The sequence below is a fragment of the Oryctolagus cuniculus genome, chromosome 18 (assembly GCF_051225735.1).
Source record: "Oryctolagus cuniculus isolate XC-2025 breed Fujian yellow rabbit chromosome 18, ASM5122573v1, whole genome shotgun sequence".
In the NCBI taxonomy this organism is placed as follows: Eukaryota; Metazoa; Chordata; class Mammalia; order Lagomorpha; family Leporidae; genus Oryctolagus; species Oryctolagus cuniculus.
This window is the reverse complement of record NC_142884.1, coordinates 54,477,781-54,621,959: the sequence shown is the minus strand read 5'-3', so window position 1 is coordinate 54,621,959 and position 144,179 is coordinate 54,477,781.

Sequence of the window (144,179 nt, the reverse complement as noted above, 5' to 3'; positions counted from 1 at the left end):
GTCTTGAAGGTAGGTCAGGTTTCAACATTTAGAGAAGTAGAAGAGAAATATTTTCTGTTTCCAATGTTCAAATTAAAATAAACTTTCTTCTAGCATTCTGTAAAAAAAGATGACAGTTTTGTTCTAGTATTTCATTAACTTATTCAACATTTATTGAATGCCTACTATATACTGGGTTAATATGTTATTAAGCCTACAGTACCAATAAAAAAAACTATTTTACCCACAGGAGCTTATAAACTTCTTAAGGTCATGGAGCACATCTTACTCATTGTTTTTTTTTTTATTGCCCACAGCTTCTAGTGCCATTCCATAAGCATATTGTGAGCTCAATGTTTATTGAATAAACAACAGCATGATCCATCAGCTTCAAAGGGATTCTTGAGCCTGAAGGAACTGAAAGTCACCTCTTGAAAAACAAACTGAGCTGTTCAAATTCACTGCAAACTAAGGACAAAACACAAGCCTCATTTTCAGAAATATTGAATCTGTGTCACACATTTGGAAAAGTCTCAGACATCAGGAGAATGAAACACTGTATGACATTTCCCCTGGAGGTTTAAGCAAAGACAAATGATTTGAGTACCTGGCCAAGTGTGGGCATTCCCACAGTGTAGGTACAGCTGAGGTCTTTGAGAAGACCTTAATTAACATGGGTGTCTCCCCAGGAAGGAAAACAGGGAGGAGATAGTATGCATTAGGCAGTTCATGGGTTGATGGGCTGCCAAATGGCTTGATGGAATAAAAAGGAGAGGTTCTAAGATCACCTTCATCACAAAATAAATTGCCCATCCCTATGATAGGACTGGGCTATTTTCCATGAGACAAGGACTGGGCTATTTTCACTAGACAGTATGTCTCCTAATTTCTGAGTGGAAACAATACAAGAGCAAATATTGAATTATATGTAAGTATATATTTATAAACATACATGTAGATTTCTAGAACATATCCATAGATGTAGGTATTGATAATATTGGTATTGATCTATCCTCTGTATATAAGTCATTAACAAACACTGAAGTGCATCACAATCATTTGTGCAGTTTTTCAATTCGGAAATCATACGAGTAACTTATCTTAAAGTCCTGAAAATAAGAATTCTAAGGAAGTATGTCATATAATTACCATGATGTCCTTGGAAACCATTGCAGTGGGTATCCATTGGGGTAACTTTGGTTTTCTTCTTCCTTTTCTCTATTGGAATGATGTTTTCAACCAAGTCAACATCTAAAAAGAAATAATCTCGTTACCATTAAGTGTTTCAAACTTAAAAATTATGCTTCCTCTCAATAATTAGTGTTTGTTATAAAATTGTAGCTTATCTTCTTAATGTGACTTATATATAGTTACCCAATTTCTTGTGGGCCAAAAAGTCACACAAAAACTCACACACTCATACACAGACACAAATCTGTATATACATACATGTCATATCTTTGGGTAGTCCATTAATTTTCTTTGAGATCTGTAATATAAAATTAAAACTGTTATTTATAAATATTTCTTTATCATATTAATCTTACTAAAATACACTTAGACATAATCTTTGCCTATCAATCTTAGTAAATTTCTTTTTAATTTTATTTAAAATTGGTCATTTTTTCTTCCAGTGGATGATACATGAGATTTCACAGATACCTTCCAGCTCTTTCTCAAAGGATGCTCCTCTCTCCTCCCATATTAAACATCTCCAGTGTACTATGAAAGGGTGAAGGATGACTTATCAACTACTATGTTGATCCATATGTAATTACAAGTATTTAGCTAATTCTTCTTTCAGAGGCAATACTTTTCCTGTAGTTCAACCTGACACACATAATTAGTGCATGAGTCTACTAAATGCAAATCTTTAAGTCATGTTAAGTACGTTATTGATCTAAAATGATCATTTTTTGGTATGAGAGATTGTCACTACATGGCAACTTGCTGTTAAGTAAGATTAGAACAGTAATATAATGATCACAATGTATGGAGTTAGCAATGAAGGAGTTTACTCTCTCAGGTTGGAGATGCAGTCCTAGTCTTTGTAAGAAAGACTAGAAGTTTACTAGGGACAAAAAGAAGATTTAACACTCTAGCAAAAGTAATGTACATGTGCAAAAAAATTATGTTGTGAGATAGGGAGGTGAATTTAGGAAATTTGACTAAAAATAAGAAATAAATGACTAAAGGATTATTATTTGAATATTCGTCATTCTTTATAAACTTCAACTTGTAAATTATGATAACCTTGATGTCTCTTTTTAAATAATTTAAGATAAAATATTTATTTCTTGGGGCCCGTGCTGTGGCATAGCAAGTAAAGGCGCTTCCTGTAGTGCTGGCATCCCATATGGGCTCTGGTTCGAGTCCTGGCTGCTTCACTTCCCATCCAGCTCTCTGCTATGGCCTGAGAAAGCAGTAGACGATGGCCCAAGTCCTTGGGCCTCTGCACCTACATGGGAGAACTGGAAGAAACTCCTGGCTCTTGGCTTTGGCTTGGCTCAGCTCTGGTCATTGTGGCCATTTGTGGAGTGAACCAGTGGATGGAAGACCTCTCTCTCTCTCTCTTTCTGCCTCTGCCTCTCTGTAGCTCTGCCTTTCAAATAAATAAATCTTTTAAAAAGTATTTATTTCTTCATTGGTTCTTTGAGAATAGGTGGGCTCATTTATGCAATAGGATGAATCACTGCAAATTCAAAAGCCTGCATCAGAATATTTCAGAATCAAGAAACATTAAGATTTAAGGAACAGAACTATTATTAATGTGTCATCCACATTAATCTTAAACATTAATCTTAAACTTCACATGAAAATACTCTAAACCCAACAATTCTTTAAAAGGTATCATTTTATATTTTAAAACAAAGTGTAGAAAACTCTTTAAAAGTTGTCTTAGGTTGAAACTAACATTTATTTAGAATATCTCACATAGTAGCTGCAATGTACCATGGCAAGCAGCCTCTAAAACGGACCAATAATTTCCCTCCACAGGCTATCCACACTCTTATATAGCTCCTCCCCTTAAATGGGGACTGGGTTTAGTGACATCTCTAAGGATTAGTATATGATAATCGTGGTAAGATGTCATTTTTGAGATTGGGTCATATGAAGACCATTGTTTCTGTCAAGGGCATTCTATACAAGCCCTCACTCTCACTGTGTTTTTTGTTCTCTCTCTGAGAGAATACAGTTGCTCTGCTGGGAATATCTCAGTGGAGACATCCACATGATGAGGAAATGGGATCTCCTTGCAACAGTTATCAAAGAAAAGGTCTCTTGATGACAGTCATGTGATAGAGTTTAGAAGCAGAAACATTCGCCTGATCAAGTCTTCAGATGACTTCATCTCTCATCAATGGCTTAATTTGAATCTCCTGAAAGATCCTAAACCAGTACACAGCTAAGCCACTGCTGGAGGTGTGACCCTCAAAAGCTATGTGAAATCATAACTATTTATAGTACTAAGCTGCTAATGTTGGTATAATTGTTATGTAGCAATAGATCGCTAAGATACATGTATCTTTATTTTATCCATATAAATCTTTATTATAGTTGCCAAGATTCTCATTTTGTAGGGGAGTCTGAGTCTCACAAATGCACAATTATTATTGAGATATGAATTCTGAGTGGCCTGGCCCCTTCATCACTCATTCTATTATAGTTGAATGCCTTCTGGGAATTTAGGGCGCTCTAGAGCTAATTGATGTAATTCCTATGTTTATGCAACATTTACTTCCTTAGTTTTATTTCCGACCACTTTCTGATCATGCTGGTACAGACAATCAAGTTAAGAGTAGGTGCTAATATACGGTACAGCTGTTTCAAGCAACCTGCTGCTTAGGCTGCAGCTGGGAACAACTAACTTTCCCAGCAAGCTCTGATTAGCATTTTGATCTTGACAAGCACTTTCCTCTCTGAAAGCCACTGCAGGAGTGATTGTTGTCACCGCCACACCTTAGGATTCTGCTGTACACATATTCTGTAGTTTTCCTCCACTTTCTGAACACACAATCTGCTGCTGGCATGCTCCAAATGTGAACCATTTCCCCCAATTTTTAGACACGTGTACCACTGGAAGAGGAAGTCATATCTTGCAGACTGTGCTCAATATAGATTAGAAAGTATCAGGTTGCAACGAAGGTATGGTGGTAGAACTGGCATTTGTGAGCTCCTTTTATATGTTTGGAACTTGGCATATATTTATTTACTTAATACGTACCTGACAAAGATTATGAATGGGTTACTACTATTGCTAGAAGGAATTAAGAAAAACTAGAAGAGCTGTGTTCTCAAGCATGCTTCTTAAAGCAGACCTCTTTTCTCTTTATAGTCACTATTTACTAAACACTGATCATATCCAGGGTGCTTTATTTTCATTCCTAACATTAGCTCTTCAAGATAACTCATTTAGTTTCCTAGTCTGCAAAATGGGAATGAAGACTTAGATAAATGTCTCAGGGCCAGAGATAATCAGTAGCAGACTTAGACCATAACATTATTGTTCATTTGTTTTCTTGATACTAAATGCAAAATGCCATTCAGTATATTCATCTGGCTTTATCAATGGCAACAAGGATAATATTCAGAGAGATTGAAGCCTGAAAGGGGAAAGTAATCAAGGAAGGAATGAAAACAGGAGGAAAATATTCCAATAAAGGAAAAACATAAATAGATAAATAATGTCTTCATGAAGTAATTTAAAAGAAGAGTTCCAGAAAAAGAATCAATTTTCTCAAGGCATAAGCAGTAGTAATCATAATCATGGTGCTCACTGTATACCAGGAACATTGCCTTTAGGGTTATTGCAAGAATTGTAAGATATAAAGAGTACTAAGTATTGTCTTTATGTCTTTTTTATATATGGAACATCTAAGGCTCAGAGAATCTAAACTTGCCAAAGGCACACAATAAGAATTCAAAGGGATATAGACTTGGTAAGTAATCTGAGTCCTGGTCCATAACCTCAATCACTCAGTCACTGGTTTCCAATGCTAATGCTTCTCATCAATTTAAGGATTAAGGATTCAATGGTTTACATTTTTTTAAATGATTTATTTATTTATCAGAGAAAGAGAGAAAGATAGAGAGAGAGAGAGCTGTCTTGTATCTGCTGGTTCACTCCCCAAATGGCCACAACAGCTGGGGCTGGGCCAGGATAACCCAGGAGCCAGGAACTCCATGTTAGTTTCCCTCATGTGGGTGGCAGGAACTTAAATAATTGAACCATCATCTGCTGCTCCCCAGGTGCATTAGTAAGGAGTTGGGCTGGAAACTGAGTGGCCAGGAATTGAATAGACATTCCAATGTAGGATGCAGGTGTCCAATATGTGATGGGTGTGTCCAAAATGGTGCCTTAACCCATAGTACATGCCCCCTTGCATCTTGATTTTAAAGTAAGTGACAATCGTAAATAGCGGAAACTTTTGTTGATGGTTAAGAGGGTCTAGCATTGTGGTGCAGCTGGTTAAGCCTCCACATGTGATGCTGGCATTCCATATGAGTGTCAATTCAAGTCTTGGTTGTTCTACTTCAGATACAGCTCCTTACTAATGCACCAGGGAAGGTAGCTAAAGAAGGTTCAAGTACTTGGGACCCTGCCTTCCATGTGGGAGTCTCAGATGGCATTCCAGCCTCCTGATTTTGGCCTGGCCCACACCTGGCTGCTGTGGCCGTTTGGGAAGTGAACCAGTAGATGGAAGCTCGTTCTCTCTCTCTCTCTCTCTTTCTGTCTTTCCCTCTCTCTCTATAACTCTACCTTTCAAATAAATTAATCATTAAAATGAAAGGAAGACTTTACTACATAATCAAAATAATGCATGCTTCGAGCAAACTTTTGTTTCATTTTGTTTTTTAAAAATATATCTATTTATTTGAAAGAGCTACAGAGAGAGGAGAGGCAGAGAGAAAGAGAGAGAGAGAGGTCTTCCATTTGATGGTTCACTCCCCAATTGGCCGCAACAGCTGGAGCTGTGCTGATCCGAAGCTAGGAGACAGGAGCTTCTTCCGGGTCTTCCACGCGGGTGCAAGGGTCCAAGGATTTGGGCCATCTTGCACTGCTTTCTCAGGCCATAGCAGGGAGCTAGATTGGAAGTGGAGCAGCTAGGACTCGAACAGGCGCCCATATGGGAGGTTGGTGCTTCAGGCCAGGGCATTAACCTGCTGTGCCATATTGCCAGCCCCTCGAGCAAACTTTTGAATATTTTAATGAAAATCAACTCTTTTTTTTCATAAATGAAACATGGTGGCAAAATTTGATTAATATAACATGCCAAAATAAGAGAAGTCTTTTGTCATATAATTTAGGTTGTAAAATTTTATTCCATGTGAAAACATTGTACCCTAAAATACCAAACAAGTGATATGTTTTAATAAATAATAATAATAAATGCATCAGTACAAGAAATTATGTTGGGTTCTAGGCAGCTATGTTTTCTTCCATAGATTTCAATATTTTAAAGATGTTATTTTTATTTATTGAAAGGCAGAATGATAGAGAGAGACACCGAGAGACAGAAAGAAATATCTTCCACCAACTGGTTCACTCCCCAAATGACTGCACCAACCAGAGCTGTACCAGGCCAAATTCAGGAGCCTGAAACCCCATCTTGATCTCCCACATGGGTGACAGCTATGCTCCTCTGCTTTCCCAGGTGCATTAGCAGGATCTGCATTGAAAGTGGAGCAGCTGTGACTCTACCTGGCACTCCTGTGCCACAATGCCGATCCCAGATATAAATATTTTTTAACCAAACTCCATAATAATTCAATCAGTTGTACTTGTTGATGACCATCAGTTGTAGAGAGCATCTACATGCTAGATTCCTATAGATGAACAAGTGAAACCTGATCCTAAATTGGAGATACTGCATTGCAAGACAGTCTGAACTTAGTTATAAATTCTGCATTGGCAAAGATAGTATTGCTTAGATAACTCTACCAATGATTTCTGCTTTGCTAATATATAAATTATAGATATTGATTTGTTGTACCTTGTGCCTTGGAGTTGCCATGGCTAAAGGTCACCATTTTAACCCAGTGTAAGGCATGGAATAAAGCAGGGATGGGGAACCTTTTTCCTGCCAAGGGCCATTTGTATAATTGTAACATCATTGATGTGCCATAGAAAGCTATCAACTTAAAAATTAGCCTGCTATTGATTTACTGAATTTTGAATCCCATCTGTGGTTGCCTTGGCAGGGCCAGATCGAATGATTCTGCAGGCCTCATACAACTTGGGGTATGGATGCCCTCTACTCTTGCTGGGCTTCAAATAAAAAGTGTAATGCTTTTGAGTCTTGAAACTCCAATATGAATAGACATGCCAGATAAAACACAGGCTTCCAGATAAATTTCAATTTTAGATAAATATTGGATATTTTTGCTTGTTTGTTTTAGTATAACAAGGTTCCAAATATTGCATGGAACATTCTCACACTAAATAATTATTCATTGTTTATCTGAAATTCAAAATTAAATGGATATCCTCTGTTTGTATTTGTTAAATATGAGTTTGAGAAGATTCCTGGACCCAAAAGTTGTTGATTAAGAAATGTAGATAAATATTAATTTCTTACCCAACTTACAGATTGTTGAGAGGCTTAAGCAAGAAAATAGATTTAAAAGCCCTACCCACTTCTGTCATGTCTGTCAGGGGCTGGGCCAAATTTGAACTTATTTAAATAGTATAATATTGCATAACACTAAAAAGTACTTTAAATAATCCTTACCCTTGACTGTGATATTCTTTTTCCTATTGAATCAGCCTTCACTTAATTTAGATTAATGTTTGACATTGCTTAGTTACATATCATGATTAGATGCATTAAAATGGATAGAAATTGTATTATAAAGATATTCACCCTATATGGTTCTCAAAGTAATTACCTTTTAATAAATTTCCTTTCACAAAGCCGGTACTTTGCAGGGATGTATTTTGAGATGTGTAGTTATGTCAGTGAAAAAAATGAATGTCTCAAATAAGAGATACAATAGAAGATTATTTGTCCAATGATGTGAACATTAGCAGTGATCTAGTCAATTCAAGCCTATAAACAAGTGAAAAACTGCATCTTCACAATCCTGATATACTGAATAGCTCATTGTATCAAAACCTGGGCAAAATAATAAATTGAGAGAAAATAAAGTTAATATGAGATTTTGAGTCATCTATGCTTAAAAGTGATAGCAAAACTCAGCAAATTGCTTACACATCTTGATGGAGAGAGATGGATTCAACGCAATTTTGTATGATAATTCAATTAGTCCATATTTACATAAATAAAATCAATCAGTGATGCAGATGTCAGCAAAATATTAAAAAAGCCTTTGAAATGCAGTTCTGCATCACTTCTCGTTGGAATCCTGGGTCTTGTTCCAATTCTAGGTTCTAATAGTCACAATGAAATCCTTTAAAATTCTATCAATCTGAACTGTTTTGCATAAAATTTAGATTTAATTTTAAAGATTTCTCATATAAAAATGTTGGGCAATAGACATTTTCAATATTGAAATGCAGTAAGAGCCAATTGGCAATAAGACTTTAAGTTAGCTTTCAAAAAGATCTTGCAAAAAATTTAAATAATTGAATTTTATTCTTCTTTGATGAGTGGCTGTGTATCTCAAACTTGCTTGTCAGCTAAAATTTATTTTCCAAAAGGACAAAAGACAAAAAAAAAAAAAAACACCATGTTCTTCATTGCTGTAACCATTTGAGCATTTTTAAAGCATATTTGTAAAATTACAGTGCTAATTCAATAATTTATTGAAATTATCATGAAAGTTCAGCAAATCATGCACTGCGTTCAGATCCTGATATATGCTAGATTTCCTGTTTTTTACGAGTCAGCAGCTTTGTAACTATAACCATTTGAATTTCAAATGATAAGTTTATATCTAGTATAGCCCTAGAATGCATAAAAAATGATAAGAGGGTGCCCTTTAGAGAAATTTAAAAGGAACTGTGCATTTCATAATTTGATATATGTAAGATAATCCATTATACACCAGGGCTTATATTGTGCCAGCAAATGTAAAAGAGAATGCAGACTCTTGTCTGTGCCCAGCACAAGGCAATACAACAGAGATATGTTTCCGTGAGTTATGAACTGCTGGCTTCCTGGTATCCAACATTCTCTATCCTCTATTGGAAGGGGTGCATATGTAACACACTGAAGGGCTCTGTGGGCTTAATTACTATCTTAGCATTTGGCAGAATGAGAAAGAAGAGATGCCAAGCAAACTGAGAAAAAGAACTCTGTAGCCATCTCCACCGGGCTAGAAAATTCATAGAAGTATTTATTCTACAGGCAAGATGGAAGGATATGTTTTCTATTCTTTGAAATGCCTTCTTTCCATGTTTTATCTTCTCAAAGTCATTACCAATTCATATATATTTTTCCTGAAAGTAATTACTATCTTATCTGATTTATCAATGAATTTTCTCTATAGAAGCCCAATAATAGAGCCATGTAACATAAGTTTTCAACTCAGCTAAATATTAAAATTCTTGAGAGTATGGCTAAATCTCATTCCCCCTACTATCAAACATACTTTTCCAATGACTAGAAACATGGTGGGGTTCAGTAATCAAAAGATGTTTGTGGGACCAAAATGTGTGGATGCTAATGCCAGTTACCTACAAAGACTGTGTGGTCATTAAGTCAAATGCCCTTAGTTTCCATTAGTTGCAGTTTCCTTATATATAAGAAATATATTAAAAGGGTAACACTGTAAGGATTGTTAAATGTACTATGATGACTGTACACGGTACATTAGTGAAGTGTAAGTGTTCATACAGGTTAGTTAAAGCCCTTTGTTCCCATCTCTCTTCTCATATTCACCAATTATACTGTTTTCATCACTTTTTTTCTTTATATTTTTTCTGCATTTCAAAAAGAAGCCAAACATTCATGCATTCAAAGCTTGGGATTTTTAATTTTAGATCATTAGTTCATAAAGTCATCTTGGGCTTAGTTGTATGATTCCCACTTACTCTATATGAGAGCACTTTGAAAAGATCATGGAAATGAAGTTAAAAGAAGTTACTTTAGTGCAAAAGGTTTAAAATCAGTGCATAATTTTCTCATGATATGCATTTCATATATTTCTATTAATCCATTCTCTTTTTTTTCTGACAGGCAGAGTTAGACAATGAGAGAAAGAGACAAAGAGAAAGGTCTTCTTTCCGTTGGTTCACCCCCCAAATGGCTGCTATGGCCACTAGCGCACTGCGCGGATCCAAAGCCAGGAGCCAGGTGCTTCTTCCTGGTCTCCCATGCGGGTGCAGGGTCCAAGCACTTGGGCCATCCTCCACTGCCTTCCCGGGCCATCACAGAGAGCTGGACTGGAAGAGGAGCGACCGGGACAGAATCCGGCACCCCAACCGGGACTAGAACCTGGGGTACCGGTGCCACAGGTGGAGGATTAGCCTAGTGAGCTGTGGCACCGGCCTCTATTAATCCATTCTAACCCTTAAATCAGATGATCATTAAGTCCAATTCCTTGCATCAAGGGTTGAAGCATTCATTTTTTAAAGATTTACTTAGTTATTTTAAAGGCAGAGTTACTGAGACAGTACAAGACAGAGAAAGAGATCTTCCATCTGCTGGCTCACTCTTAATGTGGCCATGACAGCCAGGACTGGGCCAGGCTGAAGAAGCCTGGAGCCAGGAGCTTCATCCAGGTCTTGCACATGGATGGCAGAGAGCCAACTAACTGGGCCATCCTTCACTGCTTTTCCCAGGCCATTAGCAGGGAACTGGATTGAAAGTGGAGCAGCCAGGACAGGAATCATACCCATATGCAATGCTGGCATCACTGGCAGCAGCTCTACATGCTACACCACACAGCAAAGGTGGAAAAAACTACTCTATAAAACTTTGTAAATTTATAAATATGCAGGTAATTAAATACATACATATTTATTCATGACCTTTGCAAAATTGTTCTGTTCTATTTGTAAATTAATTTTATTACATGAATCTTGTTATATAACCCATCTGTGTTAGAGTAACAGAAACTGAAGTCAAGCAAATTAGATAACACAAGATGCTTAGCAATTAATAGGCATTCAATAGTTAATTGCCAGACTGAACCATTCCTTTTGCCTCTTCCTTTTTAGAAAAAGAGCAAGACAGGCCAGCGCCACGGCTCACTGGGATAATCCTCCGCCTTGCGGCGCCGGCACACCGGGTTCTAGTCCCAGTCGGGGCTCCGGATTCTGTCCCGGTTGCCCCTCTTCCAGGCCAGCTCTCTGCTGTGGCCCGGGAGTGCAGTGGAGGATGGCCCAGGTCCTTGAGCCCTGCACCCCATGGGAGACCAGGAGAAGCACCTGGCTCCTGGCTCGGATCAGCGCGGTGCACCAGCTGCAGCGCACCGGCTATGGCGGCCATTGGAGGGTGAACCAACGGCAAAGGAAGACCTTTCTCTCTGTCTGTCTCTCTCACTGTCCACTCTGCCTGTCCAAAAAAAAAAAAAAAAAAAAAAAAAGGGCAAGACAAATATATCTATATATATATATGCACACATATTTATTTATATACATTCAAAGAAAATACATACCCTAAACATGAAAATCTTCCAAAAGCGCTGCGACTATACACTGTCAAACAAAGGAAGACCTTGACATTTTGTGTGTGCGCTGGTAGTTTGGAATCGGTGTGAGGTTAAAGCACCACAGTGTCAGCTTTTGTGTTACAGCATCCAGTGTGAAGAGCATACTCCTCTGTAACCCTGGTTTTTGGCAGTGATTTGCTTTTGCTCTATGTTTTTTTACACTTTGGAAACCACCCTTGTCCTTCCCTATAAAGGAAGTCACTAAATATTAATACGGAAGGAATATTTTCCTAAGATCTGGAGTACTTCAGTGAGGTGGAAGAAATCGCAGGGCTTGCGGGTGCTGGAGAGCAGGAAGGAAGCGTTTCCACTTCAGTGCAGGCCCGAAGCTGATGAAGTGAACTCCTTGTCGAGCAGTCAAATGCAAATATTGGCAGTGATAGCGTCTACATCTATGGACTCATCATTTGCGGCTTCCAGAATTTGCCACAAGTCCTGTCTCTTCCACCAACATTGCTTCTTTGTTTTTGTTTTGTTTGGTTTTTCTGTTTTGCTTTGTTTTGTTTTGTTTGTTTTTTTTCCCCCTATAAGCAGCTTGGGCTGCGGAAGGTGAGATTAATAGTGTTTGAAACTACAAATGACCATTAAATACGGAACTGAAAGAAATGCTTTTTTTCTTGTGGGGGAGCTGACGTCACAAGTTGAAAGTATAAACAGGTCTAACTGATGTAGAGGACCTGATAGCTCCCTTCTTTCAGGAGAGAAAGAAAACCCGTGATAGGCATGTGCTTATGCCCTCCAGCAAACTCACTCAGCATATTTGGACCTGGCTGCCAGGGCCTCCCCATCTGCTGCAGCAGTCACAGGCCAGCCTGTGGAGCCCATTGCCTTTCATGCATCTCAGGGGGCTGTGTGCTAGAGACCTTCTCTCTGGAACTGTCAGCTGGTGAGGCACTCTGTGGACACCTTTGACCTCTGTCCCTAATCCACTCTGGCACATTCCAGGCTGTCGCACCGGATCATCCTCTCTGGTTCATTGCACACCATTCGAGCCAACAGTCCACATGTCCTTTCTCCCAACTGCGTGTTCTTATTTAGGCTGGGTCAGGAGAGATGTCACTGTTTATCTACCACACTCCTGACAGCTCTCTGATTTCCTGCATTTAACTTTATAAACACTAACTTGCAAAGACCTGAAGTCAAGTGACAAATATATTGGTAAACTCAGTATTGTGAGATTTTTTTTTTTTTTATTTGCTCGAGAAGGGCGCTGGAACGCCCTTTTAAACAGACTACCTCAATTTAATCTATCCACCTTTTCCACCTTCCTGAGTATCACAAATTGTTATTATCATTATTCATTTATCAAGGCTCATTTCTACTGCCACCTGCTCTGAAAAGCTTTCCCCACTTGCCCCACAGCAAATGAGAATCAATCATTTTTATGACATCGTTAAACATTTTAGCTCTATATATCTTTTTTATGTAATTCATCCAAATAAATACAAGGATTTACAATACACCGCATTCTCTGTTTCAGACATCTCATTAGATCCTGGTTATGTATGGTGGTAAACAAGGAGTCTGATAGAATTCTCAGTTCAGGAGGGGACACCCGTGATAATTCATAATTGAGAGAGATGAGTGCAAAGAAAACAAAGGAGCTGTAAGGAAAGAAGTGTTAATTGTCTCTCGGGACCATGAAAATGTTCATGAAAGGATAACAGAAAGATGGGAGTTTGGCAGGACAGATGCCCACCTCCCGTACTGGAGTATCTGCGTGGACGTCCCAGCTCCGCTCCCAACTCCAGTTTCCTGTAATGTGCACGTGAGGGACGGGAGGTGATGACTGAAGCAGCTGAATCCCAGTCACCTACATGGTAAACTCAGATTGAGTTTGGGGCTTCTGATTCTGGCCTACTCCACCTCAACTGTTGTGGGCATTTAGGAAAGGAAGCAGAGGATGGGAAATCTCTGCCTGTCTTTCCATTTGTCTGTGTGTATGTGTGTGTTTTCAAATAAAAACAATAAGTAAATAAAGAAATAAGTAAATAAATCCTATTGTGAACACAGATCAGTTCAAGCTCCTTTTACCATAGTTAGTAGATAGTCTGGAGCAAAGCATTCTACATGTTTGGCCCTAACGACATCCATCATTAAGACTGTGATAATGGGCCGGCGCCGCGGCTCAATAGGCTAATCCTCCGCCTAGCGGCGCCGGCACACCGGGTTCTAGTCCCGGTCGGGGCGCCGGATTCTGTCCCGGTTGCCCCTCTTCCAGGCCAGCCCTCTGCTGTGGCCAGGGAGTGCAGTGGAGGATGGCCCAGGTGCTTGGGCCCTGCACCCCATGGGAGACCAGGAGAAGCACCTGGCTCCTGGCTCCTGCCATCGGATCAGCGCGGTGCGCCGGCTGCAGCGTGCTGGCCGCGGCGGCCATTGGAGGGTGAACCAACGGCAAAGGAAGACCTTTCTCTCTGTCTCTCTCTCTCACTGTCCACTCTGCCTGTCAAAAAATAAAAAAAAAAAAAAAAAAAAAAAAAAAAAAAAAAAAAGACTGTGATAATGGTAACCTATATGCATATTCTGGAGATTAAATGCCATAATTAGGCAAGTTCCTGAATGTCAATTGTTTAGCATGTGTATAGAACATTTACATAGAACATGATTCATCCTCACTGGGGGAAGGGAGCTGTACTAAAACATGTCAAAATGAGTACAATCCCTGGAGTTGTGGTACAGAATGTACTAAGTCAATGGCTGTGACATCAATAGATTCACAATGCATGACTTCAAGTGGCCGCATCAGTTAATAGTGATGGAAGAAATGGAAGAACCTTGTCTCTGATTTCAGTAACTCTAAACCTTGTATTAAAGACCTCATTTTCACAGCGCAAGAAACCAGTATGTGTGGTAGGGGGAGGAGCTGCCTTTGCACAGACTGTGATTAAGTTCAGAGATCTATCCCTGGGGGATACATGTATGTGGCAGTGGGCAGGGAGGGGGTCACCATGGCAGGAGGTGGTTGGATGTGCTCTAGATTAGTCTCCATGTACATAGCATGATATTTTCTCCTATTTCATTGATGTTTTATATATCTTAGTATATATTTTAGAATCATATATCTAATAAACATCTATGCTATTTTTCAGTCTTACCTGCATTAGTAAAGGAGCTAGTGACATTATCTTGCCGGTAGAAAAGAAGCAATCCTGAAGGCCATGCAGTTTGGCATGGCGAACAGAAATCACACTGATGGTATTACAAGGAGTCAAAACAATCCTGACTTCACTGGGATCTAGGTTTTGGTCAGACTGTGGTGACCAAGGAAACACAGATTAAATATTTGCTCTGCATTTTCTACTAATCTAACATGCAAATCTATTAGTTTTTCCAACGTGATGGTGTGGGCAGTGAGAAAAAAAGTGCAATTATATTGTTTCTTAGTTTTTTTAAAATTTTTATTTTATTTGATGTGGTTTAAAACAGGAATATAATCCTACCCATATGCAACCTAAATAGCATGCATACTCAAACATAATAGCACAAGGGGAAAAAAGTGTTTGTAACCAGCATTCTATGAGTTCAAAGGCTGAATAACTCACAGATTTAGGAGGAAGAGAGGTTTAGGAGCAAAAGTCTGTCATTAGACTAATCTGCATCTGTTGGATTTAGCTGTCATCCTGGCCATGGTATTTAATCCCTCGGCATTAAGTATCTTTGCTGTAAAAAGGAACTAGTAATACTTACCTCATAGGGTTGGTCTGAGGTTACTGAAGAAATATAACATGATGGCTGAGTATGAGACAGGATTCTATCTATTTATATATTTTGACTCTTCCCTATTCTTGCTTCTTCCCATTTAAATCGGTGACAAACATGTGTTCTATAGGTAAACTCAGAATGGAAATACGGTAGAGGGTAGAGTGAGAAAGAGAGTGGATTAATGAGACAAAAAATAGGCTGGTATCATATTGGGGAATACAAAGAGGTCTGACTGAAAGTATTTTTTTTTTTTAGCAAAAAACTACATAACATCTGGAGGAACATCTGGAAGCTTAGCATTGTAGGAATGGTAAACAGTTGTTATTTTGTGACATTTAGTGTCCAAGATTTGAGTGACAGTGTAGAGTAATATCAGAAATCCCCCCTTTCTCAGGGCATACTTACTTTTAGAATTGGCCCCAGGACTTGTTGTTAAAGCTTGCAGAAATGTTTGCTGTATGGATTCTTGGTAATAAAATGGCGCAGCACTCCTTTCCTTCATTCAAGGAGCACTGGGGCTGCAAAGTAGACAATGCTTTGGAGTTAATTAACAAGTTATAATTGTTTATTGCAATAATGAAATTCACACTACTGTTCACCAGTCTTAGAGCTTTTCTGCTATGTATCATGGGAATCATATCTACCTCACTGTTGAAAGGTAGGGTTCATCACTGGTCCCTTGACATTCTGGGACCTTGTCAGCTTTACTGGATTCAGAGAGCCAGGTCAGTTTTATCATCCTCATTGTTGTTCTGGGCCCACTAGGAAGAGCTCTCACTGGGTTTCTGAAGAATGTTGTTGTTTCTTTCACCAATGTAGTTCTCAAAGTTTTGGTGCAGGGAGTGTCCCCTGGAAGTTCTCATGGTACATAGTTGAGAGTTGCATATAGAAATCTTATTTAACAAATAATTTTCTAGACTTCTAAACTCCCTAGGTCTTGGAATAATTTTCTGGAGTTTCAAGAAATTCCAAGAATTTCAGTTGAACTACATATAGGCCATCCTCAGGGTCATGTATCAATCATCAGCCAATTAAACTATTTGACAGTTTGTTGGACAACTCCCAGTCACTCCAACTAAATAATTATCTACAAGTGGGCTTAGAGTGCCTGTATCTATGAAATCAAGTGCATTCTCCATTTTGTTTTTTCCACCCTGATAAAATACACTTATAATTGGCCAGCACCGTGGCTCACTAGGCTAATCCTCCACCTGCGGCTCTGATACCAGTTCTAGTTCTGGTTGGGGAGCCGGTTCTACCCCTGTTGCTCCTCTTCCAGTCCAGCTTTCTTCTGTGGCCCAGGAAGGCAGTAGAGGATGGCCCAAGAGCTTGGGCCCTGCACCTGCATGGGAGACAAGGAGGAAGCACCTGGCTCTTGGCTTTGGATCCGTGCAGTGCGCCGGCAGCCATTTAGGGGGTGAACCAACAGAAGGAAGATCTTTCTCTTTGTCTCTCTCTCACTGTCTAACTCTGCCTGTCAAATAAAAAATACACTTATAATTAATGTCCATTCATTCCTAGTCTCTCGATATATGAATATGTAAAATTATGCAATTCTTTTGACAGGTATGCGATCTCCCACAAGTCACACTTTGTGCATGGCTCCTTGGGGCCTGTTGGAAATTGAGCCCATTTATATGTTTTGAAGCAAGGAGAGGTGATGAGCGTCACTTTGAGGAGAATCAGAAAACTCCTGCAAGGTAACAACCTCATTTCTCCAGGAAAAGGTGGATGCAGTGACTTAGGAAGGGGTGTACTACGCAAAACTTGAGGTATCTTTGACATTTCACATTATTCCCATCTCAATGTTCAGGCTATTAATCTTTGATAATCAATGTCATAAATTTAGCATGAGACCCTGTAATGTCGTAATTTCAATGTATATTGTAAATCACTTCCTCAAAGCACGATAATTTGGGTTTAATTTCCTGAAATTGTCAACCATTTGGTATAGAAGATAGAGTTTCACTTAGGGCAGACACAGAAGTTTCTTATTATACCTTGGTAGATATTGATCTAACAATTTAATGCCCTAAGCTATGTTTTCTTGCAAATTTTCCAACACATTTAGAAGCTTTAGCCAGTGCCAGTGCTGTGGCCTAGTGGGTAAAGCCGCTGCCTGCAGTGCCGGCAACCCATATGGGTGCTAGTTAGAGTTCTGGCTGCTCCACTTCTGATCCAGCTCTCTGGTATGGCCTTGGAAAGAAATAGAAAATGGTCCAAGTTCTTGGGCCCCTGCACCCTTGTGGGAGACCCAGAGGAAGCTCCTGGCTCCTGGCTTCAGTTCTGCACAGCTCCAGCCGTTGCAGTCCTCTGGGGAGTGAAACAGGGGATGGAAGACCTCTCTCTCTCTGCCTCTGCCTCTTGGTAACTCTGCCTTTCAAATAAATAAATAAACCTTTTTATTAAAAGAAGAAATTAGCCCTATTTTATGTACTATTTACTTCCGCTAAAATATTCTGTAGGCATTCAAAAGCATGTGAAAATAGATGAACATATTATTATTATTATTATTATTGACAGGCAGAGTGGACAGTGAGAGAGAGAGACAGAGAGAAAGGTCTTCCTTTGGCGCTGGTTCACCCTCCAATGGCCGCCGTGGCCAGCGCGCTGCGGCCGGTGCACCATGCTGATCCGAAGGCAGGAGCCAGGTGCTTCTCCTGGTCTCCCATGGGGTGCAGGGCCCAAGCACCTGGGCCATCCTCCACTGCACTCCCTGGCCACAGCAGAGAGCTGGCCTGGAAGAGAGGCAACCGGGACAGAATCCGGTGCCCTGACCGGGACTAGAACCCGGTGTGCTGGCGCCTTAAGGCGGAGGATTAGCCTAGTGAGCCGCGGCGCCGGCCAATAGATGAACATTTAAGTAACTTTTTCTACCACATGTTATGTACTACTAGTATCCAATATTCAACATCTTTATATCTACTCAGAAAAGAAATCTGGGTACTTACAACTCTGTTGGAAGTTCAACTTTTCCATCCTGAATCATTTCTGGTAGGAAAAAAAAAAAAAAAACCAAAACAAACAAACAAGCAAACAAAAAAAAAACTGTGCCAACATCAAGGTGACTAGGAGTATTATCCTATACAATAAGATCATTATAGAAAAAAAGGAATTATACAATAGGGGAAGGAACAGAACAAGTCAGAGCCTAGAAGGGGATCTAGAGATAATCATTAGCTCATTCCAGCTTCTGAGGTTGGGAAGCATTTGGACGTCTATGAGATCTTGCTTGTTCTGTGTAGCTGTCATGTTTGTTGATCCACAGACACATGTATGATGATTGGCTTGCCACTGCTTTTGCTTAGCAAGATAACCAATGAGAAAGAAAAACAGAACAGAGTAAAGACACATCAGTACCCTCTGGGTAACCCTACATATGTCTGTTCCTGAATCTGACATCAGTGAATTTCAGAGAATAATGGCTACAGCTCATTTTAGCCTTCAACAATAAAAGGAAACAGAGATCCTTTGAAAAATGACAAATTCTAAAGTGGGGACAAGAACATTGTTAAGACAAACCTTGAGGGGCCCGGCACCACCGCCTGCAGTACCAGCATCCCATGTGTGTGCTGATTCATGCCCCAGTGCTCCACATCCAATCCAGCTCTCTGCTGATGTGCATGGGAAGGCAGCAGAGGATTGCCCCAGGTGCTTGGGCCCCTGCACCCACGTGGGAGACCCGGAAGAAGCTCCTGGCTCCTGGCTTTGGATCGGCCCAACTATGGCCATTGCGGCCATTTGGGGAGTGAACCAGAGGTTGGAAAATTCTTTCTCTCTGCCTCCATCTCTCTTGCTTTGCTCTCAAATAAATCTTCAGGAAAAAAATATACATTCCTGTTTTTAAAAAAAAGACAAACCTTGAACATATTGTACTACTAGAAAACAAGGCAGTACCAAAACAACAGGAACTGCTGGAAAAAATGGAGACTCGTCAGAAGGACAGAGATGAAACTGAAAACATCACCAATGCTGCATTCTGGGACATTCAAGAAATAAAATAAGTCACCAGAGTATTAAACTGTAACCCAAGGGATAGAATAAATACTCATGAGCTCATACTGACACAGATTAATGGATAAATACACAAATAAATCAGGAAGAAAGGAAAATTCTCCTTTACAGAGGAATTCCAAATAATACAGGTAGCTATTTTCCCTTTCATTAAGTGGAGTTTATTTTTAAATTATTATTTATTGTTACAGTCACTTGAGAGAAAAGAGAGTCAGAGGCAGATGGAGAGCCGCCATCCATTATTCAGGCCCTAAATCTCTGTAGTACCTGGGGTTGAGAAGGCTGAAACCAGAATTTCAATGCAGGTCTCCCACACTGGTGGCAGCCAATCATCCACTTGAGTCATCACCTGCTGCTTCCCAGAGTGTGCATTTGCAGGAAGCCAGAGCCAGGACTCAAACCCAGTACTCTGATATAGGACAAGGGTGTCTGAAGCAGCATCTTAACCATTAAGCCAGACTGCTGCCTCCAATAGAGTGTGATTCATTCCCCCTTCAGTGTAGGTTGGCATCAGTGACTCACTTGCAAAGAAAGGAGTGTAGAAAGGAAAGGAAAAATAATTTGCAGTGTAGAAGATGTGAAATATCACATTAGTCAAGCAACAGAGATTAAAAATATCATTGATAAGTCATATGGATAGCATATACACCATGCTATAATAAGGTATTTTATCAATGTGATTCTTAATCCAGAAAAGCATAGCTCTAGTCAAATAATGAGAAAATATCAACAGCTCAATCTGAGGAGCTTTCTAAAAACACCTGACTACATTTTAAAAAACTAAGTTCAGGGGCCGGCGCTGTGGCATAGCAGGTAAAGCTGTCGCCTGCAGTGCGGGCATCTCATATGGACACTGGTTCAAGTCCTGGCTGCTCCTCTTCTGACCTGGAAGAAGCTCCTGGCTCCTGGCTTCCGATAGGCCCAGCTTCAGCCATTGTGACTGTTTGGGGAGTGAACCAGCGGATGGAAGACCTCTCTCTCTCTCTATCTCTGCCTCTGACTCTCTGTAAATCCACCTTTCAAATAAAATAAACAAACCTTAAAAAAAAGTAAGTTCATGAAAAGCAGAAGAAATGATAAACTGTTATAGATCAGAGGAGGTTAAGGAGACATGGGAATTAAATGTGAGGCCAATGTTGTGGCCTATTTGAGTCCTGCCTGCTCTGCTTCCAATTCAGCTTTCTACTAATATGCTTGGGGAAGCTGCAAAAAGATGGCCCAAGTTCTTGGGCTCCCACATCCATGTCAGAGTCATGGAAGAAACTCCTGTCTGGCCCAACCCTGGCTATTTGTGGCCATCTGGAGAGTGAACCAGTGGTTAGAAGATCTCTCTCTTTCTTTGCTTCTCCCTCTCTCTCTGTAACTCTGCCTTTCAAACAAATAAATTAAAAAAAAAAAAAAACTAAATGTAATGTTATGTGTTTGATGAGCAACTGGAATAGAAAAAACAAACAAAAAAGATAGCGGAAGAAAAAATAATTTGCAAGTAGTTAATAATGTGCTAAGTATCCATTCATAGTTTTTACTATGTGCATATTTTATATAAGATTATAATTTCAGGGAAACCCAGATCAGAAGTGCATGAGAACCCTAGGTAGTATCTTTGTGACTTTTCTGTGAATCTGAACTTATTTTAAAACAAAAATAATAAAATGAGGAAAATACTATTAAGTTCCTCTTTTGTCCAATATTAACTGAAAACTACACATGGAATATGATCTTGAAATGACAGTTGTGGTTAATGTAAATTAAAGACTACAGGGCCAGTCCTGTGGTACAGTAGATTAAGCATTAGACTGCTATGCTGGCACCCAATATGGGTGCCAGTTCAAGTCTCAGCTGCTCCACCTCCAATCCAACTCCCTACTAATGCATCCAGGAAAGCAAAGGAAGACGACCCACGTGCTTGGACCCCTGCCACCCATATGGGAGACTCAGAAGTTTCAGACGCAAAGCTCTTGGTTGGTGGCTTGGCCTGGCCCAGCCCTGGTCATTGCAACCACTTGTGGAGTGAACCAGAGGATGGAAGATCTCTCTTTCTGCCTTCACCTTCTCTGTAACTCTACCTTTCAAATAAATAAATAGAATAAAGACCAAAATCATACAATTAAAGAAGAGGGATATTAATTCAATTCTCCTTTGTGATCTGAAAAATTCAGCTGCTGAAAAGCTCACTGTGTCGCACTAGAAGGGCACCAAGTTCCAGCCAGCTCTGCATTCGATGTGCGTTGAACATAGAATTCAGGGTATCATTTCTTTGCCATAGTTTTATTTTCAATGGTGAATTCTGATATCAAATTTTTAAGTGTTTTCAATTAATATTAATATTATTTAAATATGAACTAAAATGAGACATGGTTATCATTAGGATTCCTAATTACAGATACTGAAAGAGCTTGGAAAATATGTATATGATGCTACTGCAGAGTCCTGCTTATTAACAAAACAAAACAAAAAAGCAAGAAATCTCTCTGATGACCCTTGAGAGAAAGAAAAAATAATTCTCAACCTAAGATTCATTTTTACCTTAATAAAAATAAACTTGAGAATTAACAAACTCCTCCTTTATTTCCCATAACTATTTAGGAAAAATGTCCCTACACACAGGCATTTATTGCATTATTTTGAGACAGTAATAAAGTAACTTTTGCAAAAGAAATGGGGAAAGAACAGTTTCATGAATATACATGTATCCTTCACCTAGATATGCCAATTGAAATGTTGCCATATTATTTTATTCAACACTCCTCTCTCTATATGAGTGTTGTATCATATTTATATTAATATTCATGTTTATCTGACAAACATGTGAGAGAAAATTTTAGGAATTCATCATTTTGCCAAGTAAAATAAATTACAATTGTAATATCACTGAATACCAGGGCAGGGTAGGCCTTTTCATGGGCTGGATCTCATTCTGGGTTCAAATAATCTTCACAGCATCACAAAGACTCATTATTCAACTTTCACTTACTTGAAAACCTTCCAGGTATGTGAAGCTCTCCGAATCTTGATTCATCTCCCATTTCATCTACCTGGATTTCTACAAGCCACCATTATAAAGCATTTCATACTTATATTCTACTTTGTTTTACTCCTGGCTCATTCTGTAATTTGGTTATGAATTTGTATTATATTTCCATACATGAAATCCATGCATTTTTATAATATATATTTTCCAAGAAGTCTTTCTTTCCAAGAAGTCTGAGGAACCTTCAGACACATGGATTTCAAAATTGTTTTACCAGAATCAAATTTTCTTTTAATTCCATTTCCATGACTTGTCTGAAGAACACTCTTACAGACATAGTCTTATTGTAGTTGTGTGAAGCTAGATTCTCTATTTACTATGTTTTTGTTTGTATTTGTTCTAACTTCTTGTAATAAAGAAAAAAACCAGAAACAAACAGATAAGAACAATTTCTTAACCAAGGTAGTCTTTCTTATGTTTGGGAGCATCTGTGAGTCCCACTTGTGTCTTTTCATGTGGTTACTACAGAAATTTCATTTGTAACATTGATTTTATTTCCTTCACATTTGGGATATTCTTTTAGGCCCTATAGACTATCCTGTTGCTGCCTACCATTAACATCCAAAGAAGCTTATCAAAGCAATGAGATACAAAAAACAAAACAAAACAAAAACTTATTATATTTTATAGGTCTATATCCCAAAGAACTAATCACCTACGTTTTATGGAAGAAAACAAGTAATAAGAAGATAATTGAAAGAACAGATATATTAGACAATACTTCAGAAACATACAGAAGGCAAAATGATGGTTCATATGATGTCAATCCATCTCTGGAAGCAAGCTTAGTGAATAAACATTCCAATTTCCCATTTGAGCTACAGAGTTCTGAGGTTTAACTTAAAAGGATCATATGAATTTTTGAGGTAGAAAACAGTGGCATAAAGAGAAAAGATTTCAGACACAGAATTATTTTTGAAGTGATCTCATAGACTATTTGAAGCAATTGCCTAAACTTGAAACTTTCTGGAGAAAATTTAAGATGAAAATTTATAACAGTTAGGGGTGGGCATTTGGTGCCTTGGCTAAGTCACCAGTTGGGATGCCTGTGGCTGAGTCTGAGCCCCCACTGTTCCCCTTCTGATCAACTTCCTGCTGATATGCATTGTAGGATATAGGTGATAATGGTTCAAGTGCTTGGGTCCGTGAGACCCATATTGGAATCCATGACTGAGTTCCTGATTTCTGTCTTCAACCTGGTCTAAATCAGCTCTGGGTATTGTGGGTGTCTGGGGGTATGAACCAGCAAATGGAGTCTCTCTCTTTTATAGAAAATGAAAATTATAAAAAAATTGAAATAAATACATGATGCAACTAATAATATTTGGGGAGAATGCACAGTAAACTTGAGTCAAAGGTGAGGCATTGCATCATAAATATGCACAAGGGACTATGTTAATATCCAAGAAAAGGGGTTAGAGAAGAGCAGGATCCATTTCTGAGCAAGTATTATGCTATCCTAATGAATATAAGTTCTGAGAAATGTAGAAACCTAGATATATGTGGCCGATTAGAATCTTCCAGTATGGCATAGATGTTATTGTTGATGGAACATTCGTTGTTTCATTCGTTGAATACTTCCCAAGTGCCTGCCATAGGTCAAGCACTGCGAATTTGTATGCTAGGGGTATGATAATGAACAATGAGAATCTCTGCTCCTGTGGACTTTAAGTTTGAGTAAGTTGTGGGAGACAAGTAACAAGTAAGTCCATATTTGTCAAATGTCTCATGATATTAGAAAAAGTAAGCAAGTTATGAGGATAAGGGTGGTGAGAGTGAGATGCTTCTTTTCAGAATGGTTAAGGAAGTCCCCACTGATGAGATGATGTTCCTGCAGAGATAGGAAGTCACTGACCGAAGAGATAAACCAGCACACACAAAACCCCTGAAGTTGAAGATGGCCTAGAATGTTCCAGGAACAAAGCACCAGCTCCAGGAGTAGATTAAGTAACAGGGAAAGTGACAGGAGATTAGGGAAGATGCATGATGGCTTTGAGGTTGCAAGCACATTTAGCTGGGTGCACATCACATAAAGCTTTTAAACTAAAACACTTCCCCTTCCTGGTAAGAGGAGTTACAGTGGGAGAGTGAGAGGGTTTGAATAGGGAGTGACATTTGATTCACATCAGGATCATTATGGCTGCTTTGTTAGGGACACTGACTATTTAACAATAATAGGATGAGAAAGGATGTGACATTTGCATGCTGTATTACAATGGGCAAATTAACATGGCCGCATTTCAGCAACCACATGTGTAAAACTGAGACATTGATCTCTCAGTTAACTGACCAAAGTGTTATGACAATATGTTTAGGCAATACTTGCTATCTCATAGTTAAAATTCTAGCTTAAGTTTGGAGGCAGAGGACGTTGCTGTGGCTCACTTGGCTAATCCTCTGCTTGCGGCGCCGGCACCCTGGGTTCTAGTCCCAGCTGGGGCACCGGGTACTAGTCGCGGTTGCTCCTCTTCCAGTCCAGCTCTCTGTTGTGGCCCAGGAAGGCAGTGGAGGATGGCCCAAGTGCTTGGGACCCTGCCCCCGCATGGGAGACCGGGAGGAAGTACCTTGCTCCTGCCTTCGGATCGGCGCAGCGCTGGCCATAGCGGCCATTAGAGGAGTGAACAAACGGAAGGAAGACCTTTCTCTCTGTCTCTCTCTCACTGTCTATAACTCTCTGTGTGTCTCTCTCCCTCTCACTAACTCAGCCTGGCAAAATAACTAACTAACTAACTAACTAACTAACTAAATAAATAAATAAATAAAAAAGTTTGGAGGCAGAGGTGAAGGCAATTGTCTAACTGAGCTAAAAAAAGAAAACAATCACATGGACAAAGCGTGTATACTCCACTAGAAGCCTCTAGGTATTTCTACTGCTTAAAATTAACTACTATTTTATAAAAGTACTTGTAAGTAAATGGATATCTGGTTAGGGCCACATTTTCAGCCTGGTCTCAAGTGTTTATACATTTAATATTTATTTTACAAGAAATCTATAGCTAGTTAATTAGATAGCATGCTTAATATCTCATTTTCTTTAGTTGTATGAGTAAATGCTAATTAAATTCCTGAGCATTCCTCACCAGTGTAATGTAATAATAGGAACATCGTCACACACTTATTGGTTCTGCAGATTTGAATTAATTACATTGCAAGAAGATTTATCTTTCATATATTTATACCTCAATAGGTGCTCTTCCCTTGCAATCATAGGGGATTTAATTTCCATACCACCACCTTATTAATTCCAAATTAAATATGTTTAGTAGGGGTTTAATACTCGCTGAAACTCTAGTTAGTGATACTTCTTTCTCACATCTGTATTCTGAATATTAGGGCCTGCAATTCATGTTGCCTTCTGATGCTGAGAAAGGAATAGGGACGATTAGTCAGACAGTAAGAAAGACTACACAAATTTAACTTGGAGAGCAGCCAAGCAGTCTGTTACTAACAAGGCTTCGTGTCCATCTTAGGGGACCTAATTTGATGTTGAATCTGCCATTTTCCTCTCTACCTTTGGGCAGATGAGCCTTTTAGAAAAAATAAAATATATATTAATTTCTATCCCTTTCACTCCTTCTCTGCGTCCCTACTGATGCTACTACCTACATTATGAACCCCATCATCTCTCACCTGAATCATTTCAATAGATTTCTTCTTGTTCTGCACATATCAAGTCTAGCCTTCATCTATCCACTCTCTACACAGCTACCAGAGTGATCTTTCTCATATCTAAATTATGAGTTTGTCACCCCTCTCCTGATATTTTTATCTCCAGAATGTCTTCCAAATTCTTTGCCAATGACATGTAACTTTTTCTTGTTATACTTTTGATCTCATGTTTTGCATTTTCTCCCATCATTTCCAAAGTTAGCTTGGTATATGCAACTCCCAGTACACCAATGCTTTTGTCTGTCTTTTTAGACCTTACCTCCCCCGGCCTGGTTACTCAGACCTAACTCTTAGAGCTCAAGTGCACTCATATACTGATTCAATCAAGGAGCAGGTATTTGTGTTGATTTTGAAGAGTGCAAATCCATTTTATTATTCTGGATAATAATCAAGATGCACACTGTGGGGTTGGGCATTGTTCACAGGGAATTAAGCTGATGTTTGGGAAGCCTGCATCTCATGTAAGAGTGGTGGTTTGAGTCCAGGCTCCTCCACTTCTAATCCAGTTTCCAGCTTATGCACCTAGGAAAGAGGCAGTGATGGCCCAAGTGCTCGGATTTTGGTCATTCAGGTGGGAAACACAGTTGGAGTTCCTGCGTCCAGGCTATTGCAAACATTTGGGGCATGAACATTTGGGGTAATCTTAAAAAAATGTATATTGTGAAAAGAACTGTTAACATTTACTGTATCTCCTATCAGTTTGCTTTTTAAAAAGATTTATTTATTTATTTATTTATTTATTTGAAAATCAGAGTTACAGAAAGAGAGGGAGAGACAGAGAGAAAGAGATCTTCCATCCACTGGTCCACTCCCCAAGTGGCCGAAATGGCCAATACAGAGGCAGGCTTTTTTTTTTTTTCTTTTGAGAGGCAGAGTGGACAGTGAGAGAGAGACATAGAGAAAGGTCTTCCTTTTCCGTTGGTTCACCCCCAAATGGCCGCTGCTGCCAGCGCACAGCACTGATCCGAAGCCAGGTGTCAGGTGCTTCTTCTGGTGTCCCATGTGGGTGAAGGGCCCAAGCACTTGGGCCATCCTCCACTGCACTCCCTGGCCACAGCAGAGAGCTGGCCTGGAAGAGGGGCAACCAGGACAGAATCCGGCACCCCGACTGGGACTAGAACCAGGTGTGCCGGCTTAAGCCAAGTACCAGGAGTTTCTTCCAGGGCTCCCACGTGGGTGGCAAGGGCCCAAACACTTGAGATAACTTCTGCTGCTTTTCAGGGCACATTATCAAGGAGCTATATTGGACATGGAGCAACCACAGGGGATGCCAGCATTAATAGGTGGCAGCTTTATCCACTATACCATGACACTGACCCCCCCCCCCCCAGTTCTTTCTAATGTGCTCCCAGACCACTCCCCTTTATCATAAGAATGATCACACATTTTCTGTTTCCTATTTTGGTCATCTCCTTGAATCTAAAACTGACTTGTGCCAAATCGGCTTATTCAATAATCATTTACTGAGTGTACTGAATACTAGGAATTCTACATGCTAAACTCTGGAGAAAATATATCATGTTACAGAAAGGAAGTGAAGGACACATGGACAACCAAAAGCTAAAGTGAGATTAATTCCATAAAGATCATGGGATGAAAATCCTGGAGATATATTGCTCAGTCATTTATTTAATAACAGTAAGCAGGCAGGGGCCGCAGCTTACTAGGCTAATCCTCCGCCTACGGTGCCAGCACACCAGGTTCTAGTCCCAGTCGGGGCACCGGATTCTGTCCTGGTTGCCCCTCTTCCAGGCCAGCTCTCTGCTGTGGCCACGGAGTGCAGTGGAGGATGGCCCAAGTGCTTGGGCCCTGCACCCCATGGGAGACCAGGAGAAGCACCTGGCTCCTGGCTTCAGATCAGCATGGTGCGCCGGGCACAGCAGCCATTGAAGGGTGTGAACCAATGGAAAAGGAAGACCTTTCTCTCTCTCTCACTGTCCACTCTGCCTGTCAAAACAACAACAACAACAACACCAATAACAGTAAGCAAATCTCAAGCAAAATCAAGAGCAAAGGGATATTTTAGGAGTGCTATGAGGAACAGATAAAATAACCTAGGTAAGCATCTGAATGATCTGCTCACAAAAGTTATTTGGAAAGAGCCTATCTCAAACATCTGATGAGAACTGAAAATATTCTATTTTGGTAAATCTAAATGTGCACACCATAAGTAATCATACATATTACCTTTTATTATAATAAATGATTTGTTTATATCATAGATGAAGAAACAAGGACTTAGTGGCTTCTTCCAAGACAAGTAATGTATACCAACTCTAACAGTGCCTGTCCTTTTATTTACATATCAATGAATAATAGATACAGAGGACATGTAAATAAACAAGCAAGAAAATAAATAATTAAAAGTCTGCAATTCCATCAATAAGTCATACATTTCATGCAGGTTGACAGAGGATTTATTTATTTTTTGATGGTGTTGATGATCTTGATAGCCTGAAAATTTTGAAAAAATTTAAGTTGGATATTTCACAAGAGTTAGCTGCAAAAAGATATAATCATCGGTGAATGTGTATACTTATGTAGCTAAATCACCAGTGTTTGCACACATTCAGAAGACTGAAGAGCTAGGAGGAAGGAAAAGGGCAAGATTCATTTCACAGGAGTTTTCTCAGTAATACTGTACCCACCACACTTATGACAGTAAAATAACTTTCTCATGGATTATCTTATTTAACACAGAGGCTTGTAGAGACGCTAGGGGCCCGTATTATAATGAATAAGGAAACAGAAGCTTAGACGGGGGAAAACAACTCCCCCACAGTCACAGACACGGTGTCAGAACTGAGGCCACAGCTCTGTTCCTCCGACTTGATACCAGGCTATTCCTCTTCAGCACGCTGCAGTAACTCTCCTTCTTCCCTCACAGTCTCTGGAAAGGGTACATTTCACCCATCCTCTGAGTTTGGGAAGCATCTTGTTTTCATTAATTTATGTACAATTGCAGTGCTTGTGGAAGTATTTAAAGATTTTAAAACATTATTTTAAAAACTGAAAAATAAAAGAAAGTAAATGTTTTAAAAAAATAAATTTATGCCGGCGCCATGGCTCACTAGGCTAATCCTCCTTGCGGCGTCAGCACCCCAGGTTCTAGTCCCGGTCAGGGTGCCGGATTCTGTCCCTGTTGCTCCTCTTCCTGTCCAGCTCCTTGCTATGGCCCGGGAGTGCAGTGGAGGATGGCCCAAGTGCTTGGGCCCTGCACCCCATGGGACACCAGGAGAAGCACCTGGCTCCTGGCTTCTGAATGGCACAGCGTGCCAGCAGCAACGCACCAGCCGTAGCGGCCATTTGGGGAGTGAACCAATGGAAAAGGAAGATCTTTCTCTCTGTCTCTCTCTCTCACTATCTAACTCTGCCTGTCAAAAAATTTTTTTTAAATAATTTACTTATTAGGACTCTTTTTTACCTTTGGTTAAGGAAATTATTCAGAAGGTCTGGCCTTGCAATGCAGTGCATTAAGCTGCCACTTGTGATGTTGGCATCCTCTATCAGAGATTCAAGGCCTGGCTGCTCCACTTCCAATCCAGCTCCCTGCTAATGCTCCTGGGAAAGCAGTGGATGATGGCCCAAAGTACTTGGTCCCCTGTCACTCACATGGGAGACCCAGATGGAGTTCCTAGATCCTGACTTTAGCCTGAAGCAGTTTTTGCTGTTGCTGTTGTGGCCATTTGGGGAGTTAAGCGATAAATGGAAGGTTTCTCTCTCTCTCTCTCTCTCTCTCTCTCTCTCTCTCTCCCCCCTCTCTTTCATTATGCCTTTCAAGTAAAATAAAATAAGTAAATCTTTAAAACATAAATTATTCTGAATTCAATAGAACCAACGAAACTCTTTTTGGTATATTATAGGAAGATAATTGGTGCATGATGATGCCCATTCCTAAAGAATTCTTTGTGGTTTTCCTGACACATTGTCACCAAGAGGAAGTTTTGGCTTCTGAATGTACATAGTGCTCACACTGCTCCTCGCTGACTTAAGGTCTCTTTAAGCACACAGAGAATCCTCTTCTCCTATCTCTATCAATTATATTAAAATCCTAATCTTTTTTCAACTCTATAATTTCTCTTCCAGCTTCCAAGATTTGTGCTAATATTAGTATTCTATCTCTACCAGACCCACTTGCTGATTCGTCCATCATTATCCACCTCTACATCATGTCTGAATCACAATCTTTCCCCTGAGTCTAGCCTTGCTTCCATTCTGCTTTCACTTCTGCTCTCCATTCTGTAAATTCACTCATCCTATATCCCCCATTAGGCACCTTTATCTCTGTACATCTGTGATGATGCAGGAGCTTATCTATGTGGGACATACTAATTGCTTTGAGTAATGAGAATGGTGGGGTGGAATAAACTCTTATTCTGTCAGGTCTGTGATGGGAATCAATGGAATGCTTGACTTATCAATCACATCCTTGATCTTATAATCCATTTAGACTTTTTATTCTTCATGTACCCTGCGATCAAGATATTTTTAACTAGTATCTTTTTAGCCAGTTGTTCTCAAACATTAATGTGCATCATAATCAACTGGAGGCCTTGTGAAAACACAGATGATTGAGCCCTACCCCTTGGAAGTTCGCATTCTGTATGTTTGGGTGAAAACTGGGAGACCAGGAAAAGCACCTGGCTCCTGGCTCCTGCCATCGGATCAGCGCGGTGCGCCGGCCACAGCGCGCCGACCGCGGCGGCCATTGGAGGGTGAACCAACGGCAAAGGAAGACCTTTCTCTCTGTCTCTCTCTCTCACTGTCCACTCTGCCTGTCAAAAAATAAAAAAAAAAAAAGAATTTGCATTTCTAACAAGTGCCCAGATGATGTTGACACTGCTGGTGCAGAGACCTCCTTTGAGAACCACCTTTTCAAACATATCTGATCTCTGTCACATCTTTGAAATAGGGTCCCCATCTGCAACATTCTTGAAGTCTATCTCCACGATTTCAGACCAACACGTCCACAGACACTATCTGTTAATTGAAGACTAATTGAGGTCCTACTGTACTAGGTGTTGAGTTAGGTATGTGACCAATATTAGATTAGATTATATCACTTTAGATCACAAAGCCACTAGGCTAGATTACATAAGATTAGAATAGAAAGATTAGATTACAAATATAAATACATTTTATAAATGTATTTAGTTACTTGACAGGCTGAGTAAGAGAGAGAGAGAGAGAGAGAGAGAGAGAGAAACTGCATCCAGTTGTAACAGCCAGGTCCACCAAGATGAAGCGAAGAGACAAGAGCTCCATCCAAGTCTCCCATGTGGATGGCAGGGGCCCAAGCCCTTGGATCATCTTCTACTGCCTTCCCCCACACACTAGTAGAAAGCTGGATCAGAAGCAGAGAAGCCATGGCTTGAACTGGCACCCCTATATGGGAGGCTGGTGTCACAAGCAGCAGCTTAACCAGCTGTACCACAGCACCATTGTTAAACTTTCCAGTTGTAGAGAACTGAATTTTCTCCACACAGCATGACTTTTATCAAAGGGCTACCTTTGTTCCAGAATTACTGACATGCCAGATTTTAGAGCCCACAATTTCCAAAACCAGAATTCACACTATCCAGACATCAGTTGATTCACACACAAATTAAAATTTGAGAAGTAATGCTTTACTATTCTATTAACTTCCTTAGATAAAAATCTGGTTTATTCAGTTATAAATTACCAAAAATACCTAGCAAAATGTCTAGCCATTGATGGAGAGGGAAGGGGAGATGACGCAGGCAAAGGATCATTACCATTTTGTTAAGATTTACTTAGTGTACGTAGAGCTTTAGCACATTGCCTGAATCAAGCTCATTTAATCTTTAATCTTTACAACTGAAAGTAACTAATGACTACTTGTTGTATTGAATCAAATTGACTTTGCTTGTGTTTGTTCTGGAATAAAAGCAAGCTGCAAACAACCCATCAAAACTGCCAAAGAAATAAAAGATATCTAAAATTCGTACACAAAAGATATTGCTTTCAAAATCATATTTTGTTCTGTCAAAAGGCAGGCAATTATGAGTGATAGCAGTCATCATTTATTGAGCAGTGTGTCAAACACAAAATTAAGTATTTTTATTTGATAGAGTTTCATTATGATGATTCATTGAGAAATGTTATTTTCTGTACTTGTTAAATAATGAAACTGAGACAGATCATGCTACTTCAGGTGGGAAAATTAAATAATAAAATGGCCAGTATCTGAATGCATCAAAGAAAATTCTATTACATTGTCAGATCAATATCCAGTGTTAAGGAACCTCTTGAAATCCACTTAAGTTTTTACTATTTTAAGAAGCAAATTTTTTATTCATAACTATGGTTGTCGACTCTATTCTAAAAAACAAGAAATCTGTACTAGCTAGCTTGAGAACAAGCTTCATGGAACACAATTGTGTCATTAGTAATATCTATTTCAATGGTTAGTTGTTTTTAATGGGGATGAGAATATACTGTCACCTCCCCCACTCGGATTACAAACAGCAGCATCTGAAATACTCTTGGTTCTTACAACAAAGGATGAATTTCTACTGGAATCTAGGTCATGGAGACTATGGATGGTGCTAAACATTTTACAGTGCATAGAAACTCCACCCGCATCCCAGCATACATGCAAGAATTTGGTCCAAGAAGTCAATGTTTCTGAGTTTAAGAAACTCTCATTCAACACTTAATATTATGCAAAATATATGTAAAGGGATTATTTATTTAATCTAATAACTTGAGACGACAGCTGTATAAACTATGACATGTACAGAAATTAATATTTAGAGGGGCTGGCACTGTGGCACAGCTGGTTAATGCCCTGGCCTGAATCGCCGGCATCTTATATGGACGCCGGTTCTAGTCCCAGCTGCTCCTCTTCTGATACAGCTCTCTGCTATGGCCTGGGATAGCAGTAGAAGATGGCCCACATCCTTGGGCCCCTGCACCCTCATGGGAGACCCAGAAGAAACTCCTGGCTCCTGGTTCAGATCAGCGCAACTCCAGCCGTTGCAGCCATCTGGGGAATGAACTTGAGGATGGAAGACCTCTCTCTGTGTCTCTACCTCTCTCTGTAACTCTGTCTTTCAAATAAATAAAAATAAATAAAAAAAGAAATTAATGTATAGAAAGTTTGAATGAATTATTTCAAGTAACCCAAATAAGTTCTAGTGTCATAACTTGAACCTACTCTCTAGTTTAACAGCTTATGCCTTATCCATGATCCACCATCCGTGTGCACCAGACTGATACACATGCTCTTCTTCCAATAAAGTATATGCCCTCTTATAAATCACACTACCATGCAAGGCTCTGATTAAACTGGTGAATTCTGGAAGAAGATTGCAAATTGTTACCTTTTTCCTTTGACATTTTTTATTCATTCGATTCATTTGAAAGGAAGAGAACCAAGGAGACAGAAATAGAGACAGAGAAATCTTCTGTCTATTACTTGACTCTCAAAATATCTCCAACAGTCAGGACTGGGTTATCCAAGATTTTAATCCAGGTCTACCACTTGAGTGGCAGAGATCCAAATACTGGAGTCATCACTAGTTGCTTGCTTCCAGGTTGCTCATTAGCAGGAAGCTGGAATTGGGTGTAGAGCCAGGACTCAAAACCAATCACTTTGACGTAGGATGCAGGCATCACACGCAGTGTCTTCACCACTGCACTGAACACCAGCACCACTTGACCTGCCGATTACCAGTTTGTGACTTTGGACGTATCTGACTTCTCTTCCCCTGCTTTCCCTTGATCATCCCTATTTCCTACTTTTTTTGTTATAGGATCATTATTTATCAAATGGGAATAACATATTCAATCCCCAGAACCTCAATAGAATTCCTGGCAGCGCTCCCAGTACTTAAAGTAACAAACACTTATTGAGATCTCTAGGCCATGTGGTGCAGCCAGTTTACGCAGCATTTCTCATTCCTATCTCACAGTAACTCAACGAACCTTCAAATTCCAGCCTCAACTGTGACCAGCTGCACCCAGTAACCTGAAAGTGCAAGGATTTAACTCTTAGACAACCTTGGAATTGTAGAAAGTAATAATTAGGGGCTGGCGCTGTGGCACAGGAGGTTAATCCTCTGCCTGTGGTACCGGCATCCCATGTGGGTACCTGTTCTAGTCCTGGCTGCTCCTCTTCCAATCCAGCTCTCTGCTGTGGCCTGGGAGAGCAGTGGAGGATGGCCCAAGTGCTTGGGCCCCTGTACCTGCGTGGGAGACCCGGAAGGGACTCCTAGATCCTGGCTTCAGATCAGCACCTCTCTGATCGCTGTGACCATTTGGGGAGAGAACCAGCAGATAGAAGTCCTTTGTCTCTCCCTCTCACTGTCTGTAATTAAGCCTCTCAAATGAAATAAAATCTTAAAAAAATGTAATAGTTAGTCCACCAAATTTTTGAGTTCTATCTCTTGGGCCAAACATTTTGAGATATATTCTGCTCAGCTCTTCAGGTTCCACCTCAAAACTGAGACCACATTAGCCACACCAGGGACCAACTTCACACATCTTTGGATTAAATCTTCTTTCTTCTTTGTTGGTTTATCCTCCACTGTTCTGTGAGACCCCTTCTCAAATAATAATCTCCCTGTACAAATCATTATTTTTGAAATACACTGAGTAAAGTTGTAAATTTTGTTTAAAAAGCACAAAAAATAACAGACTAAGAGAGCAATAGTCTATCTTTCTCTTTCCATTGTATTATAATTCAGATTGGTTGACTCAAGCTCACATGAGTGTCTTAAAAGTCAACTGGTAGGTGTTTTGACATTGTTGATGGCAATGGTACAAGGCCTTGTGCTATATTATGAAATTGGTTTTGCTTTCTGAAAGGAAGAACATTTTTAGTAACTTAATGTGGATATCAGTGAAAGCTCCTACATTTGTGTCACATGAAACTGAAAACACACACATATACTCTTTCCCTACTTGATTGGCAATTATGATAATACAGAATATCCACTTTTAGGGAAGGAGGGGACCTTTGCAATGAATAGTGTGCACACACAACTAGTGAGCAAGTGGTAAAAGTCACATTATCCACGCTTCAATGGATATAAGTGGGTAAACAGTGGATCCACGCTTCTGTCTTACAGTGGTGGAAATAAAGCCTGATATGTCCTTATTCTGAGAATTTGGGAATAAAGATGTAAGTTTTTCTTAGTGAATTGGAATACAGCATCATTTATGACTTCATAAAAGAGCACAGATTTAGTTTATGTTTATTAACTGTCAAGTATTCTGAGTTTATCTGGATAAAACAACTGTTTATACTGAGCCATATATTTATAAAATGGTTTGGCCACATCATCTGTCCCATGCCTGGCAAGAAGGCAGGAAACTAAGATACATTGCATCACACACTTGGATTATTGTGCTGTAGAGACACAGGAATGGGACTGTATCCCAGATGCAGGATATTATTTGGAGAATAAATAAACCAAACAACATCAAAATCCAGATTTACCTAGAAACTAATGCTAAATTTAGAAAGGATAATTTAAAATAATTTGTATAAATGATTTCTTATAAGAATGTTACAGATGTTACAATAAAATGGACAGAAACCTTGGTTTGATTTAGAGATGATTGGGTTTTAAATATACAAGAGAAATGTACCCAAACCCAGGCCCACCTGCTTGTTCATTGACCATCAGTAACTATTCAGAAATTGAAAATCAGCCATGTTTAAGTCTATATATTTTGGATGATACCTGACTTTTGCAAAATTGAAGAAGTAAAAGTCAGGAGACAAAGTTAGTGATTTAACAAATGCTTAAATTGAAAAATTTTTCCAAGTTTACTTTATCTATTTGTCTCATTTAATTTTACCAGTGAGAAAATTGAGTCTCACAAACAGCAGAGTGACTTTGTTGAGGTCAATAACAACTTGATGGGAGCTAGAATTCAGGTCTTCAGAGTCCCACTGTAATATACCCTGTGCTATAAATCCAAATAGATTGGATTAACCCAAAGCACTAGGTAGATACTGTTCCATCACCCTCTCCTGCTCCTTTACCCACACTTCATCATCACTTCTTCAGCTCTCCATCCAAGTTTTCATTGCTATTCACGCAGCCTTCCACTGCTGTACAAAACTTGCTTAAAGCTCCAGCACAAGCCTGCTTACGGGAAATCGCAGGGCTGAATGTTGCAGAGATGCCTGGAGGATATATTTGGTTATTGATGCTCTGAGAAGCCTGAGCTGTGTTCTTTTGAAATGGACAGATGATGACAACAGCTTTTACTGAAGTGGTGTTTTCTTCCCTGCGGGCTTAACTGCAGGAGGTATGTGAAATATGAAAGGATTACTTCATTTTGTTTATTTATTTATTTAGTCTTTTTACAATCTGTGGTCATCACCTCCTCTCATCAAACCCTGACCCACAAATTCAATTAGAGAGCTTTCCTGGAAGTCTGTTCTTTCTTGAGGTTCACCTGCAGGGTAAGAAAAAAATATATATTGGCCAGAAATCAAAGACAGTGCAAACATCCTCTTCTCAAATTACTTTGAGTCCATATTTCTATTAAATTTCCAGTAAAGCATGCTCAATAAATCATAGCATTTGAAATTAATTGTTTCAATGAGGCATTTAATTTTATACAATCCATTGCTCTGGGTGTATATTAGCTAAATATTTATGAGTTGATTATTTCCAAAGCAGTCAGATTTGTTAAGGATGGAAGATAACTATCTTCCCGTATGTTTTGCCCAAGATTTTTTTTTCCTAAGTGATTACTAAAATGTCAAAGTTATAAAGAATGTTTGCACATTTTATAAAAAATGAAATGTAATGAGTTAGATTTTCAATTAATGTCTTAGGCTGTTTCATAAAGTGTGACAGTTTAAAGCTATCTTGCACATCTCTATCCATCAAGTTCATAGAATGAAACAACTAAAAGTATACTTCTACAAGCAAATTGTTCATTATAGGGACACAAGCCAAAAGATCTGAACCCAAAGCAGTAACCCCACTAAAAACTCATTTAAAAAGGCAGGTGTATTTACTATAAAGTATTTTTAAAAATAGACAAAGGAAAGAAAATACTATGCCCAAATATACTGTTTCCCTATCAGTGATTATTAGAGGACAGAAAATAAAAAAAAAAAAAATTCTAGTCAGAGAGTTTCTGATATTTTTAATATAAGCTCCTGCTGGTACCTGCTTTAAGATATTGTAAAGGTCACACCCTTTCTTCTCATCCCACTACTTTCTCTCATTCCAGGTTCTTCAAGGGTAATCAAAATGTAATCTTTTCAATACTAAATATTATGTTGAAACACATTTAGGATCTGGCTTTGAATACACATTTGTAATTGATATAAAGAAAGGTGGGTGGAAGATAGGATGGACTAACTCAAAGAAAGTGATTTCTAGGGGCACAGAAATTGATGCACAATTTTCAGAACAATACTGGAAGATAGAAGGCATCTCTCATATGCATAATTCAGACAATCAGTTCACAAGGTGAAACATGAAAATTTACCATGACAAACAAAACTCAAAGGGCTATAGTGTGTATGTTTCAGAGTAAGAGTCTTGGCAAAAACTAAATTTGCTAACTTTATCACTGTCTTTGAAATGTCAGAGATACTTAATCTCTACTGCCAAGTGGTTTGAAATAGCTTACATGATTTTAAATAAAAAATATGAATGTGCACATGGAAATTTGATCTAAGTGCCAGGACTTTTTGACTCATGCACTTCTTACCTGTGCTCTGATAATGTTGAAACCCAGTACCACTCATATGGAAACTTAGGACATGTACTCAATTTCCCCCACCTATTCCAGTCACAAAAAAGAGCTTCCCAATTCACATCTGTTTTGCCTCCTAATGTGTTTCCATTTTATCTTCTCTTTTTCTGAAGTCACTGTCCTGGTTCAGGTCTTCATTATTTTCTTCCAGCTGGATCCTTGCAATAGCTTCCTAATTTGTACTCTCTTACTGTCTAGTTCACCACCATCTATCTCTTCTACAAGAGTAGCCTTTCTAAAATGTCTCTGGCCTCAGAATCAGCCCTTAAGGCATTCGGATCTAGCTAAAAAGCCCATGAGAGTTTCTCAGGCATGGAAAGCCAAGACACTGTGGAAAAAAAAAAAAATGGAACGGGCCATCAAAGAAGGAGGTACCTTTCTCTGTTAAATCAACAGCGAGAGCCACTATGCACGTACTCCCCATGTAGGATCTCGGTCCTTAATCTGTTGTACTATGTGAATTAACAGTAAAACTATTACTCAAACAGCATTCTACACTTTGTGTGTCTGTGGGGGTGCAGTCTGTTGAAATCTTTACTTAGTGTATTCTAAGTTGATCTTCTGTATATAAAGATAATTGAAAATGAATCTTGATGAAGAATAGGATGGGAGAGGGAGTGGGAGATGGGATGGTTGCAGGTGGGAGGGTGGTTATGGGGGGGGGAAGCTGCTATAATCTAAAAGTTGTACTTTGAAATTTATATTTATTAAATAAAAGTTGAAAAAAAATAAAATGCCAACATCATTTGCTCAAAACCTTTCACTGACTCCCCTCTGATTGGAGAATAAAGTATAAACACTTTAGCATGGTATAAAAGTCCCTCTGAAACTTAGCCTCCCTCCTGCCCCTACAACCTCATTGCACATTTATCCACCTGCTCTATGCTCAAGATAACCAAACTGCAGAAGTTTCTTAGCTGTTCCTGTTCATACACTTCTATGACTTTACAGAGATTAATTCCGTCTTGAATCCCCTCTCATTTTTATTTGCCTGGAGAATTCCCTCTCATCTTTCAGTGTTCATCCTTTGCATGACATGTGTCTGCTGTGAAATGCTTCCAGTCATAATTCTCTCATTTTCTCTCTCTTCCCTTTTTGAATTTATCTTTATTTTTTATTGTCATATTCCCACAGACCTCTATCGCTCACATTGTGTAGTAACACAAAGTCACTCAGTTTCTCTCAAATTGCTCTTCCTTGCAAAGGTGCTACACTCTATAACTTGATTTTGTGAATCAAGTTATGGTGAATCCTGGATGATAGCACCAAGTAAGCTGTCTGTAATGTGGAGTGATCAATTATCAGGCCGTATGAAATTTTAGTGAATGCAAGGTCAACAATTATTATTAAATCCCTGTAGGTCTTGCTTAAAACATATTTTATGTCCAAAGTGCTACAAGCATTTAACTGTTCATATTTCCTAAAGGAATTTAAAGTTTAGGAAGGTTTAGGTTTTGCAATTTCACAACCTAGAAAAGAAACCTCCTTGCTATGAATGAAGAATTAGCCAAGTGTTAAGTAGTACTTAAGCAGTCTTGACCCTTGCATATTATTCAGGTTAGGTTTTTAAAGGAAAAAGTGATGTATTGTGCTGTTTGTAATTATTTTTAAAATTTATGTATGTGTTTATTCATTGGGGAAGAAAACACACACACACACATGCACACAAACAAACACACACACACAGAGGGAGAGGGAGAGAGACAGAGAAAACAGATTGACAAATAGAAAGAGCTCACAACAACAAATAGAAAGAGCTCTGCAATAGCCAAGGTAGGAGGAGGGCCAGGAACTCAACCCAGTTTCCCATGTGGGTTGCTGGGTCCCATCATTGCTACCTTGAAAGTCTGCAGGATGTTGGACTGCAGAGTTACAGAGTGAGAGAAGAAGAGAGAAAGAGAGAGAGAGAAAGGGAGGGAGAGAGAGAGATCTAGAGAGATCTTCCATCCACTGGTTCACTACCCAAATGACTGCAATGACAGGCTGGGCCAGGCTGAAACCAGGAGCTAGAAGCTTGTTCCAGGTCTTGCATGTGGATGCAGGGGTCAGAGGACTTGGGCCATACTCAGTTGCCTTCCCAGGAGCATTATCAGGGAGCTGGATCAGATAGTGAAGCAGCTGGATTTCAAACTGGTGCCCAGATGGGTTGCCAGTACTGCAGGCCATGTCTTTAACCCACTGTGCCACAGTATTGTCCCCTTAATTGGCATGATATCAGCTAAGGCAAAGGCCTGACTCTCACTAATCATATATTTATTCATTCATCCATACATTTATTCATCCACTGATCAAATTAAATTTGTGAGAGGCATTTTATTGGACATCTGGGTCTATGAAACACCTTAAACATCTCTATTTTTTGACTACAAAGTAGACTGTCAACTTACCAGTGACATCACTATGAGAAAAGAGAATATATCTGAACTTCTTATTGTCTACACTGATTATTCAGAAGTTAACTTTTTCTCTTTGCCGATGATTTGGTTGGCTTTCTTGCTCATCCAGAGATCCAAAGATACCAGTATATTTATATCAGAGACATAAAAGACACTATTTTACATTTGCATTAACACAAGCTAGTTAATGAATTCAGTAAACAAATATTAATTTAATAACACGGGCCAGCTACCTCACAATGTATTAAAGATTCAAAGTTGATTAATACACAATTACTTTTATGAAGTATTTCCCAAGATGCTTAGACAGAAAAAAAGATGTTGTCTTAAAATTATTTAATTGAATGGAATGTGATAGATATGTTTGTAGTGAGTATGTGGGTGGGAACAGCGATAAACTCTCCCTGTGGAGATGACAGAAGCCATTCCAGAAGGAAGCATGTTCAATCTGTCATGAAATCTGAGTCTTAGATGCGTGCAAGTTTTCCAGAGAGGTGACATTCTAAAAACAGAGATTACACATAAATGGTTGTGGAGTTTGGGGTTTTGTGGTACATGTTTGACACTCTGAACAAAATATTATTTTTATAAGGTTAAAATCCCCTTAAAAACTTATTGGGCATTGCCTAAAACCTCCATTACAATATGGTGCCTGGCGGATGTTTGAGGGGCATGTTTGCGGCTGCTGCAGTTAAGCTACATAAGATCAGACCACCTGCAGGGATAGGTCCACTTTAGTTCTGGACACGTGGACAGTGCATGATCTCTATACTTTGCTTAAGAGGCTCCTGAGCGTGGTCCACCCACGCCTTCATGACCTTTTCGCTGATTGGCTCCCCTACTGCGCATGTCTTTTGTAAGCCTTATAAGCCTGTACAGTTCCTCAATAAAGTAGTTCCTGCTTCGACAGAACTCATGGGTGCTTGCTGTGGTGTGCTTGACCCGTCGACCTTAACTCTCCTGTTTGCCTTGTCGGGGAGTGCTTGTACTGTCCCTTGCTGGTCAGGGGTCAGACTCAGGCTTAAGACCCCAACAAAAACTCATTGAAATCATTATGCACAATCTGTGTTGACAGTAAAAGAAAACATGAACTCGAGATCAGACATACTTTCCTTTAATCATGACAGCATTTATGAAAACTTGAGAAATTTTCATGGCCTACCCAATCCACATTTACGCCATCTAATCCTCATTTTTGTAAATCTGGCAGAAACTTTACAGTGAAAACTGACTTGCTTGGATTTCATTGGAATTAAACTTGGTAGTTTACAGAAACCATAAAGTGTAATATCCAAATGAATATTAAATAAATATTGCAAGCAATTACTTACATGCAGTGCTGATCGGAATTCTTTGTTATGCGCTCATTAAAGTGGGTCCCCAAGAACATTATTGGAAACATTTTTCTTACTGTTGTTTTACTTAGTTAATTGAATACCATATCTTTTAATCCTAGATTAAGCTCACATTCAAGATCACATGTCTAGTTATGTTCTTGATAATTTCTGATTAGAAAACAAACAAGTTATCTTAGATTTCAGTGATCCAATATGCCTCTATGAAGAGGGGCCATAAATGCAAGTCAAATGCAAATGTAATTATTGTTTAAAAATCTGAACTATGAATTATAAGCATTTAATAAAGTTAGACTTGTGAACAGAAATTAGAGGGTAGATATCTCCCTCCAATGAATTCTTTTGAGAAAAGTTAATTTCAATGTCATCATTATATGAAGAGTTAAGTTTGGCCTTGCATGATCATTGCACTCTCCCTGACAATGACAGTTGTTTATCTCACAAACACACAGAGCTCACCCTGTCTTTCACCTTTCCATACTTTTTCTGGGAACAGCAGACATTTATTATATGCAGGAAGAAAGAGATTACCTTAAGCACTGCTTTTACTATGATTAATGTGAGGAATAATCATTGAAGGGTATAGGTTCACAAAGGAAACAAATGTCCCTCTTTGTGGATTATTGAAATCATAATGTTTCATCTTCTGTGGGAAAGTGAAATGATCAAATACCAGTTTGCAGCATTCAAAGGAGCTATAGATACCATTTAGATACAGTCAGTGTTCATCCATAAAGCAGACGATGTGTTATATGGTATTCATGTATGCATTAGGACTGCAGAACAAGGTGCATTGTGCTGTTGAGGACAGAGTTGGGAGGAGAACCAAGCAAAACTGCTTTAAGATCTTGGTATGTCATACATTAAACATGAAATTTTTTAGAAAGTTTCATATTGATAAAACACTTACAGACTCATATAGTATTTCATTAGGCCTCCTTAAGACCCTTCAGATAGGGGTTTTCCAGGCTTAGCAGGTTAAGGAATCACTTGCAATGCTGGTATCCCAAATCAGAGGGCCAGTTTGAGTCCCAGCTGTTCTACTTCTGATACAGCTCCCTTCCAATATGTCCAGGAAACCAGCAGAGTATGACCCAACTATGTAGGCCCCTGTAACCCACTTGGGAGACCAAGATAGAGTTCTGGGTTCTTGACTCCAACCTGGCCTGGATCTGGCTATTGCAGCCATCTATGAAGTGAACTGGTGGATGGAAGATATCTCTCTCTGCCTTTCAAATAAACAAAAAATCCCTCAGATAGATAGGAACTTATCTTTGGTACACATTCATTTTATCATCAAATCTTAACATGTTTTTTTTCCTCCAAAACATATCCCAAGCCTTTCCACTTTCTCTATTTCCATTAATGCCATCTTAACCCAAGACCCCATTGCTGCTTACCTGGACTACTACAAGTCTCATAAACAATTGATTTCAATTTGAAACTCTCCAATGTGTTCTCCACATGGAAACGAGTGATACTAGAGTACAATTTAGACCACGTCACTTCATTGTGTAAACACGTTTGTGACTTCACAGTGAGCTTAGAATAAAATCTATATCCCTAATTAAGGCTATTTGTTTATTATTTTGCTTCTTTGGGGAAGGGGGGGTAGGGAGAGAGAGAGAGAGCGCAAGCCTGAATCTCCCATATGATGTTTCATTTCCCAAAAGCCCTCAGCAGCCAGGACTGGGCCAGGCTGAAGCCAGGAGCCAAAAACTCAGTTCAGGTCTCCCACATGGGTAGTGACCACACAACTATATGTCATTATTAGCTGTCTTCTAAGGTCCAGATGCAGTTATCCCAGGAGGAGTCTTAACCACTGTGCAAAATCCTCAAATTACCTGATCAGGAGACAGTGGGCACCTGGCACTTAGTATGCAGCTTTTGATCCAATATTTGCTCCTTGGCCCATCCCTAGACCTGTTAGGGCACCTTCAGGCCTCCACTAATAATCTCTTGCAGGACCCGTATATTTTCACTAACTGTTTTCTTGGGGTCTTTCCAGCTTCTTCTTGTCATCTAGTCCTGAAACCAAGTTTAGATTTTTGTCATTGGAGCAACCCACTTCCAGGTGCCAGAACAGCTTCCTTTTATCTAATGTGTAATAAATCACCACAAGATGTGGTAGCTTTACACAATACTTATTTTCCCCAAGAATCTATAATTTGGACAGGAATTGGCAAAGATAGCCCATCTCTGCTGCATTCAGTATTGGATGGGGCAGCTGAAAGGCTGCGATAGAATTCTATGTGTACTGCTAGAACAGAAAAACTCAGATTACTCAATCTGCAACAGCTGGCATTCTCTGGACATGTCCCCCTATCTCCAAAAAATATCTCTGTATGATCTCTCTAGCATCATAGCTGTAGTATAACTGGACCCTTTGTGTGTTGCTTCAGGACTTCAATGGTGTATAATTCCAGTCTTAGCTTTTGAGATGAGGTGATTAATATTGATATTTTCAACATCTAAGTTATAGCTGATTTTCTAGATAGTAATAGATAACTAATACATGCTGTAATAATGTTGGCTCAAAAGTAGTCGGGAATTTATTGTTATTGGGATAGGCAGGCAAATTATGTGGGTGTGCATGTATTTTACATTTATTTCTACCCTTGTCCTTGATTCATAGGCATAACAGATGTCCTTTCTAACTACGAGTTTAATGAGTTATAATCAACATACCAGAAGCTTCACATATGTATGTGAAGTATATAACTTGACATGTTTTGATATAGGATATGTCTGTTAAACCATTGTCATAATTGGTAATGACTACATGTTATCTCCTTAAATTTCCCCTTGTGTCATTGAAATCCTATTATGCTTCTCTTCTTTATGTTACCTGTATACTGGTAACCAATTGACATGCTATCATTTTGATTATTAGCTTATATTTTATAGTTTTACATGAGTATAACAAGGCATTATATACCACCTTTTGTTTCTTTCACTGACTTATTAGTTTTAGGTCTATTCATACTGTTATACAAGGCAATAATTCATTTATTATTATTGTTGAAGGTCATTTTATTGTAGGTATACACTATGATTTATTTGTCAATGAAAATGTACAGTTTCAAATTTTTATCTATCACAAATAAATCTGCTCTGAATATCTCTATACAAAACACTAATCTGAACATACATTTTTGCTTCTTTTCCATTAATATTGAGGAATGAAATATTTGTGCAGTAGCAAATGTTTAACTGTCTAAGAAATTGTCAAAATATTCTCCAAAGTGATTGTATCATCTTACATTCCAGTCAGCAATGTAAGAGAATTCTGTTGTTCCACATTTGCCTCAACAATAATTATTGTTAGTCTCTTAATTTAGCCACTTCAGGTATTACAGAAAGGCTTTAATTTATGTATTTTTTTTTTTTGACAGGCAGAGTTAGACAGTGAGAGAGACAGAGAAAAAGGTCTTCCTTCCGTTGGTTCACCCCCTAAATGGACGCTACGGCCGGAACGCTGCGCCAACTCAAAGCCAAGAGCCAGGTGCTTCCTCCTGGTCTCCAATGCTGGTGCAGGGCCCAAGGACTTGGGCCATCCTCCACTGTCTTCTCAGGCCACAGCAGAGAGCTGGACTGGAAGAGGGGCAACCGGGACAGAATCCGGCACCCCAACCGTGACTAGAACCCGGTTTACCAGCGCCGCAGGCAGAGGATTAGCCTAGTGAGCTGCAGTGCCAGCTAATTTATGTATTTCTAATGACTGCTTATTTTGTTTATCACTTTGTGTGCATATTTGACTTAAATACTATTTTTCATTTACATTTGTATATATTCAAATGCTTTAAACATTTTCACTTGGGTTGTCTAACTGTCGAGTTCTAAGATTTGTTTATATGTTCCAGATACAACAGGTAAAGGGTTAAATATCATGTAAATGTCAACATTTGAAAAAAATCAACTAAGAAGCTGTATCTAACACTAAGATCCTGTGCTGAGGCAGTGCACTTGCCTTTTTATATGTTTTACCTCAAAGGCTGTATCTCTGACAGCAAATTACAACCACCTGAAGAAGGCACAAAAATGCGGATGCTCAGTGCCAACTCAGTTCAATTAAATCATTGTTTCTGGAGATGGAGCAAATGTCTACATCTGAAAGTTTCCAGGCAGCCGTAATGAACACTCATGGTTGAGAACCCTACTTAGTTATCAAGGTTCTGATGGGATGGGTGAAAAAGTCTTGCTATGTTACAGATAAGGAAAAGGGAATTAAGAGAGGCAATACAGAAATTGACAAGAAGTAGCACACGTAATAAGAGGAGAATCTAGGATTCAAGTCAAGGTCTGTTTATAGTGACTTTTATTTATTCTTGTTGGGGTAAAATATGTACTGTGAAGTGATAAAAGAAATTCAGCTATGATTAGCATTAATAATAGTTTGGGGGCTGGCTCTAGGGCACTTTGGGTAAGCCATGGCCTCAGGCCTCAGCATCCCCTATGGGTGTTGGTTCCAGTCCTGGCTGCTCTACTTCTCATCCAGCTCCCTGCTGATGGGAAAGCAGTGGAGTCTAGCTCAACTCCTTGGGCCCCTGCAGCTATGTAGGAAGCCTGGATAAAGTACCTGGATTGTTGTTTCAGTCTGGTCCAGCCACAGTTGTGGCCATTTAGGAAGTAAACTAGTGGATGGAAAATTCTCTCTCTCTCTCTCTTACTCTCTCTTCCTCTCTCTTTGTAAGTCTGCCTTTCAAATAAGAAAATCTTAACAAAAACAAAACAGAGTAGCAGAGAATGTTTAGAGGCAGTGAAAAACTGGTCCTCATGCTTGGCACACAGTAGTCACTCTGCAAGTCTTTGATGACTATGGAATGAATATGGGAAGTGCAGAGACCAGTATAAAGCAGACTCATGTACAACTTGTCTCCCCTCTAATGACAACTTTCCTCTGAAGCTTTCCAGCTGGATGCATTTCTTGAGTTTAGCAGGGAAACAGAAATTTCACTGTTGTCTTTTCTAACGTGCCCATCATTTGTTCAGTCGGTGGAACCCCGGTGACAGCTGGGGAAGTCCCATCTGTGGAGCTGGCTGTATAATTTTTTTGAAGAAGAATCTCATTGTGTATTAGAGACAATTTATCATCTGGCTAAGAAGGTAATCGCAGCACACAGACACACGTGCTAAGATGCCTCCTCCTATCTGTCCATTCAAATCTTGCCTGTATTTTCACACTCTGTTCCAATTCCATTTCCTTTTAGAAGTCTTCTCTAACCATTTTTTCAGACCTTATTGTCATTATTGTCATTGCCACTCACAGAAGCTGCCTGATGACATGGTGTCCTACTATTTTCTCCTACAGTTATTTTATAATCTGCATTATTTTAAATTATCAGAATGTTTACATCTCATCACATCTCAATCACCAGAGGAAATAACACCTACTGACTTGCAAATCTACCAAATTGGGATGCATATCTGTGTATGGGGAGAAAGGTTAAACATCCAAAAGGGACTCATTTTAATATAATGTCAGATTACAAATATCAGGAGTTATTTCTGAGAAAAATATTTATTTTTAGAAGGAAACTCGGTTTAAGAGAAAAACTATTGCATGCTTTCTTATGAATAGGATATTTTAAAGAGAAGTTGAAATGATTTGACAAATGTTGCTGTAGCATAAATTATATAATCATATCTAAGGAAAGAATGATAAAACCTGATATCTGGAGTTACAGAGAGGTAAATTGTGTAACTCTGCTTGCATATCTGTCTCCGTCACTGAGATTTCAAGTTCCAAAGAACTTGATGAGACTCACATACCTTGCTGTGTGTGATACCAAGCACAACAAGCAGGATTCTGATACTTGTGTTACTTCTCCTGAAATTGGTGAATACACACGGATTATTCACTCATAAATTATTTCAACCACCATACCACCTTATCTCATCCTATGGATTCTGAAACTGTTCATCCTCTGCTTTGTGTTTATGATTCTGATGTTACTCTCCATCATTTCCATAGTTATTCTATAGCACTACAAAGTCTCCTTTTTGCCTAAAGATGTCTATTTAAGAATCCAACCACTTCTTTCAGCCTGAAACACATTTTTATAAGCTTAGCATTATATCCAAATGATTAGATGATACAACATGTTCTCCTTGATTTTGTCCTGCAGATAGGGCCATATACACAGAGCCATGCTGATCAATGGAAGCATATTATGTGTTGGGATTCGTGAGCAGTGGTGTCCTACTGGAAAGTGAACACAAGACAAACAATGACCAAATGCAAAGTGGATAAAAGGCAGGACAAATCTCAGGGGACACTGTGTGTGTCATGGGCCATATTCAGATTTTATCCCACTGAGAAAGGAGAACTGCTGAAATACTCCAAGTAAAGAAGGAATGCTCATTAGAATTACTTTGACTTCATATGGAGAATGCTTGAGGTTTTTCAAGACTGAAGGTAAAAGATTGGTTATAAGGTTGTTGCCACAGTCAGTTAAAAAACTGATGCTAGGCTTAATGAAGACAGTAGCAATAGAGATGGAAAGACAGAATTAACTCAATACAGATTTACTAAGTAAAATCAGAGGAATTCAGTGACTGAGTGCATTTAGAACAGTTAGGTTGGAGCTGATACTGCATTGGACTAAAACAGACTTAGTCTTTGATCTTTGCCTTGAAAAGTATCCATGGGTATTTACGCAATACAAACTTAAGTTGTAGTTTCTGAATTGTTTTTTCTTAAAGTGTATCAACAGCACTTTATAACTCATGTGTTTCCATAAAATTGTTCAATAAAAATGTTGCCGTATGCCACGAATCATGTAATCATTTTCCCAGAGCCTAATGTTAACATCCTTGAGATTTTCTAAGCACTGGCTAAATACTTTAACTGTCTAAAGCAATTGGCTTCAAGAACTTGAACGCATCCATATTAATGGAGAAATTAGGTTTTGACATTCCCTCACAAAAAGAATAATGATAAAAATAAATCCAAGGGACACAGTGTAATGCACACTAATGAGAGAAAGAGTGATGGTCCACACTCATTGCTCACTCTCCCGTGATGGCTGATTAATGAATGTGTGTGTGTGTGTGTGTATCAAATTGAAATGCAGAACCAGACATGTCTGAAAAAATGAGTTCTATGGTAAAGAAAGATGAGGTCTACCTGCTGTAACAACTGTGGCTTTCTCTGTCCCTAAAGACTATCAGAATCTCTGTCTGGTACCCAGTGCTTGAGGAGATCAGAGCCTATCAATCAGACACACTATGAAATGTACAAGAAAATGTGCATTTGGTTGATTAATTTGGCATGTGATTATTCTAAGTCAACAATCAAAGGTCAAGTTGGGCTTTTGAGGAAAAAAAATGGTGAAATGCTTAAGAACTGAACTTTAAAGGTAGGGTAACTTAGATATTATTGAGCTTATTTCATTCACTTGAAATAACACACATATAAGATTAAAAAAATAATTGTATCTTGATGCCAACACATATTCCAAATTATTTCTATGCCTCTCTGTAAACATCTCTGATTTTCTCATTTCATGTGTATGTAAGACTACCTAATAATGGACATAAAAATAGAAAACATGTGCATTACATATTAAAGGGCTAGAGGCTCAATGACTGATAATTTTTCCTTTATTTAATTTAATGTAGAAAAGATACATGGTTTTTTACGCTGTCTACTTAAGGATTTCTTCAAAACTCTTGGGAAATTAAATGTCAAACCACCTTCTTCCTTGCATTCCCTCTTCCTCTCTTGACTTTACTTGGTATATGTGTCTTTATTAGACAAAATGTTCTCCATATCTTTTCTTATTCACTTTCTCAACCATCACTGCTTCTTACAAGGGTCACCATATGAAGCTTCTAATTGTTTGTTTGTTTGTTTATTTGTTTTGCTACAATCTAATATATTTTTCCAAACAGCTGCTCTTAAAAGCAATTTTGATCATGCCATAGTCATCAAGTTTAAAATCATTAGATGCTTTCTCAATATTTTACAGCTATACTTGAAAATCTTGTGTATTTACCTTTGACCACTTTGCATTTATTTTGTGTTTTTTCTTTGTGAATCACCCACTGTGGTGTTCTTTGCAATGAACAACCATATGAGGCTCCTCTGCCACTGAGTCTTGTGCATTCTCTCCTTCTGATTGAGATACAATGCTGTCCTCACTCACTTTTCAGTTACTACCTCAGTGTTGTCTCATATTTTATGTCACCTCCTCAGTGTCGTATAATCTAGGCCAGGTCAATTTGCTATACACTCATATAAAACCATTTCTTTTCCTTGTTGATGTGTCCTATTTCCCTTGTAAGCTCTATAGTGCATATGTACATGAATAATGCCTTTGATTGAACTTGCCACAATAGCTGACACATAATACTCAACATTCATTAATTTAGCAACTGCTTGAATGATTAAATAATTTATGTACAAATGTTTTAGCTTAGTTGGGCTGTTATATCAGAGCAGCACAATACTGGATGAATAATAAATAATAGAAACTTGTTTCTCACAGTTCTAGAGGTTGGGAGATCAAGATCAAGGTTTGGAACAATTTAGTGCTGATGAGTGCCCATTTTCTGTTCCTTTCATAGTAAAGGGCACTCTCTAGGATTTGCCTTCTGAAGAAATTGATACCATTCACTCAAACTTTGTCTTCATAACTTTGCCACCTAAAAGGTACCACCTCCAATCATTACATTGGAGATTAGATATTATATTTCTTTTATTAAAAAGAAGTTTTATTTATGTATTTGAAAGGCAGAGAGAGAAAGATAGACACACACACACACACACACACAAAGAGAGAAAGAGAGAAAGAAGAGAGAAAGAGAGAGAGAGAGAGAGAGAGATTTCTTCTGCTGGTTTATTCCCCAAATGCTTCATCAACCAGAGCTGGGCCAGGCTGGGGCCAGGCTGAAGCCAGGAGTCAGGGAATCCAACTGAGTAGCAAAGGGGGATTCAGGAAGCCGTGTATTTTGACCATCATCTGCTGCATCCCAGGTGTATTAGCAAGATTGCTGGGTCAGAAGCAGAGGCATTACAATAACAGATTTGCTGTTTCAAGCAATGGGTTAATCTGTTGCACCACAAATGGCTACCCCAAGATTAGGCTTCTTTCCTTTTTTTAAAAGATTTATTAATTATTTGTTTGAGAGGCAGAGTTACAGAGAGGCAGAGGCAGAGAGAGAGAGTCTTCCATCCGCTGGTTTCCTCCCTAAATGGCCACCATGGCTGGAGATGGGCCGATCTGAAGCCAGGAGCCAGGAGCTTCTTCCAGATCTCCCGTGTAGGTGCAGGGGCCCAAGGACTTGGGACATCCACCATTACTTTCCCAGGCCATAGCAGAGAGTTGGATCAGAAGTGGAGCAGCCAAGACTCAAACCAGCACCCATGTGGGATGCCGACACTGTAGTTGGCAGCTTTACCAGCTAGGCCACAGCTACAGCCTCTAAGATTAGGTTTCAACATGAAAATTTGGCTGTGGGTGGGTAACCGTTTAGTCTATGACAATGAGGAATCTAAGATTCTTTAGTTTATACCCTCATTTTAAGAATAAGAACATCTTATTTCCAGAGACATAAGACTTAACAGAAAATCAGATCTAAAGACTACATCGAGGTCTCCAGGTCCTGTAATATTTGTCGACTTCTTTACTTAAGACTTTGCATTTCTAGTGTGTTTTGGGGGATTTATTTATTCTCACAATTTTATCTCTTTCTGTGAATTTTTAGCAAAGGTGATAGAAAAAAAGAATATAAATATCTGGTAGTCTTTAATATACAGAGAGGTTATTGGTTATATATATTATATATGTATACTAGATAGCTAATAAAAAGTTCTGCAAGTCAAAGCCTAAACAAGATAATAAAGGAATGATTTCAGCCTCCAGTTTGGTTTTCTGACTTGGCACTCATTTTAGAATACCCTGCCTGATTTCTTTAAACAGGAACACTGGAAATCATAATATTCCAGAGACAGCTGGGTACATTGCAAAGCAGTTAGGTTTTTCTCCTTCAGTTCTTCTTGGTTGGACTCTGACTAATTTCCTTAGCATCTCCATTTATATGTACACGAAGGACTGGAAAGGTTCACATCATTCCAATCAGAAGTGCTGCATGGATCACTGATTTTGAAAGGGAAGTCAGGCACTCAACCTCTCTTTCTGCTCTGTCAGGGGAAGGAAAGTCTTTCAATGTAATCTCGAGTTATCTGGACACTCTCTTCTGCAGCATGTTAATTGGCTGCTTCCAAGGACATTGGTTTAGAAAAAAATAAGAATAAATGTTCTAGCTCCTGACAATCCACACATTATTACCTTAAGCTTAACCTAATTAGACTGAGTCACTAGTCATAAGTTTTGACCTTCAGAAAGAACATGGTTACTCTCTGTAGTTAATCATATACATTTCCTAAGGAATATTAGTTCTCAGGAAGAAAGGCAAATTGTTTGCACGAAGTATATGACTTGTGAATATTCTTGATTCAGTTGTTGCCTATTTATATGATGGAAGGAACAATAATAGGGGTCTTAATAGTCTATTCATATTGTTATTTTTCTGGTTATTTATAAGTTGTAGAGTGTTTTTATAAGCATTTATGAAGGCAAAATATCCAATTAAACTGTAGCTTCAATTATCTATCTGTATATAGGAGAAGGAACTTGAGTTATGGAAAGATCCCCAGTGTGAAGTTGGCTTCAGATAAGCTGGCACTGCTTCCTACAATAAAATAGTCTTTATATTTATTCCTTCTCCTAGGGTTGCACGTCATTTAGAAGATACCGAGATGCTGGTGTTTTGGCACAGTGGACCAAGCTGCCACCTGCAAGACTGGCACCAATATGAGCACTGGTTCAAATCCTGGCTGCTGCACTTCCCATCCAGCTCCCTGCTATCGCACCTGAGAAAGCAGCAGTAACTGGCACAAGTGCCTGGTCCCCTGACACCAGTGTAGGAGACCTGGATGGAGTTCTGGGCCCCAGACTTTGGCCTAGCCTGGATCTTATTTTTGCAGCCATTTGGGAAGTGAAACAATGGAGGGGAGATCTCTCTCTCTCTCTCCACCTTTCAAATAAATAAAACAAAATTTTAAAAAAGAAAACACCAAGCAAGAGAAAGGAAGATTATGAGAATGGAAAACCAGCCCCTGTTGTGTATTATGCTATGTTTCATGTCAAGGGCACTATACATGGTACACAATGGATGATAATTATGTGCCTACTTCAATGCATGTGTTTTTCAAAGCATGGTCCTAACTAGCCATCATTAGAATTACTTAGAAATGTAGATTGTGGGGCTCCAATTAATATATATATATTATATATATATATATATACATACATATATATTTACAGGTAGAGTTAGTGAGAGAGAGACAGAGAGAAAGGTCTTCCTTCCGTTGGTTCACCCCTCAAATGGCTGCTACAGCCAGAACTAGCCGATCCGAAGCCAGGAGCCAGGTGCTTCCTCCTGGTCTCCCATGCAGCCATCCTCCACTGCCTTCCCAGGCCACAGCAGAGAGCTGGACTGGAAGAGGAGCAACCAGGACTAGAACCTGGCGCCCATATGGGATGCTGGCACCGCAGGTGGAGGATTAACCAAGTGAGCCACAGCGCCATCCCGGGGCTCCAATTAATATTTATTAAGTCAGAATCTCAGTGGAGAAGGCCCAGGGACCTATAATATTAACAAATATAATCCTGTTGCCAACCAACAATTGAGAAACAACTATATTCTGGGTATTGTAATTTGTATTCCTTTTTAAAACGCTTTGTGAAGACATTTATTTACAGAGGAAGAGAGGGAGAGAGAGAGAGAGAGAGAGAGAGAAAGAGAGAGTCCATCTGCTGGTTCACTCCCCAGATTTCTAGAAAGGCCGGGTCGAAGTCAGGACCCAGGAGCCAGGAGCTGGCTTCTTACAGGTCTCCCATACAGGCCCAATACTTGAGCCATCTTCTGCTGCTTTACCAGCCACATTAGCAGGAGCTGGACCAGAAGTGAGCATCTGGGAATCAAGCTGGCACCCATAAAGGATGGCAGCATTGAAGATGGTGGCTTTACCCACTGTGCCACTATGCCTGTCTCTAAAGCATTTTTATTGATTTATTTAATTCACATGAAAGGCAAACATCCAACGTTTTCCACCTTCTTATTCACTTTCCCAATGCCTCCAATACCAGTTTGAGGCCACGAGCAAAGAACTCAGTTTGAGACTTCCTCGCAGGTGGCAGCAACCCAAGTACTTGACGTGCCACCTCTCCAGGTGTGCATTAGCAGGAAGCTGGAACTGGGCACAAAGTTGGACTCCAACCCAGACACTCTAATAGGGGATACCAAGTGACATTTTAATCGCTGTGCCAAAGACCCACCCATACAAATTTTTTTCATTTAATTGTTATAAAATATGACTTTGTGGAAAAGAAAATAGGGGCCCAGATAGTTGTTACGAATCCATGTAGAGCTGATATTCCAATGCAGTTCTGCTTGACTTCAAACCTTGTTTCCTTTCAATGATTTGAAGCAGTGAGTTGTGAAAAAGCAGTGCTCTGAGATTTACTGCTCTGGGAGAGTCAGGGGTATTACTTCAGCCCAGCTATAGAAGAGGGAGAAAGAAATTAGCAACATGGAAACTGCCCACAACCATGGGGCTGAGAAAGACAATAATTTAGTGCTCATCAAGGAAGAAAAATAATAGCTGCTCTCTCAGACCCCCACATTTATATGGTAAGCCTTACTTCAAAGTCACCCTGGAAAATTACATGACATTTTTATCACAGTCATTTTCAGACTGGGTCATTATCTTTAACCAAACATTTGTGCCACATTTTGAACAGACATATATATCAGGCAGGCAGTAGATTGTACTAGCAAATTCACGGGGAGATGGTGCCACAGTCTTTTCAGGGTTGTCAATCAAAAGATGAGGATGATAAAAGAATGAAGGAAAAAAAAAGAGGAATATGTGAAACCAAATGACGAGCCCCTTTATCAAACCCAGGAAATGGAAGTATGGGCTGGGGTTTCATCTAATTGGTATTCCTCTTGGGTGAATTAGCAAGTACTTAAGAAATAATTATAAAATTTCTACCCATAATGCAACCCCAGGCCTTCTATGCATTGACTTTGGGCAATTCACATAACCATTTGGGACTGTAGTTGCCTAATTGGAACAAGACTTAATTTAGTTTACCTTAGAGCTGTGTAAAATTCTGTTGACTGAATTCTTTTAACTCACACAATTTGTTGGCTGAATAAACAGTCCTAGCTAGTATCTGTCACATATTTGGTCAGAAAATTTCACTTTCCAAAACTGACCGTATCCCTTATCTGGGTAAGTTTACATAAGCTCTTTTAGACTAAGTGGATACCTAGTTCAAAATCTAGTTAGAAGTCCAATCTATACTACCACATTCCTCAGAAGAACTAATAAACAAACACAACACAACAAACAAACAAACCAAACCAAAATGAAAGCCAATTATGGGCTGTTGTTGTGATACAGTGGGTTAAGCCCCTCTTGTAACTTTGGTATCCTGAATCAGAGCACCCATTTGAATCTACTCTGTTTGTGATCTAGCTTTCTGCTAACGTGACTGGAAAGGCAATGGAAGATGGTACAAGTACTTGGGGCCCTGCTACCCATTTGGGAGACCAGGCTGGGGCTACTGGATCTAGGCTACAGCTTGGTCAAGCCCCAGCTGCTACAGCCATTTGGGGAGTGAACTAGTGGATACAGGATCCTTCTTTCTCTCTCTCTACCTCTCTCTCTCTCTCTCTTTGTTTCTCCCTCCATTTGTTTTCCTCTCCCTCTGTTTCTCTGCCTTTCAAATAAAGAAACCAATCTTTAAAAATATAATTTATTTAAGGCCAGATGGTCCAGTCTGGAAAGGTACTTGAATATAATGTTCCCTATGAGACTTCAAGGTAGGTTTTAGCCTCTCTCTGAATCAGTTTTCTCAAAGTAGAAGAGAACTGACTGTATATAAAATTGTTTCAAGCATGGTGCCTGAAATATAATATATTCTCAAATTGTTGCCTGAATAAAGGTCTGGTGGTTCTACTTTGGAATAAGAATCCATGGTAATAATTTAGAAACAAAGACATTTTAGTTTTTTTAACCACGGTGAAATCAAACCTCCTCTACTTGCCTGCCCAGTCTCTTCCAGAAAAGATTTGTAGATACAGTGTAGATACTATTTTCCCCTTCTTCGTGGATATTGCCACGACTTATTGCTGAGTGTTGACACTCTACAAATGATTCCAAGGTGGTAATTTATGGTGCTCTGGGTACAATTTATTTTTAGATGTCCAATGAAGCAAGGTGTCAACAGTTTATCAATATCAGACAAAAAGATATAGATCACACTTTTAGGAAATACAGCTGTGTTTTTTTAAGTAGACTCAGGTGTGTATAAGAGTTTCAGGGACGTTGAAAAAAACTCATCTCTGAATAGTGAAAGGCTGGGGAAGCTCTGTGGACACAGACTTGGCTTCAATATTTCATATAAAACATATTATCTCATTCAACAAACATTTATTGATGTTTACTTGGGCACAAGTCCTATTGTTGGAGTCTAGGACCACAGAGTAAAATATGAGATGACTTCTGAATCAAGTAATGCATATTTTAATAAGGCAGATAGGACTGTAAGCTGATAGTAATTTGATCACGACATGCTCAATAGAAGACAACATGTGGTAAAATAAAGAGGTAGATGCACAATAGACACTCCTGGTTTTAGCAGTACAGACGCATAAGTTACACTCTCTGCTGTCAAGTAACTTATACTTGGGAGTGAGATCTGGTATCAACAAGTAAGCACACAATTATAGACACAACTGCAAGTCACTAATGGAAAAAACACACAGGATGAGGTATTTTATACAGGGTGGTCATGGTAGTGTCTCTGAGAAGATGAGGATCATAAAAGGCGAGGCCATGAGAACCTCTATTCAATTTCCCTGCAGATTCAGAAATCTCATTGCCTTCATTCATTCACTATTATAAAACAGAAGAATAGACTTTTCTTTTTCTTTTTCCAAATAAGAAGGCTGAGGCTGGGTTAAATGATTCTAGATCAAGGTATTTACATAAAAGACTAAGAAAACCCAGCTTAATTAAAATGTCTATCTACACCTAACAGCTTATTTCATTGAGATTTATTAGAACAGATATTTGATGTTAATCAAAAGTCAATTGATTTCCCAAAAATATTTATTGAGACTTAACAACTCAGTTATGTGTGTTGTGTAGTTTTTAATGTCTCAATAAATCTGTTTTTCCAAATCAATATGAATTTAATTAAAATGCAAAAAACTATATGGCTTGCTTCAAATCCTTATTTTATACAATTAATGGGATACTATTAAGAGCATGATTTAGTGACTGTAGGGCAGGTGGAATTTAGTGCCCATTAAAGCAGCCTGTGACTACCAGAGCAGCAGGAGAGGAAACTGGGAGAGAGAACCAGCATGATACTTGCTGAAGCAACTGCCAGACAGCAGTGGGAGTCCAACTAAAATATCACAAGGTTTTGAAAGACCTTAAATTCCAATTATTGAGAACACAGTCATCCCAATATATACAAGTAAAATGAAAGGTAAGTCACACTGACTGCCTTCTAATCCTAGCTTTACTATTATTCCAGTGACCATAGAGGTTGTACTGGGTTGAATAGCCCTTCCCTCAACCCCAATTCCTATTCACCTGAAATCTTTTAATGTGACTTGACCTGGAAATAGGGTCTTTGTACGTCCGATCAGTGTAGCATGCTGCAATATTACCGAATCAGGGTGAACGCTAATACAATGACTGGTGTCCTCAAAAGAGGGGGATTTAGACAGAGCCACATGGTGGGTGGGAAGGGGTTCAGCCATGATACATGGAAGCAGGGATTGGAGTAATGCGTCTACAACTATAGGAATGCCAAAGATTTCTGATAATCAATATTAGTTGGGAATAGGCAAGGAAAAATTCTCCAAAAAGCCTTGAGAGAGAGCGTGACACTATCAGCAACTTGATATTGGACTTCTAGAAAATTGTGAGAGAATGAATTGCTGTGGCTTCAAGGCACCAGTTTATAGTTCCTAATTAAAGCAGACCTAACGAATAATACAGGACTAACCAGATGTCTTGAAAAGGAGCTGACCTTTATTATATACATCTGCAAGTCTATTCATAAAAAGAGTGCTTTAGAAATGTAAGTCCATGAGCTCTTTCTGTCAAGTAGGTAGAAGGACTTTTCACAAATCCTTTACCTCTGCTTACTTCAGAGGCACTGAGATTCTCTGATTTTTCATGAAATATTTTATACACATTCATTCAGATGGGAATTCTCTCTATGAACTCTTATTTCAAATTAATACAAATCCTTACTAGCATTGTAATTTAATCAGGTCATCAACATCTGTTTGGAAATTAAGTGCACAGGGTTGGTTTGGAGACTTCATGAATCCATTCAACATAATTGAATGAGATTTCTATTATATGCCAGATACTGTGCTAGAAAAAGAAGATACCATGATAAATAAAAGATCCACTAGAAGGTCTTTTAGCTGATAAGCTTATATTTCTCAGACTTCCCACAAGCCCAATTAACATGCACATAGGAGGCAATAAGTCATCATTTTTCCTTAGCATAGTGCTTTCCACTTGTTCTGCCATATCACATTTTGAGGTCCTATAAAGGTATTTTTATTCACATTTATTCATCACATATTCTAGTTGTCAAAAGTAAAGATCATGGCCGGCGCCGCGGCTCACTAGGCTAATCCTCCACCTTGTGGCGCTGGCACACCAGCTTCTAATCCCGGTCAGGGCACCAGATTCTATCCCGGTTGCCCCTCTTCCAGGCCAGCTCTCTGCTGTGGCCCGGGAGTGCAGTGGAGGATGGCCCAAGTACTTGGGCCCTGCACTCCATGGGAGACCAGGAGAAGCACCTGGCTCCTGCCATTGGATCAGCGCGGTGCGCCGGCCGCAGTGCGCCGGCCATGGCGGCCATTGGAGGATGAACCAACGGCAAAAGGAAGACCTTTCTCTCTGTCTCTTTCTCTCACTGTCCACTCTGCCTGTCAAAAAAAAAAGTAAAGATCATGAAATCTACTTTATGAAATTGACACGATTTATTGATATATCAACCATAATGCAATCAAACTAATACAAATTGTCCCTGCAAGCTCCCCAAAGCATCCCAGTCTCCCCTCCAACACTGAATGGCTTCTTCCTGCTTTCATCTGCTTCTTTAACAGGGGAAAAAAGTCCTAGGATACCAATGATTCCATCTGACCTTGAGTCAGAAACACAGCTCCCTCTTATATGAACATCCTTGGAAGAGGCTATCAGATACAGATTTAAAAAAAAAAAAGTAGATAACACAGGTGAAAGGGAAAAATGATCTTTCGAGCAAAGCCAGCTGGAGTCATTAGAGTGGGTCACAGAAAAGCATTTAACTTCCAGTTGTTCTTAAGTATATTGATTTTCCCCACCCTGAAGCCCTTGTACCTGGCCCAATGGGCAACTGACCTCCAGTGCCCTGTTATAGCAGCCCTGTCTGCAGTTTAATAACTGTCAATTTCTCACATTTTGCTCAAAGGATGAGCTTTGGGGTTGGAAAATGAACAGTGAAAAACTCTCAAATTCTTCCTGCTTAATAACCTTGTGGTGCCTCTTCATACTGAGTTCATCTGCACAGATATCGGTGGTGGAAGGAGAGAGATTAACATCATAAGCATCCCAGCAGGTCAAACAAGGGTGGGAAAACACAAATCAAGCTTCCAGTGAAAGGAAACTGCTTCCATTTACCCACACCTTCTTCCATAAGTGTACACTCCATGATGCCTCTTCTCAAGGCCCTGGCTGGCTTCCTTGCAGTTCACACACAGTCACCTCTTTTCCCCTGGGTTCGTCATCCACTGATTCAACCAAATGATGATGGAAATATTTTTAAAAATGAGCCTGTGCCTGGGGCCGGCGCTGTGGTGCACTAGGTTAATCCTCAGCCTGCAGCGCCGGCATCCCATATAGGCGCTGGGTTCTAGTCCCGGTTGCTCCTCTTCCAGTCCAGCTCTCTGCTGTGCCTGGGAAGGCAATGGAGGATGGCCCAAGTTCCTGGGCCCCTGCACCAACATGGGAGACTAGGAGGAAGCACCTGGCTCCTGGCTTCGGAACGGCGCAGCGCCATAGCGCCATAGCGGCTATTTGGGGAGTGAACCAATGGAAGGAGGACCTTTCTTTCTGTCTCTCTCTCTCTCACTGTCTAACTCTGTCAATAAATAAATAAAAGATTCTTAAAAAAAAAACCTGTACTTAACATGTACAGATTTTTGTCGTTGTCATTATTCCCCAAAGAATACAGTAAATCAATTATTTACTTAGTATATACATTGTATCAAACATTATAAGTAACCCGGAAATTATTTAAAGCATATACTAGCGTGGGCATGGGTTATGTGTTCACTATCTTAGGGGTCGCTGTTTAGCACAGCAATCAAGATGCTGGTTAGGACACATCCCATGTTGGAGTACCTGCATTCAAAACATAGACTCAGCTCCTGACTCCAGCTATCCAGGAGGGCAGACCCTGGGTGGGCTCAGGAATTTCATTCCTGTCATCCACATAGAAGATCTGGATTGTGTTCTCAGCTTGTGGTTTCAGTGCATTGGGAGCATTTGAAGAGTTCTAGAAATGAGCTGTCTCTCCATATGTCTGTCTCCCAAATATATAAAATTTTTAAAAAGTACTATGCCACTTTAGATAATGACTTGAGACTGGAGCATCTGCAGAACATGAGTCTGTGATGTTCCCGGAATGATTCCTTTCAGACCTGAGGGATGACGACTAGTTTTATATTTGCTGGTATCCATATTCCTTATGGAATCATTCCACTTCCTTCTGTCTATGCCTTTGCATTCTGACCCTTCTCTGCACAGAAGTCATAGGAAGAACAAGCACATTGGATTCTTTTAGACTGTGATTATAATCCTGTTTCTGACAACCTGGGAAGTATGGGGATAATTTATTGAACAATTTATTCTTTCATTCCTTTGGTTAGTGCTAATGATTTGCTGACTACATTTCAGGCACTGAGCTGTGTGTCATGTACATGGAACTAAAAACCCCTACCCTCAGGAAGTCAATAATCCAATGGGAACAGGTGATCACCTTTCAAAAACAACACAAGAATTCCAAGATGAATTGATAGTTTTGCAGTTTTTCATCCTGGGTCAGGTATTCCATTCTTTTCCAATGATCCTCTGAAGCAAGAGGTTATCAACTCATTTTATATATAATCCACCCAAGACTCAAGATATTAAATAACACCAGCATAGTGCTGTAATTTAGAATAACTGACAGAATTAAAGTCTTTCTCTGCTTTTTAAAGATGTAAGACATTGAAGAAATGGTTCCCATTTATTTTCAGAGAAGAGTTCAGTCGATTTTCCACTGTACAGCGACAGACACAGAATTTGAGATTAGTCATCAATCTCAGTTATCTTTCGGACATGTTTTCTTTTCTCAATTCCATCTTTATCCTCTTCTCTCTCTCCACTGTGTGCTTCTCAGCTCCTGGTCCACAGGCTCAGACTGGCCACACATGTGCTGCTTGGCTTGCAATGTCAAGCAGGAATCAACATGTACAAACACTGAGGATCACTTCCTCTTCCTTTCTCTGGAACTGCAAAAACAGAGCATCTTCACTAAAAACATGTGCGCATGGTTGTGTGTGTGAGGGGGGTAGGTAAGTTTTATGAGCTGAATTTTGTGCTGAAAAGATATGCTGAAGTCCCAACCACTAGTATTTATGAATGTCAATTTACTTTGGAAATAGAGTCTTCGGGGATGCAACCAAGTAAGATGAGGTTGTTAGAGTGGACCCTAATCCAATAGGATTGCCATACTTAGAAGAGGAGAAAGCCAAATCAAAAGAGAGGCACAAACAGAACATCATGGGACAAAAGAGACAAGACTGAAGGGACACAGCTGCAAGCTGAGTGATTCTAATAGTCAAGGACCACCACCAGGAACTAGGAAGAGGCAGGAACATATTAGACTCAGAATCTCAGGGGCATACAACCCTGCTGACACCTTGATTTTGAACTTACTGTCCTCAGAACTGTGAGAGGTTGATTTGGGGCTATTATAAGCCACCCGGTTTGTGATATTGTTTATTGTATACCTAGGTCAGTGCCTCGTGAGGCTTTGTTGCATGTGGTTTGCCAAGCAATACTGTCACCATGGAATCATACAATGTTTGAGCTGGAAGGAAAATGGTGGTCATTTATTATGACTAACTTGCTTTAGCTATAAATACATTTTGAGCTCAAAGAAAGAAATGACTGGCTACGAATGGGTGCAAGGAAAAGATTACAGGTTCTCCTTCTTCTATGTCTATGCTCTTTCCCCCATCAGCTGTTTTCAACCATAGCATTATACTGCTTTGTCCTCCAAATGCGCAAAATTATTCCTAGGTATAGTAATTATCATTCTAGAAAGGATAAATTAGCCAATTTCACTTTCAATTAGAACATTTTCACACAAAATATACCTTTAAAACTTTTAGAAGTGCTAAAACATTTGTTTAAGAGCAATAACAAAAAATTAACTAGATGATCACCAAAGCTTTTAATAATTCATAAAGCTATAATTCCAGATATAAATAATAATCTTAATACTTGAATTAATGATTTGTATAGACAATCTACTAAAATCCCATTCGAAATGGTAATTGACATGTGAAATTTACAAGAAATGAAAGCTTCACAAATTTATGGAAAACTATGCAACCAAATTAAAAAAATACAAACACAGATGTTAGCATCACCCTTCATCAGAGTATCTGGGTTTGATTCCTAACTTAAGCATCCTGCTAATGCAGACTCTGGGAGACAATGGTGATGACTCAAGTAGCTGGGTTCCCATTCTTCTCATAGGAAACTTTGATTGAGTTCTCAGTTCCAGTCTTTGGTTTCAATACAGCCAGTCAATGTCAGATTTGAGGAATGAACCAGAAGACAGAAGGTTCTCTCTACCTGTCTCAATCTCTCAAATTTAAAAAAAATGACAAGATGTTCATTTCTTGCCATGATATCATTGCATGAAATTATAATACAAGGGGCCAGTGCTGTGGCTTATTTGGTTAATCCCCTGCCTGTGGCACTGCCATCCCATATGGGAGCAGGGTTCTAGTCCTGCTTGTTCCTCTTCCAGTCCAGCTCTCTACTGTGCCCCAGGAAGGCAGTGGAGGATGGCCCAGGTGCTTGAGCCCCTGCACCCGCATGGGAGACTAGGAGGAAGCACCTGGCTCCTGGCTTTGGATCAGTGCAGTGCTGGCCATGGAGGCCATTTGGGGAGTGAACCAACAGAAGGAAGACCTTTCTCTCTGTCTCTCTCTTTCTCACTGTCTAACTTTACCTGTCAATTAAATTTTAAAAAATTATAATACAAAATTCTAGAAGTCTACAGCAAAAGAATAACTTATACATTATACTCAAGATTGTATATTAGAAAATAATTTAACAAGGGGAATAGAGAACATTAAAATATGCATGTATTTTGACCTTATGATTCTATATCTCAACAATTATTTTAAGAGAAAAGGCTTGATTGTTGTGGTTCCTTGACCTAAAAATGTATACCCAATGTTTTTAACTGAGACTAGTTTTAAATAATTTTTAGAAACTGGGAACATTTTAATTATTCTGTATGGTGGAAAAATATGCATGTGGTCAGTTGAAATGTTTAAAAAATATTTGTGAAGCATAGAATGCCTAAATTATGGCATCAAGGAATAAGGCAAGACTAACAAAAATATAAAGCTAAGCTATGATATTTAAACTCACTATCAAAAAATACAATAATTAAACTTCCCTATTTACACTGCTATGTCATAGCTTCAGACCATCCCCCACATGCATTCTGAAAACAATGTATGTTTATACATATATATTCATATTTTAAATATTTTACAGATGGAAAACAAGGAGATTTAAAAAAATTCATGGACTATGGAATTAAAAGATGTTAGCTTTTAGTGCAGAAAAATTTTAGAGCCACGCATATTTCTTTTTCATGTTATAATTTTTATGAACTTTTTGTAAATCTGATGAATTTAAAAAGAAATAAAAAAGAAATACTGTGGCCAGCTTTCTTTTCCTCATCCTATTCTAAAAATGCAATCTTTCATTAGAAAACAGAAGTTACCAAAGCAGGTTACCAAATAGTCACAAAATGAGTTATTATCAGGCTATAGAAGAGGAGCCATCTCTCTACCCTGAAGGGTTTAAGCATAAAAAGGGGAGAACCTTGATAAATAAGTGGGTTTTATATCTTTGAGAGTCTAACCATCCTATTTCTTCCACACCCTGCACCCTGTTCGCTTTTGATTTCCTCTCTCCTTTAAGTCAAAAGTTGTCAGGGATTCCTTGTGAGTTCTTAAAACCTTGCCCTCCTCCATTCTACAATTAATTAACCCAACAGTTAATAGATCAATGATCCTGGTAGGTCAATCTGTATACTTTCTGTATTTTTATTTTTAAGGAAAACTACAAAAGAGAGGGACTATTTCCAATGACAGAAGCTGAAGATGGTGAGGCTCTGCATGTATTGGCAGCTCTGCTCCTCCACATGCCACATGGGAGAAGCCAGTGTTCAGTGAGAGAGGAAGATGCCAGCACAGTGGGAGGCAGAGACCCATGCCAAAAACAGACCTGGCAGAATTTTCCTTTCTGGACCTAGTAGTGCTGTTGCCCTTTGTATGCTGTGCTTGTTGGTTACCTACAATGCAGTATGAATCTTTAATATCTTACTCATGTGAACTACTGCTTCCTTAAATTGAGTTGATTGAGGTTTTTTTTTTTTTTTTTTTACAATGGAACAAAAGAAATAAGTAATGAAGAAAAATGAAATTTGCAAGCCCTAATACTATGTCCTACAGAAAGCTAGAATATGTGCACTGAATATGGAGGGGAAGAAGATGGTAAGATTGAAAGCCAGAGAGATGGCTCAGGGTCAGATGGTAAAGGACTCTGATTACTGTCATCAAGAATGTGAAATGTAGCCTGTAACCAACACAGAAATCCTGATGGAATTTCAGCAGAGGACTAGCATGATCGATTTGTGTTTTTAGAAGCACCACTTCAGTGGAGATGTGCAGAAATTGTTGGCATATGGCAAAACCAAAAGCAAGAGTCCAGTTTGGAAGCTATTATTATAGTTATTGTGGGAGATGATGAAGGCTGGAAGTGGCGAAGTACCATAAGGAATGTAAAAGAGACAACTGAAAATAGTACACAGCTTTGGCAGGGCAGATAGCTCTCGCTGTGCAGCTTTTTCGGAGACTGATCCATGTATTCCCAATGTCAGTCTTGAATGAAGGAAGTCATTGCCCTTATGTTAAATTTTTATTGCCATGCTTTAAACACATTGTATTTTCACATTGGTAGACAAAAAAGCAGATTTCTCTCCCTTTGCAAGCTCACAGTAACTGAAACTCTCTGTAAACTATTCCAGGACTGATACATATCAAAGAAATAGTCATTCTATTTTTTCACTGATAATCAAAGAAGAATGTTTCCTCCCACACAAAGGACAATTGTGAAAACAATAAAGAGATCCTAAAGATGGTGTTAAGACAAATTAAAAACTAATGATAAGCAACAGCAGATTCCTTTTGTGGCTCATCTTCCTCCACCTGCACACAGCTCTAAATATCATTGCAGAAGAAATCAATTAGTTTCTAATTTAAAGGGATTTACTCTAGTAAAGTAATCAGTAAAGTTCTAGCAACACCTGTCCCCAACAACGTCCTAATTTTTCCAAGTGAGTAGGCGGGGTAGCCTCGGCCAAGGTGTCCTGGCTCTTGCCTGACAATGCAGAGAATTACATGACCTTTGTCCCACTAGAGGAAATTGCAGTTTTTAAAAGCACATCTATGGAAAGATCTTGCCACTCACAATGCAATCATACCTGCCGGGTCACTGCTGTCATCCATCTTCAGAAGCATTGATTTCTTGGAAGAAATGACAATAACCAAGTAAAATGGTTGAGATATTTTGCAGGACTATAATGCGCCAAGCTGCAAACACAACCTTTATTACTTGTTATTAGTAACTTCCTTCCTGTCGCTTTCCTGGGGGTATACTCAAGACCCTAAACAACTCAGACTGAAAGATACTTATCTGTATTTCATGTTTGTTCAGATCTCATCCAAATAACAGACAAAAGATTTTTATCCCAAATGTTTACTTAAACAACAACAACAAAAAGACTTGCTTGCTCCCTGAACAGACATTTCTCTGCACTAAGTGCTCCTGTCTCAAGCAAGTTGCAACTGGATTTAGGAGCTTGCAGGCGAGTATTTGAATAACAATTGTGTACGAGAATATGATCAGAGATTTGATTGTTTCTGCCTCAGTTTTCTCCTCTGTAATTGTAGCAGAATTGTACTCAGATTATAAGATTATCGTGGGGATGCAATATGAGATAAGTGTCCAGTGTAAGCATTTTTTCTGCATGCTGGGATTGACAATGGTTTACTTATATAGCAGTCACACTCTATTACTAACTACACAACCATTACATGTGTGATACAGACCAGAGCAACCAGAGTTTAGATTTCACCTAGTCGGCAATGAAAAAGCCATCCTACTTTATAAACACAGGCAGTTTTTGTCAAAATGCCTTCAATTAGATCTATTATAGAAAAACATATCAACTGGAGCCATAAAGGCCAGTTAAAAGAGTTTTTGCAATAATCCAGGTGAACAATGTTAAGAACTGCTTGGGGTGATACAATTAGACATAAAAGCAGGGATAGACTTAGAGGTCCTTTGATGGAATTTGACCGATTATTTCTAAGAGGGAACTTGAAAAAAACTTTTTGAGGATTTATTTATTTTATTTGCAAGGCAGAGTTACAGAGATGCAAGGCAGAGAGAGAGAGAGAGGTCTTCCATCTGCTGGTTCACTCCCCACATGGCCAGAGGGCCAGAGATGCGGTTCCAAAGCCAGGAGCCAGGAGCTTCTTCCAGATCTCCCACATGGGTGCAGGGACCCAAGGCATTGGGCCATCTTCTACTGCGTTTCCAGGCCACAGCAGAGAGCTGGATCAGAAAAGGAGCAGCCAGGACTGGAACCTGTCCCCTTCTGGGATGTGGGCACTGCAGGTGGCAGCTTTTACCCGCTATGCCACAGCGCCAGCCCTGGACTTGAAAATTAATTTCACTATATTGCATGTCCTCAGTAACTCCCCCGGCACTCAGTACTTGGCATCAAGTTACTCAAATGCATGTGAAATTGTGACTCAGCCAGTGCTTGGTAAATGTAATGTTGCAGCTGAAGAACTTTCTAAGCAATACCTTTCCTGTATGTATACATTTTAGCAAGGTGACATTTCTACCTATATTGCTACTTTTCTTTTAGGGGGTGAGGGGAGTTTATAAAGCTAAGAAAAATTGCCTTTAGCTCAGGTGATCATTTATTATCTGAGTTTTAATCAAATTTGCTTTTTTTTAAGACTAGGAATTTGATGTCAATCGCAATTGATCTCACTCAGCAAAGAAAAGGAGAGGAAGTGAAGTCAAATCTTATGAGCAGTAATTCAGGGAGGATTTCTTGGAGATAAATATTTGTAATGTAATTATAGATCTGTCATCAACACCACTATAATTTACTATCAATCACCATGCTGATGATAGGATCTTATCTTCCAAGGTATAAGTCTCATTCACTGCAATTATCTTCATGAAGAATCTTCATGCTCAAAACTCCCGACTTAGAAATATTGAGAAATGAGATTCAGCAATTGATATTTCCATACCAGTGCCCCATGATGCGGATCATCTGAAGATCTCTAAACCTACTTCTTATGTAGCCGAAGGTTAGTTGCAAGTTGTTAGAAACAGATGTGGGTGCTACCACCAGTTTTCTTTCTGACAAAAATAACTTGCTTGAATGATCAATTGAGACAGAGGTGGAAAATTGCAGCCCAAAAGTTCAACACAAGCCTAACTTTTAAAGGTTGATTTAACTTAATTTTTATGTATAAATCCCAGAAATTAGATTTAACCTGCTAAGTACTTTCAGTTTTCTCAACCCAATCTCTGTAAACTCTCTTTTTTTTCCCATCCCCATTGCTTCTATTCATGATCTATTATCTATAGTACTTTCAAAATTATTTTTCTGAATCTAAAATTTCTCAATCCAGATACTGATTTATTTCCCTGAATTCAAAAATTTCATGTCACTTATTTCCATAACAGCCTCATATAACACTTTATTGTCTCATTATTTTATCTATCCAGCCTATTTTATCTTTTTTAATGGGAATGAAAAGTAAAAACATTTAAAATGTACCTGTCTTCAACATATTAAAATCTATTGGGAGAATCTACATGTTGATTTCATTTTCTGTTTCCTTGTAGAGGGTTATTATAGCCATATGTTCATTTTTCTTTGAGTCACCAGAAGTAGAAATACCAGTTACTAATATAGGAGGAGATCTCTAAGGTTTATCTTGAATAAATAGTAGTCTAAGTGCAATTAATCAGAGAAACAATAGCATGAGACAAGTACAGAGATTGTGAAGGGAAAAGTGTGTTTGGGGAAGACTGAACATTTTAGTTAAACCTTGGAGGTTGTCCTTTAGAGTCCGGCATGGGGTGAGGGGTGGTTAGGTAGGGGACGTTTATGATGGTCATATGAGAAAAAGGCTTTGTGTGCCAACCTAAAGAGTTTATACTGCTACAGGGTACATTTCAAAGAGAATAAAAAGAACTGACAGCTTTATATTCATATTATAAATCTCATTCTGACTATAGCACGGAGAATTCATTAGGGAGAAAGAGGAAGCAGAATGACAAAATAGGCTGTGGGAGTAGCCACTTTTATTTCTTTAAACTATTCACCATTCAATCTCTCATCCCTCCACTCTCCAGTTTAGATAACTTCCCATTCTGTGTGTATTCAGACAGGGAATCCCTGGTTTCTGATTTGGCATCCAAAAAGGGAAAAGAATCTTCCTCATTTTAATCACATGACAATCAGAGCTCAACTCTTTTTTTTTTTTAAATTTATTTATTTTACTTGAAAGTCAGTGTTACACAGAGAGAGGAGAGGCAAAGAGATGGAGAGAGAGAGAGAGAAAGAGAGAGAGGTCTTCTATCTGCTGGTTCACTCCTCAGTGGACTGCAATGGCCAGAGTTGAGCTGATCCGAAGCCAGGAGCTGGGAACTTCTTCCAGGTCTAATACGTGGGTACAGGGGCCCAAGGGCTTGGGCCAACTTCTACTATTTTCCCAGGCCACAGAAGAGAGCTGGATCAGAAGTGGAGTAGCCGGGACTCAAATCAGTGCCAATATGGGATGCGGGCACTGTAGGCGGTGGCTTTACCCGCTACGCCACAGTGCCGGCCCCCAGAGCTCAACTCTTAAGCTCAGCCATTCATATATGCCCACTTGGACCATGAGTCTGAAATAAATGAGGCAAATAAAGGAAAAGAGGCCCTCAGCATCCACTCTCACCTAATATGCAACCATGCAGGCATGGTAGAGTCTGCAGCTCTAGTGACCTCGCTTGTGAGAGACCTCCAGGCCTTTAAAGTCCAGTGTTCTGCCTTACAAGTTTCCCAGTCTAGACTATCCGATCTAACTGAATTTGAACAACCATTTTTCTAAATCATCTTTCTTCTTTATGAGGCTAGTTTTGGTCTCTGTTACTTGCATCCATGGACTAGGAGTGAGTGAGAGAGTGTACTGTAAAGCAGTGACATTGTAGAATAAACTACACATTTGAGGCTCAGATTTAAAGTAAAATATGATGATAGGGTGACATTAACATATTGTATAAATAATATATAATGTTTACATTGCTCTAAATACTACATATACTTTCAAATGTTGTTCTTTTTCAATCCTCTACATTCATCAAGTGCATATGTAAAGGAGCCATTGCCTGCATTTTTATGATCCACTTTCACTACCCACTATGTGAATTTCTCAGAAAGAGGTTCTATGTCCCTCTGATCCCTGGTAGTAAGAGTGGTGATTTGCTCTTCCTAGAATGTTAAGAACTGTAAATATAAACTTTTATACAACCACCAAGGTAGGAAGCTTCCCTGTAGAACAAAGACCATCATGTGAGAAAAGAATTTTGGAGGCTGATCGTGCATAGCAATGATGATGCTGGAGAAGAGTGGAAGTAGGATAAGTAAATAGGTAGATAGAAAACCAAACAACCACACAATTTTGTGCACCTGCTAAAGGCATTAACTGTTAAAACATTGAGGAACAAAACTGGAAATTTGCTTGGTTTGTACAACCAAGCTCCTTGCTTTTTCCCAACCCCAAGCACTCAAACAAATCCGGATAACCCTCCCAGATTTGACAAGTAGATTTGCATCTACCACATCTGTTCTCCGAGCAATGATGCTTTCAGAAGGAGGAAAAAGGAGCTTTTGGAATAAAAAGTAAGCAGGTGTTTCTAATCACAAGAACTTTGCAAAGACCTAGAAAGAATTTGTTCAGACGTTTGCAACAGTGCACAAAGCAAACAAATCACTAGTGAGGCAGCAAATTATTCAATTGCTCTGGGAACAGTCAACTCACTAATTCTGAGAGTACCTGTTATACAGAACTAAAAGCCAGGTTTCCCTTCAGACCACTTGATTCCATTCATATACTTGCAGAGGTGGATGGATAGGAAACTATTATTATCTGAACAGTAATTTTCTAATTTAAACTTTACAGCCCTTTCTCAGCTAATGCCCCAACCCTAATCACTAGAAAACAATGTATTATATGACTTATTTGTGTTTTTTTTAAAGATGTATTCATTTATTTGAAAGTCAGAGTTACACAGAGAGAGGAGAGGCAGAAAGTGAGAGCTAGAGAGAGAGAGAGAGAGAGAGGTCTTCCATCTGATGGTTCACTTCCCAATTGGCCGCAACAGCCTGAGCTGAGCCGATCTGAAGCCAGGAGCCAGGAGCCTCCTCCAGGTCTCCCACATGTGTGCAGGGGTTCCACTGCTCTCCCAGGCCACAGCAGAGAGCTGGATTGGAAGTGGAGCAGCCGGGTCCTGAACCGGTGTCCATATGGGATGCCAGCGCCTAAGGCCACGGCATTAACCTGCTGTGCCACAGTGCCCGCCCTGACTTATTTGTTATGTCTTTAATAGAGATGAACATGATGAATACATCCCCCCACCACAAAACAAAAACAAAAACAAAAACAAAAACAGTAGGAACATAATGATTCGAAATTGACCTCAAAAGCTACATTTAGTCTTACAGGAATTTGATTTGACAGATGCTATGATTTACTTCACAGGAACTGTTTCATTTTTACCACACTCCCCCTGTGAGAACAAGAAGATAGGGAAACTAAACAGGAAGTTAGAGGAGGCAAAGATTTGAAGAGAAATGTAGACAGAGATTAAAATTCTGTTACTCTAATATTATTGAATCGCTATTCTTCTTAAACAGAATAAATTTATTAGCCTGCATGCTTGTGAAAACATAATAAATAGCTCTGGAATGCTTTATAAAGCACATCTACAAAAGTAATGTACTCTGTAATGATGATGGAGCTCATCGCCATCAGTCATGTGGCATATTTGTGAAGGACATCCAAATTTTAATTAGCTTATGCTAAACGGCTTTAGTATCAATTTAGGCAAAATGTGACACTTGGTGGAATTGTTTGGATGGCAGCTAGGAATAATAACTCATGGAGCAGAATTACCAAAGGAAAATTTTAGATAGGAATCAGGAAAAAAATCATTTGAAAATATAGATGGAACAATTTGCTATCCCTTCAATACAGGCAGAATAAAGGCATCAACTTACCATACAAAAGAAAATAATTACAGTTGTAAATCATCATGGACACAGTGATTCATATATTTACAAGAAGTGTTACAGTATACAGATGTACTATATTAAGTTCTATAAAGTAAGCATTGGATTATAGTCATATTTCTATTCTTCATGGTGCTTTGGATAATAACTTGCTTCCCACTTGAAGATAAACAAGAAGCCTAGGATTCACACTGACAGAGGCTAAAACTCCAAATGTGATTTCCTTACTGGTGACTAGGAGTATAATCTTGGGCAAGTTACTTCACTTCTTAGGTTTTAATTTGTAAAAGTACCATCATTGTTGGGAAAACAAAGCAGAATAGCATGACTGGTATACTTCTCCCTTTAAAAAAGCTCTATAGAAATCTAAGCAATGAGAGGAAGATGCGTTTAAATATTTGGAAATGTACTCATTTGACTATGCATAGCGCTGAGTCAGTCTAACTACTGTTCTTTTTTTATTAGGTGAGTGAATCGCAGCAACTTAAATCGTGTCTTTAAAACTGGATTTCCCAATCTGTAGATGATACCTAATTGCATGTGCACACCCATACATACACAAATAAGTACACAGTGATTTATATACTATTTTCAAGGAACAACTTCTGTATTTTAAAAATTCTATAGCAACTCTGAATTCGAGGATTTTTAAAATTTATTGATTAATTTGAAAGCCAGAGTAAAATAAGTTAAGGAGAGGAAAAGAGCAAAAGAGAAAGGTCATCCACCCACTTCACTCCCCAAATACTCACAAAAGCCAGAGCCAGGTCAGACTGAAGTCAGGGGCCAGGAACTCCATTTGAGTTCCCCATATGGGTGTCAGGAACCCAAGTACTTGGGCCATCCACCCCTACCTGCCAGACACATTAGTTAGCAAGAAGTCAAACAAGAAGCACATATTAGACGTGGGCATTCCAAACTGTTTCCTAACCTATTGTGTCACAATGCCAGGACCTTGAGAATTTGCTTCTGATCCAGCTCCCTGCTAATGTGTCTGGAAATGCAGCAGAAGATGATGCAAGTACCTGGGCTCCTGCCACTCATGTAGGAGACCTCAATGGAGTTCCAGACTCTTGGTTTCTGCCTGGCCCAGGCCAAAATATTGTGACAAATCTGGGGAGTGAACCAGTGGATGAAAGATCTCTCTCTCTCTCTCTCTCTCTTGCTCTGACATTCTGTCTTTCAAATAAACAAGTAAATATTTTAAGATGATTTTATTTATTTATTTTTAAAAGACATATATTAATTTGAAATCCAAAGTTACAGAGAAAGAAAGAGAGGGATCTTCCATCCTCTGGTTCACTCCCCAGATGGCCACAACAGTCAGGGCCAAGCCAAAGCCAGGAACCAGGAGCTTCTTCCAGGTCTCCCACATGGGTGCAGGGCCCAAGCACTTAGGCTATTTTCCACCACTTTCCCAGGCCATTAGCAGAGAGCTGGATTGGAAGTTGAGCAGCCAGGACAAGAACCGGCACCTGTGTGGGATGCAGGTGTTACAGGCAGCAGCCTTACTACAACACTGGCCCCTAAAAATGAATTTAAATGTACTACATAAGAGTTCATGGGTGGGGACTCCTTCTCTTGAATTTAACAGATGCTTAATAAATAGCTCTGATGCTGAGAAGAAAAAAAATCAAATTAAAAATGTGATGCCTGCCTGGTAGGAGCTCAGAGTTTACTAGAAATTCAGTATATCACAGTACAACAATTAGGAAGATTCTTCATGGGCAAAGTGCTGTAGGGGGACTCAGCAGAAGCCCTCTGAGGTGGTTTTAATTAAAACTGATTTGTTTTCAAGGAAGGGAAGTAAATTCAGAAGTATGCAAAGGACAACAGTAGGCATAATAATATAGTGTCATGATGTAGACAGTTTGGAAAATTCTTCTGGAGTTCTTCTGAGCTGGAAAGCTGGATTTGACCATGTAGATAAGGAAGACTGAGAGCTAGGTTGGAGCAGATTTTAAAACCTCCTATTAAGATGTCTATAATCTTATGCTCTCTGTGATGTTCTCTTCTGTTAAGTGAAGCAAGAGACAGAGAGCTGGATGAAGGAAGACAGAGAATCAAAGACAAGGACAAAGATAAAGAGAAGGAGTTGGGAGAGGGAAAGCAAGAGAGAATTAATAGTACCTAATTCATATTTGAATCGTCATAAGGTTTCCAAGTTCAATTTGATGCTGAATCTTTATTAATCATGAAAATATGGACATATTTAATATCCTCTGTGCTTTAGTTTACCCTGCACTAATTGGGTTTAAAATTTTTATTTCTATGTAGTCTTTGGATGATTACATGAGATAAACCCAGTACAGTACTTCTGCAATGCAACTTAATGTTTATCAGACCTTTTCTCATATCCTATTTTTATTCTACACCTGCCTGAATGTATTTTGTAATGGCAGAGACCACCCAAAATATCTATCAAAGGTTTACTTTTGCCTGCATGAGGAGTTAAAATATGACCATGGAGATTGCCTGCTGAGACAATCAAAACGAATATTTACTTAGGCTAGTAATGATCAATGTCTTCTGAGTAATATGGAAATTGAGTTCAACACTCAGAATAAAGCCAAGGCTCCAAAACTCAGCGAAACAGTATTACCTAATGTACTCCCCCACATAATTGCTTGTCTTCTGCTGCAATTTTCACAATACAGGGATCATTTATGTGCACTTACACATTTCACTGTTGACTGCATGACTGTACAACACATTGGGGAAAAAGGAAGCCACGGTAATAAGAATTCATCAAACATACACAATTGCTTCTTTTTTAAAAGCCTCTAAGGAGAGTCTTAGCACCAAGCCCATTTATGAGCTGTCAGAAACTGTCAAAAACAAAGCCTGGAAACTGGAATTGGGGCTGAATTTGGTGCTTGCTTCAACTGCCAACTTTCTGGGATATTAACTTTTTTTTAATATAAATTCCCAAAGGGGCAAGAGAAGGGCAAGGAAACTAGTTTTGCCATCCTCTTGTCTCACAGAAGAGTTCAAGAACTCCTTTTCTTTCTTTCTTTTTTCTTTTAAAGATTTACTTATTTATTTGAAAGTCAGAGTTTTAGAGAGAGAGAGAGAGAGAGAGATCTTCCATCTGCTGGTTCACCCCCCAGGGTTGGCCACAACAGCCAGTCCTGGAGCCAGGCCAAAGCCAGGAGCCAAGAGCTGCTTCCAGGTCTCCCACAAGGGTAGCAGGGGCCCAAGATCTTGGGCCATCCTCCACTGCTTTTTCCAGGCGATTAGCAAGGAGCTGGATTGGAAGCGGAGCAGCTAGGACGTAAACCAACGCCGATATGGGATGTCAGCATCACAAGTGGAGGCTTTACCTGCTATGCCACAATGCAGGCCTGCGAGAACTACTTTTCTAAAAGGTTTGTGTCTCTCTCACTGTGAGCAAGCGAAACCTGGTAGGTAGGAGACAGACTGGATAGAGCTGCTTTGGGAAACATGGAACTTAATGATGCCCCCAAACCAAAGTTCTATAGAGACTGAGAGGATGAAATGAAATCATACAGGTAACTGGCCCAGAGCAGAGTTTTTGCCTGCTTTTTAAAATCTTTATTCCTTGACAATGAGTTAGGTGTTGCTGTGTATTGCTATGAAAACTCATTTCATAAATACCAGTTTGGCTTCTGTTCAAATCTACTAAACTGAATGTGCCTCGAAAGGTTACCCCAAGATTAAGTCCTGAGCTGCTTCTGGACAGAAAATTTCAAAATCCAGGAAAATGAAACTTTTATTCTCGGGGCTTCCTTCAGGGCAGGATTCTTTTGTAGACCAAACCAAAATGAAGAAGTTATTCCTCCAACCAATATATGTTGTATTTCATAGAGTGTGGTTAATACCACTGGGTAGGTGATATTTGAAAGGACAAAATGCAGTAAGAAGGAATGCTTTTATTTCCATATTAAATTTTTACTCGGTTCTGTATTTTATGTCTGGTACTGTATGAACAAATTAGCACTAATGTGAGGCATTGTGCTGATGATTTAGGAAAAGTAATGTGTATGAATGAAAGGAAAATGTTTGGATGTCACGTGATTGTTAGCAGTAAAGCTAAATTTAAAATATTTTACCATTACATTTAATAACAACTCAGTTAATAAACAAATCACATGAAACAATTACTTTCAAATGTGGGGAAGGAGACAATTCCAGATGGGGATCCATGGGGACAAAAAACAGAGGGAAATGAGCCTGACAATTGTCCCAGATTCATACCTTGGAAAAGTTTCTAGGCATTGGTGCAATGAAAAGAAGCCCAGCCAGCCCTAGCTGATTCTTGGGGTTTAGGGGCTGAGACTAAGAGTCTGGGGAGCTGGAGAGCCAGACAACGTGCAGAGCAGACGCTGGAGATGAGGGGTGTGTGAAGGCACAGAGGCCTGAAGATAAGCAGGAAGTCCCCACAGAGAAGTCAGCAGGAAACTCTTAAGAAAACGTGAGTGAGGATTTTACTCTGATCTAGAGGAAGGATTTGAAAATACTAGCACAGTATGTGATTCACACACATATTCAGGAATTAGTGCCTGTTTATACTGGAAAAGTGAAAACCCTCATAATTCACTGGTATTAATGGAAGGACCATGCAACTGTATGGGAGATTTCTTCTAGTCTCAGCAGAAAGAGAAAGAAAATGTATGTGCACATATTAACTAGGTCTGTGAGTTTATGTATACATATCTCTATTTGTAATCATTGAATCTATAATAATTTTTATTTATTTTCATCATCCAAAAGGCACAGAGACAGAAACAGAAAAGTTTTCTGTGCACTGGTTCACTCTCTGTTGTACCTGCAAGAGCCGCGGCCTAGTCACGTGGAAGCCAGGAGCAAGACAGGATTCTGAAACTAAGTCTTGCTCTTCACTGTGGGAGGCAGAGACCTAAGTACTTAAGTCGTCATCTGCTGCCTCCTGGAGAGCTCATTAGCAGGAAACTAGAACTGGAAGTGGAGCAAGGACTCAGTCCCAAAGGATATTGGCATCCCAAGCAGCATTTTAACTGTTGTGCCAAAGGCCTACCCCTAACCATTGCCTCTATATAAGATAAGTTCACAGAATTTCCTCTAATCCATTATCCTATAGGCCTTGCCAGATTCTTGTTTCTATTCCAATAATGGAAAGTGGCTGGCACCATACGACATCTATTTATTGAATTCTTTAATGCCACTATACTTGAGCATGTTGTTTCAGAATTGTTAACTTTACCTCCATGGGAAAATCTTTACTTAGACTAGAATGTTGATATACAATTAATTTTGTCATGAATCACAGGCTCCATCCATTTCCAAAGCTTCTTAGGTCCCATATCAACATTGCCATTCATATAAGATATGTTTTACTTCACATATGAATCTTGTACTTTATGACCTTACTATACATTTATTATTTCCAAGTATTTTTAATTATACATCCTTTGATGTCATTTACAACTAAAGAAGTTTCATTTCTTATTTTTCAATCCACATACTTTTTGCTACCATCTTGTGCTTCCTTGTGCAAGCCAGTGCTTCTGGTACGATATTATGTGTGGTGGGGAAGGACATCCTGACAACATCCCTGTTGTAGAGGGAAACTTTTGCAGTCTCTCCATATTAAGAGAATAGCATGATAGCTATATGCTTTTTTATTAAGTATTTGCAAATTGTAGAAGCTCTCCTCCATTCCTAGAGAGCTGAATTTTTTTAATTATAAATGGGGTTGAGTTTTGTCTAATGTTCTTTATGTGATAATTGAAATGATCATATTAAGTTTTTCTTTAGCTAATCAAATATAATGAATTACATTTATTCTTTTTATTATTATTTTATTGCACCTAATTATGAGGCACAGTTTCACAGTTCAATACATTTATTTAATAGGTGATGATCAAGTCAGGTTAGCTAGTGTTTTTATCCACTTAAATATTTTAGAAATATTTTGACCAACACTTAATAATTGTATGAATCTATGGGGTATAGTGTGAAAATACAACAAATGCATTTCTTTTCCATATATCCTACTTGTTCTGTGAGGTTTCTGGATCTTTGGGTGAGTATATGGCCTTAAATTAGGAAAATTCTTCCAATCTATTAATTTGCTTGTTCCTTCTGTTCCTTTCTATCTTTCTTCTCCTTCTGGTAATTGTCAATACACATATGTTACACGTTTGGAGTTTGTCCCAGTGTTGTTGGATATTCTGTTTTATTGTTTTTTTAAATTTTTTTTTCTCTTGGCTTTTCTGGTTTGAGATTTATATTGAAATATCTTCAAGTTCAGAAATTCTATTCCTGGACATATCTAGTCTACTAATAATCACATCAAAGGAATTATTCATATCACTTTCAGTGTTTTTTTTTTTAAATTATTTCTAGCATTTCTTTTTTTTCCTAGAATTTCTATTTCCTTGCTTATACTGGCCATCTGTTCTTGTGTGCTGTGCAATTTACCCATTAAATCCTTCAGAATATTAATTATACTTGTTTTAAATTCCTAGTCTGACACTTCCAACATTGTCTAAATCTTATGCTGTGTTGAAATCTTATGCTGATGTTCTCTTTTTCCTCAAACAAATTTTCATCTTTTAATAACATCTTCCTCATATCAGCAGATAGCAGTAGATTATTCTTTCTGGATATTTGGCATTTTGTCTCCATATTTCAGAATGCCAATTTGTCCTATGACTTCAGTTGTGTCATAATTCCAAAACAAGCTGTAGAATTTTCATTTTTCCAGATTTGTATTGTTTTAAGAGTAGCAATGAAGATATCCAAATATTTTACGTATCAGAGATGAGACTGTGTTTTTACTTAGAAAAGGCTATCAAACTCATTGGCTTCTTTTTCTTTCCCACATCTTCATAAATACGCACTTATAAGAGCACTGACTTAAAATTTTATAACTCACTTGTTTTCCAAATTAAAATAGCTACAATTTGGAAGATTAAATAAAGGAAAAGAGAATGCTTCTTCACTCTTTTTGGCTAATTTATACACTTCTGAGACCTTTATTTCTACAACATATGGAAAATATTAAAAATTTAAATGACTGAAATATCTTTTTCAGAAACTGAAACAAAAAAAAAGACAGGGAAAAACTTGTGTGATGCAGCAAAATATTTAAAAGTGTCAAGAGATTGTAGGAGATTTGGCAAAAAAGAGAGATAGGAACCAAAATGTATTCATTTCTCTGCCAGTTTCCAGGAGGTGGCTCTGAGCATGACTCAGATTGCAAGTAATTAGCATAGAAGAGCAGACCAATGCTGAATTTACATCCAAGTCTTGGAACCCTGTAGTACCTTATATGGAACTTCCTTTGATATTCCTTGGACTTTAGGGAGGCTCTTGAGGCACTGAAAGGTTTCTTCTTTCTTGTTTGGTTTGGTTTCATTTCAATGACCCATACCAGTAATTCCTTGTCTTCTAATAACTTGTTAGAAGGTTAGCTCCCTAAAGGGGACATACTCAGGGTATGGAAAGGGTTTATCACTACTCAGGCCTACCTGCTCTTATGGTAGACAGCCAGGGATCTGTCGTTGTTTATTTTCTGTCTGATGTTTACTTTCTGTTCATTTGAAAGTGCTAGAACGGAAGATTTTGCTTCTTTTTTACAAATCCTTGCTTTGTTTCATATTTGAGTAACTATTTCTTGACCGATTTTGCATCATTAACAAACCGATCACAATGATGTGTTCATACTTTCAATTCCATCCAGAAAAAAATGTGTAAGCCTGTGTGTGTGATGGTATATGGATGTGTATATTTGATAGCACATGGTGATATTTTCTAAATGCATTTCATAGGTGGGAGGACAGTTATAACTAAATGAATTATTTTTTAAAAACACAAAATCAATAACTCAGTAACATATACAACATTCAAGGATTTAGAAGATGATCCATTCACTCTAATTTCACATATTTGATAATAACACAAAGATTTTAAACATTGCACACATGTCTGCTTCATCTACACACATCAATACGTGGGAATTATACAGAAAGACTCAAAATTGCTTAATATTTAATAGGACTGCAGCCTTGGACTCACACAATTTTGAAACATCTTACTTTGGCAACTTGACTTAATGTGTCTTCCTGCCATGGTCTAGAATTTATATCATGTCTGACTTCCTACTTCATTTCCACTTATCTCATCCTTCATTAATGATCTGTTAGGCTTCTCTCATAAAGAAACAAAGTACTTTGCTCAGGGTCTTGATGTAGTAAAATGATTGAATCTTTTGATACTCAAGTTAATCTGGAGAAATTATAGACCCCCCCTAGTTGGTTTAGACAACAATTCAGGTAGTTGTATTGATCCATGTAACACCAGAACTCATACCCTTTGCATTTTGTAATATTATCTGTCTATGTTGAAACATACTTTTAGGGGCTGGCACTGTGGCGCAGCGGGTAACGCCCTGGCCTGAAGTGCCAGCATCCCATATGGGCGCCGGTTAGAGACCCAGCATCTCCACTTCCGATCCAGCTCTCTGCTATGGCCTGAGAAAGCAGTAGAAGGTGGCCCAGGTCCTTAGGCCCCTGCACCCGCGTGGGAGACCCAGAAGAGGCTCCTGACTCCTGGCTTCGGATCAGCGCAGCTCCGGCCATTGCAGCCAATTGGGGAGTGAACCATCGGATGAAGGACCTCTCTCTCTCTCTCTGCCTCTCCTCTCTCTGTGTAGCTCTGAATTTCCAATAAATAAATAAATCTTAAAAAAAAAGAAACATACTTTTAGATTAATCAATGCTTGTTACTGTTGACACGTCACAAGATTAAAAAATATAGCTCTCTCTGAGACTTACACTTTAAATTTGAGAATTTCAGAGGACAAATGTATTTATTTGAAAAGCTACATTACAAAACTGTAAATAAAATATTTCTGAATTTTAATGTTCATAAATTAGTATAAGAAATATTCTAAAATGTGTTAAATTGGAATGTTTTCTTTTGCAGATCAGGCTGTGGAAATAGCAGGTTTAAATACACAGACAGAATATACTCTTATCAATACCAGATGATGTTCTCAAAATATCCAAAAAATTATTTAAGAACATACTATAAACTCTATTATCTACCTCCAAAAGAAAAAGACTAAATATGTCTGGTTAATTTCATTCAATATCAAGTCATATTTGATGAAGAAAACATTGTAAAAGATGTAATTGAGTGTAAGCTTCATCATTTATATTTGAGAAGAAATCTTTGCTCTGAAACTCATACCTGAAGTTTAGAAATAGAAGTACAATAGTTTCTAAATCAAATGACAGGTACAAGAAGAAGCATTGAGAATATATGTTAAACATTTTATCTAGTGCCTTGCACAGAGAAGACATCTCGTATGTACACGTAAAATTTGAACATTTATTCATTCAATAAAGACAAGTTCGTGTCAAATATATCCTGCACAGGCCCTGATCTTGATACTGTGGATTTTGAGGTAAAGAAATAAGTTAAAGTTCTTCTATCAAACAGTTTCCATCCTATAGGAAAGACAAATAATAAATAGTGTAAATAAATTTATAGCCTGTTAGATAACAATAAGAATTAAGAAGCCACAAAACAGAGAAGGAAAACATCATTTTTAACAGATTTATTTATTTATAAAAAGATTTTATTTATTTATTTTTATTTATTTAATTTTATTTGAGACTTGGAGAGAAAGAGTGAGAGGTCTTCTATCAGCTGCTTTAATACTCAAATGTCAGCAATGTTCAGGGTGAAACCAGGAGACTGGAACCCTATCTGGGTCTCACACGTGGGTTACCAGAGCTCAAGTGCTTGGGCCATCTTCCTGTGCTTTATCAGACTCATTAGCAGGGAAATATATCATAAGCAGAGCAACCAGGACTCCAACTGATGCCCTTATATGGGATCCAGTGTTGCATGAGATGACTTAAACTGCTGCACCATAATGCTGATTCTGAATATAGGAATTTAACAAAATACACATTAACAATTAAATTAACATATTTTAAGAAGTATACATATATCTTATGTAATATATACCATGCAATATTGATATATACTTGCATTGAAACATTACCCCCTCTCTGAAAATAAATTTAACTCTACATTCAGATTCTATTTATTTAAGAGGCAGAGACATACCAAGAAAGAAACAGAGAGCTCTCATCTACTGATTCTCTTCCTAACTGCCTACAATGTTCCAGAGCAGGGCCAGGAACACAATACTTGGGTGACGGATCCAATTACTTAAACCATCATCTGCAGTCTTACAGGATGTGCATTATATTGAAGCTGAAACCAGGACCCGGAGCTGTGACTCAAACTCGGGTCCTCCCATAAGAGATACAGGTGTCTCAACCAGCATCTTAACTTCTAGACCAAATGACTGCCACTGCATCGTGTTTTTATTTGTCAACCCTGGCAATCCTACTAAGAAATAAAATGGCAAGGATGATCCTTCTTGAGACAGTGATTTCTGAATGAGCCATTGAAAAAGATGAGGAATCCAAGTAGTTACACCTGGGAATGAGCATTCAAAAAAAGCCAAACAAAACAAAAGACTGAGCAAGTGCCAAAGCCTTGAGATTGAAATTGGCAGGTTAGAAACAGGACTCACTAAATCAAACCCCTCCCAACCTGACATATGTTAATCTCCTGACCTGACATATATCTATCTCCCATTCCAAACCAATTAGAAGCAAGGAGCATCCAGACCCTCGTTGCAAAAGGTCCCCCTACTGTCCTGTTTTATATAGACTTGCACAACCTGCAGAGATGCCCAGGATGGGCCAAATGTGATCCATATGTGATCTTCTTAAGGTGGCAGTAGTGAGAAACACCACAATTTTGATCATGTTGTGTACAAAAAGACCCAACAGTGTTTGCACAGAGCTAAGTCACATGCATACCAAAGTGTCATGGACCAAGGGGGGATCCCCACACCTCCCCAATCCTATGTGAGCACCTCTTCAGCTCTATTGGAGAGCCAGTCAGCAGGACCTCTTTCTACTGTGCTGTTTTCCTTGTGCCCAAGCATAAGACCCCAATAAATCTTGCCTGTGATACACGTTGGTGTCATCAATTTTTGTTGCAAGTGACTCAAAGAGCCAAAGTGTGATGAGTTGGTGTACAGTGGTCAACATGGCTGGAATCAGAAGAGCAAACCAGGAGGATGAAAGGTCAAGGAAAAGAGAATAGCTAAAGCAATAAGTCTTTGTATGTCAGATAAAGAAGTTTATCTTTTCTTCTGAGTGAGATTAAAAGTCGTTGAAGGATTTTGAGTAGAGATCTAGTGCAATATTTCTTTGTGGCTCTGTGTTCAGACTGTGCACCAGGAGGCAAAAACAGAAATGGGAGGCCTGATAGAAGGTTTTTAGCATACTTCTCATAGGACATGACTGGTGGCAAATGTGGTGAAAGTGGGTCCAATCTAGATATACTTTGAAAGTAAAAGTGACTGTGTGGTTGATGAAAGTGAGGAAGACTTCAGGGTAGAATGACTGTCATAGTTTTGGTGAGAGCTATTACTATTTACTTTGTCTTTTATTATATGTGGTAGAAACCCAAAGCTGCATGTTATTAGATTGGGAAGAAGAATTATAAAATAGCTATATACTTCCACTTGTTTTTTTTTTTTTTTCATGAAGAAGAAAGGAGAGATGGATTGGGAAGAACCAAATAGTGAGAAATGGATTTTCAACTCATTGCTGTGAAACTCCTTGAATAGCAAAAGAGATCACTTCTCAGGGCTATATATATACATACTTGGTATTATAGTAAAAAATATAGTCAGGAGATGAATAGAGTGAAGTCCAAGGGTTTCCACTGAGCTTCTTCCTCCTCTCATTTCAACCACAGTTTACTTACCTTTCTTGAAAAATACCACTTGTGTACTTGGGTAATGCTTATTCAAAATAAAGGTGACAGCACACATCAAATACATGTTCTGGCCCCAAAGTATGTTCTTGGTAGACTAGTATTTTGCCTTTTAGAACAAGAAAGGAATACTTCATAGACTGGATCTTTCTTGGGTGACCATTGGTATGGTGGACCAAACACTGACTTGGGCAAAACAGATCCTGGACTTTCTCACTCATGAGCTTTGTGACTTGAGACAGACTCAGCATCTTTGAGTCTCAGAATTGTCATCTATATAAAGGATATAGTGAATATAATACCACATATATTGTAGAGTTGGGAATAAAATGATGAGGTATCTATATTTTGTATCACAGATATTGGCATATAAATGTTTTAGTGAATGATATTTTTTAAATTTATTTCTTCCTTTAATGACATAGACAAAGTCCATAGTAGATATATGTCATTTTTAAGCCACTCAGAAACTCAAATCTCATTTATGTATATAAAATTTTAGATGTCACAAGGCAAAACTTACCTACCAATATCTGAAAATTCTGCCTCCTATTTTCTTAGTCTCATTGGCGTTAGCAAAATATCCCAAAACCTAAGTTAAATGAGTTAATGTCATTTGACCAGATGTGTAGACAAGCAGTAGGAAGTTTAGATAGCAGAAAAGACTTTATAATGACATCAATCTCCAACACTGTTATTGATGTACATTGTCATGTCTTATTCTTACAAAACACCAAAAAAGGTGTGAATTGGGCTGTTATTAACTATATAACCTTAAGCCTGGAACCCAGTCTTTGCTCCAATTCTGAGGGTTATCAGTGTCATTTAGGGTATTCCTTTTGTGCTTGAACCAGGCAGCTTTAATTTTTGTTTCTCAGAGCTTAGAAAACTGGGGCCAGCATTGTGGCAAGGAGGTTAAGCCACGGCCTGTGACATCAGCATCCTGTATGAACATAGGTTCAAGTCCTGGCTCCTCAACTTCTAATCCAGCTCCTTGCTGGTGTGCCTGGGAAAACAGAGGAAGATGGCTCAAGGGCTTGAGCCCCTGCTACCCATATGGGAGACCCAGATGGAATTCTAGGCTATTGACTTCAGCCTGGCCAGCCCTGGCTCTTGTGGCCATCATATGAACAGAGGATGTGAGGTCTTTAACATTGCCTTTCAAATAAGTAAATAAATCTTAAAAAAAGAAAGAACTTAAAAACTACTGTAATTCTGGTTATTTTCAGATGACATCTGTCTCACAAACTTTAGGCTTTGTATTGTATTGAAGGATATGTTAATATGGCTATAGAATTCCTTCAGTATTCTAAATCAACTCCTCTGGACATAGGCATATAAAAAGTTCCTCATTTAAACAGATGGATATGATGACTACTAGTTTACTATCTATAAAAATCATCCTATGGTTTAATTGCTTCATGTTTTATTAAGTTAGAGAAGCGACTATCTGCCAAGGAGACTCAATCACCCACTGATCATTACTGCAGTCAACATAAGTTATATTATGTGCATATTTAACAAAATTAGCATCCTTGAAAGCAATCCACAATGGAGAAAAATCACCCATTCAGATGTCACATCTTAAAAATCCTGTTTTAACCACTGTCTCAGGCTAAGAGTTATAAATTAATCCCCCAACAAGCAGAGTCAAAATTAATATTGTGCAATAAATCCTATTGTAAATATAGTCATCATAGACTGCTATTAGAAAGAATACATGGAAGATTTACTTAACTTATACTGGTGAGGACTAAGCTGGGAGAACTGGTCGAAGAAGATTCTTTTGGGAAGTAGCATGAATTTTATCTTAAAGAATACTGGAGACAGACAGAGAGAGAGAGAGAGAGAGAGAGAGAAATGAATGGAGATAAGATATTTAAGGAATAAGAAATAGTGTGTTCAAAGATTTCAGAAGCCTGAGTGAAAGTGTGTGCCATAAGGAATTTATATTTTAATAAAATTGAAACACAGATACTTAAGCCATTGTGTACATCTGCCACCCATCCTCAACACTTCTTAAAAGATAATTCTTTGAGACAGTTAGGAACATAGTGCAATTGTCCCTGTGGTATACGAGTAGATCCTCAATAACTGAATCTCCAACTGTTTTCATATGTGAATGAAAATACTTACTATTTAAAATACAGATATTTATGTACTTATTTATAATTTTTATTTTTTTTTCACTTGAAAGACAGGGACAGGGAATGAAACTGACAGAGGGACAGATCTCTCTCTCTCTCTCATCTCCTATTCCACTGGTTTACTCCCCAAATGCCTGTCTCCAACAGCTGGGGGCTGGGCAAACCAAAGTCAGGATCCAGGAACACAGTCTAGGTCTTCCTCCTGGGTGACAGGAACCCAGCCATTTGAGTTATCACCTAACGTCTCCCTGAGTGTGCATTAGCAAGAAGCTATGTCTGGAAACAGAACCAGGACTTGATGCTAGGTATTCTAATAGATGTAAGCATCTCAAACATCATGTTAACCACTATGCCAACTGACTACACCCAAGACATAGATATTTGAGGTAAAAGGGACCAGATTATGTCACTAGTTGAATAAGTCATGAGGCAACTGGTAGACTTAATGGTAACACAAATGATAGTGGTTTGTTTATTTGGTTCATTTTTTTGTTGTTAGAGAGGGGGAGTGCTCCTATTTGCTGGTTCACTCCCCAAATATTCACAATGGCTGAGCCTGGGTCAGAACTCAATCCATGTTGCCCATGTGTGTGGCAGCAATTTAATTATCTGAACCACCATTGCTGACTCCTAGTGTTTGCAGTAACCAAAATCTAGAGCCACAGCCTAGTGTTGAACCTAAGTATTCTGATATGAGATGCAAGCATGTTAAGCAGTGTGTTAACTGCCAAGTCAAACAATCTTCCTGGTGATTTCTTTTTTTTTTAAAAATAAGATTTATTGATTTATTTGAGAGGCAAATTACAGAGAGAGAGGGAGAGACAGAGAGAGAGGGCTTCCATTCACTGGTTCATTCCCCAAATGGCCACAATGGCTGGAGCTCAGCTGATCCGAAGCCAGGAGCCAGGAGCTTCTTCCGGGTCTCCCACATGGGTGCAGAGGCCCAAGCATTTGGGCCATCATCCTCTGCTACTTTCCCAGGCATACTAGCCGGGAGCCGGATAGGAAGTGAAATAGCTGGGAGTCAAACTGGCACCCAGATGGGATGCTAACACTGCAGGCTAGGGCTTTAACTCACTGCACCACAACAGTGGCCCCAAATGATATCTTTTAACTCATTCCTATCTGAGTTAGGTAGAATCAGGTTTTGGATTAGGAAGAGAAGATCCTAAAAGAGAGGAAGGTTTTTTTTTTTTTCCATGCTTTTACTCTGTAATAGCAAGCATACATTTTATTAAGAAGGTGCAAATAAGACTAATCAAAGCATCAGTAAAATCTCATAGGGTTGTCACAAGAATTAAACAAGTTAACATAAAATGCTTGACATAATATCTACAACTCAACTAAGCTTTCTTAAGCACTTTGTATTAACTTCATCTTAGATATTTAAAGGGCATATGATAAAATGTGATTCATTTGAATACATATACTGCATCTCATCTGTAATTTATTGAAAGAAAAAATTGTCCTATGAAGTAAAATATAATTGATTAAATTAAAATATTTAGGGTGAGTGTGGCCACTTTCTCTATAACTGGGTCAAGTCTATGGTGCATAGTGAATATTATATAATTGACAGCTAGTTGAATTGCTGAATTAATGAATAAATAAATGAATAAAACCATGATTAATATGCACTGCAGGAAACTGAGCATTTAATTTAAGACATTGTCTTATTTTATGTCCTAGTTTTGTTTTCAATAATTTTTTTATTTGACCAACCAGTATGTATTGCCATTGATATGAATATATTTATAGTGGCATATTTATAACTGGTGTTCCATTTGTTTCCAACATTTTTGAAATTTCATTAAGAATATTATGATATGCAAATGACCATTTACAAACCTGTTTCTTTGTGTAAAGAAAGCATATGTTACAAATGTATCTAACTCTAAAGATAACTAAACAACTGAGGGGAAATGCTATTTGATTAGTTGACTTCATGAGAAGATTAAGAAAACCAGGAAGATCATACCAGATTGCAGATGTATTGATTTATTTAGAGTTTGTCTATATAGCTATTTGTTGCAAGCAGATATTTTATGAACAAATATGGAACAAAATAAAATAAAATCTTCTCTTAAAGTGGGAATAACATAAATAATTAGGATAAAAATAATTTCCACACAGAAATCACAATTACTCTGTTAGAATTTGTTCTGTCTCATCAGTTTTTGAATTGGAGATGTAACAACAAACACCCTTTTTTTTTCCTCATCACAAAGAGAAGACTTTTAATTTTCCACTACTGAGTATGATAGTTAGGATTTTTCTATAAATTCCTCTTATCACATTGAGAAATTCTCTTCTAATACTAGATTTCAGATGGATTCTATACTGAAAAGGTATTAGATTTGGTCAAAAGCTTTTTATGCATCATTTAAGATGATCATGCATTTTATCACTTAATCTATTAATATTGTGTACTATATTAAATTATTTTCTTATGGTAGTCTTACACATTTTTGAGATTTATCTCAGCTGGTTATTGTGTAGTATTCATTAACCATACAACTTACTTTAGTTTAAAGTATTTGTTGAAGATTTTGCACACATGTTCTTAGAGGATGTTGACATAAAATTTTTATTTTTAAAGAAATCTTTCTCTGACTTTCTTAGGGCAATAAGTTACAAAGTACGCTCTTATCTTTACTTTTCTGGATGATTTCAGGAAGAACATGTACTAATTCTTTTTCAAATATTTGGCAAAATTTACCAATGTAATCATCTGCGTCTATTTTTTTTTTTTAGATTTTTAATGGCTGATTTGTCTCTTTACTTGTTATACATATATTAACTTTGCATTCTTTGAGAGCCATTTAAATAACCTAATCATTTCCATGAGTTTATTCATTTCTTCTCGGTTATCTAATTTGCTTGTATACCCTTGTCATAGTTTTCTCCTTTTTATTTTTTAAAGTTAGAAATATTTCCCCATTGTTGTTTTTAGTTTTAGTTATTTGTATCTTCTTCTTTTCTTCTGTGTTAATCTACTTCAAGTTTTTTTTTTTTTTTTCCAAATATACTGGGCTTTTGAGAGTACAAGTTTTTGATTTCACTGCTTCTTTCTACTATTTTTCTGTTTTCTATTTCATTGATCTCCTTTCTTCTCTGTATTATTTCTTTCTACTAGTTTGAATTTCAGTTTGCTCTTGTTTTCTAGTTATTTAAGGTATAATTGAATTTATTTATTTAAGGTAGTCATCTCTTAAAAAATTTAGGTGATTGTAATTATGAATTTCCCTCATAGAATTACCTTTGCTGTAACTCACATGTCTTGTTATGTCAAGGTTTCATTATGATATGTTGCAAGGTACTTTGTAGTTTCTCTTGTGATTTTTTTTCTTTAAACTATGGATTATTCAATGTGTGAATTTCTACATATTTGTAAATTTTTTGGTTTTCCTTGTAATTGATTTCTAGTTTTATTCTATTGTGGTTGGAAGAGATAATTTGTATGATTTAAATATTTTCAATGTATTGAGACCTGTTTGACTAAGATATGATCTGGGATATCGTGAAGATTGTTCCATATGCACCTGAGAAGAATGAATATTCTTTTTTTGCGGGGGTAGGATGTTTCTAGTTGATTTATAGTATTGCTCAAGTCCTTCATGTCCTTGTAATATTTTGTCTAGAGGGGCTGGCACGGTGGCACAGCAGGTTAAAGCCCTGGCCTGAAGCGCCGGCATCCCAAATGGGCTCTGGTTCTAGTCCCATCTGCTCCTCTTCCTATCCAGCTCTGCTTTGACTGGGGATAGCAGTAGAAGATGGCCCAAATGCTTGGGCCCTGCACCCATGTAGGAGACCCAGAAGAAGCTCCTGGCTTTGGATCGGCATAGCTTCAGCCGTTGCAGCCTTCTGGGGAGTGAATCAGTGGATGGAAGACCTCTCTCTGTCTCTACCTCTCTCTCTGTAACTCTGTCTTTCAAATAAATAAAATAAATCTTAAAAAAATTTGTCTAGATATTTCATCCATTATTGATAGTGGTATTTTGAGGTATTCAGCTATTGCTATAGACATGCCTGCTTCCTTATACCATTTGTGAATGTTTGCTATAAATATATGTTATATTTGCTACACATATATAAGTTATATATGCTATATATGTATTAGTTATAATGATCTGTGCCATCTAGTGCATATGTTTTATATTTTACCTTCTGGATTAATTGATCCCTTTTATTAATGTGTGAAGTCATTATTTGACTGTTACATTCCTTTTTAAATTTAAAGTTGTTTTGAGTGATATGGTACAACTGTTCTCTCTCTCCTTTCATCAGTATTTGCATAGTATATCCATTCTGTCCTTCCACTTTCAACCTATTGGGTCTTTGAAACTAAATGAAGTTTCTTGTAGGTGACATGTAGCTGATTCAGGTTGATTTATCTATTTATCTATTCAGGTTGTTTTATCTATTCTGCCATTCTCTTCCTTTTAAAAAAAGAATCGCATCCACCTAAGGTTACATTAATTAAAGTAACAAGGACTTACTTTGCTATTTTGCTTCTTACTTTCTGTATATCTTATGCCTTTTTATTCTCATTTCCTGTAATATGTGGGGAAACTAGGCACAGGAGGCAATTCAAAGATGGCGCCCAAAGAAAGTAAGGTGGGCGGTATCCAAAGTTGTCTACCACCAAAGCTGATTGCCTGCGCAGCATCAGGGGAGGTTACGACAACCGATGACGAGTGTACAGACTTGTGGCAGCTTCTGTAGAAAATCGCCCTGTAAAATGACCTTTTAAATAATTGGTTGGTCCTTATGCCCTGCCCCAGTAATCCTGCGGTCTTGTGCTTTAAAAGGCTTTGCTACACGCGCAATAAACTGAGTTCTTGCTTACTTGACTTGACTCCCTTCTGCTGTCTCCAGGATAGGGAGGTTGGGGAATGGGCGAGAGGCGCATTTACCTTTCTTCGGACCCAGTCCATCCTCATTCGGGTGGACTAAGACCCTGCAGTAATACTGCTTTATTTTATGATTTTAAGATAACTTATTTTTATTAATATAAATAGAACAGATAATGATATTCCCCTTTCTTCTCTGTTCGTTCTTTTCTTTAATTTTTGCAATAGCATATTTTTAATTTATGTTATAGTCACAAGTGTAATGTTCTACTAAATATTGAGTTCAACAAACTAAAAGCAGAAAGACCACTGTTCAGCAGGAATATAGACAATGGCTATAAACAAAAATCAAACCCCAGGATGTCAATTTCACTCATATACATTAAAATTTTTTGTACTCTATATATTAGCTACCACAAAACAGAGAAAAGATATTATGAATTATTTTGATTTACTTCTTTATTTATTTGTGTACACCATTAAGATATTTCATTTAGTTACCATGGCAATTACATTTAATGTAACAATTGATAATAATCTAGTTTAAGTCGATATCAACTTAATTTCAACTGCATATAAAACCATGCCCCTATATGTCTCCCTATCCCCATGAATTTGTTTGCCAAAATTGTATCTTAATGTATTATATGTTCAATATAATTTTTAATTATGTAGTTAATAGAAAGTTGAGCTGCAATTCAGAATATAATTATAGTCTCTGTTTTATTGGTCAGTGTATTTACCTTTATTGCACACTGTTATATCTTTGTATTTCTCCAAGGTACTTTGTAGTGTTCTTTCATTTCATCCTGAAGGATTCTGTTTGGCATTTATTATAGAGAAAATACAATGGTAACAAACTCCATCAGCAATTTAAAACCTGAAGTTGATTTTGCATACAATGAGCTGTGTCTCTCATGCTGCTTTCAATATTTTCTCAGTCTCTTTGGTTTTTAACATTACGATTGTAAAGTATTTTGGTGTGGATTTCTTTTGGTTTACCCCTAGAATTTGTTGATTTTCATGGATTTGTAGAGTCATGACTTTCATCAATGTTTTTGGCTATTTTTCTCTTTTCTCTCATCTACTGGTTCTCCCCCCTAAATGTCTGGGGCTGGACCAGGCCAAAGACAGGAGCCAGGAACGCCATCCGGGTCTCCCTCATGGGTGTAGGTTCTCAAGCACTATGGCCATCATCCACTGCTTTCCCAGGTAAATTAGCAGGGTCCTGGGAGAAGCAAAGCAGCCAGGACTCAAACTGGCCTTCCAATATGGCACTCTGGCATCACAGGGAGCAATCTAACACACTGTGCAACAATGTCAACCCCTTGTCTGTTATTCTTGAAAGCTGTGGTAACCCTTGTGCTTAATGACTTTCCAAACTGTTTTTGATGGGACTTGGCATTTGGCACAGCAGCGAAGTTACCATCTGAAGCAGTTCCAGTCCATGGAGGAGAGCGCGGCTTGAGCTCCAGCTCCTCCTCTGATCCAGTTTCCTGCTGATGTATTTCCTGGGAAGCAGCAGCGCTAAGTCAAGTAGCGAGGTCACTGCCACTCAGATGGGTCATACAGGTGGCCTGGCCCTGCGCTGGTGGTTGCAGGCATTTAGGGAGTTTACCACTGAATGTTCAATCTCTCTCTCTCTCCTTTCTCCTTCATTCTCTGTATCTTTCAAATAAAATGAAAATAAAGAAATTTCAATAAACTTTCTTCAGACTGTATTACTTATCATGAATGATTACTGAACAATCTGCTCTTTAGCTTGTATTCAGCTAATGTTTTGACAGGAATATCTTTGTATGTGAAGAGAAAACAAACTAAAATTAAACAAAATGACCACCACTCCGGGGGCATAGATCATGCATGATGCAGCATTGGCTTTGGATCCCTGCATCCCAAATCATCCCATATCACTTCTTATCTGCTGAGATTGTCAAATGGTGAAATTAGAGTCAAAATATAAGAATAATGTAAAATAAAATATTATGATAAATACATATTATTTTGTATTAATTCTCCCAACAATAAATGCTAGAAAATAAAAATAATATCATATTACTCATTTAGAAGAAAAAATTCTGTGGTTTTTAGAACTTATTGAATCAAAGCATGAATTTTTATTGAAATTTTTAAAAGATTATTTACTTACTTATTTGAAAGGCAGAGTGACAGAGAAAAGGAGAAAGAAAGAGTGAAAGGAAGAAAGAGATCTTCCTTCCAATAATTTACTCTCAAAATGCCCACAATGGCTGTGATTGAACAGTCCAAGGCCAGTAGCCACATACTCTATCTGGACCTGACATGTGGGTGGAAAATGCCCAACAACTGGGCATTCATTTCTTTCCCAGGTGCATTAGGATGGACCTGGATTTGAAGCAGAACAGCCAGAGTTTGAACTGGCTTTCTGAGAAGGGATGCAGTTATCAAAAATACTACTAGCTTAACCTGTTTAGCCACAATGTCAGCCTAAACTACTAATGTTTAAAGATGTATGATCTTAAAAGCAAAAATATTTTCATGAAATCTAAGAGCACCAGAGATGTGAATCTTTTAAAGCAAAGACCCAGATTTCATGACCCAAGTTTAAACATTAAGGATTTGATGTGTGTACATATGAATAGATAAGGAAAGATATATTTCCTGAGTAATATGAAATAGTTATAAATTAGGTACTAATAATTTACTGCAAAGTTCTTCCTCTATTAACTATTTAAATTTGCCAAAAATGAAATCATTTGAATTTATTATTAACTTCTACTTTTCTATAATTAAGATGCCTTTTGATTACATAATTTTATCTCTGTCCTAGATTCAGTAAAGAAATAAAAAGAAACATGGTTATGACAGTGATACTGAAATATTGAATCCTAGCCCTAATACATTGACAACATGAAATATTTAGCATATGATGAAATATTATGGCATATTTTGATTTTATTTGGTAGTCTATTTTTCATTCTTGTCATACTAATTTGACTGATTTGCATGTTTTATGACAATCCATACAGTATAGTAAATTAAATAATGTTTACTACTGAATGAAAAAGAAATGAATGTTGAAGTTATATTGGCTCTGAAAAACATGAATACTCAAATAGAAATGTATGTTAAAGGATTGTTAAAGAAAAAGTATCAACTTCCTTCTAAGTTTGAAATTTCGAGGCACTTTAATAAGTATCACCTTAACAGAATTGTTATTTTAAAAATAATTTTATTTATTTTTATCTATTTGAAAGGAAAGGGAGATATTTTCCATCCAATGTTTCACTCCTTAGGTGCCTGCAACAGCCAGGGTTATACCAGGCCAAAGCCAAGAGCCAATCAATTCAGGTTTCCTGTGTGGGCAGCAGGGACCCAACTTGAAGAGCTATTACCTAGGGCCGACACTGGGGCACAGTGGGTTAAAGCTCTGGCCTGAAATGCTGGCATCCCATATGGGAGCCAGTTCTAGTCCCAGCTGCTCCTCTTCTGATCCAGCTCTCTGCTATGGCCTGGGAAAGCAGTAGAAGACAGCCCAAGTCCGTGGGCCCCTGCACCCACGTGGGAGACCCAGAAGCAGCATCTGGCTCCTGGCTTCCAATTGCCACAGCTTCTGCCATTGCAGCCATCTAGGGAGTGAGCCAGCGGATGAAAGACCTTTCTCTCTGTCTCTACCTCTCTCTGTAACTCTGTCCTTCAAAAAAATAAATAAATCTTTACAAAAAAAAAAAAAAAAAGAACCATTATCTGCTCCCTTCCAGAGTGTACATTTGCAGGAAGCAGGAGTGAACTCAAGCATCCCAATATAGTGTGGGGAGCAACTCGGACTAGACTAAGTCACTGGAATTAAGACTTATTCTATGCATCTGCTCTCCCACAATATGGCGCTGGGAGAGGAGAAAACAGCTTCTACCCAGCTGCCTCTCACCAACTTGACAAACTGTAGGACCTGCTCCTGATTGGAGGAGAGCAGCGTACCCGGCGTGTGGGCAGCCGAGTTGGGATTGGTGGAAGAGGACTATAAAGGAGGAGAGAGATGGCATGCACCAGGAACATCTATCTGAAGGAACACCTGTGCAGCCCCCAAGAGAGCCGGCCGGCGGTGTGCCGCTCCCCTGCGGAAGTGGGGAAAGTGGCCAGGGGGAACCGCCCTTCCACGGAGGTGGAAGGGACGGTAGCCAACCCGGGAAGAACCAGCAGCAAACCCAGGGAGGGCCGAGCAGACAAAAGAACAGCGCAGGGTCCTGTGTCGTTCCTCCACGAAGAGGGGGAGTGACAATATAGGAAGTGGATTTCCCAAGCAGAATCTTAAAAACTGCACAAACTGCAACCCCAGGTGTGTTATTATTCTATTTGTTTGTAGTGCAAAGGTTTGGAATAACATCTACCTCCTTTCCAATTAACTAATATATTTAGCTTCTCTGAGACTCAGTTTCCACATTTGTAAAATTAAGGAAATAGTTCCAGCATCAAGTATTTTTAAAAGTAGTGTATTTTGATATTTAATTGTTTAGAGACCTTAGTCCTTGAGGTAAAAAAATTAAATATTTGCAATCAAAGTAACAGATGATCTTCATCTTTAGTCACAGTGGAATGTGGGGCCCTTTTGTCAGAATAAGAGATGACAACTCACTCTTCTCAGTAAGAAAACGTAAAGAACCTTCACCAAGTTTGATATTAAAGGATTTTCAAAAGATTTATTTATTATTTATTTGCAAGGCAGAGTTAGAGACAGAAAGAGAAAAAGGCAGATCTTCCATCTGCTGGTTCACTCCCCAAAAGGCCATAACAGCGGGGCTGTGCCAGGCTGAGTCTAGGTCCCCAAAACCTCTTCCAGGTCTCCCACATGGGAGGAGGGACCCAAGCACCTGAGCCATCCTCTGTTGCTTTCCCAAGTGTATTTGCAGGGAGCTGGATCAGAAGTGAAGCAGCCGGGTCTCAAACTGGTGCCCATATGGGATGCCAACGTTGCAGGTGGTAGCTTAACCTGCTATACCACAATGCTGGCCCTATCAGAAAGGATTTTAAGGGACCCTTTCCCAACAATGCAGGAAAGTACATTGACTTTTAAACACTTAAAATACTTACAAGGGAGTAATGCAAGCAACATGGCTAGGCAGCCCTGATTCTCCTTGCACCCACAAACATAATAGTCAAACATCTACCAAAATATCAATTGAAAGAAAATGAGTCTGTTTGAAAACTCAAAGTCACAAACGAGGACGTGTACCCAGGAAGACAGTCAAAGTGATCTGAGTAGAGCTGTCTACACGCTTAGGTGCGAGTACAGCTCTGTTCTCTTTAGTAATGGGTACAGAAAGCTGGTGAGACGCCAGAGAAATAGCACAAGGTACATCTCATTATTCTTGACATAGGTCATCTGGTCTTAGTGCCAAAGAAAAGTACATTTGGTGTAGGAAAACAGCCTACATCCTGAAACCAGGAAAGAGACAAGCCCTGGGGTCATGAACCATTCTCCTAAAGACTGTCCTGTGTGTGACAGCCATGCTTCCAGCCTGCTAATCACTTCTTTAAGCTGTAAGTGGGGTTGCTGGAGCCATGCTGACACTATGGAAACCCAGACACAGAGCTTCCTCACAGCATGAAAGTCAAATAGGCTGACGGACTCCAGGTCTCTGCAGCTTTGCTGCATGGCATATCCACCATGGAGATGGTCTTTAGATTAACAAACAGATCAATCACCTCTGTGAGAAAGTCAGAGACCAGTTGAGAAATTCCTACCTGCCCTGCAGCTGAGAAAACATTCACAATGAACAAATTGGAAAAGCCGAGGTGCATAAAACCCATCGCAGGCAATGCATTGGGATACTGGAAAATGAACCACTTACACCTGGTTTTTCCCTGTGGGGAGGAGGGTCTGGACCTCACCCCAACCCTAAGGTTCCCCACACTTGGATTCTTTATTCATCAGCTATGGAAGTGGAGGCGATAAGACATGTGCTTGTCCCCCAAGACCACGGACAAACATGTGATAATGATATGTGTTTGCCTTCGTAAAGTTCAGGAAGCAGCCTTACATGGAAATAGAGGCCCCCATTTTCCCCACAAAGGGGGTTATGAATCACCCATCAAGCAGCTACCCAGTACAGCCTGTCTGCTAAGCAAATAAGGCATTGAAAACAAAAACAGACTCAATTGTTAACATGTCGCCAGTCAAGGAAGATCTCTTCACCTCAAGCACCCCAACCTTTAGAACACCCAAGGGACTGAATTCTGCCTCATAGCTCTCCTAGCCAAATATGTGGCATAAAGTTTCTTTCTAAACCACAGGAAAAAAGATGTGTCTTTATAGTTGTGCCAACACCTTCAGGTATTTTCATCCCCATGAAGGGTAGAGCTAAAAGTAGATTAAAGAATTAAATGTAAGCCAGAAACTATGAAACTAGTTTTTTTTAAAAAAGGGGAGGCAGTCATTATATTAGTCTAAGCAAAGGTTTGTTGCGTGAGACCTCAAAAGTAAAGGCAACAAAAAAAGCAAATAATATTATACCAAACTAGAAAATTCCACAGAAAATGAAATAATCAACAGTGAAGAAATAGCCTGCAAAATGGAAGACAATACTTGCAAACTACACAGCTGACTAGTGATTAATACCCAGTATATATAAAGAATACAAACCAATTCAGCAACAAAGTAATAATAAAAGTAATCTGATTAAAAGTTTTTTTTTTTAATTTATTTGACAGGTAGAGTTATAGACAGTGAGAGAGAGAGACAGAGAGAAAGGTCTTCCTTCCGTTGGTTCACTCCCCAGATGGCCACTACAGCTGGTGCTGTGCCAGTCTGAAGCCAGGAGCCAGGTGCTTCTTCCTGGTCTCCCATGTGTGTGCAGGGGCCCAAGGACTTGGGCCATCCTCCACTGCCTTCCTGGGCCACAGCAGAGAGCTGGACTGGAAGAGGAGCCACCGGGACTAGAACCAGCGCCCAGATGGGATGCCAGCACTGCAGGCGGAAGATTAACTAAGTGAGCCATGGTGCCGACCCCAATCTGACTAAAAGCTGACAAATTATCTGGATATTTTTAAAAGAAGGTGTAAATGGCTGCCTTACATGATAATGTTCAAAATTGTAATCGCCAATCAAAATGTTCTATCATCTCCTTCCAGTTATTTTTAAAATACAAAAAATGATAGAAGCTGACAAGGCTGTAAAGAAAAGGGAACTCTTTCCTGAGGATTCTTCAAAGACTGTGGAAGCAGGAAAAACGTTGTGGCACAGCAAGTTAAGCCAACACCTGAAATCTGGGCACCACTACAGGTTCTAGTCCTGGAGTCTGATTTTTTTTTCTTCCAGATCTAGCTCTCTGCTAATGCATCTGGTAAAGCAGTGGATGATGGTGCAATTGTTTGGGCCCTTGCCACTGACAGGGGAGACATGGATAGAGCTTCTGCATCCAGGCTTTGGCCTGGCTCAGCCCTGGCGGTTGCAAGCATTTGGGTAGTGAACCAGTGGACGGAAGCCCTCTCTCTCTCTGTTTCTTTCTTTCTGCTTTCTCAAATAAAAACACAATAACACCGTGGAAACTATAAAATTTAATGATTATTTTGGTGTACAACATTTTTGAAATCCATGTATATTTTTCATAATACTCAACTTCCATGAATTTTGAAGACCTCTCATACATGTAGATGAAAATGTAATTGCTACAGCCATTATAGAAAACAGTATGGAAGTACCTTAGAAAACTAAAAATGGATCTACCCTATGAATTAGGCATCCAATTTCTCATTGAAGAAATACTTGCATTCACATGTTTACTGTGGCACTATTCACAATGCCAAGACCTGGAGCCAAGCTAGACACTCGTTGATTGATGAACTGGTGAAGAGAATGAGGTAAACATATACAATGGGAAGTTATCCAACTAACCACAAAGCAGAATAGAATCCTGTCACTTGAAGCAACATGAAGTGCGGTGAACATTATAAGTGGCATAAACCAGGAACAGAAACACAAATATTTTTTCCACTCAGAAGTGGAAGCTAAAAGAATTGTTTTCAGCCAGCGCCGCGGCTCACTTGGCTAATCCTCCGCCTGCAGCGCCGGCACACTGGGTTCTAGTCCTGGTTGGGGCACCGGATTCTGTCCCAGTTGCTCCTTTTCCAGTCCAGCTCTCTGCTGTGGCCCGGGAGGGCAGTGGAGGATGGCCCAGGTCTTTGGGCCCTGCACCAGCATGGGAGACCAGGAGGAAGCACCTGGCTCCTGGCTTCAGATTGATGCAGCGCCGGCCATAGCGGCCAGTTGGGGGGTGAACCAACGGAAAAAGGAAGACTTTTCTCTCTGTCTCTCTCTCTCTCTCCCTCTCAAACTCTGCCTGTCAAAAAAAAAAAAAAAAAAAAAGAATTGTTTTCATAGAGGTTGAGAGTAAGATTGTGGTTACCAGAAATTGGAAAGAGGTTACATTCCATTCACATGGCAGTAGGGAGAGGTTGATTAGCAAGTATGAAATTTTAGTTACGTAGGAGAAATAAATTATATTGCTCTGTAGCGCAATAGGGTGAATTCAGTAAACAAGAATTTATTATATATTTCAAAATAGCTATAAGGGAGAACTTTGAATATTCTCACCAGACACAAATGATAAATATTTGAGGTGGTAGCATACTGATTATCCTGATTTGGACATTACACATATGTACATGCAATGAGACATCAAAATATGTAGTGTTAATTAACACCAAATGTTCTTATAAGATCTGATCACAGATAAGGAACAAGAGAATCTAGGGAAATATTAAAATTCCAATATTATGCATTACAACTAATGTCATGTAGGATAATCAGATCTAATAAAATTATGACAAAATATAGAATAATAGACTTATGAGATTCTTGCTAGAATTACATAATAGAAGTCACATTAGAATGCTTAGTATAATGGAAATAATGGCCAAATTCATTGACGTGGACAGACCTATGTTGTCTCTGGGTTTTCTGGCATTTTGGAGCTGATGCCCTGCCTTACCTCCTGGTCTACCCTCTCAGTGAGAGTTAGTATCAATCTTTTTCTCCTCCTCCTCCTCCTTCTATTTCAGATTGATTTATTTATCTATTTGAAAGGCAGAGGAGAAGAAAGAGAGAGATCTTCCATCTGCCAGTTCATTCCACAAATAGCTTTGACAGCCAGGAATGGACCAAGCCAGGAGTCAGGAACTCTGTCCGGGTCTCACACATAGGTGACAGAGGACCAAGTATTTGGGCTATCATCCACTGCCTTCCTTAGTAGGAAGCTGGAGTCAACATGGAGAGGCTGGGACTGGAGCTATAATTCCAGTATGGGATGTTGGCTTTGCAGGCAGCAGCTTAGATCTCTGTGCCACAACACTAGCCCCATAGAAAAGCTCTAGATCATGACATCTCTGGTAGTAACAGTAAAGACACAGAGTCTGAGTACAGACTTGGGCAACTTGCAATGTACATGTAAAGAACTGAAGGAAAAACAAAACAAGATAAAACAAAACACAAACTATTCAGAAGACCTACTGGGATTTATAATGAATATGCAGCCTACCATAATGTTTAATACAAATTGTTATGGGGCAGGACACAAGCTTTTGTATGTGTGTGTGTGTGTATGTTGGGGATGGATAGCAAAAAGGAACAAACAATGAAGAAATGAAGGAGGCAGGTCAGTAGAAGAGGGAGAGTTGTTGGAAGAGCTATGGAGATAATGCTCTCTAATTGGAGGTAAGACATAATCAGGACTTTATAAAATATACAATAAAGCCTTGTTTATGTCCACCTGTCTCTTTTCCAGTCTCTAAGTTTACAGATTGACTGGGTGCATGTGGCTCATCTGTAACAAGCCTCTTTGTCTCCAATCTTTGTCAGAGCCTAATCTTTGCTCACATTTTACTCAGCAGGGGTAAATATTTGCTTATAACCTCCTGAGTTTCTTGACTTGCTTTGGAACATGACAATTTCACTAATCTCTGTGAACTCATCCTAGCTTTTATTTTAGCCATTTCCTCCATGTTTCCATTTTACAATTTAGGAAAAGGAATTTAGTGGTTATAAAATACATGATATTAAATCTTTTCAAAAGCTAATGCAAAAGAACATTGTAAAGATTTGAGATTCATTGTTTTACTAGCAGTTGTGATAATATGTACTGTCACTTTGACGTGAAACAAAAATGCCAGTTACATTACATTTCTTAAAGATTTATTTATTTACTTGAAAGTCAGAGTTACACACAGAGAGAAGGATAGGCAGAGAGAGAGAGAAAGAGAAAGTCTTCCTTCTGCTGGTTCACTCCCCAGATGGCTGCAATGGCTGGAGCTGGGACAATCTGAAGCCAGGAGCCAGGAGTTTCTTCCAGGTCACCCTCATGGGTGCAGGGGCCCAAAGGCTTGGGCCATCTTCTACTGCTTTCCCAGGCCATGGCAAAGAGCTGGATCCAAAGTGGAGCTGCCAGGTCTCGATGCCGGCACTGCAGGTGGCTGCTTTACCTCCTATGCCACAGTGCCAGCCCCCATTTATATGACATTAACTAGACTGCAACTAACCACATTTTGAATCCTTGAATTATAGGGGAAAAGATTCTTAATTGTTATCACGTTATAAGAAGTACCTTGAAGTCAATCAAATGTAAATTTACTTCTTTATATGTTTATTTTCCCCCAATGCATACTACAGTGAACCATATTTATGCAAATTACTGTCTTTAGATAAGCTTGTACTTACTTTTTATGTAATCCTGTTCCCTGAACAGTGAACACTAATATTCCTCTAAGAAACATTGTTTTAATGTCAAAATGAAGTTATTACTTGAAGAAACACAACATACTGTAGACTTTAAATATTTTCCTCAAAAGGGCTATGGAATAAAATGTCTTCAGATATTTTTATTGACTATTAAAGATGTTGAAACATGCTTTTATTGGAGGAGTACTAATTCATGATGTAAATGATAGTCATTTTGCCTCACTAACATTGCAAATAATCAAGTAGAGAGTAATTTGGTTGACAGCAAGTCCATGAAAGAATATAGGAAATATATGACTTCTGCTGTCGTGCTGCAGTCATAGCCCCAGGAATAAAGCTCTTTAATCTACCCTAAAAATTAAAAAAATAAATGTTGAAAAAAGAGATGGCATTGAAATAGTAACATTGTCCCACATGGCAGGGTCCTCTAATTCAGTTCACAATAGTAGCTGGAAACGGTTTGGTGGAAATTTCCATGTTCTTTGTACATTTGATGTAGGCAATAATGTAGAAGATACGCAAAACTGATATGGTCAAAAGATAGGCATGATCTTTGGTCTCTTTGAATCCTAGAGCTCACTAGAAGAAGCTAGAGAGTAAAACAGCTGTCTACTTTCTCCAAGGAATTTGTTCTTGCCCCTGTATCTCTTCACACGTGAACTCTGTAGTTTCCATCCTCTGGGTAACCATATGGGTACTGCTATACTTGACCATTGTGTCATTGCAGGCTTTTCTGTTTTTCTTTTCTGGACAAAGATCATGAGCATTCTTTCCCTCTGTCCAAGGCTTGCAGTATCTTAGAAAACTGTAGTTTTGCTCAAGATGACAGGAAATGGGCAGTCAGTGTGCAAATCTGCATGCAAACTAGGACAAGGGCAGAAACAAAAGTGTTTGTTGTAAAAGTGATGTTATGGAGTCAGAGATGAGGAAGGTGTGAAGGAACTAAAGTAGAACTGTTATATGGATCCCACCTCCAGGCTTTTGTGTGTGTATGTTCATGTGTGTGCAAAGAAATGAAACTACTTGAAATGTAGGGATGCTCCTAGGATATTTAACACCTTAAGAAGTCGCATTTTGTCATCAGTTACTTTATGTGATAGTTATTTGCACTAGTAATAATGAAAGCAAATGAATAATGATAATTGCCAGAAAGAAACAAAGAAAGTGAATTTTATTTTTTACTGAATTCACACAAAGGTATAGATGTTTAGAAAGTAAATTAAGTGTGCAAATGGATATATAAGAAATGGATAATTCATTAAGGCTCTATAACTATATTCACCGAAGTGAGCATTTGGCAGAGTGGTTAAGATTTCAACATCCGATGTCAGAGTGCTTGAATTCAATTCCTGGATTTGCTCTTGAGTTCAGCTTCCTGCTCATGTACACCCTGGGATACAGATATGATTGCCCAAGCAATTGGATTTCTGCCACCGGTGTTGAAAATCTGAACTGAGTTCCTAGCTCCCATCTTCAGCCTGTTATCTGGGAAATGAACCAGCTTATGGCAGCTCTTTTTCTCTCTCTGTCATTCATAGATAAACATATACCATCACGTTCACATATTTTCTGAAAATGATTCAATTATACCCTTGTAAAAATGAATATTTTTACTTTCCAATGGTAATTTTTTCCTTTTTTGAATTATATAATCGGCTGGCACCGTGGCTCAATAGGCTAATCCTCCACCTTGTGGCGCCAGCACACCGGGTTCTAGTCCCGGTTGGGGTGCCGATTCTGTCCCGGTTGCCCCTCTTCTAGGCCAGCTCTCTGCTGTGGCAAAGAAATGAGTGCAGTGGAAGATGGCCCAAGTGCTTGGGCCCTGCACCCCATGGGAGACCAGGAGAAGCACCTGGCTCCTGCCTTCAGATCAGCGTGGTGCACCGGCCGCAGCGCGCCGGTCGCGGCAGCCATTGGAGGGTGAACCAATGGCAAAGGAAGACCTTTCTCTCTGTCTCTCTCTCACACTGTCCACTCTGCCTGTCAAAAAAAAATGAATTATATAATCAAGATTATTCTTTTATTGTTCCTTTCTAATGGAGAGGGGAGCTGTGTTTCTCAAGATATCTTCACTCACTATTGATCAAAGAATGTTTTCATTTTTATTCTAGAACTGCCTTTAACCTGAAGCAACGCTTGCATGTGTACATACACATACATGGGCACAAAAACTGTTCCCACTTCACAATACGTTGCAAATGCTGCGATACTGCTCGTGGTGTATTTCTTTAGAATTGATTCTTGTCCTTTGCAAAAATCTCTGCAGTGGAACATTTCCATTAAAATATCTTCACCATAAAATTCATCATTGGTTTTGATTCTACTTGTTAAGAATTTCTGAAACTCTTCTGTTTTGAAAATCAGAGATAATAGCCACATGATAGTGAACACAGACAAAATTTGATTAGTTGCTTTAGGAAAAGTGCCTGCTCTGGGTGAATATAATTAAGGCTTTCAAATGTTGCCCTTTTGATTTCATCTGACAATTTAAGGCCAACATTTTCCATCATTTCTGGCATTTTTTTAAAAAAATCATTATTTTTCTCTATGTAAATGTCCATTGCTTACATTTTTAATTTGAACTGAATTTTAAAATTTTATTTATTTTCTTTTTATTTGGAATGCATATAGATGGGAGACACATACACACTCTCACACACACACACACACAGAGAGAGAGAGAGAAGGGGGGGGAGAGAGAGAGAGAAACAAAGGCAGAGATCTTTCATTTGCTGATTTACTTCCCAAATGCCTGCAGCACCAAAGTCAGGAGGCTGCATCTCAATCCAGGATTACACATAGGTGGCAGGGACCCAAGTATCTGAGCCATCATCTGCTGCCTCTAGGGTACACATTATCTGGAAGCTGGAATTGTGAGACAGTACTAGAAACCAGCCTTTACCCAATTTCTTCCACTTGATAATATCCTGAAATTTATCACACAATAACATTCCAGGATGTAACATTTACACTATCCATCAATTTATTCAGATTTCCTCTGGTTTAGTTCTACTTTTGTGTGTGTGAGTGTGTGTTTGATTAGTTCTATGTCATTTTATAACATGGTATATTTAGTGTACCTATCACAACACTCAAGATATATAGAACAGTTCTATCATAATGAAGATCTCTTTCATAAAATATTCTTTACAATCACAAAGTAGTAACTCTTATCTCTCATCCCTCTAGCAACCACCAATCTTCACCTCCATAATCGAATCATGTTAAAAACATTATATAAAAGCACTACTTAACCCTAAATAATGGTATGTTTCCTTCAAAATAATAACATAATATATTTATCTAAATGCATTCAAGTTTCTCTTTTCCCATCAGGAAACTGTTAAATATGAGGTTATAATAGGTTGAACTTCTTTGTTATATTCCCAAAATAATGATTTCTTATTTTGAATCACATATTCTATCATCCTATATATTCCACAGTGTGAGTTTTATAAGAATAAGTTAGATGTTTTTGAAAATGAATACTTTATTTATGCATAAGTTTTACTTAAATTAGCAAATCTTAATCACACATCAATAGAAATTTGCATATAATAATGTGAATAAATACATTTATAAATTATTTCAAGCAATTTATTCCTCACTTTTGAAAAATATTGGATTATTTAAGAGTAAAATGGGAGAAGACTTGCAATAATTATTCACAGAAATAAAAATATCCTCACTTTATGGAAAAGAGAGTCCAACAAACCTTGTACTTTGGTCTCAAGAGAAAAAGAAATCTACTCTGTGCTAAAAAATTCGTTCTTCGTTTCCTCCATTTCATCAGCACCTGAGGTAGGCACTCAAGAATGGATCCACAACAATAAGTTTTAAACTGTATCATTTGAAAGATATTTTTCAGAGGCTGATGTAGCAAAGCAGATTAAGCCCTTGCCTACCATGTCCCATCTTACAGGAGCTCTGGTTCACGTCCCTTCTGCTCTACTTTCTTTTTTTTTATTTTTATTTTTTAATTTTTTTTTTTTGACAGGCAGAGTGGGCAGTGAGAGAGAGAGACAGAGAAAAAGGTCTTCCTTTGCCGTTTGTTCACCCTCCAATGGCTGCCGCTGCGGCGCGCTGCGGCGGGCGCATCACGCTGATCCGAAGGCAGGAGCCAGGTGCTTCTCCTGGTCTCCCACGTGGGTGCAGGGCCCAAGCACTTGGGCCATCCTCCACTGCACTCCTGGGCCACACCAGAGAGCTGGCCTGGAAGAGGAGCAACCGGGACAGAATCCGGTGCCCCGACCGGGACTAGAATCTGTGGTGCGGGTGCCGCAGGCGGAGGATTAGCCTAGTGAGCCGCTACTTTCAATCCAGCTCCTTGATAATGCAGCCAGGAAAGCAGTAGAAGATGGCCCAAATTTTTGGGCCTCTGCCACACACAAGGGAGACCCAGATGGTTTCAGCCTCCTGACTTTAGTGAGACCCACCAACATTCCCCAGAGTGATAGAGTTGTTGCAATGTATAAGCCTACACTGATGCTTCATAATCACCCAAAATCCACGTTCTAGTTCATTCTTGGTGTTGCACATTCTGTAGATTGGAATAAATTATTAAGACATCTATCTGTCATTGAGGCATCCTACATAGTACTATCACATCCCTAAAAATCTTTTGTCTTATGTCTAATTAACCCTCATTACCTCAATCCTTGGCAACGACTGATTTTTTTTTTTTTTTTTTTGACAGACAGAGTTATACAGTGAGAGAGAGACAGACAGAGAGAAAGGTCTTCCTTCCATTGGTTCACCTCCCAAATAGCTGCTACGGCTGGCCCGCTGTGCCATCCTTCACTGCTTTCCCGGGCCACAGCAGAGAGCTGGACTGGAAGAGGGGCAACCGGGACAGAATCCAGTGCCCCAACCGGGACTAGAACCCGGGGTGCCGGCGCTGCAGGCGGAGGATTAGCTTAGTGAGCCACGGCGCTGGCCGACCACTGAAATTTTTACTGTCTCTGTATGTCTTCCTTATACAGAGTGGCTTACAGTTGGAATCATGCAGTGTGTGGCCTTTTCACATCAGCTCCTTTCACTTAGTCATTTGCATTTAAGTTTCCTGCATGTCTTTAGATGGCGGGATAGTTCATTTTAATTTTTGTTGTTGAATAATATTTTTTGTCTGAATGCACTAGAATTTATTTATTCTTTCATCTTCTGAAAGGCATCTTGCTTACTTCCCAATTTTGTGAACTAATAACAAAGTTGTTATATCTCCAAGAATACGTTTTTGGGTGGACATAAGTTTTCAACTCCTTTGCCTAAAACTCAAGATATGCAACTGAAGGATTGTATGTTCACTTTTGTGATAAATCATCAAAATATCTTCTAAAGTGGCCGAATTATTTTTTCATTATGACTAATGAAAAATAACAGCACCTGGTGCTCCAGATATTCATCAGCTTTGGGTGGGTTAGTTTTCTGGGTTTTGGCCTTTGGAATAGATATGTAGTAGCATCATTTTTTCTGAAAAAATGCATTTCACTCATGACATATGATGTGGAGCACCTTTTCATATATGTATTTGCCATCTGTATATCTTTTTTTGTGAGGTGCCCACTACGGATTTTCATCTTTTCTTTTAATCATTTGTTGCTTTCTGATTCTTGAGTATTAACAATTCTTTGTTCACTTTTGGAAAAAAATCTTTACCAGATGGATGTCTTACAAATGTTTTATCCTAGTTTGTAGTTTTTCTTTTCATTCTTTTGACACTGTCATTCAAACAAACAGAAAATCTGAACTCCCTATTGGCCCATCACTCCATCTGTAAACAGGAACAGCACACTCTGCCTACTCCTACTCCATAAATGAAACAGGTCAGTATTTTTCAAACTGCTGGTCTCAGCTCCTTACTGAGAGATCAACTGAATTGTTTAATAGGATGTGACCAGCATTTTTAAAATTAAAATAGGAAGCATTAGAGTATGTCACATTTAGTAAAAGTTGTTTCTGTTTCATGACTCCTGTTCCTGTGTTTGTGTACAGTTTACTTACTTGTTTATTGTCTCTTTTACAACTAAGTAAGGTCTTGGGGAGTGAGGATTTTTCTCTTTCTCCTTATCTTTCTTCCTTTTTTTACTTTGTTTACTACTGTATTTCACTTAAGATAATGCTTTTGGCATATAGTAGGTGTTAATACCCAGTTGTTGAAAGGATGAATGAAAGAATATACATGACTAAGGCTGTGATGTACAGTGTATTTTTTTTAACCATGAGTCCTGGCCAAACATTTTGAAAGCCACTGCTAAATAATACAGACGATCTTGGAATAAAAGCTGAAATGACTAAAAAATAAGCCAGTAATTTTAATTTTAATGAAGTCCACATTATCAATTTTTTTTATGGATAGCAACTTTGGTGTCTTATTTAAAAAGAAATCACCATACTCAAGGTTATGTAGGCTTTGTTCTGTTATCTTCTAGGATTTTTTTTAGCTTTGCATTTTAAATTTAGATCTATGATCCATTTGGAGTCTTTTTTAAATGAAGGCCTAAGATCTGTGTCTGGATTCCCTTTTGCATACAGAACCCCAGTTGTTGTGGGTTGAAAATACTGACTTTGCTCCATTGTGTTGCTTTTGCTCTTTTGTCAAAGCTCAACTGACTATATTTTTATGGGTTATTTCTTTTTTTTTTAAAGATTTATTTATGTATTGGAAAGTCAGAGTTATACAGAGAGAGAAGGAGAGGCAGGGAGAGAGAGAGAGAAACAGAGAGGTCTACCACCGATTGGTTCACTCCCCAGTGGGCTGCAATGGTTGGAGCTGTGCTGATCTGAAGCCAGGAGCTAGGAGCTCCTTCCGAGTCTCCCATGTGGGTACAGGGGCCAAAGGACTTGGGCCATCTTCCACTGCTTTCCCAGGCCGTAGCAGAGAGCTGGATCGGAAGTGGAACAGCTGGGACTCAAACTGGCGCCCATATGGGATGCCGGCTCTGCAGGTGGCAGCTTTCCTGCCACGCCACAGGGTTGGCCCTACGTGTATTTCTTTAATATCTATTCTTTTCCTAATGATCTATCTGTCTATTCTTTCCCAATACCACCATCTTGATTACTGATACTTTTTGTATTCCTTGAAGTTTGGTAGTGTCAGTAATGCAACTTTTTTCTCCAATTTTGTGTTGGCTATTTTTGGTCTTTTAGCCTACCCATATAGATCATTGTGTGGAGATACACAAAAAAAATTTTGTTGGAATTTTTAATGGGATTGAATGGAATCTATAGGTCAAGTTAGGAAGAACTGACATCTTGACAATACGGAATCTTCTTATGAACCTGAACTATCACTCCATTCATTTTGTATATCAGTTTCATCATTATCTTCCATCATTCTCCAAATGCCCCTAACAGCCCGGGTTGGGCCGAGTTGAAGCTAGGATCCTGGAACTCTATCCAGGTCTCCCACAGGGTGGGAGGGGCTCAAGTAACTGAGTCATCATCTTCTGCCTCCCAGGATGAGCAGCAGGGAGCTGGATTGGAATCACAGTAACTGGGATTGAACCAGCATTCCGATATGAGGATATGAGACACAGGCATCGCAAGTGGCGGCTCAATTTTTCTGCACCACAAGACCCACTCCAAGGCATTCTAATTCTTTTAGGTAACTATTGAGATACTTCTATGCAATAGCTGGTGAACAACTCATAAGCTTTGGGGAAATAAAATAGATACGTTTATCTCTGCCTTGATTTTTTTTTTAACATATCTCTGAAACTTACCCTTTAAAAAACAGGCACTCCAAAACTAGAATTGTGGAATTAAAAAAAAAAACTATAGGCTAAAAAACAGTGCTAAGAAATAGTGATAGAAAGAAAAAAAATGGCATCTCCTTCAACTTAATGGCAGATAGATGTTATTTGGCTTTTGCCTGGGTCTTTCTAATGCACTATAATTTAAATAACAGTGTATTTTATTTGCCATCTTCTATTGTTATGTAGAATCAGAAATCATCTTTCCAGTAGCTTCAGCATATTGATTCTGTGCCTATTCCTCCAATGTTCAAGCTCAGTTACATAAGTATACATAAATATATCAGTTTTTATTATTATTTCTAATCATGATGCTTTCTACCTATCTCACAAAATCCTAGTGTCCTTGCATTGGAGACTATTGGAAAGCAAACTTTTATTCACACTTTGTTTTCTAGAATTTCTAGAAATTCTCATTCAACCAGGAAAGAGAGATATTGTTTATGTAATATATTTTTTATGATAGTGTTCCAGTGCTAAGAAACAGACTAATGTTCTCAAAGTTTTAAGGACTACTGTGTAGTGGAAAAATAGTGTTTTTAATAAAAGAGAAAGATATCAGCTCATAACTATTTGTAGATCCAAAACTACACTCAGAAAACTGTAGTTAGGGACTGGCTTGTAATGCAGAAGTTAAGACACCAATTTGTATGCTTGTATCCCATATTGGAGTACCTAAGTTTGAATTCCAGCTCCCCAGCTAGGTGATGGCTCAAATACTTGAGTCACCCACACTGGAGACTTGCATTGGACTGAAGGCTCTTGGTTTCAGACTGGCTGGGCTGTGGCTGTTTGCTGGCATCTGGGGGATGTACCGGTAGGTGGGAGCTCTTTCTGTCCATCTCTGTCTCTCTCTGTCTCTCTCTCTTCCAAGTAAATACAAACAAATGAATCAATATGTTAAAAAAGAAGGCTACAATGAAGTAAAGGAATTGATTACTCTAGCAAAGGATATTTTATTAATTTTATTTTCAAATATTACTGAACAAATAATTTCAGATTCTTGAGACCCCAAAAGAGTCTGGCATAGCACATTTTTGCTGAAGCCTAATAATTTTATTTAGAATGTGAACTCCCTGCCCTTAAGTGACTCTGACATAAGTAACACGCTGATTTAATTTTAGGAAATGATGCTCCAACAGACAAAAACACCTCTTTAAATGCCTGCAAGTGCTTGCATTTCTTTGAAGTTGTGCATCAATGGATGAAGGTACGGAGAGAGTTTTCTTCTTGACATATTACAGGTAATGCTGATATTAAAGAGATTCTGCCTTCTAGACGTGTAAACACTACTTTATTATTTATGTCTTCCGATCAATGATGAAATTGCCACAGACAAGTGTTAATAAGCTTGACTGCTTCTTCTGTACACATTTTCTGGCAAGGCCACTCCACGATCAGTTTTTGACTCGTGTTGACCCATTCCATTACCCTTACCTTTGTGACCTCCAGCAGGTATCAGAACCTATAATTACATCACCAGCAGGAGAGAACATTCAGATTCCTTTCACTGGTTGCCAAATTCTAAATGTGATCACGTTAATTTCCCATGGTTGCTTAGCTACATTTCCTGTTTGCTCAAATAAATCTGATTAAAGTAATAACATGCAGGCATGTTCATATATATGTAAAGTAAGACTTTGGCCATCTGGATGCATGTGCTGACCCTTGTGGCATTTTTCCCCAAAAGTTCAGATGAACTCCTATGTCCTTGTCAATCTCCTCTCCCAACAAAAGAGATTCCTGCTTTCAAGTCTAAAAACACAGTTTATAATGAGCATGTTTTGTCCCATCTCTCTTTTCTGTCACTCTTTCATCTCTACTTGTCTTTCCTTCATGCCTATCAATTTACCTCTATTCCAAGTACTATTAGCAGCAGCAGCAACAGACACTGTGATAACTTGGACATGATGCTTCACTCACACACACACCAACATGATCACCGTGCTGTGAGGGCTAACAGAGCCAATATGTACCCATGGTTTAGAACAATATCCGGCACATCGTTAGGTAAAGGTTGCTATTACAATTGCTTTTGTTATCTCAACACCTATTATTTCAATCCTATACATCTCCTGTTTATTGAGAAACTTCACTGCGTAAGGTAGACAAATCTGACTCTGCCTCCTACATTAATTTATTTCACTCTCACACGGATTCTATGGGGTAGATATCATTGCTGTTAGTGGAAAAAAAAAAAAGGAATCTGAAATTCAAGAAGTTAAGCAATTTTGTGTCCACACACAATTTGTCCAAATACTAGCTGAATTATGCAGTTCATGTGTCTCTCCTGGTCATTGAAAAATGAATGCATGACCCAGACAGGTTTAGCTGGGTGAGAAGTCACAGGCTACTACAGGTGGATACCTCTAATTCTGAGCAAAATCTCAGCAGGTTGTTTCCCTGTCTTTGTCTCTAATTTTTCTCTGTTGAACAGAGCCTGTCACATCCACAGATACAATGCCCCTCTATTTGTTTTCCGTTTTCACTGAGCAGGGCTGAGAAACTCCCAGTGGCTGTGTGTGCTTCTTCCCGACCACTCCATTTCCTTAAAAAGCCCTGGACTCTAGCATTGAGCTGCTTTATGCTGTGAATCTAATTAGGGAGGTTTTTGTTTCTTTGATTTAGTTTTAACAAACAAATAAAGCTGATGTTGAACCTTGATATTCACTGTATTGAAGTAGGGCCAGGCTTGCAAAGATCATGGCACCTTCTATTAATCATCATTGGATTCCATTAGTCAAATGTACACAGATTCCCCCTCCAGTCATGTTAAAATGTGATTTTTGCATTTAAATGATACTCAGTTAACCTCTTTTAATTGCTATAAACACATAAAATTATTTATGTTCTTGCCTTCTCAGGATTTTCAGTTTGTAAGCTCTTTGTTTTTGTTTCTTCCTTTTAAAATGAAAAAAAAAAACTTAAAATTTAATGTTATAGATTTTTATGTATTTTTGTATTATATATATTTATCAAGGTCAATTTTCACTTGGCAAGAATCATAAATAAATTTTTTAAAAATTGATATGTTCCATGGTATTTATTTTGGGAAAGATGTTTAAAAGATCTATAGACTTATTTTCTGTGTTTTATGAACAAAATAAAGATATGGTGATGTATAAAGATATGTTTGGTAGTTTTCCAATAGCCAATGTGTGACAGTCAGGGTTTAAACTTGATTTATTTCCAATTCATGTTCTTACATTTGAGCTATACTCTCTTGCATAAAAACCTATTGATATTCTATATGATTAGCTCCTGTACGGTCTAGCCAACCTATCATTCGGATACCTGGTCTTGGAAGAAACAAAATTAATTTTTTTTCTTATGTCTTTTCTCTGTGGGCAATGTTAATCCACTCCATAGGTAACCCAACATGATGATGCAAAAACCCAACATCTCTAGGTAAATCATGAAAACGTTTCACAATCCCTAGCTTCCCTTCAAATATCACAACATGGATAACTCAACAACTAGAGAGCTGACATTACATTCTTTCAAAAAATTAACTTGAATGGTCAGGAGAAGTCAGAATTTTCTCTCCCTCAATAAATGCTTTGAGACAGGGCACAAATATGGCCAGTTGAGAGGCCAGACTATATTGTTTAATCTCCCTATATTTTATTCCATTTTGGAAAAAATTTATAAATGAGGATTAACTAGTAAAAAGCAAGTATTCATAATAAACATTAAGAGGCAAAACTAAATTATTTCTATCTATAGCTAAAAATTAAGTGCTTTTCATTTTAGTATATTCACATCCTAGGGCACCAAAGTTCCCAGTATTTGGTATTATATATAAGTATTTTGCTATATATTCTTTTAAGAAAAATATGCTGAATAGAAATAAGAATATTAAAACGAGCTTTAGCATAATTAGGAAGGCAGATACTTCAATATATGTCTGATAATGATGCATGTAGCTTATCAGCTCTCTAATAGTTTCCGGAAGTGTTTACACATTGGACAGACAAATGTGTGCAGTAAAGAAATCCCTCTGAGAAGTGCAGAAACACTTTAAGAAAAGTTTAAAAACGAGTGGTTTTTGGAAAGGTGAAAGCGAAGGCATAGGGAAATTGTATGACCTCCTCAAGGTCACAAAGGGAGTCCTAATGGGTCCAGGAAAAGTGGCCAAGTCTTTTGGACTTATTGTCCAATGCTCAATCCACCGTACTTTACTCTCCCCATGGTGCACAATTTGCTTCTTAGATGAAGTCACTCAGATGTGCTCGTTGGCAAAGTGGGCTGTTCAAGGAAGCAAGTCTCAAGAACTCCCCTGTATTTGACACAGCAGGGGCACTGCCTTGTTTGTCATCCTGCCACAGCCTACCCACAGAGATACTCCACCAGGTGGGGCTCTCAGTGCCCACCAAGCACGTGAAGGCTTATCTTATAGAGGTTTTTGGTATGGAACATCTGCGGATCCCAAGAGTGAACAGATGGCACTAAACTGTGCCAAACTCAGCACCTCTCTCCTCCAAACTACATTCCACCCTTGGTATCCACAAAGCATGGCAGGACAGAACCTGTACTTCTGCAAAGCAAGAGGCCAGGAAGATTTCTCACCTAGTTTCTCTCATTCTTGGTAGCAACTTACACTAAACCAGTGCCATCTTCAGTTTTCCGAAACTATCTCGCTGTGGGAGCATATGGCCGATGAAAGAAAGACATTTTATTGGAGCAGCCATTTTTCCCCATTAAGTGTTCTTTCGTTCTCTTCTTGATACATGCCTGCTGTAAATTTCATTCTAGATGCTAAGAATGATTGCTGGAAGGATAAACTCAAAACCTGTGTGTTGTTTCATGCTTCTGAATCTCAATTTGGATAAGATAGATAAAATCTCAACCCAACATTTATTTACAAGATAAGGATCTTGGGCTTACTTCAGACAAAATGAAAGTGGATGCATTGAGAAATATTATAAATAGTGTCCAATATGTGCTTGTGTGGGAAAAGGGCTCAGGATGTCCATTTTGTTAGCCACTTTACAAAAGCTGCTATTTCCTTTCTGACTGAAGTAAAATTAAAATAAAAACTTGTTGAATGTTTAATTTTATCATATACATTGATTTCCAAAATAATGAATAAGGGGCCAAAGCTGTGGCACAGCAGATAAAGCTGCCTCCTGCAGTGCCAGCATCCCTTATGGGTGTCAGTTTGAGTCCCGACTGCTCCACTTCTGATCCAGCTCTCTGCTATGGCCTGGGAAAGCAGTAGAAGATGGTCCAACCCCTTGGGTCCCTGCACCCACATGGGAGACCTGGAAGAAACTCCTGGCTCCTGGCCTCAGATTGGCGAAGCTCCAACCTTTGCGGCCCACTGGGGAGTGAACCAGTGGAGGAAGACCTCTCTCTCTCTCTCTCTCTGTTTCTCTTTCTCTCTGTGTAACTCTGACTTTCAAATAAATAAATAAATCTTAAAAAAATAATGAATAAAATACAAGGTTCATTGTCCTGTTAGAAAAGAAAAATCATGGAAGAGTTTAGGAGCTGATAAATCTTCATACTTGGCTTCAGTTAGCTATTTCGCTTCTTTCATCCAATTACCTCAACCTTTAGTGAGCACTTATTCCAGTCCAGGTATCACATGATGAAAACAGAGTTGAGGAGAAGACTGAAAATCTTGTCCATGAAAATGCATCCACGAGAAATATCTAATAGATGCATAAATCTAAGCTAAATAGGGAGGTAATATGAATAAAATGCTGCAGTTGAAAGCAGATAAAAATGGAGAAAGCCATTTATTGTGCGTAAAGTGGCAAGGAAGCAAGTCATTCAAGACCCCAAATGTTAACATTCTTTTTTTAAATTTATTTTTTATTTTTTTGACAGGCAGAGTTAGACAGTGAGAGAGAGAGACAGAAAGAAAGGTCTTCCCTCCATTGGTTCACTCCCCAAATGGCTGCTATGGCTGGCGCACTGCACAGATCCAAAGCCAGGAACCAGGACCTCCTGGTCTCCCATGTGGGTGCAGGACCCAAGCACTTGGGCCATCCTCCACTGCCCTTCCGAGCCACAGCAGAGAGCTGGCCTGGGAGAGGAGCAACCAGGACAGAATCTGATGCCCCAACCGGGACTAGAAACTGGAGTGCTGGCGCCGCAGGTTGAGGATTAGCCTACTGAGCCGCGGCGCAGGCCAAATGTTAACATTCTTAGGTGAGCAAAGGCAAATGTGAAATTGAGAATAGGCTAAACATTTTCAAGGGTTGGCAAACATCTCAGTGGGGTTGTGATGATAGGCAAGGGAGAATATTAATGTGAAGAAACACTGAGGCGCTAAGGGTATTGTCATCTTGAATTTTATATTTTTATATATATATATTTGAGTTTACATTATATTCTGAATGCAATAATAAGCCCTTGAGACCTTCAAAATTCAATTTCCTTTACTTGGTATACACATATGGAATATTGATATGTAATATGTATGCATGTGTATTTTCCTAAGATATAATATAGACACAGATGTATCAACACATCAAAAATACTAGGCTTGAAAAACTTCCATAAATTGGACACACTCATGTACTCAGCAAGAAGAAACGTGATCAAGAGGCAGGGAATTCTATCCTGCTCTTTAGTGTCCAAGGGGAAGTACTAAGGTGTCCTGACTATTAGCACCTTAGATAAATGGTATCTGTGTTAGTCTTCGCATGATTCTCTAGCAAAATATCACCAGGGATGTGACTTAACCAAAAGGCATTTATGTTTCCACAGTTAGGGGGACTAGAAATCCATGATCAAGGTGCTAGCACATTTGATTCCTGATAAAGGCTTCTTTCCTAGCTTTAGACAACCACATTTTTGCTTTCTCTCGTGGCGTTTTCTCAGTGTTTCTGTGGATAAAACGAACACTAAACTGTCTCTTCTTTTGCTTATAAGAAAATCCATTCCATTGGATTAGGCCTCTACTCTATGAACCCACTTGACTTTCAATATCTCCTTATACTCTCCCCAAATGCATTCATATTGGGGAGTAAAACTTCACTTATAGCTTCTCAGCGAGAATGGGCACAGCTAAGTCCAAAATATCCTTTCTCTGCCAACATACCATAGTTTGCATACTTCTCACACACGAAATATGTTCATCCCATCACAGGAGTTCTAGAGTCTTAATTCCATCAGCAATTCTAAATTTTAATGTCCACAGTCTCATCTAAATATCATCTTGATTAGGGATTAGTGAGACTTGAAGTCATCCATCTGAGGCAGACTGTCTCTCCGGCTGTGAAATCAGACAAGCTACACCCTTCTAAAATGCAATAATTGGGAGTAGCATTGTGTTATATGGGGTTAGGCTGTTTGCCATGCTGACATTGTATATTGGAGTGCAGGTTTGAGTCTCAGCTACTCTGCTTCTGATCCAGCTTCCTGCTAATTTGTCTGGGAAGGCAGTGGAAGATGACCCAAGTACTTGGACACCTACCGAATACATGGGAAATCAGGATAGAGTTCCTGGCTCCTGGTTTTGGCCTCACCCAAATCTGACTGTGTAGCCATTGAGGAGTGAATCAGTGGATGGAAGATTCTCTCTTTCTCTCTCTCTCTCTCTCTCCCCCCCTCCCTTTTTCTCTCTCTTTCCTTGTCACTGTTGCTTTTCCTTTCAAATTAATTAATTAATTAATCCTTAAAAACTAAAAATAATTAAAATAAGATACCATAATGAACAGTGGTGCTCTAAACATGGTGGTGCAGGTATCTCTTTAATACAATGTGCTCATTTATTTTTGCTATAAACCTAGTAGTGAGATTGCTGCATCATATGGCATGTCTACATCTTGGTTTTTTAATGACATCTCCATAATAATTTCACAGTGAATGCACTAATTTATATTCCAACCATCAGTATAAGAGTTCATTATTCTGTACATCCTCACCAACATGTTACTATCTGATTTTTGGATAATAGCCATTCTGACAGGGGTGAATTGATATCTCAGTGTGGTTTTGATTTGCATTTCCTTGATGGCTAGTGATGTTTTTCATGTATTTGTTGATCATTTGTATTTCTTCTTTTGACAACTGTCTGTTGAGGTCCTTGCCATTTCTGAACTAGATTGGTTGATTTTTTGTTGTTGTTTGAGTTTTTTGAGTTGCTGATATATTCTGAATATTAAACCTTTGTACACCAACATTTTTATACACTCTGTTGACTCTATTTTTTGGGGATTAGGTCTTTAACACAAAAGTTTTGAGGAGTCATAATTTAATCCTCAATAATATTTTAGATTGCACCTGGTTTGTTTCACTTCACATTATATCCACAACATTTTTCCATGTCATTTTGCATAGCAAATTTGTACTTTTTCCATACCAGTATAGTATTCTAATGCATAGATACATAGAAATGAATTTCTTTCTTAAGAAATAGGCAAACAATTACTGGTGAGAATATGGGAAAAAAGGTACCCTAATTCATCATTGATGAGAACATAAACTGATATAGCCACTGTGAAAGACAGTATGAAGGTACCTCAGAAGTCTGAATATAGACCCACCATATGACCCAGCCATGTCATTCCTGGGAATTTACCCAAATGAAAAGAAATCAGTACATGAAAGAGTGATCTGTACCCTCATGTTTATTGCAACTCAATTCACAATAGCTAAAATATGGAGTCAACCCAGAAGTCCATCAATTGAAATGAAGACTGGTTAAAGAAATTATGGTATATACACACTATAGAATACTAGACAGCAAGAAAAAATGAAATCCCGCCATTTGCAACAAAATGGATGCAAGTGGAAACCATTAGACTTAGTGAAATAAGCCAGCCCCCCAAAGACAAATACCACATGTTTTCACTTACCTGTGGTAACTAATAGAATACCTAAAAGGTAATCTATAGGAGTGAAATTGACATTTTGAGATTCAAAAGTTTTTAACAGCCCTTGACTCTACTGTTGAGGAACAGTGTTTTTTTTTTTTTTTCCTTCATACTACTTGTTGAACTCTTAGTGTTGGGTTAATCATAAAAGTACAAAGTTAACTGAAATTAGATCGTTGTAAAAAATTAAGTTTGGTGGGACACGGTGGACCTACATGGAGGGCACAGGTGCCCACGACCTGGAATTCCATCCATCGAGTCTACACACCAGTGCTGGACAGAAATTGAAACAGTAATAAAGGCCCTCCCAACAAAGAAAAGACCAGGACTGGATGCATTCACTGCTGAATTCTACCAGATATTTAAAGAAGAACTAATCCCATTTCTTCTCAAACTATTCAGAACAATTGAAAAAGATGGAATCCTCCCAAATTCTTTCTATGAAGCCAGCATCACCTTAATCCCTAAGCCAGAGAAAGATGCAGCATTGAAAGAAAATTACAGACCAATATCCCTGATGAACACAGACGCAAAAATCCTCAATAAAGTTCTGGCTAATAGCAACGACACATCAGAAAGATCATCCACCCAGACCAAGTGGGATTTATCCCTGGTATGCAGGGATGGTTCAAAATGCGCAAAACAATCAATGTTATACACCACATTAACAATAGATGCAGAGAAAGCATTCAATAAAATTCAACACCCTTTCATGATGAAAACGCTAAGTAAACTGGGTATAGAAGGAACATTCCTTAATACAATCAAAGCAATTTATGAAAAACCTATGGCAAGCATCCTATTGAATGGGGAAAAGTTGGAAGCATTTCCACTGAGATCTGGTACCAGACAGGGATGCCCACTCTCACCACTGCTATTTGATATAGTTCTCGAAGTTTTAGCCAGAGCTATTAGGCAAGAAAAAAAGAAATTAAAGGGATACAAATTGGGAAGGAAGAAGTCAAACTATCCCTCTTTGCAGATGATATGATTCTTTATTTAGGGGATCCAAAAATCTACTAGAGACTATTGGTGTGGGGAGCAACTGAGACTAGACTAAGTTACTGGAATTAAGACGTATTCTATGCATCTGCTCTCCCACAATATGGCGCTGAGAGAGAACAAACAACCTCTACGCAGCTGCCTCATCAGTTTGACTGATAAGCTGTAGGGGTTGATCCTGCTCCTGATTGGAGGAGAGCAGCGTGCTCGGCGTGTGGGTAGCAGAGTTGGGATTGGTGGAAGAGGACTATAAAGGAGGAGAGAAACAACATGCACCAGGAACATCTGAGGAACACCTGAGGAACATCTGAGCAGCCCCTGAGAGAGCCGGCCGGCGGTGTGCCGCTCCTCCGCAGAAGCGGGGAAAGCGGCAGGGGGTGCCACCCCTCCAGGGAGGTGGAGGGGCCGGCAGCTAACCCGGGATGGCGTCATTCCTCTGCGAGTGAGGGACTGGCAGCTAACCCGGGAAGAGCCAGGCAGAAAGAACAGCGCAGGGTCCAGTGTCGTTCCTCCCCAAATGGGGGAGCGACAATTGGAACTCAAAGAAGAGTTTGGCAAAGTAGTAGGATATAAAATCAATGCACAAAAATCAACAGCCTTTGTGTACAAAGGCAATGCCACGGTGAGGAAAGAACTTCTAAGATCAATCTCATTCACAATAGCCACAAAAACAATCAAATATCTTGGAATAAACTTAACCAAGGACGTTAAAGATCTCTATGATGAAAATTACAAAGTCTTAAAGAAAGAAATAGAAGAGGATACCAAAAAATGGAAAAATCTTCCATGCTCATGGATTGGAAGAATCAATATCATCAAAATGTCCATTCTCCCAAAAGCAATTTATAGATTCAATGCAATACCAATCAAGATACCGAAGACCTTCTTCTCAGATCTGGAAAAAATGATGCTGAAATTCATATGGAGACACAGGAGACCTCGAATAGCTAAAGAAATCTTATACAACAAAAACAAAGCCGGAGGCATCACAATACCAGATTTCAGGACATACTACAGGGCAGTTGTAATCAAAACACATGGTACTGGTACAGAAACAGATGGATAGACCAATGGAACAGAATAGAAACACCAGAAATCAATCCAAACATCTACAGCCAACTCATATTTGATCAAGGATACAAAACCAATCCCTGGAGTAAAGACAGTCTATTCAATAAATGGTGCTGGGAAAACTGGATTTCCACATGCAGAAGCATGAAGCAAGACCCCTGCCTTATATCTTACACAAAAATCACCTCAATGTGGATTAAAGATCTAAATCTATGACTCGACACCATCAAATTATTAGAGAACATTGGAGAAACCCTGCAAGAAATAGGCACAGGCAAAGACTTCTTGAAAAGACCACGGAGGCACAGGCAGTCAAAGCCAAAATTAACTATTGGGATTGCATCAAATTGAGAAGTTTCTGTACTTCAAAAGAAACAGTCAGGAGAGTGAAGAGACAACCAACAGAATGGGAAAAATATTTGCAAACTATGCAACAGATAAGGATTAATAACCAGAATCTACAAAGAGATCAAGAAACTCCACAACAACAAAACAAACAACCCACTTGAGAGATGGGCCAAGGACCTCAATAGACATTTTTCAAAAGAGGAAATCCAAATGGCCAACAGACACATGAAAAAATGTTCAAGATCATTAGTAATCAGGGAAACGCAAATCAAAACCACAATGAGGTTTCACCTCACCCTGGTGAGAATGGCTCACACACAGAAATCTACCAACAACAGATACTGGCGAGGATGTGGGGAAAAAGGGACACTAACCCACTGTTGGTGGGAATGCAAACTGGTCAAGCCACTATGGAAGTCAGTCTGGAGATTCCTCAGAAACTTGAATATAACCCTACAATACAACCTAGCCATCCCACTCCTTGGAATTAACCCAAAGGAAATTAAATTGGCAAACAAACAAGCTGTCTGCACATTAAATTTTATTGCAGCTCAATTCACAATAGCTAAGACCTGGAATCAACTCAAATGCCCGGGATATGTACTCTATAGAATACTACACAGCAGTAAAAAAAATTAAATCTGGTCATTTGCAACAAAATGAAGGAATCTGGAAAACATCATGCTCAGTGAATTAAGCCAGTCCCAAAGGAACAAATATCATATGTTCTCCCTGATTGGTGACAACTAACCGAGCAGCAAAAAGGAAACCTGTTGAAGTGAAGTGGACACTATGAGAAATAGTGACTTGATCAGCCATTGTCCTGACTGTTGATGAACAACTTAATACTTTATTCCTGTTAGTATTTTTTTATCTACTTAATACTATTGGTTGAACTCTGTAATTAACACACAATTATTCTTAGGTGTTTAAATTTAACTGAAAAGTGATCCCTGTTAAATATAAGAGTGGGAATAAGAGAGGGAGGAGATGTACAATTTGGGACATGCTCAGTCGGACTTGCCCCAAACAGTGGAGTTAGAAACATGCCAGAGGATTCCAATTCAATCCCATCAAGGTGGCATATACCAATGCCATCTCACTAGCTAAAGTGATCATTTGCAGTTCACAACTGATCATAATGATAAGATTGAGTCAAAGGGATCGCATAAACAAGACTAGTGTCTGCTAATACTAACTGATAAAATTAAAAAGGAGAGAACGATCCAACATGGGAAGTGGGATACACAGCAGACTCATAGAATGGCAGATGTCCTAAACAGCACTCTGGCCTCAGAATCAGCCCTGAAGGCCTTCAGATCTAGCTGAAGGGTCCATGAGAGTATTTTAGGCATGGAAAGCCAAGACACTGTGGCAAAAAAAAAAAAAAATGACCTAAATGAAAGATCTCTGTGAGTGAGATCCCAGTGGAAAGAATGGGGCATCAAAGAAGGAGGTACCTTTCTCTGAGAGAAGGAGAGAACTTCCACTTTGACTATGACCCTGTCTAAATAAGATCAGAGTCGGCGAACTCAAAAGGCTTCCATGGCCTTGGCAACTCATGACTAGAGCCTAGGGTGATTACTGACACAATAAACAAGAGTTTATTTATGTTGTTAAGTCAACAACAGGAGTTACTGTGCACTTACTCCTCATGTAGGATCTCTGTCCTTAATGTGTTGTACAATGTAAATTAATGCTATAGCTAGTACTCAAGCAATACTTTACACTTTGTGTTTCTGTGTGGGTGGAAACTGTTGAAATCTTTACTTAATATATACTAAATTGATCTTCTGTATATAAAAGTAATATAAAATGAATGTTGATGTGAATGGAATGGGAGAGGGAGCGAGAGATGGGAGGGTTGCAGGTAGGAGGGAAGTTATGGGGTGAAAAAGCCACTGTAATCCAAAAGCTGTACTTTGGAAATTTATATGTATTAAATAAAAGTTAAAAAAATACGTTTGGGAATAGGAGAGGGAGGAGAATGAAGGGTGGGAACCTGGGCAGGAGGGGCATGGGGTGGAGAGTATCACTATGTTCCTGAATCTGCATATAGGAAATATGTGAAATTTATACACTTTCAATATAATTTTTAAAAAAGAAATAGACATTTGAATAGTTTTTCATTTTTTGGTTTTTATGAGTACTATAAAGGTTCTAATGCGCATTTCAGAGTATTTATTTGAAAGATTTTATTTACATATTTGAGAGGTAGAGTTACAGACAGAGAGAGGAAGAGACAGAGAGAAAGGACTCCCCAAATGGCTGCAGTAGTTAAGGCTGGGCTCATCCGAAGCTTGGAGCCAGGAACTTCTTCCAGGTTCCTCCACATGGGTGCAGGGGCACAAGCACTTGGGCCATCTCCCACTGATTTCCCAGACCATAGCAGGGAGCTGGATTGGAAGAGGAACAGCTGGGACATGAACTGGCACCCATATGGGCTGCTGGTGCTGCAGGCAGAGGCTTAGCCTACTACACTACAGCGCCAGCCCTGATTTCAGGGTATTAATATTGACATTTCTACTAAGTAAGAGTGGATGCATTTAATCAGCTTTAGTAGATCTCATCAATCAATTTTCAAAATACTTGTACCAATTTATATTCCTATCATCAGCGTATGTGAGTTGTTATTGTTCCATATCCCGGATAACACATTATTCTCCATCATTTTACTTTAGATATTTTGATAAGCATATTGTGGTTTAGCTTGCCTTTACCTGAAGGTGAATTTATATCTTTTTAAAAAAGATGATTCTTTCTGTCAAGTACATAATAGAGATTATTGCACTAACTGAAGGTTATTAGTGTAATGTGCATGCTTCCCAAGGATTCCATTGACAAAAGGTAAAACAAAATGGTACAGAAAGAAGCAATTAGGACTTCTGCTTATAATATTGCCAAAATTTAAGGAAAAAATTAAGCTTTGCAATTAAGAGCATCTTAACTGACACTCCTATTTTTAGTTGATTCAAAAGGCAGATCAAAAAGGATTATAGATTTCTGCTCTCATCCAATGTCCCGCAATAGGATAACACTTCCAGGGTGCCCTGACACTGCTTTATTTGCTTACTTAATTCAGTTTCTTATACATAATGCAGTTTACATCTGAAAGGAAATGCTTTTATGATTAATATAAATTTTCGTTTTTTAAAAAATATTTTATTTATTTATTTGAGAGGCAGAGTCACAGAGAGAGGGAGATACAGTGAGGTCTTCCATCCATTGAGTCATTCCCCAAATGGACACAATGGCCAGAGCTGGGCTGATCTGAAGCCAAGAGCCAGGAGTTTCTTCTGGGTCTCACAGGTGGGTGTAGGGGTTCAAGCACTTGGGCCATCTTCTACTATATTCCTAAACCATAAGCAGAGAGTTGGATTGGAAGAGGAGCAGCCAGGACACAAACAAGTGCCTATATGTGATGCCAGTGCCACAGGTAGAGGCTTAGCCTTCCACGCCAAGGCACCAGCCCTGACTAATAGAGATTATTACTTGGTTTTAGTCTTTGCTACATTATTTTCTAATGAGAAGTAGTAAGATAATATGAATATTTTATGTTTTCATAAAAGTGCACCTATTATTTTGTGTCCAAATGCTTAAAAAATGTTGAAATGGAAAAATAGGTTGTTGTTATTTTTACCAAGGGAAAAAATCATACTTAATTACTTTCATGTAATAAATTACTGCTATTACTGTCATTAAAATATCTTAGAGATTCAATGATTAATTTTTGATGTTCTGCAATGAGTAAGAAAATAATAGCTTCATAAAATTGTGCACATCAGAAAGATCATTGTAAAAATGGATATTTGAGATATTTATTTTATTAAGTGCTTTTTGTTACTTAAACCATGTTAAATCTGTTACAAAACCTGTCTTACCTGTACCATTTAAAGCTCTAGGAATATGATTTTCTAACCAGTTTGTAAGAGCTTGTCTGTCTTGAATTTATGTGTGAAAATATGAAGACAGAATATGTTATTAATTTGCAAAGATAATGGGTTTAGCAAGGAAAATTGACATCTAGTTCCCAAATTTCAGCAAAAAGATCACAATTAGTAGATAAATTGATAAATCTAATGAATATAATTGAGGAAACTCAGTCACAAATGTGCGTTCTCAGCTTAAATCTTTTAAAACTAATTTCTGGATTTACAGGAGCTGCTAGAAATAAAGTTAAAATAATCTTGGGACAAAGTATAATTCAAATCCCAAATTTTAAACCTAAAATTTCGAGAATAATAAACCGATTTTAGTGAATGACTGATATTAATATTCCTTCACTTTCAATAAGAATGTTTTTCTGCTACTTTAATAAATTAAACACAATAAAGAATTTCAAAGCCTGTTCACTTCAATAACAAAATTATTATGTATGATTAATTCTAGATAATTAGAAATTATATATACATTTGAATATACACTAACTTTGTTTTACTGAGAGCCATATATGTTGATATCATTTTAATTGCATATTTGGAGAGACTGTGTGATAATACAATATGTGTATTCAATATGTGCAATCAAATTAGGTGTTAGTATTTCCAGCTCCTCAAATATTTCCTAAGATTTTTGACCAATACTTATTGTATTTATTTATGAAGTATAGTTTCATATTTATACAACTATAAAGAAAGATTAAATCAAAAAACATTTCTTTCTTTGTCATCATTTTATGTTTAAATTTGATATGAACACAGAATAATGACTACTAGAGGCTGGGAAGTGTAGTAGGTAGGAAGGATATAAAGATGTTGGAGTGTAGGTACCAAAACACAGTTGGATACAAACAATAAGCTGTAGAGTTCTACAACCCAGTGGGGTGACTTCACTTCACAAAAACCTATCATATATTCTACATTACAAATTCCACTAACAGATTGACTAGATTTGGTAATGGTGGGGATGATGAGAAGATGTTGAATTTGAGATAATGTCAATGGATAGCAAGTAGCATGTGAAGGAAAAGTGACTTCAGCGAGACACCCAGGCTTGAGCCTGAAGTTTCATGTGTTGTAATTGTGACAACTGGTGTAGGAACATAACTTTGTGTGTGAGTGTGCACTTATTACTTGGTAAACTTTCATTGCTAATCAGACATGCACATCCAGATGAATAGTAGGAAAAAATCTAACTTTGGGGCTAAGTGTGGAGTTTGTGAATTAATCTGTAATATGGAAATAATCTATATCTAACTAAAATGTCATAAAATAAACTGAAGTCTTCTAGATAAGAGTGATGGCAAGAAGGATTAGCTCTGTGGAATTCTCATATCTGGAAGTTAGGATGATATAGGGAAACCAGGAAAGGAAATGAAAGTGGAGAGAGGAACATTTGGAGAGTGTGTGTCCTGAAAATTAAGTAAAAATATTGCTTTGACTAGAAAAATTCGAACAAATGGTGATAAGAGGCTTGATAATGAGAACTGACAAACAAGATTTGTTAACCTAGAAATTGACAATAATTTTAAAAATCATTTATATTTTAGTCAGTGAATAAATATTATATATGTTTATGGTGAACAACATGATCTTTTAATATGTGTGTACATTGTGGACTGGATAAATCAAGCAAATTAACATGTACATTAGCACACATCCTCATCCTTGTTTAATTATGATGAGAACACTTGAAATCTTTTAGCCATTTTCAAATATAGAGTACATTGTGATTAACTAAAGTCACCATGTTGTAAATAGATCTCTTGAACTTATGCCTCCTACCTAACTGAAATTTTGTAATCCTTAATCAACATCACACCAGTCTACACATCACCATCTGGTAACTGCCATTCTCTGTTTCTGTGAGTTCAACTATTTTAGATTTCATTGTAAGTGAGCTTATGCCATATTTGCCTTAATGTGCCTAGTTTATTTCACGTAGCATAAGGTCCTCTAGCTCATCTATTTTCCTTAAATGACAGGGTTTTCTTCTTTTTTCTTTTTTTTAAGGTTGAAGAGTATTCTAGTGTCTACACCACATTTTCTTTATCCATTCAACCAATGATGGACATGCACCTGGACTATCTTTAATAATGCTGCAATGAACACAGAGATGCAGATATCCCTTCAACAACACAATAACTTAATTTACTTTGAATAATACCCCTTAAGAGGATTTCCAGATAATAGTGTGGCTCCATGCTTTAGTTTTTTGAGAAACTGCTTTAATATTTTCTGTAGCAGTAGCACCATTTTACATTGCAGCTACAAATGTGCAATGGTTTCTTTTTACATCTTTAATGACACTTGTTATCTTTTTTTTTTTTTATAATCTTGGCAGAGGCTATGCCAGTAAAGTAGTTCCAGTAAAAGCATAACAAGGAAAGGATGAGTTGAATAGAGCAACAGAGTAGAGTGGTTACTAAGGACAGCTTTTTCATGAGATTTTGCTGCAACAGGAACCTAGAAATACTTCTCTCTCACCCACCATCCACTGACTCGTATGAACTTCTTATCATCCGTAAAATGCTTTACATTTGGTTTCTGTGACTTTGCATACATTTTGCCTAATGTATCAATCCATTTTCTGTTGCTATCACAAAATAATTGAGGCTATGTAATTTATAAAGAAAAGAAGATTAAGCTCACAGTTTCAGAGGCTTCTGCTCAGATCTGGTGAAAGTCCCATAGTGGATGGTACCACAAAGTTGGGAGTACATATGAAAATGGTCCAACAGTTTGACAGGAAGCCAGAGATATTCACTCAGGTTTGCTCTTACCATTTTACATCATCCCTCTTGAATTAGCCAACTTACACCAGGAGACCAGCATTAACCCTCACCTCATGAAGGTTCCATTACTTCAAAACATCCACACAGACCAGCCCTCCACACATGAGCCTCTGAGGGACACATCATAAAAGCCACAGCACATATCTTATAGAATGTCATTCCTTTACCTTTATTCAATATGCACACATCTCCTACGCCAGAAAAATATCCTAGCAAATCCCCATCCATTTTCGAAATGTCAGAGAGATGGGATGTATCAGCTTTACTGACTGATTCATGAAACAGTAATTTTCATCTTCAAGCCACACAGCTAATTCCATGAAAACACTTATATAACAAATTCGACTGCTTCTGTAACATTTATTTTCCAGTCTCCCCATTTAGCCCCCAGTTTTCACAAATTCATGAATTCTTACCTTTTTCCCCCCAGTATATTAGACTGAGCCTTCAATTAGATCATTTATTCACCAATGATGTCTTCCTGTAATGGAAATCAATTAAGGAATTTAAAGACAAATAAGAGAAAGAAAAATCAATGAAAATATCTGGCCATATCAGAGTTGTAAGAAATAAGAAAAAAAGGATGGGTATTTGAACAAGTTGTTAAGCATGGGCAGTTAAGAATCTTGCATCCCACATTGGAGTGTTTGAGTTTGAGTCCTGGCTCCAGCTCCTGGTTCCAACTCCCTACCTGGGAGGCAACAGGTGATAGATAACTCAAGTGGTTTAATCCTTCCACCCACATTAGAGACCTAGAATGAGTTTCCAGCCCAACCCCTGGCCCAGGAATTTAGGGAGTGAACCAAAGTCAGCCTCCTTTTGTTTTTCTGCCTTCCCTTCTCTCCTCTCCTCCCCTCCCCTCCCCTCCCCTCCCCTCCCCTCCCCTCCCCTCCCCTCCCCTCTCCTCTCCTCTCCTCTCCTCTCCTCTCCTCTCCTCTCCTCTCTTCTCCTTTCCTCTCCTCTCCTTTTTCCTTCCTTCCTTCCTTCCTTCCTTCCTTCCTTCCTTCCTTCCTTCCTTCCTCCCTCCCTTCTTTCCTTCCTCCCTTCCTCCCTTCTTCCCTTCCTCCTTCCCTCCCTCCCTCTCTCCCTTCTCTCTCTCTCTTGCTTTCTTTCTTTCCTTCCTTCTTTCTTTCTTTCAAAAGATTTATTTACTTATTTGAAAGGCAGAGTTACACAGAGAAGGGGAGGCACAGAGAAACAGTTTTCATTCCCTGTTTCATTCTCTAGATGGCCTCATTGGTTGGGGCTAAGCCAGGCAGAAGCCAAGAGCCAGGAGTTTCACACAGGTCTCCCTTGTGGAGCAGGGGTCTGAGCACTTGGACCATCTTCTGCTGCTTTTCCCAGGTCAGGCCATTAGCAGGGAGCTGGATCAGGCATAACTTGAACCTGTGCTTTACCCACTATGGCACAGTGCCTGCCCCCAGTCTCTTTCTCTCTCTTTAGATTTTTTTTTAAAGTGAAATAAGAAAAAGCAATGCATTCTAATTTAACCTTGCCAGAGTTGTTAGTATTTCTGTCTTTGGAATCTTTCAGAAAAGTGGAGAAAGATGGGAAAGAGAGATCAATCAAGAGAGAGTATAGTTTAGAAAGCAAACTGTATTTTGTGATTAAGATCACAGTCTTCTGGTGTATTTTGAAGCAATTTCGGATTTAAATGAGCTATGTCCTAGTTTTAGTACTTTCTTAAATCTCTGTTAGATCCTTCCAGCATGGACACTTCTCCAAATTAATTTTTTAGGTGTTTAAATGTGTATTGGTATCACAGACCAGTTTGTCCCATTTGGACACTTCTGCTGATGGCACACTAGCAGCCAAAGACTTCTTTGGCTATTTGCACCAAAATAGTTGACAAAACTCTGTGGAATGGGGCAAGGAAATGAAAGTTTAATTTTTATTCTGCTCATAGAGTATTCTGTCCCATAGATCTGATGTTGTCCTTTGACCTTTAGCATTTTTATTCTCTTACCTCAGGTTGGACTAAAAACTGCTGGAGGCTAAAGAACTAGGGAATATTTTATTTAAACAAAATACTAGGTAACTAAGCTTATCCAAAATTACCTTTGGTTTATCCAAACATATCAGATAGACAGACAGAAAAATACATGTTATAAGCACATACCATGTGCTAAGTACTTTACATACATTCCCCTCATTTAAACATCACAGCAGAACTTCGAAGTACATAATGTGAGCATTTTTCCAAAAGCATATTGACACTTACTGACATTGAACCACTATAAAACTGTCAGAGTTCTAAGGAACAGAGACAACAGACTCAAATTTAGGTCATCTTATATTGAAATCCATACTGTTTGCATTAAATCGCAAAACACACTGCTAGTAGTGTGACATCTTTAAAACAATTATTCATTTCTAGGGGCTAGCCATTTGGGGAAAGAGTTCATTGTATTCCTTTACTGTAGATGTTGCCTAGGAATGTAGAAAAGGCTTGTAAGCAGAGGATTTGAAAATAAATTCTAATCTCTACAGGAAGCTCTGCAAATCACTCATTCCACAGACTTACCTAGAATTAGTCATGTCAGAGAATGATCAGATCAATCACATACTTTGAATTCAAGTATCATTAAGAAATATGGTGTGTTTCAGAGTACATAAATATGTGGGTCCTCATGTTTAAGCTCATTCACCAGTTAACAAAATTAATCTAAATTTTGAACTATAATTGGATGTCTTTTATATTAAATAATTAACTTAGAAAATTCAGTATATTTTCTACCAAAAGCCAGAGAAGAAGAGTATTATCTTTTCATTTGCAAAATATGGGTACACACCTTTCTAAAACTGAATAAATATAAATTTGTATTAAATTATAATGTCTAAAATACCTTCTGGTCCTAGAAAGAAAGATCAATGGGACACTGATAGAGTAATCTGTCAGTAACATAATTAAATGATGTGCAAAGGCACAGACAACACAAGGAAGTAATTATAAGTCCAATATACAGGAATGATTACCCTCATATCCAAACATACCTGTAAGAAATTGGGCAATTTCTGAGATACTTATAATAAGAAACTTGAGGATTATCACAGAATAAATTGGACTGGATCATTGTTTTCTCTTTCCCATCCCCATGATATTTGTCTATTTCTGTATGTTTTGATAGCATATTTAGTGCTAAGATACAAAATTTACCTGCATGAGTTCACAGATTGTTGAAAGAGAACTTTGTTCTCTTTTCTGTTTCTGTATATTTAATTCCTAGTATATAATAGATACTCAATAAACTTAGGTACAAAAATGCATTACAGGAGAGCAGGCATTAGCCTAATGGTTAAAATATACATCAATGTACATTCTGTTTGAGTCGTAGCTCTAGCTCCTGACTCCAGTCTCCTGTTAAAGCAGATCCTAGGAGGCAGTGGTGATGGTTCAAGTAATTGGCCATCATCCATCTGGGAAATCTCGATTGTGTCCCCGTCTCTTGGACGAATTCAATTTTTGCAGGCATTTGGGGAGTGAACCAACAGATGGAAGCCCTCTCTCTATGAATCTCAAATAAATATATTTTTAAGAAGTGAATTAAAAGACTAGGTCTTCCTTAAGTTAAATTTTGAAAAAAGTTCTTGAAACAAATTGTGAATTATATGCTGATGGTTAAACATTTTCCCATAATTCCCTACTGCCAAGTGAATTCTGTGAAAGAGTGTATCATGAATAGAGATGTACTTTAAGGAAAGACCACTAGTTATCATATACAAAGAAGATGGCAAAAGTGAAAATTTGAGCCCCAGTAGATCACTGTGAAGTCTTTTACAACACTCCAGTAGACATATACTGTAGACCAGAATCATGGGAGTACTAGTAGGATATGAATGATATTACTGAGGTAGAACTGGTAGGATGGACCACTGATTAGGCATAGTGGTGTCACAGATACTGACTATGTTTTTGAGCTCAAGTGATCCTGAGGTTGTTGAGCCATTACGGAAAAATCAAAGCAGGAGGAAAGGAAATATAGTTTAAATGAGATAAGATTCCCTCCATTCTGAATACATATTCTTAATGACTTCTAGGTTCTGAGTGTGTACCTAGGTAATTCATGCTGCATAGTTTTTAAAAATAAAAATGTAGGGGCCAGTACTGTGGTGTGGCGAGAAAAGCTGCTGCCCGCATTGCCAGCATCCTTATGGGCTCTGGTTTGAGTCCCAGCTGTTCCACTTCTGATCCAGCTCTCTGCTATGGTCTGGAAAAGCAGTGGGAGATGGCTCAGGTCCTTGGGCCCCTGCACCCGACTCAGAGACCCAAAGGAAGCTTCTGGTTTCTGGCTTCAGATTGGGCCATCTCTGGTCATTGCGGGCATTTGGGGAGTCAACCAGTGAATGGAAGAACTCTCTCTCTCTCTGCCTCTCTATAACTCTGCCTTTCAAATAAATACAGAAATCTTCTTTTTTAAAAGATTTATTTATTTATTTGAAAGAGTTACACAGAGAGGAGAGGCAGAGAGAGAGAGAAACACAGAGAGAGAGAGAGAGAGAGAGAGGTCTTCCATCCGATGGTTCACTCCCCAATTGGCCACAATGTCCGTAGCTGTGCCGATCCGAAGCCAAGAGCTAGGAGCTTCTTCCAGGTCTCCCCCATGTGGGTGCAGGAGCCCAAGGACTTGGGCATTTTCTTACTGCTTTCCCAGGCCATAGTAGAGAGCTGGATTGGAAGTGGAACAGCCGGGTCTTGAACTGGTGCCCATATGGGATGCCAGAGCTTCAGGCCAGGGCATTAGCCTGCTGTACCACAGCGCCGGCCCCCAGAAATCGTTTTTTAAAAGATGAGCATTACACATAAAATTTTTTAAAAATTTGAAAAATTAAAATTCATAATTTTGACTCATTTCCATTATTTTATCTGCATTGAAGATTGAAAATAATTATTCATATTCTATCTTACTTTCCAAAAAAGTGTTCATGCTAGCCCTTAGTATACTCTTTGCTATTCCAAATTCTTACTTAACTATCTATCAAGATTCCATGACCACAATCTTCATATTTCTGCATTTTTTAGTGTGAGAAACTTAAAAAAATACTCTATCCAGGAATACTAGACAAAAATATGGACTGTTTTCCATCAAAATGGGAAAATCCTTCTTCGGGTGTGGGGTAATAAGAATGGGGGGCATGGGAGTGATGGCCACTTACATCTTGCTCCGATTACAGGGCTCTCTTTATGGAAGACCCTCATGCCACTCTTGTTAAATTCCTAATTTTATTTATTTGAATAAGGCAGGAGGATGCAGTAGGCTCTACGGGATCTATTCCAACTCAAAACATCTCTTCCCCAAGGAAGTCATTATTGACTTTTCTGACCAAGGTAACATTGTCTTATTCCTCTCCTTCATAGAACTTGCTGCAATTGAGAATTTAATTCCATGTGTATAATTACTTGAGAGCCTTTCTCCATTAGATTATGAATTTGTGAAATTGTGTTTGTTTTTACTCAACATTGTACAGGTAAAACTCAATAGAAGCAGTGGCAAACTTTAAAAATGACCAACAAATTTGCAGTGAATAAATGAAAGAATCTGGAAAATTCTTGTCAATATGGAAGGGATTTCCAAGTCTATAATACATGATTCTAGTACTCCATTTAACTACAGGAAATTGATATCTTTCCCTTTCAGGATGTTTAGGAAAATTCAGCTTTCAGAATCAGTTCTATGAATGAAGAAAATATATATTACACAGAGCCACCAAAATATATATTACTTAGAGCAAGCAAAATAAAACAAATGAAGATAAAATCTTAAACAAGAAATCTTATCTGTGTATTAGATCTGTCAGCAAGCTTCACAGGAATACAAAATAAATTGTTGATCCACTTATATGCATGAGATAGTTTGTTACAAACATTTATTTTTAGAGATTGTTATTTTCTAACTGCACAATAAATTACTGCTATTTGCATAATAGAATTGTTTGCTTCCTTGATTTTCTATCCAGATTGGGAATTATTAATATTTAGTCATACTCTGAGATGAACAGTTTGTCGCTGAGTATGTTAAGTGTAAAATATATATCCCCGTGATAAATTTGATTTTTCGATAATACTAGACTATGGCTAGTACATTACACTTTTGTCCTTCAGAAAGTTTTCAGGCTTGCATTTAAATAGAAAATCAGGAAAACCTAGGACTAACATTTGATGATCTGTCAAATGTACCATTGGGGAGGTTACACTCTACATTGGAGTGCCCGAATTTGAGTCCCAGTTCACCTTCTAATGAGCATCCTGGCAGGGAGCATGTGATGGCTCAACTAGTTGGGTTCTTAATACCCTTAGGGAAACCCAGACTGATTTTTGACTCTTGGCATTGTCAAGGCCCAACAACAGCTGTATGCTGCAAGATGTATGCATTCCTCTATAATTTTTGAATTTCATGTTTTACTTATTATTTTTAACATACAATGTCTTAAGCTTAAGTTGCCATCAAAGACTTAGTACTCTATTAAATAATAAGCGCAACAAATAAGAAGTAAAAAGACCACAATTCCACAGGAATATAGGCAAGGATTATAAACTATAATCACATGAAAAATGTCCACCTTCACTCATATTCAGTAATTTGTTTCTGTTTCAAAATAGGCTTATTATACAAATATGCTTTTTAATAATTTTCTGATATTTCATTCAGTTTTTTACATAACCAGGATTTTTTTCTGTTTTTTGAAAGTTTTATTTCTTCTAATTTATATTTGATCTACTTTTCAAAATTAGTTTTTAACAGATTTAACGTGATTTCTAGATACAAATATAAGAACATAATGCGAGGCCGGCGCCGTGGCTCAATAGGCTAATCCTCCACCTTGCGGCGCCGGCACATCGGGTTCTAGTCCCCGTCAGGGCGCCGGATTCTGTCCCGGTTGCCCCTCTTCCAGGCCAGCTCTCTGCTGTGGCCAGGGAGTGTAGTGGAGGATGGCCCAGGTGCTTGGGCCCTGCACCCCATGGGAGACCAGGAAAAGCACCTGGATCCTGGCTCCTGCCATCGGATCAGCGCGGTGCGCCGGCTGCAGCGGCGGCCATTGGAGGGTGAACCAACGGCAAAGGAAGACCTTTCTCTCTGTCTCTCTCACTGTCCACTCTGCCTGTCAAAAAAAAAAAAAAAAAAAAAAAAAGAACATAATGCAATGCCCTTCCTTCCTTGCTCTTTCCTTCCTTCTAATCTTCTTCCTTCTTCCTTTCTTTCTGTTTTTTTTTTTTAGCTTTTGAGATAACACATTTTAAATTTGCATTACAGTAAAAAGATTCATATACAGTACATTTTAAAATAGTCACAGATCATTAAAATTAAATAATATATTATTCTTATCAATTTGGTAAATATTTAAACAAAGCTTGACAAACACTGTATTTGCAGAAAAGCTGATACACACAGGCATTTTTCTTTTTTCTAATTTTAGTTCCTATGTTTACGGGAGATCATGCAATGTGGTTTCTTGTGTCCAGCTTATCTCACTCAGCATGATGTCCTCTAGTTGCAACCATCTTTACACAACTCACAGAATTTCATTCTTTTATAGCTGAGTAATATTCCATCACATCACATTTTCTTTATTCATTCATCTGATGATGGATATCTTGCTTGATTCCATATTTTGGCTATTGTGAAGAGTTCTGCTATAAACGTGGTGGTGTGTTCATGTGCTTTGGGTGTATACCTAGTAGTGGGGTTGCTGAATCATACATCAAGTATACTTCTAGATTTTTAAATAAATTTCCATTCTGTTTTCCACAGTGGCTACACTAACTTATATTCCTGCCAACAGTGTTTAAGTGTTCCTCTTTCTCCACATCCTTGCTTGAATTTTTGTTTTCTGTCTTTTAGATAATAGCAATTCTGATATGGTGAGATCTCATCCTGGTTTTGATTTAAATTTCCCTGATAGCTAGTGATGTTGAGTATTTTTTCATATATTTGTGGGCCATTTGTATTTCTTCTTTGAGAATTTTTTGTTGAGATCCACTACTGATTTCTCTCTCTCTCTCTCTCTTTCTCTCTCTTTCTTTCTTTCTTTCTTTGACAGGCAGAGTGGACAGTGAGAGAGAGAGACAGAGAGAAAGGTCTTCCTTTCCTGTTGGTTCACCCTCCAATGGCCGCCGCGGCCAGTGCACTGCAGCCGGCGCACCACGCTGATCTGAAGGCAGGAGCCAGGTGCTTCTCCTGATCTCCCATGGGGTGCAGGGCCCAAGCACTTGGGCCGTCCTCCACTGCACTCCCAGGCCACAGCAGAGAGCTGGCCTGGAAGAGGAGAAACCGGGACAGAAGCCGCGGCGCCGGACACTACTGATTTCTTAACTGGAATTTTTTTTTTTCTATTGAGTTTCTTTTTGAGTTGCTGGTATATTCTGTGTATTAATACTTTGATACTACCTAAAGCAATATGTAGATTCAATGTAATCCCTATCAAAATGACAATGGTATTATTTACAGAATTGGGAAAAAAATCCTAAAATCCATATGAAATCACAACATATCCAGAAAAGCCACAGCAATCCTGAGCAAAAAAGCAAAGAGAAAGAAAAAGAAAATCTACATGGAGGCATCACAATACTGGACTTCAAAACATACTAAACATACTACAAAGCTCTACTAACTAGAACAGCATAGTATTGTCATAAGAAAATGGCAAACAAATCAATGGAACAGCATAGAGATCCCAGAAACTGATTCATGTACATGTGGCCACCTGGTTTTTGACCAAAATGTCCAGACCATATGCTGGAGAAAGCATAATCTCGTCAATAAATGGTGTTGGAAAAACTATACATATGGAAGAATGAAGGTGTATCCTTACCTTCCACCATATGCAAAAATCAACTCAAGATAGATCAAAGACCCAAATTTGAGATCTGAGACTAAAATGTTGCCAGAAGAAAATGTAGAGGAAACACTCCAAGACATTGGTGTAGGTGATGATTCTTAGAGAAGAACCCCAGGCACATGAAATAAAATAAACAGGATTATATCAAACTTAGAAGCCTTTACACAGCAAATAAAACGGTCAATGAAAGAATGGGGAAAATTTTGCAAGCTTCTTTTGTATTCTTGTTTATGAAGGTGGTGATATGTGGATATTGGATGCTGAAATCTGTATAGTTATTTATAAATGTGAGTTCAGAAAGTTACAGCATTAGTAAGGCCCACCTCTAAAGACTAATGGCCCATCCACCAGAATTTCCCAAATGTTGAACTGAGGTACCACCACTCAGTAGGCCAGCCACTTAAATCTCAGCAGAGGGTAGGAGGAATACACATAGAACCCTAAGCTTTCTTTTCCAGTTTGTTCCTTTCTTGATTCCAGAAACTCCATAATTTACCTTTCCAATACAAAATGCAACTTTTATCATTCCAAGTGTAATCTAAAACATCATTCTGAGAGATTGTGTCAGTGGCATAATTAAAGCTCACATTGTCTCTTCTTGTACTTGACCTTTCTTAAGGGCTTACATATTATTTGTCTTTATATCCCTAATCACCAAACATGTGTAAAACTTGGAAGTTGCTTAGTAGTGACAGCTGAATGACTAAAACCATATTATTAACATCTTACTTTAGCATTTAAGGTATGTCAACTGCTACCCCATTTTTATCTTCTGAATATGATTTAACATTTTATTTCACATTTGTTGTGTGCATGTATGTGTGTGTGTATAACATTATTCTTAGATTAAATTGATAGTGTGTCTAGGTATTGCAATATTTTGGTTGTAATTCCACAATGGCTTGATCTACCCCATTATCTCAAAAGTGAATGATGTACATTTTATATAGTATTATTTGAATAGGCACTCTAGGAAGAACTGTGGTCAAATGTTAGATATTATTTAAACCAGTGTTGTCACTTGGTATTTGGATAGTCTGGTAAGTCACTTAACTTCTTTGAATAATAACTTTTTAAAGTTAATAAAATGGAGATAATTTCTACCTTGCAGACACTTGTGAAGATTAAGTAAGGTAATACACACAAAATGTGCAGCATAATGTTTAATACAGAAGAGACTTGATAAATGGCATTATGCATATTTATTACTTATTCCACTGATATTTTGAATGTTTAAGCTAACACGAGAAACAAATTAAAATGCGAACAAGAATAACAGTAACAATAAAATTCTTTGCCATATTTTAAAATGCTTCTAATAGGTGAAAAAGCTACCATCTGTAAAACAATTCAAAAAGCCAGGATTGCATTTGCTGTGGAGGTTTGTAGCATTGTAAGTAAATTATATCTAGTAATTTTAAAGTAGACAGTTCAGTATATGGACAGACATAATTTGACCTTTTTTGTATTTAATTGTATATGTTTATGATAAGCTACCTAGCTTTTTTAGCAAAAGCTAAGGGAAGGAAAGTTCACACGAAATGATTAAATGAAAATTCTTATGAACTTCCACAAGTGGATGGAAAATGTTTAATGATTTTACCCTGAAGGTAGTATGATTATACAGGAAATGGTATGGTATTACATGGGAAATACCACCATTGTCATATTTCTGCCCAAAGTTTTCAGCTTATAAGATAGCCAAGAAGCTATAGTTAATGTCCAACAGAACAGTTAAAATATCAATCCCATCAGAGTAGAAAAGAGAACAAAGAACATTCAGAACTCAGTAAGGTAAAAAGTCAAGAACTATGCAAACAAGGACGTTACCTTTCCTTGCAAAATGTAATGTCAGCAGCCATTTTGGAACTACATCACCAAGGAAGGCAAAGACTCCTTAGAAACAGGACGGTTAGAAGATCTGAAGATAACATAAATCTTAAGCAATATTAGGAAGGGTGACCTTTCCTTCTCATGGGGCTTGACAAGAATACAGAATCCAGACAAAAATGAGCAAGTTCTACCCGCAGCTCAGGACGCCAGAATGAAATGTGCAAAACCTGGAAAAGGCAGGAAGAGGAGTGAGAGGAAGCCTTTGTTAAGGTTTTTCAGGGATTATTTTAGTGACAAGGGAATTAGAATTCATTATCAGAATCAACTTACATAATTTATTTTTATATACAATTGTGTCTAAGATAACCACAAGGAATAAAACACAGACTTCTATAACCATCATTAGAGATGTCATTAATAAATTCCAATAGTATTACTATTCTGAGTTGAAGAACTCTGAGAAGTTACACAGATAATCTGTCAAACAGATTAAATCTGAAAAGTTACATAAAGTATATGGCTATCCACACAGGGTGATGCTGCACTGGGATTATTCAATACAATATGCCTCTCTCTCTCAGAAGTTATTTAACTTAAAGGTATATTTTCTTAAGAAATATAGTTTAAACAGAATTAAAATCTCCCTAGAAAATCTCCAAAACATTAATTTTAAGAGCTATTTGCCAAAAGTCTTATTTTTTTTTTACTATTGAACTGATGTTGCAACATCTCCTATTTTTTCTAAGTGGAAATAGTCTATATTATAGTCTTCTTTCACATTAATTTTAGAAATTAAGCTTCAACTAAGAAATCTTGCTATTGGTCTTTAGCATTGCTAGCTAAATACCTTGAAGGTTTCCTTCAATAGAAAATATTCTTTTGATGTGGATAAACAAACAATAAGGCTGAAGAAATATTCCTGACAATGTAACAAGGTGTTAGTTTCTTATTGTGGGTTGAAGTTAATGTTCAGCTTTTCATTTCGTTATATGAAAGCAATGACTCTCTCCTGAGCTCTTTGGCACCAATCCACAGAGAAAATCAACATTCAACTGCATATTTGCTTAGCCAGAAATTCACGCCATTTCCTGCTAAACAGACATTAGAATAAAAAGAGTCAATAAAGCCAAATGGCTGGCCAATTCAGTGAACTAACTGGAATTTTATTCCATCATTAACAGATTCTGTTATTTCAATAATATTTGTTGAGTGACTCAGACACCAAAGTTTATCCTAACCTCTGAACATCAAAATGTGCTTATGCAAAATGACCTTCCAGTCTAGCGGGAAAGAAAATCAAGCAGAAAGGAGCAATTATGTTGCATCATAAATACATTACGACAGAGAATATTAAAAGATGGATATGAAATTTAGTTATGGGGAAGGGAATTTGATAAGAGATTCTGGGAGTTCTGAGGAGGATTAGGATAAGAAAAGGATGCTTTAAAAGGATTGTGTTGATCTCTCCCCTAAAGAAATGCAAGTGGTTAGACAGAATGGAAGGAATTCCAGTGTGGCCAAAGGATGAGAGAAGGATAAGGGATCATAAGTAGTGATGAGGAAGAGGCTATCTATATCCAAACTGCTCCACTTTTCTACTCCTTTCTTTAGCAAATTCATGTGAAGCCATTCAGGGATTACAAATCATTGAAAATGTTGCAATCACAAATCATACATAGGCTTCTACAGCTATGTTTCCTGAGTTTGGTGGCTTCAAATGTAGCAGTTGGAAGAGACAATTCAGATGACTGGAAGAAGACTGAAATAATTTAGTGATATTCTTCTTTATGTGCAAAGTTAAAAATGTTGCTTCAATTTATGTCATGGGACAGAGCATGTGTTGTGATATCATCCAATGTTACACTCAATAGAGCCAACATTAAGTAATCATCAATTCTGCTTCTTGATACCTCTTTTCTCTTTCAAGGAACACACATATAATTTCCAATGTTTGGCAACTGATTCATTCAGACATAAAGACTTTTCTCTAAAATATAGAGAAATTCTTTGAGCCTCTACTGAGACTCACCAATTGTGGCAGCAGGATTATGTCGGGTTCTTTTTTATTTTTTAAAAGATTTATTTATTTATTTGAAAGGCAGAATTACACACAGAAGAGAGAAGGAAAGGTGTAGAGAGAGAGATATCTTCCATCTGCAATGGCTGGAGCTGGCTGATCTAAAGCCAGAAGCCAGGAGCTTTTTCTGGGTCACCCACGGGGGTGCAGGGGCCCAAGGACTTGGGCCATAGCAGAGAGCTGGATTGGAAGTGGAGCAGCCGGGGCTTGAACCGGTGCTCATATGGGATGCCACACTGCAGGCAGCAGCTTTGTGCGCCAGGTCACAGTGCTGGCCCCATGTTGGGTTCTTAAGAGTTAATCCGGGGGCCAGTGCTGGGGCACAGGGGCACAGCGGGTTAACGCCCTGGCCTAAAGCACTAATGTCCCATATAGGCGCCAGTTCGAGACCCAGCTGCTCCACTTCCAATCCAGCTCTCCGTTATGGCCTGGGAAAGCAGTAAGAAGATGGACTTGGGCCCCTGCACCTGGTGGGAGACCTGGAAGAAGCTCCTGGCTTCGTATCAGCGCAGCTCTGGCCATTGCAGCCAACTTGGGAGCGAACCATTGGATGGAAGACCTCTCTCTCGCTCTCTCTGCTTTACCTCTCTCTCTGTAACTCTTTCAAATAAATAAATAAATCTTTTAAAAATAAAACAGTTAATCCATCATTTCCTACCTTTACATTACATTGCTGCTTTGAAACACACTAAGAAATCTCAATTCTCTTTTGATTTCAGCACCATTTTCTCTACCTCTTATTTTTCTGATAGCACTTCTTACCACAAGATGCAGTGTTTGTTCATATGTCCCTCTATCAATCTCCTCATTTTCAGCCAATGCAGGTTGATGACGTAAGAAAACAGTTTTTCTGAATCTCTGTGAAATGAATGAAGGGAGCTAGAGAGAGAAGAGAGGCTAGAAGAGAAGAAGGTGGTAGATAGAAAAGTAGGGAGGGAAGAAACACCACAGAAGAGGAATTTTTTTCCTTGTTTTTGGCATATTGAGTTTTATTTTACATATTTAGTTTGTCATGAACTAGGACTGTTGTTTTTACTGTTAAATCCTTTTCCCCAGTATGAAAGAAAAGATGATCTCCTTCAGCACATGCAATTCATAGCCTGTAGCATCTCTTTTGTTTGTGTCTGCCTCTCCTTATTGAGACTACAAGCCTCTTTTATGCAGGGAAAATGTTTCCATTATTTTTGCAAATGTTATAAAATTTAGACACCAATTAATCATTTGTTTAACTGAATTTCAGTTGTGAAACTTTAAAAAAGCACAAAGTACTTTTTGTAACAAAATACTATTTTTGGGTATTCCATAGTATATAAGGTGACCAGGGAAATATGTGCAAATAAAGCATGTATTGATTAAATATTACTGGTCAGCAGTGTACTACGCATGTTAATCTATTCATTCCAGTTATCTAAATAAACCTTGATGTTAGATCATACCCCCATTTAGAAAATGAAGAAATTAAGATTTAATGAGAAAAAAAAACACTTTTCACTGGAATTTGAATTCAGGTATAATTTATTGCAATGCTTATATTCTCCTTAATGCTTGGCCTTACTCTTTTTTCATTATAAATATTAATAAAGTAACTTCTGATCACTAAAACAAGCATTTACAAAGTGCTATTTTATAGACCCACTTCCTTGTTTGTTTTGTAGTTTTTGTAGCTCTTATTTTTTTCTGTCTCCCTATTTTGCTGCTCTTTTTAGCCTACTTTACTTTCTTTCAGATCAAAGATTTAATCAATATTATAAGATAAACATAAATTTAAAATAAGTGAGAAAATGAAGTAGAGCTTAAATGTGCTTAACAAAGAGCTAAATGAGAGTATTATAATAGTCTGATAAACTTACTTAAGGCTCACCAAATGTCTACCTTTAATTCTTTCCTAATAGCCACATCATAGAAAGAATGTGGATCTGTTGCAGTTGTTCCTATAACTGTGTGTGTGAGAGTGTGTGTAGTTTTTCAGGTACATATAATTATTCCCAATAGTAAAATTTCTTTCATGAGTAATATCATACTGATGCTAGTAGCCACACAATGAAGACTCAGTGGCATCATAAAAATTTTATAGTAGGTATAAGAACTTTGGGGGGCTCTTTCATATCAAGAGTCTCATTGGCTGGCGCTGCTCACTTGGCTAATCCTCCGCTTGTGGCGCCGGTACCCAGGGTTCTAGTCCCGGTTGGGGCGCCGGATTCTGTCCCGGTTGCTCCTCTTCCAGTCCAGCTCTCTGCTGTGGCCCGGGAAGGCAGTGGAGGATGGTCCAAGTGCTTGGGCCCTGCACCCCATGGGAGACCAGGAGAAGCACCTGGTTCCTGGCTTCAGATCAGCGCAGCATGCCGGCGGCCTTAGCGGCCATTTAGGGGGTGAACCAACAGAAAGGAAGGTCTTTCTCTCTGTCTCTCTCTCTCTCACTCTCTAACTCTGCCTGTCCAAAAAAAGAGTCTCATCATAGTTAATGATATCATGCTAAAATTTAACTCAATGTAATTCTACAGTGATTGAAACTCATACTGACCAACAACATGCTTTCTTAATTTGCAGATAAATTTTAGGTCAACTTGGAGAACATTTCTATCATGTGTCAGGCATTGTGCAAACCCTGGAAACTAGGTCTGGTTGTTGCCTTGTATAGTTCACAAAGGAGAGAAAAAGGCATATAAAAAAAGAAGTATACTGTGAAAAGTATAACAATGAGGTGTGCTATGATACTTCAAAAAGTCCATATAAAATGAAATTAAAAGGTAAGTATATTTGGGGGGCAAAAAATTTGAATTCCAGGATTCTTCAGCAAATTTAGGGAAAATGCACATTATTAAAAATTATGCAAAATTTCTAATTTTTTTCACCAAAATAAACCTTAATCCCATTTTCCATGAACTTAAGTTTTTAAAAAATCATTCATTTTCATTAATTTGAAAGAGAAACAGATAGAGAAAGAGACAGTCAGTGAGATTTTCTATTTCTAGTTCATTTCCCAAATGCCAGCAATGATAAGGGCTGGACTGATGCCAGGGGCATAAAACTGAAAACAGATCTCCCACATGGGAGGCAGGATACCAACTACTTGGTTCATTACCCACTGCCTCCCAGGATATACTAGCGAGGAACAGAGCTGGGACTCAAACCAGACACTATGATATGGAATCCATGCATCTCAAGTGGCTTCTTAAAGCACTGTGCCAAACACCTATACCTCTCAAGAACTTTTTGAAATATCTTCATGTATATAGGAAATAATGATAGCAATGAACAAATAAAAATAAAATATAATTTTAAGACTGTAATGAAAGACATAGATCAAGATGAACTGAGCTTTGCTTTATAAACAACACCCCATGCCAAATCTCAGCCTAAAATAATAGAACTTTATTTTTCACTCAGCTTCCTTAGCCAACTGAGTTTGAGAAGTGGCCATTTCTTCATAGGTGTGGTTGCAGTTTAAACTCTAACATGCCCACTAAGATCAGTGAGCCTTTCCCTTGAATAGGTGAGAACAGTGGTTTTCAGCTAACCAATAGGATGTGGCAAAGAACACAGTGCATCACTCAAGGTATTACGTTATAGCATTTCTTTTTTGAAAACATCCCTGCTTTCTAGAGATTCTCCTTGCTGGCTCGATGAGATAAGTGACCATGCTGGGCGATACCACAGAACTAGGTACTGCATGCAATCTTCAGAAGTTTAAAATGGCCTCTCATCAAATTCCATCAAGAAACTTGGACCTTCAGCTCTGCAATTGCAAAGGAAATGAGTTTTTCCAAAAATCTGAGTGAGTTTCAAAACAGATTCTTCTCCACTCTGGCTTCTAGACAAGCACGTAGCCTGACTGGAAACCTTGACTGTAGACTACTGATACTGCAAAGGACCCAGCTAAGCCATATTCAGACTCCTGACTCACAGAAAGCGCGATAATAAATGCAAAAGTGTTTCTAAGCCACCCATTCTCTGTGTGTGTGTCTAGTAATTTGTTATCAGTAAAAATCTTCATCTTAATATATGGTTTCCCCGTTCCTCTGCAAAAGGAACGATACACAGTAGGTCATTTCACCAACTCTTAAAACACACATTCATAAACACATAGCTGTAGCCCACATTCACAATAAGTCACATGCTCATGTTTAACATCAAAAAGATGAATAAATGCATCTCCACTATATACTGAAAAACGGAAAAGATCTAGAATATTTGTAAATATCAGCAATGATACCAATGTATATATTATACTATGCAATTTCCTGTTGAATGAAATAGAAATTTTGGTGGAAAATATTTAATATAATAGAAACATGGATTTCTAGTGATAAATCATATATTTATTGAAAAGCACACTTCTTTATTGAGTCTGTGATTTAAATCCTCCTTAGAATAGGTGCAATCAATAAATATTACTGTATTAGGAAATTACCATAAAAATTACTATTTATTAATTACAATAGACATATTTAAAGATATCTAATCTACAAATACATAATATGGAAGTACGACTCATTAAAATCATTGTATTTTCCCATTTTCTCAGAAAAACACATGGAAGAAAAACATTTTAATAAGTAGTATTGAACTTAGATTCTAATATTTTTTCTTTGCTATGTATCCTAAGAAATCATACAATAAATACTTTTTACAAATGAAGGAAAATTCCTCTTTTATAAAATAAATCAATTTTGTTTCCTTAGATAATAGCCGATTTGACCTTCTAGTTAAGTTTTGTTTTTTCATCCTGACATTCAGAAAAGAATTCCAACCTGACAAGTGTATAGATCTTGTGTTTAGTCTCTATCCAAATGAGACCATATAGATCTTCTGATCTTGGT